The 137,378-nt window shown below is 53.4% G+C and overlaps 22 protein-coding genes across 22 annotated transcripts; 13 read left to right on the plus strand and 9 right to left on the minus strand.

The window, feature by feature from the left end:
• Nucleotides 1-21,870: 21,870 nt before the first annotated feature.
• B0H18DRAFT_678014 (uncharacterized protein) lies at nt 21,871-22,491 on the minus strand. Its single transcript, XM_048039128.1, has 2 exons — nt 22,447-22,491; nt 21,871-22,346 (listed from the first exon to the last, which is right to left on the minus strand). Exon 2 carries the CDS (start codon nt 22,282-22,284, stop codon nt 21,916-21,918), a length of 369 nt encoding a protein of 122 aa, XP_047888836.1. The 5' UTR covers nt 22,285-22,346; nt 22,447-22,491; the 3' UTR covers nt 21,871-21,915.
• Nucleotides 22,492-37,950: 15,459 nt separating this feature from the next.
• Nucleotides 37,951-39,520, plus strand: B0H18DRAFT_958004 (uncharacterized protein; the record flags this gene model as incomplete). The annotated part of the gene is made up of 10 exons (XM_048042648.1): nt 37,951-38,002; nt 38,210-38,344; nt 38,470-38,531; nt 38,590-38,702; nt 38,863-38,873; nt 38,948-38,981; nt 39,055-39,119; nt 39,175-39,237; nt 39,329-39,433; nt 39,498-39,520. The coding sequence occupies 10 exons, from the start codon at nt 37,951-37,953 to the stop codon at nt 39,518-39,520; spliced, it is 663 nt and encodes a 220-aa protein (XP_047888837.1).
• Nucleotides 39,521-39,660: 140 nt separating this feature from the next.
• Nucleotides 39,661-40,840, minus strand: B0H18DRAFT_1086857 (Alpha/Beta hydrolase protein; the record flags this gene model as incomplete). The annotated part of the gene is made up of 4 exons (XM_048032101.1): nt 39,661-39,717; nt 39,767-40,242; nt 40,295-40,663; nt 40,714-40,840. 4 exons carry the CDS (start codon nt 40,838-40,840, stop codon nt 39,661-39,663), a joined length of 1,029 nt encoding a protein of 342 aa, XP_047888838.1.
• Nucleotides 40,841-42,376: 1,536 nt separating this feature from the next.
• Nucleotides 42,377-43,558, minus strand: B0H18DRAFT_1123129 (Alpha/Beta hydrolase protein; the record flags this gene model as incomplete). The annotated part of the gene is made up of 4 exons (XM_048034644.1): nt 42,377-42,433; nt 42,486-42,961; nt 43,013-43,381; nt 43,432-43,558. 4 exons carry the CDS (start codon nt 43,556-43,558, stop codon nt 42,377-42,379), a joined length of 1,029 nt encoding a protein of 342 aa, XP_047888839.1.
• A 1,270-nt stretch (nt 43,559-44,828) lies between these two features.
• B0H18DRAFT_1031809 (uncharacterized protein) lies at nt 44,829-45,032 on the plus strand. Its single transcript, XM_048030086.1, has one exon. It carries the CDS (start codon nt 44,846-44,848, stop codon nt 45,014-45,016), a length of 171 nt encoding a protein of 56 aa, XP_047888840.1. The 5' UTR covers nt 44,829-44,845; the 3' UTR covers nt 45,017-45,032.
• Nucleotides 45,033-47,930: 2,898 nt separating this feature from the next.
• B0H18DRAFT_958007 (uncharacterized protein) lies at nt 47,931-50,298 on the plus strand (the record flags this gene model as incomplete). Its single annotated transcript, XM_048042649.1, has 16 exons — nt 47,931-48,049; nt 48,176-48,212; nt 48,330-48,381; nt 48,436-48,493; nt 48,551-48,560; nt 48,623-48,640; nt 48,698-48,749; nt 48,790-48,834; nt 48,885-48,909; nt 49,107-49,152; nt 49,207-49,310; nt 49,366-49,453; nt 49,510-49,740; nt 49,792-49,881; nt 49,947-50,082; nt 50,165-50,298. The coding sequence occupies 16 exons, from the start codon at nt 47,931-47,933 to the stop codon at nt 50,296-50,298; spliced, it is 1,245 nt and encodes a 414-aa protein (XP_047888841.1).
• Nucleotides 50,299-50,855: 557 nt separating this feature from the next.
• On the plus strand, nt 50,856-52,045 carry B0H18DRAFT_1123131 (Alpha/Beta hydrolase protein; the record flags this gene model as incomplete). The annotated part of the gene is made up of 4 exons (XM_048034645.1): nt 50,856-50,982; nt 51,041-51,409; nt 51,462-51,937; nt 51,989-52,045. The coding sequence occupies 4 exons, from the start codon at nt 50,856-50,858 to the stop codon at nt 52,043-52,045; spliced, it is 1,029 nt and encodes a 342-aa protein (XP_047888842.1).
• A 2,232-nt stretch (nt 52,046-54,277) lies between these two features.
• B0H18DRAFT_1086859 (cytochrome P450) lies at nt 54,278-56,802 on the plus strand (the record flags this gene model as incomplete). Its single annotated transcript, XM_048032102.1, has 15 exons — nt 54,278-54,421; nt 54,474-54,593; nt 54,648-54,659; nt 54,714-54,774; nt 54,826-54,940; nt 54,997-55,048; nt 55,332-55,436; nt 55,483-55,572; nt 55,625-55,712; nt 55,776-55,839; nt 55,936-56,109; nt 56,165-56,294; nt 56,353-56,530; nt 56,582-56,598; nt 56,656-56,802. The coding sequence occupies 15 exons, from the start codon at nt 54,278-54,280 to the stop codon at nt 56,800-56,802; spliced, it is 1,497 nt and encodes a 498-aa protein (XP_047888843.1).
• A 1,347-nt stretch (nt 56,803-58,149) lies between these two features.
• B0H18DRAFT_1123133 (cytochrome P450) lies at nt 58,150-59,688 on the plus strand (the record flags this gene model as incomplete). Its single annotated transcript, XM_048034646.1, has 8 exons — nt 58,150-58,444; nt 58,500-58,615; nt 58,664-58,778; nt 58,841-58,854; nt 58,903-59,171; nt 59,228-59,353; nt 59,408-59,554; nt 59,607-59,688. 8 exons carry the CDS (start codon nt 58,150-58,152, stop codon nt 59,686-59,688), a joined length of 1,164 nt encoding a protein of 387 aa, XP_047888844.1.
• A 1,163-nt stretch (nt 59,689-60,851) lies between these two features.
• B0H18DRAFT_882940 (cytochrome P450) lies at nt 60,852-63,116 on the plus strand (the record flags this gene model as incomplete). Its single annotated transcript, XM_048040942.1, has 14 exons — nt 60,852-61,068; nt 61,118-61,266; nt 61,318-61,490; nt 61,550-61,613; nt 61,672-61,756; nt 61,813-61,928; nt 61,979-62,102; nt 62,154-62,167; nt 62,218-62,407; nt 62,463-62,501; nt 62,546-62,591; nt 62,643-62,756; nt 62,808-62,930; nt 63,005-63,116. The coding sequence occupies 14 exons, from the start codon at nt 60,852-60,854 to the stop codon at nt 63,114-63,116; spliced, it is 1,566 nt and encodes a 521-aa protein (XP_047888845.1).
• A 656-nt stretch (nt 63,117-63,772) lies between these two features.
• B0H18DRAFT_882902 (S-adenosyl-L-methionine-dependent methyltransferase) lies at nt 63,773-64,845 on the plus strand (the record flags this gene model as incomplete). Its single annotated transcript, XM_048040939.1, has 6 exons — nt 63,773-63,873; nt 63,934-63,951; nt 64,006-64,077; nt 64,134-64,239; nt 64,291-64,573; nt 64,634-64,845. Coding segments are annotated over 6 exons (792 nt in total), but the record flags the coding sequence as incomplete, so codon positions are not given.
• Nucleotides 64,846-65,877: 1,032 nt separating this feature from the next.
• B0H18DRAFT_882934 (ICMT-domain-containing protein) lies at nt 65,878-66,363 on the plus strand (the record flags this gene model as incomplete). Its single annotated transcript, XM_048040941.1, has 1 exon — nt 65,878-66,363. One exon carries the CDS (start codon nt 65,878-65,880, stop codon nt 66,361-66,363), a length of 486 nt encoding a protein of 161 aa, XP_047888847.1.
• A 2,294-nt stretch (nt 66,364-68,657) lies between these two features.
• Nucleotides 68,658-69,689, plus strand: B0H18DRAFT_882930 (UbiA prenyltransferase family; the record flags this gene model as incomplete). The annotated part of the gene is made up of 4 exons (XM_048040940.1): nt 68,658-68,765; nt 68,813-69,200; nt 69,250-69,578; nt 69,630-69,689. The coding sequence occupies 4 exons, from the start codon at nt 68,658-68,660 to the stop codon at nt 69,687-69,689; spliced, it is 885 nt and encodes a 294-aa protein (XP_047888848.1).
• A 2,690-nt stretch (nt 69,690-72,379) lies between these two features.
• On the plus strand, nt 72,380-74,736 carry B0H18DRAFT_1031817 (uncharacterized protein). The gene is made up of 18 exons (XM_048030087.1): nt 72,380-72,550; nt 72,605-72,622; nt 72,676-72,712; nt 72,771-72,784; nt 72,844-72,884; nt 72,936-72,993; nt 73,051-73,060; nt 73,118-73,135; nt 73,192-73,243; nt 73,294-73,328; nt 73,389-73,413; nt 73,464-73,475; nt 73,536-73,551; nt 73,606-73,651; nt 73,705-73,808; nt 73,864-73,951; nt 74,008-74,382; nt 74,433-74,736. Exons 1-17 carry the CDS (start codon nt 72,432-72,434, stop codon nt 74,257-74,259), a joined length of 945 nt encoding a protein of 314 aa, XP_047888849.1. The 5' UTR covers nt 72,380-72,431; the 3' UTR covers nt 74,260-74,382; nt 74,433-74,736.
• Nucleotides 74,737-81,337: 6,601 nt separating this feature from the next.
• On the minus strand, nt 81,338-84,526 carry B0H18DRAFT_958012 (alcohol oxidase; the record flags this gene model as incomplete). Its single annotated transcript, XM_048042650.1, has 26 exons — nt 81,338-81,366; nt 81,423-81,449; nt 81,501-81,573; nt 81,642-81,706; nt 81,756-81,788; nt 81,839-81,886; nt 81,945-82,031; nt 82,075-82,141; nt 82,191-82,264; nt 82,323-82,564; nt 82,626-82,716; nt 82,772-82,895; nt 82,955-82,973; nt 83,036-83,214; nt 83,266-83,334; nt 83,390-83,401; nt 83,468-83,506; nt 83,571-83,629; nt 83,669-83,748; nt 83,796-83,865; nt 83,922-83,995; nt 84,043-84,086; nt 84,136-84,197; nt 84,248-84,363; nt 84,413-84,446; nt 84,472-84,526. 26 exons carry the CDS (start codon nt 84,524-84,526, stop codon nt 81,338-81,340), a joined length of 1,872 nt encoding a protein of 623 aa, XP_047888850.1.
• Nucleotides 84,527-89,256: 4,730 nt separating this feature from the next.
• Nucleotides 89,257-90,521, minus strand: B0H18DRAFT_1031887 (uncharacterized protein). The gene is made up of 7 exons (XM_048030088.1): nt 90,184-90,521; nt 89,969-90,099; nt 89,779-89,913; nt 89,591-89,714; nt 89,466-89,514; nt 89,388-89,401; nt 89,257-89,335 (listed from the first exon to the last, which is right to left on the minus strand). Exons 2-4 carry the CDS (start codon nt 90,028-90,030, stop codon nt 89,609-89,611), a joined length of 303 nt encoding a protein of 100 aa, XP_047888851.1. The 5' UTR covers nt 90,031-90,099; nt 90,184-90,521; the 3' UTR covers nt 89,257-89,335; nt 89,388-89,401; nt 89,466-89,514; nt 89,591-89,608.
• Nucleotides 90,522-92,276: 1,755 nt separating this feature from the next.
• Nucleotides 92,277-94,909, plus strand: B0H18DRAFT_937873 (sterol esterase). The gene is made up of 16 exons (XM_048041826.1): nt 92,277-92,514; nt 92,584-92,747; nt 92,802-92,866; nt 92,922-92,934; nt 92,988-93,098; nt 93,156-93,221; nt 93,277-93,346; nt 93,407-93,497; nt 93,550-93,816; nt 93,868-93,935; nt 93,991-94,026; nt 94,076-94,145; nt 94,198-94,235; nt 94,295-94,401; nt 94,453-94,554; nt 94,606-94,909. The coding sequence occupies exons 1-16, from the start codon at nt 92,354-92,356 to the stop codon at nt 94,815-94,817; spliced, it is 1,641 nt and encodes a 546-aa protein (XP_047888852.1). The 5' UTR covers nt 92,277-92,353; the 3' UTR covers nt 94,818-94,909.
• Nucleotides 94,910-95,682: 773 nt separating this feature from the next.
• On the minus strand, nt 95,683-96,021 carry B0H18DRAFT_1031895 (uncharacterized protein; the record flags this gene model as incomplete). The annotated part of the gene is made up of 2 exons (XM_048030089.1): nt 95,932-96,021; nt 95,683-95,875 (listed from the first exon to the last, which is right to left on the minus strand). Coding segments are annotated over exons 1-2 (155 nt in total), but the record flags the coding sequence as incomplete, so codon positions are not given.
• An 8-nt stretch (nt 96,022-96,029) lies between these two features.
• On the minus strand, nt 96,030-97,496 carry B0H18DRAFT_679212 (uncharacterized protein). The gene is made up of 8 exons (XM_048039130.1): nt 97,295-97,496; nt 97,010-97,238; nt 96,896-96,955; nt 96,753-96,825; nt 96,661-96,701; nt 96,479-96,601; nt 96,376-96,424; nt 96,030-96,315 (listed from the first exon to the last, which is right to left on the minus strand). Exons 1-8 carry the CDS (start codon nt 97,299-97,301, stop codon nt 96,124-96,126), a joined length of 774 nt encoding a protein of 257 aa, XP_047888854.1. The 5' UTR covers nt 97,302-97,496; the 3' UTR covers nt 96,030-96,123.
• Nucleotides 97,214-98,731, minus strand: B0H18DRAFT_1031912 (uncharacterized protein). Its single transcript, XM_048030091.1, has 3 exons — nt 98,365-98,731; nt 98,183-98,315; nt 97,214-98,117 (listed from the first exon to the last, which is right to left on the minus strand). The coding sequence occupies exons 1-3, from the start codon at nt 98,489-98,491 to the stop codon at nt 97,616-97,618; spliced, it is 762 nt and encodes a 253-aa protein (XP_047888855.1). The 5' UTR covers nt 98,492-98,731; the 3' UTR covers nt 97,214-97,615.
• Nucleotides 98,732-103,806: 5,075 nt separating this feature from the next.
• On the plus strand, nt 103,807-104,689 carry B0H18DRAFT_679260 (uncharacterized protein). Its single transcript, XM_048039131.1, has 5 exons — nt 103,807-103,884; nt 103,968-104,091; nt 104,153-104,208; nt 104,266-104,378; nt 104,454-104,689. Exons 2-5 carry the CDS (start codon nt 104,022-104,024, stop codon nt 104,524-104,526), a joined length of 312 nt encoding a protein of 103 aa, XP_047888856.1. The 5' UTR covers nt 103,807-103,884; nt 103,968-104,021; the 3' UTR covers nt 104,527-104,689.
• Nucleotides 104,690-111,946: 7,257 nt separating this feature from the next.
• Nucleotides 111,947-113,337, minus strand: B0H18DRAFT_1031979 (uncharacterized protein; the record flags this gene model as incomplete). Its single annotated transcript, XM_048030092.1, has 6 exons — nt 113,183-113,337; nt 112,818-113,144; nt 112,496-112,732; nt 112,343-112,451; nt 112,230-112,279; nt 111,947-112,188 (listed from the first exon to the last, which is right to left on the minus strand). Exons 2-6 carry the CDS (start codon nt 113,026-113,028, stop codon nt 111,947-111,949), a joined length of 849 nt encoding a protein of 282 aa, XP_047888857.1. The 5' UTR covers nt 113,029-113,144; nt 113,183-113,337.
• Between the last annotated feature and the right edge of the window lie 24,041 nt (nt 113,338-137,378).

The raw sequence follows: 137,378 nt of genomic DNA on the forward strand, positions 1-137,378 counted from the left end.
AGATCAACGTCATGCAGATGGTCACACGAGATAACATTCTACCGTGATTGATGTGTGAATGCACTGGCACGCGTACCAATAGGTGAGTGGCTATATCCGTGAATGGTCCTCCGGGTGTATATCGAAGTCCTCACTTCGGACAGCCGTGGTACAAGCTGATGAGGCGTGCGAGCCTGAGCTGTTGCAACGCAAGCTCCGCGATCTTCTTGAGGATATCCTCAACTGTTCGCTTGCGATCTGCTTCGGTAGCTCACAGATGTGTCCGTCCATCTCTTATGCGGACAGGCCCGGAGTTTGACGTGTCACTAGGACAGTGGCTGGGATTGTGTTCCGTAAGCAGCTTGCGAAGAGTGCGCGTCCACGGCTTCTGAGGTAGAGAATTCGGTCGAAGTTAATCACACAATGACGAGTTCAACTGCTGACTTACGGGATGAGAAGGATCATTGTTGGCGAGCGACAGTGGCCACGGTGCGTATGGTTGCAGGGGTTCGTGTAATCTCCGTTGAACGGTGTGTGCCGGTTCTTTCTCCACTGTTTTTGTTATTTTCGTCCCATCGTAGAAGTTGGAACACATCATCCACGCCCATTGATATGTAGATCACAACGGAAGTGTTCATCTGATTGCGGGAGAAGGTAAAGACTTCCCTATTCTCACTGTTAACGGAAACACTCCCGCGGACGTTGTCGCGGAACCCGGGTAGGCGTTGCTTAGCATGGAGAACAGAGGCCACGGGCATCATCTTACACATGCTCGCAGCACCGCTGCCGTTTTCGAGGCGGTACGCCCGTCACCCCTCCGTCCCAATAACCACAACAGCGGCCGCCACCTGGCCATTCAGAGAGCAAGTGCACCGTGTCCGCGGAGGGAACTCTGGAATGAAATCCACCGTACTTCTGTCAACCTCGTGCCCCTGGCGCCGCTCGCTGACCGGAGCACAGCTAGTGAGTTGACAGTCCTTTCCACCCACAGGCACGTACCTCCTCCTCCTCCTCCTCCTCCTCCTCCTCCTCCTCCTCCGGGTTCGGCAAGCGCCTCGTTCGCGCGAGCTTGAGCGCGGCAACCCCGTGCGCGCGCGTGCTGACTTCCCCTCGCAGGCACGCAACGACCAGAAGTTGCGCCCGAACTCGACGTGACGGAGCCGGAGGAGACTATCAAACGCAAGGCGGCGGAGGTGGTCGCAGTGCGAGGCAGGTTGGACGTCCTCGTGAACAACGCAGGGGAACGCGCCGAAGAGCCTGCTCGAAGAGAGAGGGTGCGTGCCTCGTCGCTGGCCCCTCTCCCGGGTGCTCATCGGGCTGACTATGCGCGGGATGTCCAAAGATCCACGATGATGGCCCTGGATCAGTTCAACGTGTACTTCGGCTAGCTCAGGGACGTCACGCACGCGATTCTGCCCTATATGCGCGAACGCAAATCTGGGACTGGGACCGGGCGGTCCAGTTCATCGTCGACGTGGTGCCGGGCGAAGGACGTGCCGTGGGGAGGACGCTTCTGTTCCGGCTGCTGCTCCGGAATGCGACGAATGTGAATGCGAGGGCGCACTCAGAGCGGCTCGCGCAGGATATGGATGCGTGGCAGGACGCCGGGAAGAACCTGGATTTCGATGAAGATCAGGGGCAGGAGGCGCGGGCGCTCGCACGAAAAGGCGTACCTTAGATCGACATGTCTATGTGTTTCCTTTGATTCATTCTCTGTACTGTACACGGTGTTGTTGAACGTTGAACGCTGAACTTTCCGGTCAGCATCCATCGCGTTGGCAGCAGTGGTTTGGTGTGGGCGTCGAGATTCAGCTAATCAGCGTCAGTCGGAGTTATATGTCAGAGGGTCGTACATATGCACCCATATGTTATTCGCGGACATGTTAACAGCCGGCTTATCTGCGTATTGTGTCCCCAGGATGGCGCCGCGACATTGATTGCTAAGATCATAAGCCCTGTCACCGGCGCCTCTTGACCTCGACGTGCCCGCTCAAGATATGCCGCTGCTAAGGAGGCGAAAGCACGCTGTGCGCTGCATACCGCAAACGGTACGGTGAAATCTCTTCATTGCACCAATCGACTTGGGACCCGGTATGAGTAGGCGAGAAGAGGTTTGGCCTTGGGTCAGAGGTTGGGCCCAACAATCTAGCATGTTGAGCAACGCAGACGCGGTGAGTTTTGAGCTCGAGTTTTGTTGTAGACGATGTGGTCGGATGATAGCGCTAAATGCTAGAATCGGTGTTAGACAAACGCGTGGGGGAGAAGGAGGAGGAGAGGATTCCATTTAGTCACCATGCTTGGGCGCCGTAGGGCTCGCCACGCGTGACAGCACTCCGCACGACTTACTATAAATCTCGATGACTCAATGCTCATCTGTTTCTCTATGAGTGAGAAGGCGACGCGTCGTTGACTTGAGAGCGCGAACCCGAGTAGGTGGCACGGACGCGCGAGCAGACGAGCGGGCGTGCGGGCGAAGAAGCCAGAGCGCCTCGCCACATCGTCACGACTGTACCGATCTGATCTGGCGGGCGCTAACCGCATGAACCGCCGAGCGCGGCGCTCAGTCCACGCTTAGTATATATTTGCCTTTCCTCCTCCTCCCTATCGTCCCCTCGCATACATACTCACGCATGATGCTTTTCTCTCCTGGCGATCTGGTTCAAGAGCATCCCGTGAAGAGAACTGCCTGCTCCGTTCGACATCATAACTTCCTCGCGCTAGGGCCGCTAGAGGGTCTTGCATCGAGACTAAACCAGCTCCAGCCACATCTGTGTCTGGAACATCCGGTCGAAACACGCAGGTGAACATTGCGGTTTATGCTCCGCCATGTTCGTGAAACCGAGTGAGGAGGAGGAGGAGGGGGATCCATTAGTGAGGTTGTGATCTTCCGCTCGGACGACGAGAGGTGCGTACAGTACTCTCAAATCACCGAGGATGCGGACGTGATTGACGCGTTGTGCTCCTGGTCAGTTTGCTATATGTGCCGAAGGGCAGCGCACCAACCTCGACTACGTCGTGCAGCTCTAGGCTCGCCACGCCAGGAAACAAGATCGTGATTCGCCCGATGTCCAACATTCCTCGTCAGCAAGGTCTTCCTCTCCTCATGTCACGCCCTCCACCTCGATCCAAGACTTCATCCTGCGGTTCGCGAAGACGGACTCTCTTACCTCTTGTATTCAGTCCGTTCCATGAGCGAAGGATGGAAGTGAACGATCAACGTCGATCCAAATATCGTGCGTCAGTAGCCTCTTGGCGATGTCCGTGTCTCGCACTCACCCACTTTCTCGTTGGTCTCCCATCAGACTGACGAAGAGCTGGGCTGGAAATCCTCCCTATGGCACAATGTTCAGAGGGCTTAGCATCCAGTACGCCGTTCCTTACCGTGGTTGTGACCGCTTGCTGACGTACAACCATCTTTGTGACCTTACAATTGACTACAGATACACGGTTAGGACTGGCGATTCGCGCGGTCGACTCGGAACACTACGTGAACGGTGTAGAGGCCACGCCCGTCGTCAGCGCGTCTGGACTCTCCACGGATAGTCGCTGGAAGAGTCGACCAGGTCGGATATAATCTTCCCGAGCCGCCGATGCTGTCAAGTTCACCTCGCAAAGACAGCCGACTCGCATCCCCCACGGACTGCGTGATGCTATCCAATCAAGTCTTCGTCGCTTTCTGCCGCACAGCTGTCGCGCCGATCAGTCTCACTCGTTCCTCCATGCCTCATGTGACCATGGATGCATAGCCGGCACTCGGCCGCTCCCCCCCTAATCGTTGAGCAAGTGTTCTGGATGAAGTACAGAGTTGAGGAACGTTCTCGTCTGTCCTGTCTCAGTGACTGCCGGACCTCGCCCGGACTGGGCTACCGTCGTAGTGAAGGAAGATAGCCTACGTTGAAACTTAAATCCCGTGGTGCGTTAATGATATGGTCGCTCTTATATCGACTGCAGCTGCTCACCTCATACTTAGGCTTTGTATTGTTCGACAACATCACGCCTAGGGGGGTGAGCTCGGTTGCTAGGATTTCCTTCGAGGGCGCCGAGGACGACTCAGCTAAATACCGAAGACGCTGAACGATGGAGCTGTTTCTGTCGCCCCCGCTCCTCGATACAGCTCAGATTTCCGCAATGGACGTACGGCATCTACTCTCAAGCGTCAAATGAAGCGACCTCTCAGAATGATAGCACGTTCGCGGTGTCTTTGTAAGTCCTCGTCGACATTATGGTAGAAGTCGGGAACCAGACTGACACTCGGCACTTCCGGATAGGTCTTCCTTACCGGCTTTTGAGGGTCCATCCCCACTTCCCATGCACTAAGCGGAGGTGATCGTTCCTCTCCGCGCTCCGCGAGTAACACGAAGGACGCGTATGCAGGGATGCCTCCGCCACTTGTCTGGACCTCGACTAAGCAGCAGTTCACATTGAGGCTAGTATGAAGTGCCTCGACCACTGCGGAAGCGAGATTCGCATCCTCGCCCTGTAACGCGTATGTCGTTCCGTCGACTGCCACCGCACCCTTGAAGACGACCGTCTGTACGCCGTCTTGCGGCGTGCTCTCATAAACGACGCAGTCCACGAGCGAAATCCACACCTGCGAGTGGCCACCTGAGAAGTGGTACGTCTCACGGAAGGCCGCCACGATATCGTCGGGGGACAGCTCACACCCGCGACGCTCCGTCTGCTCCTGGACGACGCGATAAAAGTCTTGCTGTACGGACCGCGGGAGGTCTACCTTCAGGTGCTCCTTGATGACGTACGCGATCCCGCCCTTGCCAGACTGGGAGTTAATTCGGATGACAGCCTCGTACGTCCGCCCGATGTCCGCGGGATCCAGCGGGAGGTACGGAACGTCCCAGAGCAGCGGCTGGCCGGTGCCTTTCGCAAGTGCGTGCCGCGCCGCCTGGGCCTCGAGCCCTTTCTTGATCGCGTCCTGGTGCTGCCCAGAGAAAGCGGTGAAGATGAGCTCCCCGGCGTAGGGGTGCCGGGGATGGACAGGGATGGAGGTGAGCTCGGTCACGAGGTCGATCGTGGATTGTATATCGGTGAAGTCCAATCCGCAGGGTACGCCTTGCGTGTACATGTTGAGCGCGACGGTGACGAGGTCTACGTTGCCTGATCGCTCGCCGTTCCCAAGCAGACAACCGTCGACTCGCTCGGCGCCAGCGAGCAGACCGAGTTCTGTCGCAGCGACGGCCGTGCCTCTGTCGTTGTGACAGTGGAGGCCGACTATGACCTCGTCTCTGTCCGGGATGTGCTTGCAGAAGTACTCAGGAGAGGCACGAAGAACAAGGATATATATTTACCTGGTCCGCGAAGTGGTTGGGGGGGCCCGCTTCGACAGTAGACGGTAGATTGAGTATGATGCTGTCATCGCCTGGTCCAGCTAATCCCCACGTACGCTTTGCAGCGCTGCAGATTTCGATGATGTACTCTGGCTCTGTCTGGGTGAAGGCTTCGACGCCGTAGGCAAACCGAAATCGGGTGCCATAGCGGTCGCCATACTCGTCCACGAGCTGGCGCACGATGATCGTATGCCGCACCGCCAAATCGATGATCTCTTCCTTGCTCTTGCGAAACACGACTTCCCGGAAACACGGTGATGTTGCATTGAAGAGGTTGACGATGACTCGACGAGCCCCGGCGATGGCCTTGAATGTGCGACTGATCAGGAACCGTAGTTGCATCCTTGGGCATCGTAATCATGCATTCCAGTCATTTAGAGCCAATTCAGAGCTTCGAGGAGATGAACCGATCTGATCTGGCGAGCGCTAACCTTATGAACCCTGCTCCTGGGTCACGCGCACGGAGGACTGTACGTCCCTCCTCCTCCTCCCTCACCGTCCTCGGATCCGCTCATCGATGCATCGCCTTTCGAATGTCAAGAGTGCCTCCCTCCCTCGTATGCTCACTCAATTCTTTTCGCCTTCCCCTTGACCTCCGCCGGCGGTTCTGCTCGTGATCTGATTCAAGCATCCTGGGAAGCGCATTGTCTCAGCTCGACACAAACCTCCCGCGCTACCAATACCGCATAGCCATTCTCCGTTGAACCACATACTGTGAACACGCAGGTGGACGTTGCGGTTGAGTCCTCCCCATGTCTTTAGTGCCGAGTGAGGTGATTTCATGCGCTTGGACGACAAAAGTAAGTATCATGAGCATAACAGATCATCGTGAGGATATGGCTGACGTGTTACGTTTCTGGTCAGTCTGCCACCGACGACAAGACGCCGCCGTACTGATGACTGATGTGGTCCCAGGGCGAAGGTCTGATACGACAGAACACAGCAGACCCAGCGCTCTGTCCGTAACCCTCTATGTTTGGCGTGGGAGAGGGCAGACATTGCTGCTTGCTGCCACCTGCCAAGGCTGTATCGTACCATATCTAAGTCGGCCCAGCCATGTCTGTCCTCGTCCAATCTGCCCTGCATGTCTATCCGTGGCTATATCTGTCTTGCTGTCCTGTCGTCCTGTGGAAGACCGCCGGTCGCTGTCGCCCTTCATCACGGCCGACACCTTGCTACCGCCGCGAACGTTCCTGCCGACAGTAAGGCAGTCAAGACAGCCGAGGATACGAGTACTGCGAGTGGCGCGTTCCACACTGCTCGCGATCTGCTATCCCCTATCAAGCATGCCACTCGCTTGACGGAAGGGCGCGCGCTGCGTCAGGACGTTTGGTCCGTTTTCAAGTGAGTGTTACTATCTCCACACCCGCTCCCTCAGGCAATAACTCTTCTCGCCTCATAACTCTTACAGTGCCGTGAACCTCCCTTCAGATTGCATCAACCTTGGCCAGGGTTACATGAACTTTCCGCCTCCGGATTGGGCTCGCGAGGGTGCTCAGGAAGCACTATGTTCCACGATGGGAAATCAATATGCGCATCCCAAGGGGATTCCTAGACTACGGAAGGCAATGCAGAATTTCTACGGGACTCAGTTCCACGAGAGAGAACTCGACATGGAAACGGAGATGATGGTCACGAACGGCGCGACCGAAGGTATGGACGCTAGGTGTCCACAGCGGCGAAGCGTTGAGAATGACGTGTTTCCATTGGATTCGCAGGGCAGTACGCGGCCTTCACTGCGTTTGTGGATCCCGGAGACGAAGTTATCATCATGGAGCCGTTCTTTGACCAGTACCTCCAGTGCGTCGTCTTCAACGGCGGCGTACCGGTGTTCGTGCCCCTCCACCCTAACGCAGGCGATCCCGGAAAGCGTTGCAAGCCCACATGGACTCTAGACATGGATACATTAAGGTATTGATTTATAGCACGCCGTACCAAGCCTGAGCTTAGCTGTCCTCTAGTCGCGCCATCACCCCGCGCACGAAGATGATCGTGCTGAACACCCCACACAATCCTATAGGCAAGGTATTCACGCGCGAAGAACTTGAGGCTATAGCTGAGCTCGCGGATAAGCACAATCTGCTCGTAATATCCGATGAAGTTGTGCGTTCCTCTTGCCATATAGTGCCTTATACTTATCGCGCTAATGCGGCGCCCGTGGGTGTGCAGTACGAGCACCTCGTTTACGACAGGGAACACGTACGCTTCGCAACGCTGCCCGGCATGTGGAAGCGGACCATCACTGTGGGCTCAGCAGGCAGTCTGTTTTGTTTCCTTCCTTCTCGTCGGCCTGTCAGGGTTGCTGATAAATGTCCCGTTCACTGTTGTAGAACTCTTCGCGGCCACCGGATGGCGTGTGGGCTGGCTCATCGGCCCGCCCGCGCTAATAGCGCCCGCGTATGCGGCGTCGCTCCGCCTCGTGTACTGTGCCAACACACCGATGCAGGGAGCCGTCGCTGTCGGCCTCGAGCAGGCTGGGGAGCGCGGGTTCTTCGAGACGCAGACAAATGAATATAAGGAGCGCAAGGCGATATTGACTGATGCCTTTGAGAGGCTCTGTCTGAACTATACGCAGCCTGAGGGGCATACTTCATCACAGTTGTAAGTGGTGGTCGGGCGTATGACAGAAGCGTCGTTTGGCTGAATACCATGAAAAACTAGGATGTTAGCAATCTGCAATGGCCCGCTGATTACCCTTTCCCGCAGAACATACGAGATCGGCGCCGTGACTTCCAGTATGTCTGCGGCTTACTTGGTTCCTCTGGGTGCTTTTCACCTCCATACTCTTATGTTGCAGTGCCGCGTGGTTCATGGCCATGGAAGTGGGCGTGGCGCCATTACCGCTCACAGACGTGAATTCGCCTCTCTACGCCTAACGTCTTATACTAATGATGTCTGTTTTGCAGTTCTACTGCGACGCGCATGCCAGCATCAACGAGAACTACATTCGCTTCTCGTATGCGAAAGACCTCAATACATTGCGGTCCGCGGCCGAACGCTTACAGTCTTTAAAAAGGTACCTGAAGTGATCGTTTGGGTACCCGAAGAGTGAACGTCACTGGAGAAAGGAGATTAGAGGGCTCCGAGTATGCATCATTCCCCTGTGTATGTATGGCGCTGTTTGGGAAAATACCATGTTTGCGACACATCTTGACGTGCTAGACCTGCGTATAACCGGGAAACCGATTGGAGGCGCACGCGCAGCATCTCACTGCAAAGATATCATGATTTCCCCGGGCAGAAAAGGCTTCAAAAGTGAAAAGAATTACTCACGGTTTTCCCACGACATAGACGTATCTCGGAAAGACGTCGAAAGACGCCTTTCCCGGCGGACAACAGCCCTTCAAGCCTTTTCTATGCCGATAATGGTGCCCTACGGTCCACCTTCCCTGCCCAGTAGGCATTGTGAAAGAGCTTTCACTCCGCCACAGCCTTCGCATGTGGAGCAAACGATGATTTCTTTGTAGTGTCTCTTGGAGAAGGCCAGGTCATGATTATGTTGCGCACCCATCCATCTTTGAGAATCGATGCATGTGCTACGCATACAAAGTTCACGCTCGGTAAGGCTTAATCGGGACCGAGTTTACTCATCTTCTCTACTGTCCACACGCTCTGTCAGGCTGCCTCGCCACGCTAAGCAGATTCGCCCTCATTTTCTTGATGAAAAACTCTCGACAAACACCCTTACTGAGTAAGAATAATCGTCATGAACCACGACACTAGTCAGGTAATCCTACGGAATGATGTGCGCTACCAATAACTGAATTGAGAAGGTCGTATAGAGGTCTGAGACCACTGGAATGGAGCGATAAGGCGATGAGTCGACCTTCGGAAAGGGACACAAATAGTAGATGACGGCCAACAATCCGACTGTGATGACCCTGAGGAATTGGAGATAGTGCGGATCATGCAGACATTATGCCATCGGATTTCGTAGGATGTTATGGTATTCCAGACACGATGATAAGACAATCTTCCAGAACGATGACTTGCTCACTGACTAATCTGGGTGTTCACCTTGCTCGGAAGAATGAACGATATGTCAATCCCTGACCAATAGGTCGTGAGCGTTAATGCGCAATTCCTCAATGCTTCTGACCCCGGCCAAACCGAGCGTGATCTCAAAGTCGGCCAAGACTGCTCTCAACTGGCTGTCGACCCCTTCTCGACCAGCTAACGCGAGAGCATACATATAGGGGCGGCCGTCTGTTGGAAGGTAGTCAGATAACCTAGCGCCGCATTTACGACTCCGAGGCACTCACAACAGACACCTTGTGCACCCAGTGCTAGCGCTTTGAAGATATCGCTCCCCGTACGGATGCCGGAGTCCAACAGAATAGTGAATGTCCCACGAGCCTGAGCTTCCTTGACAGCACAGCTCCCCATGATTCTATGCAGCGCGTCCAGGGAAGAGATGGAGCCGTCAATCTGTCGACCGCCTACGATTAAGTTAAGGCATGTATCTCCGAGATACAGCGGTTACGAACCGTGGTTTGAAACTATAATCCCGTCTACACCGTTCTCTATCGCCAACTCGGCGTCCTGTAGTGCTCGTGAGCGATGTAGATTCCCTCGCTGTCATCAGAGGAATAAGAACCTTCGGAGACAGAATGCCCTTCAGTATCAGCGGGCCACCCCACTGCTCTTTCAGCCGTGAAAGGTCACCCCAAACCTTGGTCGGGTCCAGAAGTTCTCCGACCATCTTCTGACCGACCTCGGACTGCAATGTTGCCTTCTTATCGCCGTTCCGAATGAGCTCGTCCTGACGGGCGGCGATGTATGGAAAGTCTGGATGTTCGTCCTCCGGAAACGGTTCCAATCCGGCAGCTGCCATGAAAAAAGGATCCGTGAGGCCGACCTGCGCCCCAACGCCGTGCGCAAAAGGAAGATAGGCCGTATCGAGGTCACACGGCCGCCAGCCAATTGTGGGGGTATCTACGGTCACTACGAGAGCAGTGAAGCCGGCGGCCTTCGCGCGAGAGAGCAGAGACATCACGGTGCCGTCATTCTTGCCCCTGCGCAAATGCCATTAACGCCATACAATGTAAACTCAGAGGATAGTGAGTATATACCAGTAGAGCTGCAGCCATCGCGGCCCAGGACCGTTAGCCTTCGCGATGGCCTCAATAGAGCGCGTCGACCCCGTGCTCATAATGAAGGGTATTCCGAGCCCACCCGCAGCTGCAGCTGTGGCCCGCTCGCCCTCTGCATGGACAATGCCCTGGGCTCCAATAGGAGCTAGCAGAAGCGGCGATGGGTAGGTGTTGCCGAACAATGTCACCTGTCGAACGATCATTGCTAAGCGAACTCGGGACGCTACGTACACTGTCAAATGACATTGTCACCTCGATGTTCCGCTTGGAAACGTCCCTCAACAGACGAGGTATAATTTTCCACCTCTTGAACGCTGCTCTGTTGGATTCTGCGGTGGAGCCTGTTCCTGCGCTGCCGAAGATGTACATGTATGCATCTGCATTATAGGGGTCAGATCGCTATGGTATGCGCACTCAAGAGTAACAGCAGACCTGACGAGTGCTCGAGCTTCTTGCGCGCCGCTTGTTCGAGCCTATCGACAGCAAACGTTGCTGTTACCGGCGGCCTCCTGCTTGCATACGATAGCTTCGCGAAAGTGGACCATGTCGCTGCGGCGGTGTATGACATCGGCTTGCCCGAGTGTGCCGTTACCGGTCAACGGAACACAGGGCTGTAGAGATGGGTGGGTAACTAGCGAGTTCCGCCATTATAAGGGTGAGGGCATCGAGAATCCGACTCGGATGCAGTCATCTTGCAGCAACATAGTCGCACGTCACGATGGCACGATGGAAAGAGTAGCTAGATCTGTTGAATAGTAGGTCCCGCACCCGAGCGGATGAGAGACGGTCGTGAAGAAACTTGCCAGATTTGGTAATATCCCGTCAGCGCTAACTGTCCACAGAAGTATTGTGTACATAGAATAGTACTTGGAGCGACACGACTCACGACTCGAGGAGGCCGGCGCCATGGCTCGGAGGCCGAGCTGCGTCCGCTTTTGTTGAACGTGGCTTTCCGGCCGATCTTAAGCGCCACAGCTCGAATATTAGTGTAGTCGAGCAGTGTAAGAACTTGAACACTTGAGTACCGATCTGATCTGGCGAGCGCTAAGTAACCGCATGTGCAGAGGCTCTCCTTGCCGGGGCCGTGCTCAGCTCCCATGATGTTGCTATTCAGTCTTTCGACCTCCGTCGGATTGCCCCTTTCTGCATTCGGCAAGGATCCAACCACCTCCGACGTAAATGGAAATATTGGTTACGACCCACAGGTCTCGAATCTTGCCTCCCTCTCAGCTGCAGGTTGCGCCGTGTAGTAGCAACTGAGTTTCTGTGGACGTAAGTCCTGAATCCTGATCGGCGGATAATAATATGTGATCATTTGGTTCTACATTTGAAGTACGAGAGAGCCTGCCTTCGCCCGTCGCATCCAATAGCAACGTCACGTCATATAAGATACACTGTTGCTAATAGCCGAGTCCGCTTCAAAATCGATATCACAACGCGTTGCGTTCCCATCCGCCGGTCCGGGCGTGAAATCGGACATTTCGATATGTGAGCTTCCACCTCTGACGTGTCGGCGAGCATTCAATCTATGTAAATCCTGAGTGAGCAGGGACATGTGAAGACCAGTCGCTGCGACCTACACGCCCAACAACGAGTTTGTATAGACTGCATGCATAAATTGATGAGCACAATAATGTGACGGAGGGTAAGCTTACTTTTCACTCCCGCGCAGTGGAAAATCAGCCATACCATACCGTTCTGCTTGATAGATACCAAGTACTGCCACCGATGTTATCAATGAGTCACATCGCCAGACCTGTTAGATGATTGACAAACCGTTGCGCATAATGCGATCTGAATAACGCTGCAGCCGAGTTTGAGCCTTGAGAATGAAATGGAGGTCATCGGACTCACGCTGATAGAATCCCACGATTGACGATGTACGTAGTGAGTGTACCGATCATAGTGTCTGTGCTGGACGCTACATCACTTCAACGCATCTAAGCGAAGGGAGGACAGTCTTACGCCCTAAAGCCGGTCTTTCTTGTGTGTAACGCCCATGAAAGACAGACACAGATGTACACATCTGCTATTGCTGCCGTCCAAACTCTGGAAACCGTCCACGGCTGACAATTGCATTGTTAGTTATCCAACCTCTGCTTTATGGCGACACGTACTATTTCCGGTGGGAGTGATTTTGATATGACCCAGTCATGTGAGCTGGCATCGTCTCAGTATATTGGAATATCATGGTCAGAGATATCTTACCTGGAAGCCCACACCCCCACTGGTAGATCAGAATGCAATCAGCGTAGTTTCCAATCACAATATGAGCATTGCTTCGTACCGAGGCTGAGAGCTAGGATGCAACAGTTAGTCTGCTCCTTGTTGTTGCTATCGTTCAAGTTGGACGAGCGGACATACCAAGAGCGATAATGGAAATTACTGCCTGTTGTCAACGGGTTCAACAACATATGGCGGTCAATCTGACTCTACTGTACTTACTGGGATGAGGCTGATCAGCACCCTCGACTGGCGCGGCAGTGTCTGAAGCACTGCCAAGAGCTAATTGTTAGGTGCTATGCCATGCCAGGGAAATTGTGACGGGCCTACATTGCCATATCTCATGGACATAGAACCTATATTGATTGTCAATCAATATTTGCCAGAGATGTCATTGCAATACTTACAACTGCACAACACAGATGGTCACTACCTGGTTCATGGACGTCAGCTACTTGGTAATGATGATTGCGGGACTAATTCGAGCATAGCATACCGTGGTTGCGTACTCGAGCTACGATGATGTGTCAGAGCTTAGGTTAGAATAGTTTGTATCTTCAATTATGGGTGTGATCCCAGTGCTTACCGCGAATACCCTTGATACGGTCATTTGTCAATTATAAAGGCACGTAAGAAAAGCGGATTCAAGTCCACGCACTTCGGGATCAAGAGGATCATGGCAAAACGGCCATGACTTTGAATAAGGTAGTAAAAGATCATCTGCAGTACGCCATTCGATCACTTTCACTTTCACAAAGAGAAACACGTACACGTATATCAGAGACGGTGATAGTCGTGTCAAGCAGCCTTGTCAACGGAATCAGCGTCAGGACCGTCCAGCTTCTAAGTCGACTGACCATACAAAGAGGACCTGGGCATCCGGTCAATGGCAGTTCTATGGACCGATACGTCAAATAATACGCACCAGGCCTTTCACCGGCAGCCGGTCTTTCGTCGTGTAGTTGCGTAGATAGTACATCAATTGAGCACATGCGAATCCATACAACCTACAACGCTTGACACAGGGTTCGGATAGCGTGTCGAAATAGAACTCACATTGACGAAAAGATGCCAGGCCCAATGAACATGCTTCCTATTGTAGGGGCAAGGTTCACCGACAGGTGCGAGCTTGGACTCGCCACCGTCATGGTGGTTGAGCTATGAGATGAGCAACTGGCTGTCGCGTAAAAGTCTAAGAGACCTTGAGCAAGCTGACAGCTGGTAGTAGCTCTATATACAACTCTTTGCAGTGCATCATGACTATCAACTATCGCTCACGAAATTGTGTCATGGTTTGCGACCCGTCACCTCACACATCGTGCGCCTGATTACATGTGTACAAGGTCTGTTGGTCAATCTTGGATAGAGTTGGTGAAATATGATACTCTCCGAGTTCGCCGGTGATCGATTGAGTATCCGGCCGTAGATTGAATGCGGTACTAGATTGCTCGCAGCAACGAATCATGGTTTGAAGGAGCATCAAAGATGGATGGATTTGATGCATAATCGTAGCCTGAGTGATGAGATCTCGAGAACTAGCAGTTGGTTAGCCTGCCAGTGAGGTTCGCGCAGTATTTGCCATACTAGTTACCCGTCGTCCAACCTGGCCCAACACAAAGTCTAGCAGCCTATCTGGGTACGCGCGTTGTCGCCCTCGAGCAGCAGCAGTGCCCGCTTGCTTCGTAGACGGAAGGGTGATGCATGCCTCCCATCTATATATTTTAGTCATGACAGTGGCGTCCGAGCTCCGCTCATCAACTCACCGGTTTGACCATCCATTTACTGTGTAATGCATTACCTCTGAGGACGGAGTGTCAGGATCCTGACCCTAAATGGAAGTTCTGTCATGTCCTGGCATTTTGATTATCTACCAGAATTAACCAACAAACATCCACGGAAGTCTACCCACGAAAGATTCCGGGAACACGACTGTTTGCATCTTCCGACCCTTGATACACTGACAGCCGTCATGATCTGTACAGAGCGACGCTGCAGCGTCTCGATAGCCAAAGGAAACACCAGTGATCTTCAAATACATGTCACTTCCGATTTGGATGCCGAACGTGCGCGTGAGTCTCGCCGCATGTACATTCGGATGAGGAAGGACTGACGAAGAGATTAGGTTCGACACTGCCGCCGAAGGAATACGGGTTTCGATTATGATGTTACCATAATTGGTATTAACAGCCATCTTCGACGAACATCAAGAAGGAGGAGGAGGAGGAGGGTTTCCATTTAATCACCACGCTCGAGCGCCGTAATAAGTGGTCATCGGCACGCGTGACATATTGCTTCTTTCTCATTTTCGGACTCTGAACATTCTAAGTTAAGGAAAAGTAAGTAAGTATCTCCGCGGAAGCCGTAGGATGTTCGGAGTCCGAATCAAGGAATGCTAGCTTGTGGAAACTGCCGAACAGACTTCGAAAACCCCGTTTTCCCAATCTGACGAGCAGCATGACAGAAGAACACAATTGAGTTCATGCGTAACATGTACCGAACCTTGCGCTGCTTCGCGCGGTCTCACTAAGCGCTGGGTACTGAGTTCCGGGCTTCTGCTCCGATGCAGTGGTTGGGATCATAATAAGCTTGGGATTCTGCGGCTAGCGAGCGCGTCGCTTCGGTATCTTCGAATCCAACTTGGTAGATTGCATTGAGCCCTGTCCATGGCTTTAACGGCGTGAGCCGCGTGCGTCGCGGCAGGCGACTATTGGCGTACCATGTATGTGCGGATCGTGATTGTGGAGCTCATGCGATACATTACACGCGAATCAAGAAATACACCAAAGCATAGAGACTACTTGTACACACATTATCAGACAATCACCGCAGTCAGAGCACAGGTGACAGGAATGCCATCCAGCCCGCTGTTCATCAGTACTTGCTGTGTGGAGTCAGCGCATTCGCGTCACGAAGCAGTTGATGCTGAACAGGCAGAAGGGACCCGTAGAGAACCTCAAGACGCTGTAATAAACGGTATTCAATCGGTTACCCACATGATACCATATCAAGCATGGCACTTACGGGCTGAGCCATACCCCGCTGCCGTCCAAGCCTAACCACTGAGCCCAGGATGACTTCCAGTTCAATCGGACGTCCAGCTCTTACGTCTGCCAGCGTGCTCGGTACATGCTTCATTGCGCCGCTGGCATACGCCTTGGCGGTTACCGTCAAAATCGACAATGCTGCTGCATGATCGAGATTGGGTCCGCCACTTGTAGGGGGATAGAGCAAAGAACCGAGGTCGTAGACCTCAAACAAGAGGTTCAACATCATTGGGATCGTGTAATCGCCAATGAGCGGCGATGCTCGTGGCAGAGACGCGACGACGCCCTCTGGCGAGCCAGGGGATCCGGAGGTAAGAGGAACATCCTGGGGACTATCTTTGGCGGAAAGACCGGCGGGGGGGATGTGCGTGTCAGGTGAGCCGAAAATTGCATCGCAAGATAGTCGAGTCAGTGCGGGAACCATGTTGAAGCATAGGTTCCAGGCGTTCTTCATGTACTTCAGACGTCCAATGTCGGCGGTTAGGACGACCTTTGTTCCGCCAGCTTTGAGGGTTTCTGAAAATTCGGTGGCGACTGGAGACACCACGACGCCAACTTGGCGATCCACTGTGGGAGGGAGATAGTCTCCGATATCAATGTGGCCCTTGTTACCGGTCAGAAGACGACGCCTGATACTCAGGAGCTAGTACTTACGAAGTTGTTGTACTCGACAGTGACGCTGTCCCGCATATGCATATGCACCCAAAGAGCAGTTGAGATAAGCCTCGGGTTTTGCGACGGTACCTTCTGGCTCAAAGTCACGTAAATGTCTTCTTCGACATCGATGCCGTTTTGCATGAAGACAAACGCCGGTTGCGGGTGTGCACCGTCATACGTAAGACCTAGCAGCGGTGCAACTACATCTCTGGTCGTGGTGACCTCCGGAATAGCCTTCGTTGCAAGCACGACAAACGCATATGTGCGGTCAAGTGCTTGGTCCAGCGAGGACATCACTGGAAAACGATGAGGCAAGGTGCCTCACAAAGGAGGCGACTACGACGCACAGCGGTGGGGTCTCCAGTTTGCCACGTCTCCAGTGTCGGTGTTTATCATTGTGAAACCCGATTCTGTGACTCGCTCATCAACGACTTGAGCTCATCAAACATACAGACGGTCGTTGACTACCTTTTAATGCTTCGTAGTTTCTGCGAGCAATAGCAGTCACCCTCGTTCGGCCACTCTTCTCAAGAATATATGCATCTGTCCAGTACGCTCGTCAAACAGGATTACTCAGAAGTATATATGGAAACGTACAGAATGCACCGATGGCTCCCATACCAATGACCAGAGTATCCGTTACAGGCCGTGTCTGCGCATCCATAGTGGCTAAAGGATGGAAGAGAGATGTGATTCGAGAGACGCCGGAGGGAGGTTGATGCCTCGGCAGCCAGATCAGCAACAGTTTAAGAGCAACTGGGTACTCGCGTCGACGTAATTGTAAGCGCCTGTTGCGACAGTCTTGGGTCTACCAGAATATGTGCTGCAAGAACGGGGTCCAGAAACCTTCAGTTGACACTTTCACATGGTCTGACGAAGCCTAGCCGCATCCGATCAAGCAAACACTTGACCGCAACAAAGACACGAAGAAATCAGGGTTCGTAACACACCTAAGATGCCATCTAAGTTCATCCAAACGCATACCATCAACACGGGTCCACAGCATCGATACATAAACTTATCGCATGCTGAGTGAGCGGCCCATTGATGCAACGAAGGCCCATCTGCCAGCAGTGGAATGCATCTCAACGGATTGATGAGCATGGATGATCTTGACAGATACACGGATGCCAATTAGGACTTACGCCAATGGTCGCACGCCGTGGCGGCTCGCGTCGTTGAGGCCATGGACAGGGCGCAACTTCGAGTTGAAGTCGAAGATACCGAAGCGAAGCACTCACTAGCTGCAGAACCGCAAGCTTGTTATGATCCCAACCAATGCGGAGGAGGAGGAGGAGGAGCTCAGCGCTTAGTAAGACCGCGCTTAGCAGCGCAAGGTTCGATACATATTACGTACATATGAACTGAAATGTATTCTTCTGTCAGGAAAACGGGGTTTTCGAAGTCTGTTCGGCGGTTTCCCAAGCTAGCATTCCTTGATTCGGACTCCGAACATCCTAAGGCTTCGGCGGAGATCACCTTTTTGGCATATTCAGAGTCCGAAAATGAAAAAGAAGCAGTCTCCACAAAATCTCCATGATGTTCGTCGCAGATGGCCTTTTGTACCAATTATAGTAACATTATGATCGAAAACCTTATTCCTTCGGCGTCGGTTGCGTCGAACCTAATCTCTTCAGCAACCCTTCCTCCTCTTTTCTCCTCCGGCTGTGCATGCGGTGGGAACGTTCGGCGTCCAATATATAATTCGGAAGTGACGAGCCTGTTATGATCAAGGCTCCAAGACGTGACAGCTTTACTACAATCTAGCGGGTGAAGGTCCAAAAAAATGGGACAAGGCCTCCTGTTTGAATGAACGCAGATTCGTTAGCGCCTGTACAGGTGGTGCGGGGCCTTGGTTCGGGGTTTGTGAGCAACTGACTCACTTTCTTGTGGACCAGCGACTCGACCCATGCATCCCATGCGGCATCACTAAGAATCGGCACAGGGATTACATGCCTAATCTTCAAGCCGTCTGCAAGCTCCTGAACATGTGGTAGCATGGCAGTGACCGCTCTGTGCTCTCCCATTATACGTTCCATCTCTCCGATGCCTTCGACCTCCGTGTACCATGCAGGATCCATGCGAATGGCGGCGCACTCGAAGAGATCCAACAGAACGCGAGGTACGCCTGCGTCTAAGGCACATGAGTATGCATAGCTGCAGCCCAACGCCAGAACGCCACGTTCGCACTGCGGAAGGACGAGGGCGTTGAATAGTGGGTCGCGATGGCCGTCAGGTAAGCCGCCTAGAAGCTGTGCGCATCGATTGTACACACCCCTCGCGTGTTTCTCTAGGAGGGTGCCTTCGTGCGTACACTGCGGCAATGTGTACTTTCTCTGCAAGAGCTCCGAGAAGAGGCGAATCGCGATGGTCGTCACGTCGCCCTCCGCTATGACCAATCCACGCATGTCCATCTAAGGTGGGACACCGGTAAGTATGATATATCAATCTTGTTAATGGCAGAACGTACCTCAATCCGGCTCACAAAGTTGTGACCAAACGTTCCCTGGGCCCCAAGGCGCTCCGCGACTTCCCGGTACGATTGAACAGTGAACCGACATACTGTGGTCTTGAATATTGTCGCCATCCCTTGCAGCACGTCACCCTCGACGACCCGCGATTCGAGCGCTTGTGCAACATTGTTCGACCAGGCGTCGAGCACGTGCGCAACGGCCACAGAGTAGAGAACCGGTAATTGCTGAGTTCGGAATGACATGATGGGAAACTTATCCCCTCTCGTTCCCTGTACGTGTCTTCGATACGAGTAGTCGACGCCAATGCAGGCTGTCAGCTTGATTCCCGTCACGGCGACCATCGGTATGCAGATTTGGCCCAACGTTATTCTTCGGATATACTGTTTCAGTAACGCATGATGGTCCGTGACCGACAGATAGTCTGCACCAAGGAATGCACTGGGCGGCAGCTTGACCTGGTCGAAGGAGGTCAGTGCGTAATCCAATGCACATGTACCGTTCCGAGGAGGTAACAAAACAGCAGATACTCTGGAGTGCATCCGGCCAGGATAAGACGTCGGGAGAAGGAACGGATGGATTCCACGATCGTCTTTTCCGACCATCAACCTCGCAAAAACAATTGCAACCTTCGGAATGACTGGGTGCGGCATCGTGGGAGGCATGAATCTAGAGAAATTGGTGAGTTACATCGACGTCACATCAGCTGTGTTTTCATGCTCGGACTCACTTGCAGGCGCTGCTATTCGGAGTATGCAAAATGAAACCATCCTCGACTTTCTCGGCGACGGTCTCCAGTCCCAAGATATCAAGACCATGGCCGACTTCGGTCAGCAGGAAATTGCCCATGACCTCGCCCTTCAGAGCACGTTCGACGAGCGGTTTCAAATCTGGTCGCCTTGGAATGAGCGGGGCGATGGTGCCCAAGAAGAGATTGACATGGCAGGCAAGTATATTGGCGCAGCCGACGTCAAGCGCCATGATCGGGTGCCTGTGCATGCTGATGAATGCGCTCGTGCAGAGGTCAACATCGTCGAGAGTCAGTTCTGTGGAGGTGTGAGCACGCTTTTGGCTCTGGTCGATATGCATGAATATTTACTGATCTCTTGAAGAATGACTTGTGCTCTGGTGTACGACAGCAACGTCTGCTCCTCCAGAGTGAGCAGCTCTGTTCGCAGATCAAACGATGGGTGCCACGAGTCCATGGGGCGTTAGATGAACTGAAGAGATGCAGTCCGAATCTACTACCCCACCGAGCTCGCTTTAAACTGAGTTGACATTCGCATGTTAACTTAGTCAGTGTACAACGTCAACGGTGACACGTGTCGGCGCGAAAATTGAGAATCAAGTTGCTCACAGACGAGTCTAACGAAATAATTGTTAAGGGCGCGAGTCCCCCATTGTATTCGTTCTTGTGTTCCTGGTAGTATCTCCGCCATGACCTCACCTGTATCTATACTTGTAATCAGTACCGTGTTTCTCAGTACGTGCGAACAGAGCGTGCTGACCCTGACCGATGTTGCACCATGGCTATCGTCGGGCTATGTCCCTTGTGACACTTTCTCTGGTTAGGACATGTTGAAGCTCGTCAGAATTCGTAGGAAGCTTGTAAGGCACCCGTGAGTCGAGGCCTCCTGGTACATTTGGCATCCGCAAGGATCAGAATTCGTAATCTTCCTCGGTCATGTGCATGTCAGTGAGTACTTGAGTTCCCGGGACCTTCTCACGTTCCGTTTGATCACAACTGTCCATCTGATATGTCGAAGTGACTTCTCGTTAGATGGTGCTACCAGCGATATCTGTGGCTTATTTCACATACGTCGAGTAGAAGTCGCACCGTTTGTAGCAGCCTCAGTAATAAGGTTCACCCATGACCGGTTGACCACCACCTGGTCTACAAATGTGCGTATGTTCGACGACAGCACAGAAAGCGTCAAAAGACATGTGCAGACTGAGAACTCCCCTAGTTCTGATCAAACGCCGGCGCATCTCTTTGGGAGTGTGAATCCGCAATTTCCGCACAAAGCGCAAGTCGGACTAGTCACGCACGCCAGTGAACCAATTGATTCGATGCTTCAAGCTTCAGCGCTCAGCGCTCAGCACTGAGTACTGATCGATGTTTACAGCCGCACATGGGGTACGTCCGGGAGTCCTGCGAGAACAAATGATTTAGATGTCGTTCAAGTCATCCGAAGACGGGCGGTGACAAGCCTATGTACCACTGCGGCGTCTATCGTGATCAAGAGTTGCGTTACCGAGACTTATATCTGGAGGTCCTGTTTTGATCGCGGCACCTCAGTCGGAGGGCTGATAGCCAGTGTATCGTATGAGTCTGGTAGTTGAGAGATACCTCGGTATGCGAGGATGGCAGTAAGTACCAATACGCGTACATGGCTGCATTAATGGCAGTTCTACCCTCACGGTATTCAGCGGAAGACGCCGAGATTTCAGGCTCCGAACGCCACCACGCGAGTGGCGCCGGCGCGGGCGCCGGTCGTGTACCTTGCGACTAAGGAATGTCTTCCCGTGCTCGCTGTATTCCAAGGCGCTCATGACGAGTACCGTAACCTACTACAGGAGGACGAACAGTTGGAGAGGAGGAGGCAAGACAAAAAATGCATGGGCAAATGTTCGTGGTGTACAACACATAGAGTAGAGTAGTAGCTATGACAAATTATGTATGGAGAACATCAGGTGCGCGAGAAGTGAGAGTAGTCAATCATCAAAAGGTGGAGGAATGCATCGAGAGGGAGAAGAGGGAATACGGCAGCCTGCACCGGAGCATACACTCAAGTTCGTGTCTTGTGTACATCGCCGGATTGATGGAGGATGGCAGCGAAAGTGACATGAAAGACGGACTGAGATGGGCCTCGGATACGCATACACTAACGAGCTCACCTTCTATTCCATTGTCAAGCACAATCTACATGCCCTCCGCTCGAACCATGAGTGCAGGTCCATTCGCCGTCACTGTCAGGATGAAGAGAGAGCTGCTAGGTGAGGTGTCATTGCACTGAAGATACTGAATATCTGTAGAATAGCGAGGCACATGTCAGCACTCGAAAATCGGGTTCCCAGAGTATTGATTCGGTGTACCATCAACTCTTCAAACAGCAGGGACGTGCACATGCACCGTGCCCTCCTCCACAAACGCGCCCTTCACCGCCTTCAGCATATCCGCCACCTTCACCCCCCGCTCAATAGTCACCAACAGCCTGTGCTCCTTCACCTGTCCATCCTCCATCTCGTGGTATGGCCCCGATAGGCCTTCAGGGTACACCCAGAACACGAGGCTCTTGAGCGTGCGGTCCTCCGCGTCCAGCCACCTCTCGACGCCGCGGATGTGCTCCTCGACGCCGCGGAGGTTCGAGCCGGGCCCGCTGGCAACCGTGGTGAGCGTGCCTGTGGCGAGGATGGCGGCGAGAAGCGGCGTGCATGAGGTCCGACAGTTGAGCGCGCCGTGTCGTAGGGCCATGGTCGTGTCTCTTGCTCTACTGGGATAGGGGCCTGCGGCGGTGTTGCAGTGGTTGCGGACATCTGTTCGCGTAGCGTTCAGCGTTCGTTGTGCATGAAAATAGTGTATTATGTTGCTAATATTAGGCCATCGCGAGAGTCACACTCATGTAAGGTTACTCACTGCTCACGCAGACCTTATTCCTCTGGTACTAGACCAATGGCTCCCGCGATGGTCTACGCGATGGTCTACGTCTTCATAGGGCAGTAAAGAGCTCATGTACACCTTTTTTCGTCGACAGTTCGGTATGGGGAGCCTCAGCCTGAGGGCGGTAGCATGGCTAAGCGCTGTCTGTCCGGATTTGGAGGTGGAACAAACAAGGCCAAAAAAACCGGAAATTTCCCACGACGAATTCAGACCCCCGAAGAGACCTTGCTAGTCGCAAGGTAATCCGTTCGCTCCCGAGCGCTTTCTCTGCGCCACCACGAAATGTACCATGCTCCGGTCATGCTCTCGTACTCACGGACATCCACAAAAGAAGCTCAGATCCACCGGGAGTTCTCTCCTGCCCGGGTCTCTCACTGCGATACAGGACGACAGGTAGGCGAGAATGGAGCATGGACTACGTCTGTCACGGTAAGCTCAGACCATCTCCGGCATCCGGGCAGTGCGGATGCGGGGTGGGCCTCGTTCGGAGATCGGTCCCCTGCCAGACAGCGGAATGCAGTGTCAGCATAGGACACGCTGCAGCGCTGCACTGCGGAGGCTGATTCAGAGTTTGATATTCTCCTCAGACTGGACGTATGGTTTGACAGCTGACAGCTCCTCCACAAGTCGCTTCTCGATATGGAGGGCGCCACAAGGCTGCCGTAAACGGTGCGACCTGTGGAAAGTCCGGCGACCATGGACAAGTGACCAAGGTGGATATCGATGCATGCCGACAGTGCCGCCGCCGGCGGTACCGGTGTTCTGTCAGGGAGGCTGCTTCGCAGGAAGGGACCGCTCTGGGCTCTGCCACTGAGCCCACGAATCTCCCTACCATCTTTGTTCGGACTTGACTTGCATTTCGCTTCCTGTCATTTGTCGTTCGAAATGTGGGTCCACCGCGTGAGTTTCCGCACGAAGCCTGTCGCGACTGGCGTCCTTGCCTAGCACGATAAACCGTTTGCAGTCGCGAGCGTCGTTCTCGTAGCTGCTCTTACTCCTGGGGCTCACCTAGGACTGCCAGCTAACCGTCAAAACGTAGAAACCCTTCGACGCTCTCGTCAGCAGCATCTACGGCCGGAAACCATTGCCGACTCGTGCATCACCTCGGTGGTCTACAGCAGTAACGAAGGCTTGTACGTCACGCCACCCAGGTCCCCAGTATTGCAATATGACTTCTACAACCGACGGCTATGCTCGCGGGCCATGGCGAGCCTGGCTCACTGGTACGCCTGTCCAAAATGATATGTTACGTGCATCTGCTCACGCATTACAGTCGTTGGAGCGTTCCTTATGCAGTTCAGCGTCGTCGGTTTTGTGAGTATCCTGCATTATCGCCAGCTTTCGCTTATGGTACCTCCAGATGTCCGCCTTTGGTGTCATGCAAGCGTATTATGTCCAGACCTTCCTCTCGCATTCCTCCGTATCCGCCATCAGCTGGATCGGGAGTATTCAGACACTTCTCGATTTGACTCTCGGTGCATTCCTCGGACCATTGTGCGTGCCCGTGTCGAATGCTCGCGCGTTGCGCCTTGTTTCTGACGCTATCCAGCCTGGATCGCGGATACCTGAGACATGTCGTGATCGGCGGGTCGACCATATTCGTGATTTGGTGCGTACATCCATACCCTACAAGTTATGAACCTTGTTGATCCCGCTGCTACTTTCCCAGCCATTTCATGCTCTCACTTGCAAAACCCGAGAAGTATTATCAAGTTATCTTGTCTCAGGGAATCGGGATGGGCTTAGGAATAGGCTCTATCTTTCTACCCACGTCCGTCCTCATTTCTCAACATTTCAAACGCAGGAAAGCACTCGCAATGGTGCGCACTTCATTTACTAGAGTGAGTATAGTATAGTGAACGCATTATATCCTAGGGTATTGTACCAGCCGGCGGCTCCCTGGGCGCAGTTGCCTTCTCCAGTAGGCGTTCATCCATGTTATGACTTCCCACTGAACGAGTTTCGTATTCACAGTCGCCCTGAACTACCTACTCAACGGGTCTCTGGGATTTGGCTGGTCCATTCGCGTGACTGCATTCATATGTCTCAGTCTGCTGTTGGTCGGCAATCTCCTGCTCTTCGACCCGAAACCCGCCAAGGATGACATGCCCGCTCAAGATATGCAAGAGAAGCCACCCGACGCCATCGGCGCTGTCAGCGAGGGAGCAGACGAGAAGGAACTCGACGCGCACGCCGAGCACGACGACGCCGCCCCTCCACCCTTCCTGGACCGCGAGTATGTGTGCATCCTCGTCCAGGGCTTCTTGATGGGCCTCGGGTTCTGGTTCCCCTCGTCCTATGTGCAGCTCTTCGCGGAACAGAAGGGCGTGGACCAGCAGCTATCGTTCTACACCATCGCAATCCTGAACGTGGCAAACGCGCTCGGCCGCATTGTCCCAAACTGGCTCGGCGACCGATGGGGTGCCTTGGAGGTGTACGTCCCATGCCTCCTAATCAACTGTGCGTCACGCTATGCCAGTGTGCTGCACATGTGTTTCTGACAAGCGATGCGACGGGTTAGCTGGTCTGCAGTTCGCACTCCTCGGGTGCTCGACGCCATATGGGCTCGTGCTGTTCACGATCTTGTAAGCGCACCTATCTTCTGGACTTCTTCCGACGTTCATTGCAGGCATCGTAGCTATGGCTTTTTTTCGGGAGCAGGTGACGCGCTCTTGCGGCTTCCATTCGTGCGCCTGCCGTCTGACCATTCGCCACAGTGGTGTCGCTGTATCTCCCTGTCGTGGCATCCATCAGCACCGAAGGTGCCAACGTAGGGTGGGTCCGCTCGTCCCATTCACGCTTCCGCGGTCATGACCGCCCTCTTTCACAGAAAACGCATGGGCATCGCCTTGTTCCCCGCCGGCATTGCAAGTCTGATCGGCACGCCCATCGGAGGCGCTCTAATCGGACATGACTACGTTTGGTGGAAGGGCGTCGTCTTTGCAGCGGTTAGTCGAAGTCTGTCCGAACCTGCTCGCGTTCGTGCGGATGTTGACGCGTTTGCACTACCATAGGTGACTGGGCTGGCTGGCGCTACTGTCACAGCGTCCATTCTACTGGTTCGGCGGCGCAAGTCATGATCAGCTATCTCCTCGACAGCCTCTCGTCCCCACCCAAATATTGCTACTGGCCCATTAAACTTGTTGATAAACTATAGATGTTATGTACCTGATGGACGTCGGTCATCGTTTTTCGAATGTATCCTCAGTAGCTCAATGAATTATGCAGCAGTAGCACGCTCCTGTGAAGTCATCCGAGCCAAGTGGCAGTGAGCCTGGCCGCAATGACGTGCTCATCACTTACTAAGAATGGCCGCTAGCCGTGTCTGGCTCCTCTGAACATAGAGTTTTGGGAGTAATCTGGGTCTGGGGTAAGCGGCCAGCTTACATCGAGGATGACAAGCATAGGTCTACAGTACTAAGGACGTCTGCTGCCGTGCTACTACTTATACTACTAGTGCAAGGCTTGCTCTTCGACTTCCGAGCTACGACGGTTGTGGTGGCATGATCATGATTGATACCGGACTTGCCAGCGGCACAGCCATTTGTAGACTCTGTTTGTCATTGTAGCACCCGAGCGGCTCGAAACACGAAGGTTCATGCACACCGTGAAAGACGGACTGTCCTGTCAATTTGGATTCTAGGATGGGCAACAAGGGCGCACCTTATGCGGCGGCCAAGCTAAGTTCATGCTGCTGCTGCTGCTGCCTGTTTTGTTCCAAGTACTGCTTGACGGCACTCTGTTGCAATTAATTACGGTGGTCCGCTCATCAGTCTCATGTACGTCGTACTTAGTACAGAGATGGTTTTCTCTGGCTTCTTGCGAGATGTGAATTCCTTCTTGGAGGCAGAAGTCATTGGGATACCTGAGCCCATACGCGAAGCGGCTAAGCGAAAGATCGTCCGTGAACGTAACGCGCAAATGGGAGCGACATCTAGTCCCCTAGGCAGACGAAAAAGAAGACCTTTTTGAGTGGGGAGGTAGGATGAGGCACTGTATTCGTTTCACCCTTCTGATAGGGACCCCAAGGACTAGTCGGGAGGAGAAGGAGGAGGGTGGGTCCATTTAGTCATCGGCCGGGGAGGTCGGTTCGCATGTCCCAGTACTTGTTGGTTGATAGTATACGGAGACATGTTTTAGCAGGGGTATAAAGCATGATTGAGCAATGAGCGACGAGCAGCAACACTCACCCGCCCCGCCATGTCGACCGTGGCCGAAAAGGAGTCCCCCACTGGTACAGACGGCAACGCATTTATTGCCAATGCTAAGCCCATAGAGCATGCTCAGAGGGCCCACCAGTCCTTCCCTGGGGCTAACTATGTCCTGCCATCGGATCCAACCGAGAGAGACCGGTACGTGCTAGGTATTCTATCGTGTAGGAAGCTCACACCGGTGTCAGGCTCGCACTGCAACACAAACTGCTCAAGGGGGCTTTCGAAGACCGCCTAATTATCTGCCCTGTCGCGATATGTGCGGAAGACTGCATCCTGGATAGTGGTACCGGTTCCGGTGAGTTCGGCGAAGCACGTTAACCAAGCGGATGGTTCTCACTCAGAATGGTTCCCAGGTACATGGCTTGTGGACATTCTCAGCATCGTTCCAACGTCTACGGTCATTCATGCAATCGACATCGAAGCCCGCCTTTTCCCTACTGAGGTCAAGGAGGTCGTCTCGCGCGGGAACGTCGAGTTTATGGTCGCTACAATCACGAAGCTCCCCCCGAATGGTCAGATATGTTCAAACTCATCCACCAGCGTCTCCTCGTCGCAGCACTCCGCGCTGAAGAGTGGACGATCGCTATCAAGGAGATGATGCGCACGCTTGCTCCGGGCGGCTGGGTGCAGCTCGACGAAGTGGGGTCCTGGAAGGCGGGGCCCACGACCGAGAAGCATATACTCCTGGTCCAGGATTTGTTCAAAGCCAAGAGCCTCGTGCTAGATTGCGCGCGCTACATTCCCGACATGCTGCGCGATTTGGGCTTCGTCAATATTTGTGTCGAGGAAAGAACCATACCTCTGGGAAGCTGGGCTGGCGATGTTGGCGTCGCCGCGCGGGACAATTTCATGGGAGTGTTCAGGGGCATGAAGACGCCTATTCTGAATGCAGGAGGACTGGGTGTTGTTGGGTCGGAAGCTGAGTTTGATGAGCTTCTCGACAGCGTTGAGAACGAGTGGAATGAGACGGTGGGAGCAGAGATTAGGTTCTACATCTTCTCCGCTCAAAAGCCCGACAACAAAGAGTAGGGACTCAATTTAGGAGCTTCTGTCAGATAATCTTTTGGGGGTACGCGCTGTCTTGGTGTAGAGGGAAAGAATCGCTACGGTTTTCCAAATTATTGCAAACACCATGACAGAAGTTCGTACCGACTAGTATGTCAGGGGGGCTTGGCATTATGCACTATTTCATCGGTACGTGCGTGCTCTCTTCGCTGAACATCATCTCTTCAAGCTGCAGATGGGGGTGAATAGAGTGCTGTAACGGAACAGGCAATCACAGTGGGTCTGGCCAGATCCTCTCCAAGGTAGCTGAGTGTAAATGCTATGCTGTAAGTATGTCTCGTTTGCGTTGAGCAGTGGTCATCTTTCCGGGTGAAACCAATCTTGGCCACTAGGGTGGGGATAATCCCCTATGTCGGAATACGTGAGTGCGAGCAATGGCGATGACAGTACTTGTGGGCCTACCATCAATTGGGGCATCGCGTTGAACAAGATCCAGCATGATTTGTCACTAGAAGTTACAGCGTTGAGAAGAATGCACCATAAGGAGAGTTCGTAGATCCTCGCGATGGCGAGGAAGGAACAGAATCAGACGCGAATATGGACGATATTTGGCAATCGCCATGCGACGCTGACAGTGCACATACCTAGACACAACCTAGACACTACGGCGAGTTCAATTCGGGTGCTGGAACGATTAGGACGAACCATAACCGCCCTGCAACAAGCGCGGTTGTATAGATGTTCTTTACGAGGGGTGTGATATACTTGGTGTATGCCCATCGAACCGCCTGCTCATACTCGGTGTGGGGTGGAGCCAGATGTGAAGTCGCACCAAGTGACGAGACTGCGCATTAGTATGGATCAGTACGGACTCGAATATATATACCAGAGGCTTACTCGCAGTCCCGATGCAGAAGCAGGTGCAACAGCCCGGTATTGTTCTCCCTAGACGAACCATAGACGCCAGGCGAGTACTCGCCGATGATGGACACTCCGGCTGCGACGGCCAACTTCACGAGCTGTACGCAAAGCGAACGCGACGTTCCATTACATGACAGTACACCGGGTATAGATGAAGTTTTCTCGAGAGCAAAGGCTGCAGCAACTGAAAGATGCATTCACTGAGCGTTGAGCTCGTGCAAAAGAACGCACGAACTGCTCCGCACCTATGCTCTGGGTATAATCACGCGGTCGAACCCCTCCGGGTGTCCACTAGCTGCGGCATTGTGCCTCGGATTGGAGAGGGCCTGAGCCCTAGCACGAAGGCCAACGGCTCGCGGTACCTCTGCGGGGTTGCCGTGCGAATGCAGGACAACTACTAGCTTGATCCGTCTTCGGCGCGTACCAAGTGCTGGGGATAACGCGGATGGTCGAGCGCTTGAGGATGTCCGATGAAGACTTCTCATGCCAGCGCACGTCGTTCAAAGCACCGTATGTACCACCGCGTAGTACAACCAGCCAGCTGGCACCCGACAAATTCCCGGTCTTTGACGATCTATGGAAGTACACGCGGTTGAATGAGGCGACAAATTTTGGCATAGGCTCGAGGCTACGAGAGTGAACTGCTCGTGTTGAACTGGTGCCGGTGAACGAGGAACGAGGTGTATTCGGTAAACACGTATGAAGCACGATCACGTGTAAAAACGCGTCGCCTTGCAGTGCTGGTGTCATGACGTGGCCCAAACGACGGTCCAGCGATTTCCCGGAGGTCGATGCGATGAGCACCTCAACGACCTCATACTACTTCAGTGCCGTCGTGGCGCGTTCGCGCCTCGGGTGCGCATGCACCTAGGGATGTGCGCTGGTGCGCCAGACCCGCTACTCTACCTCTTCGAGTGTATGTCGTAGAGATGAAGAGCATCGCGGAGCCCAATGAGGACTGGCAAGAAACTGGGTCGTGGGTTTTGGTTGAAAAGAGAGAGTAACAAATGCAATATGTTTAGCCTGTCGCATTCTATGCACCAGTGCATAGACGACAAAGAGCGCGAAAATTAGCGACGACCCTGGCGTAGATGATGATGACGACGACGATGCAAGGTTCGAGTATGCAGATTGATGCGTCACGAACCTGGTTCAAAGTGCAGCAGCCTTTACACGTTCGTAATACGAATCAGGCTGAGGAGTATGGGTCAGTCAGATTAGACTACACCCGAGTGGTACTCACAAAGCCATTGATGCCCGATGCTACTGCTGGGCGGCGCTCGCGGTAACCTTGGGCTGATTAGCTTCGCGATCGTCGCTGACCAGTAGATGATGGATATCGACGGTTGTTTAAAGGTAATTAGACAAGGTAGCCACGATGGTACAGCGCAGACTTCGAAATGAAGGGTAGAGGAGTCCCATTGAGAGCTACGACAAGTCATACGCATTTCACGTCAAGCATCGAGGCTGACGCCTGAGGTGCGGGTCGTTTTCGTTTGTTGTACAATGCATATACTATCACTTGAGGGTCAGTCTTTTGTATGCTGCAGAATTGTTAACACGATACTAGAGCAGTTTACTTACACTGAGGCCTGGCTCTCGCATCCCACTAAGTTCCGACATTCTCGACTCCGGTATTTTGACACGTTGACGACATGGCAATCTGCAATGTACGAGAGGCAGAGGTAGTGCACTAGAGGAAGGAGGAGGAGGAGGAGGAGGTGGTGGTGGTGGTGGTGGTTGTGTATTAGGAGACGCACGCGTTGCCGGCGACTGCCGCAATCGCGTCACACTACGTCAATGTCACTGTGTGTGACCGCGCTCAGCGACAGTAACACTCAGCGCTCAGAGTCTGTCTACGCAGTCACAGTCCTGGTCGGTATGTACTCGGATCCTACATACAACGCTGACAGTGAACTCGCTATAGATCAACGTACACAACACCCTATGATAGATGGTGCCTGACTCAGGATGACACGCCATACCGGTGCGGTGGCAGGTTCGCACTGCAGGCTTGATTTTGGCGCATCGACGACTGGGATGAGTCAGGCCTTTGGCAGGCCTCAAGGCCTCAAGCGCAAGGATTGCATCGTCGGCAACCGAGTAATTGTGGATTTGGGGTGATACGAGGTCTGTCCACTCATTTGCTAAGTACATGCAGCGAGTGCCCACGATACCCGAATCTTATCATTTGCCACCGCTGCTTGACAGATCATCGCACACCGGATGCGGAGACTTGAAAGCTTCTTCGAACCCATGTCCTTCCCCCCGAGAATCATGACAACCGCGCATTCTCCGCCTGCTACTCGCAGGCCCATAAGAAACCCTCCCACGGAACCTACTGTCCGGTATCGTGCGTCCAGAGCACTCGCAGCTCTTACTCCAGTCTTCACCATCTCCCGCGCCTTCGACCCATGGATCCCTCAGCACGTGTCTATTCCCGCTTCAATCTGCGACTGTACGACCTTGTGGTCCTTGTTATCTCCAACAAATGGGCATGGCGATGCCCTACGAGCTCGACTCTCGTCCCGTTTTTCCACAAGGACTTGGGCGAGAGGGCCCATCTAGACGTCGGTGTCGGTACGGGGTATTATACTGCGAAGTCCGCGCACAACTTGGCCAAGACAGAGAACGTCACGTTACTCGACCTCAATGAGGCGACGTTGAGCACGGCGTCCTCTCGTCTGCGTCAGGCGGGATACAGGGGGACCATCGATGAAATCCACCACAACGTCTTCCATCCCCTTCCCGACCATCTTCACGGAAAGTTCGACTCCGTTTCCTTGTTCTACCTGCTTCACTGCCTTCCGGGAAGCATGGTCGACAAAGGGCCGAAGGTTTTCGCTACTTTGGGAGCGGCACTCCGGCCTGATGGAGTGTTGTATGGCGCGACCATACTGGGACGAGGCCCAGGGGTGGCGCACAACTGGCTGGGCAGGCGTTTGATGGGTCTTTACAACAAGAAAGGCATATTCGGGAATGCCGACGACGCCCTCGATGACCTCAAGAATGCTCTGGAGGGTCGGTTCGAAGATGTTGAGGTGAAGCTCGTGGGGGTCGTAGCTCTATTCGAAGCTCGGCGACCGAAGACAGGGTAGAATGGTAAGCGGCAATAGACGTCCTCCAGGCTTTCGAAGCACGTCTCATACCCAGAACAGATCGGAGGAGATGGCGTATGGTACGATAACGGAATGCTGGCTGGTGCTGGGATGGAAGAGCTCCGTGTTATGTGTGATGTACATGCGATGCTTCGGCGGCGAATTGTGGTTTTGTCGTGTCGTATTCGGTCTGTATTGGTGAGGTTCAGAGTTCCGTGCTCAAACAAGGATATCAATCAGGAACTCTTCCAATTAGACCGCTCAGGCGTGTACGGCTTCCTCGTGCCTCGTGGATCACCACGACCTTATCCTGGAGTCAAGATAATCGTGTCATCATTTCATTGGGATGATATACGTACATGTGGTCCAAGAAGCTTTCCAGGTAAGCAAGTCTGTATTGTTGGGCTTCGCGCCGCGCAGGCCTCCTCCGGGCGCGGCGGGCTCGGACGGGCACTATTGACTAGGCTGAGGCTGAGCGCTGAGCGCTGAGCCTCGGTTGCGGTGGCCCCATCCTCCTCTTCCTCTTCCTCCTCCTTTCCCTCCCAGAAGCTCTTTTTAGTGGGGCCCAACGATGTGGGCTGGATGTTACTAAAGCATGATGCGTACATAGCCTCTGAAAGCCCTGCTACCTGTGCAGACCGGTTCGATGATGGTTCACGATAAAGTAATGAACACCGGTGTTCCTTTAAAGTTCTCAACAGCGCTCCTCGTCAGCTGCTATCCGAGGGGCAGTGCCAATTTGCAAGATATGCATTCAACGTGAACTCAAATCGAATGAACTCAAATCATCATGTCAGCGGACTATTCACTCGACTGCTGCATCATATCTCCCCCAAGTTTGCCGGAACAATGGCATCATCATACACCAGATCTGTGTCGTAGTCTACCCTTCGAAGCCAACCCGGACGGAACTGTGCGCGTGGTTGCCGTTCGAGGTAAGTCTTGTGTACTTATTTGACAGCTTCGCCAGCTCATGAACTGTTCAGCTGGATCGCCTCGCGGCAGTTCGGCGACTGGCATGACGTGGCCCCAAATTTCGACATGGGGCTCGCTGTCCCTATCGGCTGGATAGGCCACGAAGCTGTATAGCTTCTCCTTCGAAATTTACAGGAGGTGCAGAGCTAACCTGGTGTACACCTGTTGTCACCTGTAGCCTACCTTGATCATCATGATTCACGGAGTGCCTTGACCTAAAAACCTGGCCGTAGTATGCGCTCGTCCCTCACCGCTGCCTGAATCCTCTGACCATGGCCAGTTCGTCCAACGCGACTGATTCGCCGTTGATTACTTTCTTGAATGCCGAAGAAGCCTTGTTGAAGAGCTTCATGGAAGACTATCGGTTCACGCGTTTGATGTGGTGTGAGCATTTCTTTGTCGAATCAGGGACGTTTTCAATTGCTGAGGCAGTCCGCAGCGCTCTCGCTTACGATTCTACTGTATGACTGGAGTGTGTGGTGCATGCTTGTCTTATGCCGTCGTGGTGTTGATTTGTGTCTGTTTCAGTGTTGACATTTGCAGATGAGGTATGGAAGCGAGTCGTAGGATTCATAAGCTTACCTCATGACCGTATACGAGCAGGTCAGATACATCTGGCAAGGGAAATTCGCCTGGACGAAGATTCTGTTTTATTGGGTGAGTCTAGTGTATGCAACGTCGCACATCTCTGATTGTCACTGAGACACTCCCATTTATTAGAACCGATATTGGTGGTAAGTGCATGATCGCTCTTGCTGTGCTGCCCTGAAAACCGATCGTTGCGCCCGCATAGTATATTCAACCTCACGTGTGTCCATTCCCTTCAATCGTCCATCCAGACACCGTACTCATATCTTCGCAGATTCGATAACATCGGTGCGTTCGTATCTGGAGAGGAAAACGTAGACTGACCATTCGCTAGTCCTTGCTGTCGCACACAACTCAGACACAAAGGTACGAAACTCATTGATGCACGCATATGAATATACGCATGACACACAGAATAGTTGTAGGTCGCCCAATGCCATTGGACTGTTGTAATGTACATGGCTGAACGCACACCAGCTGCAACCGTTGGTTGAACTTCTTGGTCTATGGTTCAATCCCATTCGAGGTAGCCATATGCAGTGCGTGAAGTCGATGTGAACCGAGAACACACTAATGAACGATGTTCAGCGGTCTACATCATGCGCCTGTACGCTTTGTACGGATGCAATCGGAGAATCCTCATTTTTCTATGTGTGTACTACGTAGGGGTTCTCACCAGCGAAACTACCATCATAAGTATGGTCGCCCGTGACGCTGTATGTAAGTCAGAGTATTCGCTCATATGCCATGACGAAACTGTTCTGAATACCTGTTGTAGTCGTATCTTTACCAGGTCCCTTACAAGACCTCACGGGCTGCCTCCCATCGGGCATCAAACCTTGGGCATGGACCTTCTGGTTGCCGATGCTGACATTCGAAACTCTACTATTATGCCTTTCGCTCTTCAGATCGGCTCAGCTGGTGATCGAGGACAGGCGTCCTAAGATTATATATGTCCTGTTGCGAGACTCGGTGGTATACTTCGGTGGCGTTGTGTTGACCATTGTTGCAAACGTGGTTGGCTGGAATGTGGGCGGTGTATGTTTATCAGCCACTCGAGTCATCTACCTACTCTAACGCCTTTTCTTACAGGCCGGACTTTTCGCAGCTTTCTTCCCGTGAGTCGAACGTAGAATACCTCCCATAATGCCAGTGGCCTCACTCTCACGGACTTTCAGATTGGCGATGATGGCTTTCTCCGTATTGGGTTCAAGATTGCTTGTGAGTCTATCCCCAAACTCCGTGTGCTTGATTAATAGTACATCGGGCTCATATTGTGCGTAGCTCAACATGCACGATGCCGTTGACCCTTCGAACCGAGTCCTACTAGGAACGTACGCTGGTGATCAGTCTACGAATATGGCTGTCGGTCTACCCACCCATGACACAGCATCCATCCAATTTCGAGGGAATAGCGCAGTCAACTCGGAGGCCATATCAGATGCAGATATTGAGCTTTCCGACTTCTGAAACTCTGGATGATGTTGAATGGCATCGCTCTCCTTCTGAAACCATGCAGTTTATCTCTTCGCAGATGTTTAATATTACTGGCATCGATCAATGTTATTAGCTTCTCTCGCAAAGGCACCAATGTTCCGTAGCATGAGAGCTTTGAGATCGACGTGCGGTTGCTACATTGTCCGAATTAAGTCTCTAAACATACCGAAGCAGGAGTTGCTCCGTCGCAAGTCGATAATAATGCCGCAGTACGGTCATACGGGACGTTTCGGACGCATTTGAATAAGCGATGCGACGTCGCAGGAGGTCGAGGGCCAACGAGCTCTGGAATTGCACACCGCAACGGACCGAACTACTTATGCATGGACATGATTCGCATCTGCAGCGCACGCGAAATGAAGGCCCGTCCAACGCGGTATGAAGGCCCCCTCGAACTCATTCTGCTTTCGTCCCAACCGGCTCCGAGTTTACGCGGTCGCGTTGCTTCCTCACACCATTGGACAGTGTTGATCTCTGTCGCCCGGTGGGGGCTCTAGCAGCGTAGAGGTGGCTCGCCTGCTTCAAGCGTATCACATGGATGTACGCGCCGTCGTGCCGGTGTATACATTCCGTCCAACGTAGTCTCGCCACAACACCCTCCACGTTCACGTGGGGGGTCTGTGTCGAACCTACCATCCAACGTGTGCGTGACCTTTAGCATGTATGATATATTCGTATTCGTTGGTGCACCGTCTGCGCAACGAAAGGACTGTAGCTTGTACAACGCGACGAGAGACGTACTGATACACACGAGAAGACGGGTTCGAACTGTACAGATAGGTACGGGCTTGAAACTTCCATCTCTGCGATTCTCGACGTGCTCCGCCTCGAGGTCGTCCTCCTGTTCCACCACGCTACTGGTATTGACAGCTAGCGGACGCGTGCGCATGCGAGAAAATGTGGAGGAGCCAGGCCAGGTCGACAATGGCGGCGGGACCTAGGTCATCCCCAGGCAACCGCGTGAACTCATGTCGAGTGGCCTGCGGTACCGCTACGACAGGCGGGCACAGTCGAGGGATGTTGGTGTTGGGAGGAGATACGCACAACGTCCGTCTCCGTATGAGCGGCTCGCTGCTCCTCCGTCACGAAAGAGCGAGGGAAGCACTCGATGCAGCGCGGCACATACACAGAGGGTCAAGGACGGGACCTACGATGTCTGCGCCGCCTGCGCTGAGCTTTTGCTGTACTTCGGTTGAAGGCATATAGGGAGATGGGTAGCATGAAAGGCGTGTCGCTGTAGGCCCCGCGGTGGCCTGCTGGATAGTGCGCTGTTCGCCAGTGGAAAGGACGCGTCCATCGACGCGGCAAGTAGGTCGCGCGACTCTCGTGGCCTTTGCAGGAATGGCATCACCGTACGTCGAGCATCCATTTAGCGCCAGCAAGCAACGCATGTGCCGCATGTATGACGTTCACGAGCGATACCAGCATGGTCATGGAACGAGAGGGGAAGACTCGGGCTCGTGGAAGGAAAGAACGCGTCCGGCGTCGCCTCGCCTCATCTCCGAAGACACCGTCCATCGCATCACCAGTGAGCTTGACGAGCACCTGGCCACTTGAGTCAACGCCCCTTAGTCTGGTAGTCGTGTAGACGGCGAGTTGTTATCCAGGATTTCTTGGAGGACGGCGCCAGCGATTGTGCCCATAACTAGTGTCAGAAGACGTCGCACGTCGCCGAGCCCGAGCGGTCGCACACAGGAATCCAGGCGAAACCGTCGCCCTAGGTGGCGACCGGTCGTCCATAAGGAGCGTCGTGAAAGCACTGTGAAGCGTCCCAATCATATCGAATACATGTGACGTGGATCCTGGTCGTCGCGATACAACCAAGCGGCTTGACGTTAGCGGTCGACTTCCGCGACGGCTTCGTATGGAGCACCTTGCGGATATGCTTGGGTGCGTGAACCGCGCGAGGGGTGTCATCCAAGGGCCCGTCTGTTTTCGGAAACCGCGCACTCTCTTCCGGGTAGCCGGGAATGCTGCGTGCCGCGTATGGCTTCACTCTGAGATCCACTGGCAAATCGGTCCGAAGTCGTTGTCAACGCGAGAGCAGTGTCAAGCATCATATGGAGTGCGGAGGCTTGATCGGTAGATGGGGGTAGCGTGGCGGTAGACGATGTCTTCGGATTTTGGAGTCACCCCAGTAACCACTGAGGGTGCCCACTTGATTTGTGTATGGTACAACACGCTTGGCAGGACTCCACAGCGCTGCGTAATACGACCATCGCGGCTACGGAAGCACGCGTTTCCGATTGCTGGACGTGCGGACCAGAGTCTCGCGGGCAGGCGTAGTCGACCACTGTCGACGCGGGATGGCGCCTTAGACCCATCTACACGGCGGCGCTGACATTGTCTTGGACGAACAGCACGAGGCGGTTACTTTATAAGCTATGAGAGAAAGTCAGTCGAAGACTGGAAGATGTGAGACGATGCGCGTGCAAAACATACGTTTTCACGCCTCCGACTCCATGATGGACAGTTTCCCTATTCCTGCTAGTGACATACGGCGTGCACCTCTTAGTAGAAGGGCGAATGATGCAACAATGACCGTGGTAGGCTGAATCGGACGTCTATGAAGGTTTTCAGTCCGACGCCAGGGACAGCGAATGTTCGGAATACCTTTGACCTCGCCTGGCCGTCATTGAGATCATGTCCAACGATACCAACAGCTTCTGGTGCCACGGAACGCAATTCAGTCTCAGACCACAAAGGCATAGGCATCTGGTGACTTACCCGTGTATCCCGCTCAGCCTCTATTCCTGTCACTCAACAATCGCTCATCCGCTCTCTGGTACTTAGGCTCCGGGTGGCAGCATTGCAACGTGGATACGCGTTTGATGATGCAATAGAACAGATGAGCATGCCGGAAGACGGCTGTTCAAACCGCAGGAGATATACGGCGTTGAACTGGTGAGGAGCGCGAATCAGAGTGTGAAGCCGCCGGTCTCAACATGGATAGCTTCAATGATAAATTGACCAAGGGAGAGCGGACCCCATCACGGGTTGGTAGCAATCAGTGTAGCGTGCGATTACGCGATTACTCGGTCAAGAGGGAGAGGAGAAGAGGAGGAAGGAGGTCGGGTCTTGTTCGAGGAGACTCGGATTCGAGGGCCGCTAATTCTCGCTAATTAGATCTAGCGCACATGACGTTTTAGCGCCGTCATTCGACCCCATCGCCTATCGTGACTATGGCCTACCACTCTTGGTTTCCCGCATTACTACTCGGCGAGGATTTTGGAGGTACGTTGCAGGAATTGAGGCTTCAGAGTACGCTGAGTCGAAGACAGTTTGACTCTGAGAGGCGTCTGCTCCTCCGCGCGCCCCTGGATGGCCGGCACTCTTCCAGGATGGCCTTTCCAGTGAACGAATGTTCGTCCTTCCCTCGCATGCTTGCTCAACTCTGTTGCCTTTATTTCCATATCTGTGGCTGACTCTGCTCGTGATCAGACTCGGACTTCGCGCGCTGGCTCCATGTCGAGGGTATTGAGATTGAGAATAAACCGTTTCGAGAATATCGGCTACAATCAACGAAGGGCAGCGCACCTAGGCCTCCTCCGACTGTGTCGCCCTGCTCCGGGCTCGGTGCGCCTGACATCGGGATCGTGTTTTGCTCGAAGACCATCATTCTCGTCCATCTTGATCTCGACCCAAGACTGTCAGTCGCTCCTCTGTCCTCCAGTTTGTGAAGCTGAAGACGGAGCTTCCAGCTGATCCTCCCAACGAAGGAGGGTATCGACCACCACTGGACGAGCAAGTCGACCCGGGTGTCGTGCGTAGTCTCACGCCTTACTTCTATGTCTCGCATTCACCCACGTCGTAGCTGACAGGCGAAGAAATGGAGACGTTTTGACGGCGCCATGTCTAGAGCGAATAGTATTCAAGATGCCCCCCACGCGAGTGTCGTCGCACACACGTACGATTATCATGACACTGGTGGAGCGTGGGTCGGACTTATCAACGGGATAAGTTACGATCTTCACTCTGAAAGCTGAGCTTCACCCATGCTTCGTTTCCTGGTTCCTGTGCAGATGCTCTATAGGTGCTATCGGCGGTGTCACTTTTGATATCATTTATATTTGATCTGACATGTTGTTATAAAGGTCTCCTCATGGTGAGGGCGTAGGACACGGCGTGCTGGGACGACTATTTTGTTGATGTTGCTGATGATGTGGCGGCCCGGGGAAGGGACTTGCGCCGAACCTAGGGATGGACTGTGTTGGTAAGTCTCAATCTATCTGGCCGTGGATGGCAGTCTGAACATACGCCTGTCGAGAGTCATAGCTCAGTTATAGGCCAGAGGATGGATTCCTGATTGACTTCAAATCAGACCTCATTTGGCAGGCCACGATCTCCTTCGGTGCGCTCAATGGGAACTTAGCATATTCTCGGCTTTAACAAACAGCGTTTCTCAGGAAGCCGCAACAACGAGGAGCCACGTACCTACTCAGACGACCCGCTCCTCGACATCATCTTCAGTACGTTGTTGTGGCAGACAAACAAGGTCTTGGTGTAACTTCTACTAGCATTCTCCACTCGTGAGCCCCTGGCGCGTGTAATGTGCGTCAGCGTTAGCGTTCATTGTCCAGAAGACAGCTGCTACATCCATGATGATCCAAGAGGCTCCGACTCCATATCTAACCAACATGCGATCTCACGTACTCGCTGGCGCAGGTAATGCTCTGGCCTTGTATCCGCTCGACAAAGGGTCTGCATACGTGACAAGAAAATCACACAGGTATTCGATGCAATGCCATATGAATATACTGTACAGGAGACGAGTTACTTGAATACCAGTCATCGAGAATCGAGTGCAGTACGACTCCAAGCCCGTAACAGCTCGCGGAACACGTGGATGTCTTGGTCTATTGTACACTAGGCAGGAGGTTCGCCGTATGTCCCTACGCCAACGCTTCAAGATAAGCCTGGATGGCTTTTTCCGGGTCATCCCAGTGCATCTGTTGGCCAGTCAGGGGGGAGAACGGGCTTTGTTCAATGTATACGCACGAAATGGTTGACACCTGGAATCATCTTGTAGTTGACGAAGCCGCCGCCGCGTTCCTTGTCCTCGTCTTGGATCGTCCAGAACGACGCGATAGAGAACGAGGGGGTAACATCTCCCGTCAAGGACCATACCTTCAGCTCTGGGAGCCGGGCACGCACGTCGCGATCGAAACACGCCCTGCGGTACATGGCGAGAGCTTGCGCCATGGTACAAAACATGGCTGGGCCCTCCGGGACTTCCTCTACGAACTCCTGACGATCTTCGGGGGACATGGCGTAAATCGTCGGACGGCGTGACACGGAGGGGACGATATAGGAGAGAACGTTCGTGTCGCGTGTTGAGAGGTCCCCGTGGTCGAAGTACGACGTGATCCACTGGGTGAAGAACGGTTCATGACACTTCTCGGGGATGGAGGGATCGATCTGCGGCGACCAGGTGCCCGGGGGAAGCGGCATGCCAAGGCAGAGAGACGGTGGTTCTTCCAGCAGGAGTCAGATGTGCGAGGCACCACCATCTGGAGAGATACATACCTTGTAGAATCAACGCGCGCATGTACGATGCGAGCCGTTTCTGCGCAGCCGGAGGCAGCCTATCGACGTATGCCACGGCGGACAGCGTGGACACATTCCCTGCGGACCAACCCAGCAGACCCACACCGCCGCCCTTGCGATCAACGGCGATTGGAGGTATGTTGTGTTTCTGGATAAAAGCGTCGATGAAGCTTGCTATTTCGAGGCCTCTGTTGGCAATGTATGTCGCCTTGTCTTCGTCAGACCCCGCGAGTGGTGCAGTTGCCTCTGCTTGGGTCAGGGGGGTAGAGCCGGTGTAGCCACGTCGGTTTATGGCAACGACGCGAAGGTTCGAGGAGTGCGCCAAAGCCTGTATCTTCTTGAAGATGGCTGAAAGTCGCGTAAGGACCCAGGCAGGCGGCTGGTGTTGGACAACTTACGCCCGATGAAGCCCATGCCGTGGACCATAAACAACGTGATATACGGGGTTGAGCTGGTACTCGGAGGAGCACCGCTATCAGTATAGCGGAGCTCGATGCCCTGGTCGTTGATGACGAGAGAGGACATGACGAGCGGGGCGACGATGGGAGATTGAGGACGCGACTGACGATTTCGCAACTGGTTACGAAAGGCGGACAGGATAGGCATGCGGATAGGATCTTTGTAGCAGAAGGGAGACGCGGTTTATACAACGGCTGGACTCTGCAACACTGTCACATGGAGATCACGTTTACGATGCTGCATAGAAAAGGAACTCGATGACCATAAGGACAGGCCGTGGTATTCGGAGCATGGCGTATTCAAATCCGCATCGCTGTCGTTCGGATGTGCCATGGAATGGGTACCATGCGTGGCTGCGTTTACCTAACAAGGAGCTGGGCCGTGATTGGTACCAGACATGCAGTAGCTCTCGTATGTAGGTTTCCCAAATCCCAACTGGAGCCTGCTGTCGGCTCCGATTCCCTTGGAAGCGATGGTCATCAACTCTCCGGAAGAACATAGCCGCATCTGAACCTACGTATCAGCGCGCGGACAGATATAATGGTGGATTCGAATCCTTCCTCGAGTTGATCTGTTACGGAGCGGAGCAAGAGGGGATTCCATTAGACAAGCTTCCATCTTGGGCGTAAACTCTGTTCGATGTTCTCCGTTTCTACATAACCCGTCACATGTCACACCCAATTCTGGGGAATGGAAGGACCGTTGGCACCGCCGCCTCCGAATACGGATTACTTACCCATCCTCCGCGGTCACGCGCCAGTGACTACACATGACCGTGGCTCATCATGTCAATACGTGTTTGAGGAACTACGGTGGTATTCGACGATGAATGTTGCGTTGATTCCTGGGGATCTCCCAGTGGCTGCACGCTAGCCCAGTTACATTAACGCGATGATCGTTTCGGCAGTAGGACGAGAGGTTGTCCACCGCAGAATGCTTCGATAGGACGCCACAATTTCAATTGCAAGTCATCTCATGGTTGACAACTTCCATCATACTGACTTCCGCCGACGTGTATGCACGGAGTTGTCTTCTTACCTTCCATTTCTCATCTGCGGTTGAGCGTGGCCATTCATGGCTGTGCGCACGTACCGGGCCTGGGGCCTAGGTTTCATCAACCGAATAGGCCGGATGATTGTGTACATGCCTTATCCATCACACCCAACTTGAAGGCCGTGTAGGGTGCCATGGATCCGGATGAGCCCTGAGAGTGCGCATACCTGTCATTGACAGGAGGCGTTGTTTCGGGCTGAACTAGAGGATGATCCGAGTCGACGGGGAGAGCGGTACGATTCAACGCTGAGTCGTGTTTACGCAATGCAGGGAGCCAACCATGTGTGCGTAGAACACTAGCATATCAACATCCTACCTCCTACATTACTTGGGGGCAGTATCAACAATGCCAACACGGAAGCATAGTTCTATAGCATACCGTATCTCACAAACGGGCACCTAGCCGAGTTGACGACACATTACTGATGCATACTAAACCCCCAATGCATGCGCGATGAAATGAAGTCGAGATGAGACAGGCGAGCGGTGAACGATCCCGATTGGGAAATATCCATACTACTTGAACGTCGTTCGCTATATGACCAAGCCCTACGCTAATGCTTCGAGATAGGCCTGAACGGCCTTCTCAGGGTCATCCCAGTGCATCTTCAGTGCGTCAGTCAGTAGGTTGAACAGTGGCTCGTCGATGCCTACGCACGAAGTGATTAACGCCTGGAATCATCTTGTAGTGAACGAAACCTCCTCCGCGTTCATTGTCATCATCTTGAATCGCCCAGAACGCCGCGATAGAAAAGGAGCAGGTAACATCCCCTGTCAGGAACCATACATTCAGCTCTGAAAGCTGCGCACGCGCGGCGCGATCGAAGCACGCCCTGCGGTACATGGCCAGAGCTTGCGGCATGGTAGAAAGCATGATTGCGCTCTCGGCTACTTCCTCGACAAACTCCCGCCGATCGTCGTCGGACATAGAGTAGATGGACGGACGGCGTAGAATAGAAGGCACTACATAGGACAAAACGTCCGTATCGCGCGTTGAGAGGTCCCCGTGGTCGAAGTACGACGTGATCCACTGAGTGAAGAATGATTTATGCCATTTCTTTGGGATGGATGGAGAGAGACCCGGTGACCATGTCCCTGCTGGAAGAGGGATGCCCAGAGATCCAGAAGGCGGTTCTTCGCTCAATAATCAGACGGGCGACTCAACAAACTTTTGAGCTACAATACCTTGCATAACTAACGCGCGCATGTACAAAGCGAGCCGTTTCTGCACCTCCGGGGGCAACGCGCCGACGTGAGCCACAGCGGAAACCGTAGACACGTTCCCAGCGGACCAGCCAAGAAGGCCTACACCACCGCCCTTGCGACCAGCGGCGATGGGAGGTATGTTGTGTTTCTGGATGAAGATGTCTATGAAACTTGCTATCTCTATCCCTCTGTTCGCAATATACGCCGCCTTGTCTTCGTCGGAGCCGGTTAGAGGAGCAGCGGCTTCTTCCGGGGTGAAGGGGGTAGATCCCGCATACCCACGTCGGTTTATGGCAACGACGCGAAGGTTCGAGGAGTGCGCCAAAGCCTGGATTTTCTTGAAGATGGCTGAGTATAGCGTGAGTATCGAGGTAAGAGGATAATGTTGAGTAACGTACGCCCCGTAAAGCCCATACCATGGACCATGAACAACGTCATGTAAGGGGTCGAGCTGGTATTTGGAGGAGCACCGCTATCAGTGTAGCGGAGCTCGACGCCTTGATCGTTGATGACGAGGGATGTCATGGCGCGCAGAGCAACTGGAACGAGAACGCGCCTTGAAGCCGCGCACACGGAGGTCAGTTGTAGTGTATAGATCGATACGAGCACGGATTCAAGACCGTACCAGGCGTGTATGTGGAGAGAATTGGGCCTAGTGTACGAAGTCAGTGAACAGCGAGATAGGATGTGGTCACGGTGATCTAACCTTCCTCTTTCGGTGATAATTGCCTACTTCTCAACAATGCCCACCTCGCTCTCGGATATCTCCCGGCTGATAAGCTCTTGATACGGGTATCGTATCGCGTAGCTAACGAGATCAGTTAGCCCTGTCCCCGCATACCACGCAATTTACCATTGCTACCACCGTCCCCTTTCCTCGTTAAGGTAATCATCCCCTCCACCTCTCCCTTGCCCAAGTCCGGTATCCCTCGAGCAGCGCACGTGCTACGTGGCTGAGGGCGCTTCCCTCAAGATCACGGATCTCTCCCGATCCCCGGGCGTCGCGCCCGACGTTCGGTAAGCCGACGCCACGCCCGCTGAGCTCGCCGCCACCGCGCACGGGCCCATCGCATCGCGCTCACCGTCGACGACCATGGCGAGCCCGTGCGGAGATCGGGTCCGCGTTGACTCTGACGCGCGGCTGGGTGGCGCGTGCCCGAGCCTCGCGGGCACTCCCACGGTCGTTGATCGGGTGATTCCCACGCGCGCTCGCCACCGCGTCCGGCGCTGTGCTCGCTGTCGGCGACGACGAGCACGAATATCTCGCTCCCCTCTCCGTTTCTCGTCGCGATCTTTTGGATCATACATTTAGTAGTGATACTTACACTGTATATAAGCTTACCAAGTGTATACAATGTGTTGTTACCTCGGAATAGTATGACTATCTCCCCAGTGATACCTACCCAGTACCCATCAATAGAGCGGCCAGAAGTGAGAATAATATGGTCTGATGAGCTCTAGAGAACTGCTATGATTATCCACAAGCAATAAATAGTGTTTGATGAAGGATTACTGGCCCCAAAATGCGAAACTTCGCCACAAGGGGGCATGCATAACATCACAACCACTCCACTGTAGCTCATGAAAGCTCTACCAGTATGTTGCAAGCACATTCATGTACGTTTTTGTGTATACTCACAGTATCAGGACTAGTATATGTGCCTCAATGTTATGAGAATGTTCACATGTACAAAAAGCATATTCATTCATTTGGAGCCTCTACATGCATCCAGACATTATGAATACTTCTCAGAATGTACATTTGCATCATATCTGTATGTGCTTACACCTACAATACATTTCTGAGACGAGATGACAAGGGCATGCATTCAATTGGCTATAGGGGGCTACAGGAAGGAGAAGAACATATCACATCATCTCCTGTGGTTGGATTGTCTCCAAACATGGTATGCAATATGTGTTGTATATCTAAATGCTATATGTGAAGTCTCTTGGGGATTGGACAAGCAGGAGGTCGTGTAGAGCGAGACGAACATCGTCTCGGGCAGTTCGGGGACATGCCCGAAGCGGTGCCCGAGTGAACATCGCTCGAGTGCATTGCACACTTAACGAGCATACGGGCGCTTTCACGCCACTACGACCACTTCTGCATACAGACCCCCTGGCTGTCACCTCATTGACTCCAAACAGCTTCGGACAAATACTAACATTATTGTACCATTAGTGGGTCCTATTTCCGTTTTATCCGATGCCAATAAAGGACGAGGTGCACGATTCCGACTCACTCCTTTTCTCAGCCACTAGGTCAGCCACCAGTGTGAACATCATCGCATCGCAAGGTATGCATATAATCCTGTTATGATTTAGTACCCTAGCATTGTTGGTTAGCACTAATAGATGCTAAAACATCGAAGATCTGTGTATAGACATGCATTAGCTGCTGTGCAACAGAGCCAGCCATATGTGTAGCATCCCACCTACATTTGACCTCTATCACCCCCAGTTGCTGCAGATACCGTACAACAAGTAGTGAGTAGGCATAGATGCATTCCATGAGTATATTAGTACTATTTGTCTGAGTACCAGTACATTGGTTGAGGTGTTATACATGGCCACTTATGGCGGAGTTTTCACTTACAGGGCAGGACAACTTGCTCATAGTATTGAAAGACTAGTTGTGTATCATGATAGCAGTAGTAATAAGTATAAAAGAGCACATTTTGCTCGCTTTTGACCGCTCTATCCGTGCATAATGCCGAGGCATGATTGGATGTAAAATCATACAATTCCGAGGTAACTACTGATTATATATACAGTGGAAGCCTATATACGGTGTTCAATTTGATACTATATGTATGTAGCACGAAATCACGACGAGAAACGGAGAGGGGAGCGAGATATTCGTGCTCGTCGTCGCCGACAGCGAGCACAGCGCCGGACGCGGTGGCGAGCGCGCGTGGGAATCACCCGATCAACGACCGTGGGAGTGCCCGCGAGGCTCGGGCACGCGCCACCCAGCCGCGCGTCAGAGTCAACGCGGACCCGATCTCCGCACGGGCTCGCCATGGTCGTCGACGGTGAGCGCGATGCGATGGGCCCGTGCGCGGTGGCGGCGAGCTCAGCGGGCGTGGCGTCGGCTTACCGAACGTCGGGCGCGACGCCCGGGGATCGGGAGAGATCCGTGATCTTGAGGGAAGCGCCCTCAGCCACGTAGCACGTGCGCTGCTCGAGGGATACCGGACTTGGGCAAGGGAGAGGTGGAGGGGATGATTACCTTAACGAGGAAAGGGGACGGTGGTAGCAATGGTAAATTGCGTGGTATGCGGGGACAGGGCTAACTGATCTCGTTAGCTACGCGATACGATACCCGTATCAAGAGCTTATCAGCCGGGAGATATCCGAGAGCGAGGTGACAATGCCACGCGCCGAGCATAGCGTCTCCGGAACAAAAGACGCAGCATACTGCGGCCCATTCTTCTCTCGACTCACAGGCGTGATCAACTATCAAGCACGATGTGTCCCTGAGACTTCCGTGCATGGAACCTATTCAAGTGTGACATGACACGAGCTCCAACTAGATCATCGAAGATATAGTAGTAGACAAGAGAGCGAACTCCGAGTCCGATACTTGGAGCAGTGCCTCGCGCTACATCATGCTGTCGGCGTCTAATGATAGATTCCGGCTTCTCGCCGTCGCGCTGAGGCTATGACAAGAATTAAAAAGGAGTACTGCTCCGATCCACTGTCGCAGATTCAAGTTCTGGATATCCTTCATAGATAAGAAGTGTTCCATGTTGGTGGGCAGACGCGAGAGGCTGTTCACTGTAACGTACTTGAGCATGCACAGAAGCGGAGAACAGCGTACTGCAGTGGCTCAGTGAGGTTTGGATGTGTTCTTTAGGTTTACAGTCGCCGGAGGAAACTCGCGGCGGAGAGAGCTATTTCGAGATCACAGTGACTCAATCACATAGTGACATGATGACGGTGTCATATCAAGTAGATATGTTACGTCTATCAAGGCCCGTATGTGACAAATATCCAACTACTAGAATCATCAGTGGCATCATGACATCTTGTGGAGGAGGCTCAGAACGCGGAAGATCTTACCAGATACCACCAGATCTCTCGAGGAGACTCCGGAAACATCAAGTTCGCTCAGGAAATGGCGGAAGCTGAACAGATAAGATAGGATCATGTAGGAACTTGCCTGATCTGGTACGACCGGGTCAGAACACTTCGAATCATGTGCTGCTCCGGTACGTCGACGTCCCCGACCTGGCATGTCCTATCTCATGCTGCCACCTCGTCACCTCAGGCCTTAAGAGGTCCTCATGCTCATATCAACGCTTCAATCGATGAAATTCATGGTTTCCGGTGATACTGGTGTATTCACGTAAGCTTTACTACCGGCCATATGTTCTATAGTAAGGGAGAGTGGTTCCGCTTTGGGACGCAGGCACTTCTGCTTTCGGGAATCTACGACGGAGGAGGTGAGTACCATTATGATTAAGTTCTGACCGGTGCCGCACGCTCGAAACGGGCAGACACGGGCGACTCGCCTTAGCTTTCGTGGAGATATTCCTGTGCAGCTGCACGGGTGACCATCTTGTCAACTTGAGAACTATTGATAGACATGCCAGTGTACAGGGCCGTATGAGGAGCGCGCCAGTGACTTGGCCCTATTTCCAGGGGCCCCGCGGTCTCTTCATCCGCATATGGTTCCGTATATTACAAGCATATCATCACGAGCTCTAACCCAGGCGTCGGCGGTGAGCGCGTTCGGATACAGCAGGCCAGCGGCTACTACCTGCATCACTGTCGCGATCATTCATGCACGTCGGAGCTCGCGAGGAAGGTGATATAGCCCCATGGAAGTATATAACAAGTGTCTCAAGAGGCGGCGAGACATTGGCAGCGAGCTTCCTTCGCAATCACCATGAACGCAACCACGGCGCCCGAAAATCCGATTGTCCTCAATATTCAGAGTTCATATGGCGCACTCATGATCGGGTGCTTCTTATCTTGCGCTGTTTGGGGCATGTCATGCCTGCAAGTGTGAGTACCAGTGACGTCGTGAGACGGTTTATCGAAGGGCTGACGCACCAATAGTTGTTGGTACTTTTACCAGTAAGGCACACACTTCATACTAACATTTCGTTGCTCATCATGCATCACCCTCAGCTATGGCTCTTCTGACCGGCGCAGTCTTAAACTTCTTGTAAGATGCTCGCCGGTACAGTTGTCTGCGTGGCATTGCTGAATGGTCCACTCAGGTCGTCTTTTTGTGGTAAGCTGCCTCATAGAGTGATATTCCGCGCAATGGCATGCAAAACAGGACATACGCAGGATCGCAAGCACCATCGATGAAATATTGCTCTTGGAGTGCAGTGAGTACCAGTGCTCATGCATATATGGAATGGATACTCAAACGGTATCCAAAGTGTGGCCGGTATTGATTCTACAATGGGGTAAAGTGGAAGGGCTTTCCGTCATTCAGGAGTAAGTTCGGATTCTGATACTGGCGCGAACACGTAAAATTGACACGCTCGTTCGTAGAGGTATCGTGGTAAGTCCCATCCTCGTATTCTATCGCGTAGAACGGCGGTAATCCTGTGATGTTGCCCACAGCAACATGTCTGGGTGTCGGTGAGTCACTGTACATTATGAACTCGAGAGGATCGCTCGTCAATCCTCTTCTGCTAGGGAATCATGGCAATTTGCGTTCAATGGTTTTATCTCTATCGTATCTATCAATGTGAGTCTTATTCGGTTCAGCACCCGATCTTGTTACTCAGGTTATTGCAGTCAGCGGCAAAAGATGGCTTGTCCCATCTATCATTGTAAGCCTAGTTCACCTGCCAGCTGTAGAGCTCATTGAACTCTACCACAGGCCGCTATATCCCTCTGGCAGCTTTGTAAGCACTTTCCTCGATGATATACTAGTATACGGTGAAGTGATGTCTTTTTAAGTTGAGTCGATCCGTACGTTCACTCGTGTTGACCATCGCACCGCATGTCACTGATACGCCTGCTGGTGGGTAGCTCAAAACATTATCATGTGAAACCCTATTTCCATAACGCTGTAACTCTCGCTGACCTACAATATATGTAGACACCACAAATGGACACTCGTGACATTGTCATCGCGTCCTGTCGTTGTGCGTATTCTCCTATCTGTGAGCATGGCGGACTCGACGATTGTTGTTTCGCAGGCCTTGAATATCAGCCTTCGAGCCTGCAGTGCTTGCGTCGATCTGTTCATTGCCATCACGATGTCCTACTATCTAATCAAGCAGGGCATACCTAAGTTCTCCCAGTACGTTGGTGACTGTACGAGAAGTTATTGCTACTCACCAGCCATACATATGTAGTACCCAGAAGATGTATTTCCGACTCTTCCTGATGACCATCAACACGGGAATGTGGACCGCAACTATTGCGACACTTGACTTCATCCTGGTATAGACTCACTTGCTGTCTCACCGAAAACTATCGCTCATGCAATTGACTTGTAGATGGCGATTTATAGGGATGACCTATGGTATGCAATATTCGAGTGGCCTCTCGGCTCCTTGTACCTCTGTGTCCTCCTCGCCAATCTCAATGCAAGGGAGTTCATTCGAGGAAGAGAGCAGATTTGGCACGACATGTCTACTTCGGGAAGAAACAACTTCGCACCAGCAAGTCGTGGCCCCGTGGCCGCTGACGGTCGCTTGCCAGCACTTTGTGTCACAGCGCAAGCTGGTGTATGTCGTCTCATTCCGAAGATCTGACATTTATGCTAATGAATGTCTTAGGACATGATGATGGTCAACCTATCCCATGCGGATAGTAAGCAGTCTCAGGATGCGACCGCAGCTACTACGGAAACTAATTCGAAATTCACTGTATGTGCACTGCCTCCTTGGAAGTCGTCGGATGATTAATGCGATGACAGGACTACACGGTGTAGATTGCACAGTTGGATCCCTCAAAGATGCTAGGCGGGTATGCGAGCGGCAGTCGGCGTCAAGAAGTCAATTGTCGCGTGTACACGTCACTCGGTTGTCCTTATTTGCTCGTCTGCCTCTGTGCTCCAATGAGTTACGGTAGATAGCTTCTCACTTCTGTCTGCAGAATATCTACCATTGTATCTATGGAATGAGACCTGAAACTCTATGACTATGACAGTACTAGTGCGGCGCCCTAAGTGGTCCGGGCTGATATGTCTTCCTGATTCATGGCTTCTGCCCGCGCTCACCAAACCTTACTTGCTCGGACGCCCAGAGCCTGGAGTCGAGGCGCGAGCGCAATGGAGGTATTAATGCCCCGAGCGAGCCGAATTCGTTCCCAAATCCCTTGAGTATTGAATGTTTAGTCACTACTACCTTGACGCTCGAGCGCCGCATGGGCGCCGCGCGTGACAGCGCTCACTACTTACTAACACGACAATCTCTATACACAACAGCCTGAGACCCCTGTTTACCAATCCTAGATCGAAGTATCCGACTCCTACCATCGCATGACTGCGATATTTCACATACGTCGACAAACACACTTACCGGAGGAGCGGGCGCCACTGCGTCCAATACTAGAGTTCAGGCCGCCACGTCGGGCAGCGCCCGGTAGGCAGAGAACACGATATATACGGACATATATGATACAGTTTTCACTAACGACAGGACGACATTCACGTGAACTACGAGAGCCGCAAATTTACAAAAGGCCAGGTCAACGTCACGGTGATCACCGTCTCAGACTAAAGTTCGTGTATCTGTATCTTTTTGCATTGACTTCGTGTCCGATATATCCACTGCAACTCACCCTCCGATTGCCAGACTTCAGAGGACGTCCTCATTCATCCCTCTCTGCTCTGCTCACCATGCCATCCCTCATCATAAACGATCAGAACATCGAGCTTCGCTACACTGATAGCGGTGCTCCTCCTAAGACCAGTTCTACCCCCTACATCACGTTGTTCATGGTTCATGGCATGGGCTTTACAGGCCGTAAGCTGTTGAACACCATCCTTCCGCGACGGTGCCACAGTGCTGACGCTATTCTCAGCGATCTTCAAGAAAATCCAGGCTTTGGCGCATTCTTCGAACCTCCGCGTCGTTGCCATGAACCGACGTGGATACGCGGGCTCTACCCCTCTTACTCAGGCAGAAGCGAATGCTCCTGTAGTCGGTTCCGACGAGCAAAAGGCGGCGTATCTTGCCGACAGAGGGATAGAGATCGCAAATTTCGTAGACAGCTTCATCCAGAAACACGACTTACCCCACATCACCGCCGATCGCAAGGGCGGCGGTGTAGGCCTTCTCGGTTGGTCCTCGGGAAGCGTGTCTGCTCTTTCCGCCGTGGCTTGGGTCGACAGATTGCCATCGGACACGCAGAGACGGCTGGCGTTGTGCATGCGTTCGTTGATTTTGCAAGGTATGTACAGCTCCTATTGTTGTTGATTCGCTCGTCTGACAAATGGATAAAGAACCTCCGTCTATCTCACTTGGCATGCCAATTCCCCCCGGAACTTGGATGCCAAGGATCGACCCCTCCATCCCTGAAAAGCTGCAGTTGTCTATGTTCGTCCAGTGGGGCACATCATATTTCGATCATGGTGACTTGGCCACTCGCGATCCCAACGTCCTGTCTTACATCGTTCCCTCTGTATCACGCCGGCCGTCGATTTATGCCATGTCCGACGAAGACCGGCAGGACTTTATGGAGGATGTGTCCGAGAGCAAAATAATGGTTTCTGTCACATCCCAGAGTCTTGCTATGTTTCGGAAGGCGTGCTTCGATCCCGATGTGCGTGCACGGCTTCCGGAGCTGAAGATATGGACTTTGGCAGGGGATGCTACGGTCTCGTTTGCGATCGCGTCGTTTTGGACTATCCAAGATGAGGATAAGGAGCGTGGCAGCGGTTTCGTCAATTACAAAATGATCCCGGGAGCGAATCACTATGTGCGTGTGCACAGACGAACACCTGCTATTTCTGCTGATCTTCTCATTAAGGTGCACTGGGACGACCCAGAGAAAGCCGTTCAGGCCTATATTGAAGCGTTGGCGTAGGCTGCAGTGGACGTATCGTGATAGCGAATATCGTGCTGGGTGTACTATGAATGTTCGTGTTTTAGGCTGCAAGTCCGTTTCCGACACCTAAGAGCCGGCGCCGATGATAGACACACATGTTCTCTATCTTACCTCGACCAGCCCTAAGTGTGCATTTGAGAGCATTTCATCAGGGCATAGTACAGCGTGGGATTGGACCACCGGGAGGGTGTGCAGCGCGGCTTGTTTCGCTTCTGTCTCACTGTCATGGAAAGCTCCAAGCATTGTCATGTGAGATCTCGTACGTACAGAAGGCAAAGCAGCATGCAGTTGCGGAGGAAAGGAGGATACCAAGCCTCGACTCGGAGGAACGAGGGGCGAGGTGTATTCGGTGTCCTACGCTGAGAAAAGGGTTAGTTAATAACTTGGTAATGATCAGGTAAATTGCACTACGCACATAAGTTAGCACTATTAGCGGACACTACAATCCTAGTGTAATATATTGACGTCGCCTTTTCGATGCTACTGAAGCATGTAAATCACACGACTTCAGCTTCAATGAGCATCAATCATCTATCATCGATGTCAATGATTGCTACTAACAATATTAATGTTAATGAAAGTCTACCTAAACCATTCGAACTCCGACTTAGTGCCGCCCATGGCGCAACTTGCCAATGCCTACGTACTGAACGCTCTCTCAGGCTCGACAGCTCTCGACCCGCTGGCAGTGCACGAACGCAGCCTCCTCTTAGCTCACCTCAGCAATTGCGCTAGCGGCCCTTTTTACACGCTCATTCGCCGTAGCATCAAAGGCCTGTGTCTATCGAGGTTTATTCGCTGTTCCCAGACCAAATCACACACCGTAGCTCCATAATCAGGTTCGTCTCCCTTGCCATCGCTGTATGTGTTTGTGAGGTTCAAAGAGCCAGCTCGCCCTTTTGATCTCCTCACAGCGGGTCCTGCCCGTGCTCCCCTCGCCTGCCGCAACTGACACAAGTAAGTACTTCATCTCACAAATCCGGGTGAGTTAGCATCAGTGCCCCTGATCAATTGCCCCTTTCGTCATAACCCTCCTCAACGCACACCGCTGCATATTATGCTCTGCTCCCGCCGCGTGGCTTCCTTTGACGCCACCTCCACGTGAGTACCGGCATCCCCATGATTCCTCGTCCGCGCTGTGTCTCGTGCGTTCCTGTCATGAACGCTCCTGCGGCTCCCTTACCCCCCGCAGCAAGCTCACCCACTACTATCCCGTCCTCGTGGACTCCGTCGTAGCCGTGATTGTCCCCATGCTGCCGAAGGACCACGCCCCACCAGATAAAGTGAATGAGCAATTGAACATTGCTCGCAATGTCCCTTTATGTTCGCCATCGACGTCTCGTATGTCTCATTTACCTATGTAGATCGACTTTCTCATGCTGCCTGACTTCGCTGCCAACCGACATCCCTGTACGTCTAACAAGTGCTTTCGAAGACCAGTGATCTGATGTCAGTCCGCTCTGTCGTGGCTGAGCGCATGGGGTCTCGTATGTAGCCAGTCTGGTGGTGAGTTTTTGTTTGTGTATCCAGCATCAATCCATTTCTTATCTTCCGTTTCTCATCTGAGTGAAGAGACTCGTATTACGGCCGGACGACTACAATGACCCCTTCACTCGTGAAGCGTCATCGCTCCCACCGTATGCAAATGTGACAAGAGAGCGTCCACATTTTGGCCCCGCGTTCTCCCAGAACTATCGGACAGATTGGCGCTGCGTGAGAAACATCGAAGCAACCCTCGAAGTACTTGGGTGTCTCGATGTCATAATGCCACTGGTGTCCGTGACGCTGTATAGTACATGCGTGTCACAGTGTCGGTTCCTTGTTGATAACTCGTTCACAGCCTCGCCACGAAGTCCGCGATCGTTCGGAACATACGGAAGTTCCAAACAACGCCGGGCTCAATCTGATGTGTGGTAGGATCATTCCAATCTTTAGGGACACTCCTCGGGGCCTCCATTGAGCGGGAAGATGTGATGAAGGTACCTATCCATCTGATACTTCCGTTCTGCTAAGAGTTCCTTGGCTGGCAGGACTACGGATGAGCCCGCGGGATGCACGCGACTTGGAAGTGACCGAGGTCTTCAGTCAAGCAACGCCTCAAGGCCTCATGATCAATGATTATCTAGGTACTGACCTTCTGTGCCCATTTAATCCGCGGCCTCGAAGACTTCGTTAAGTGCTCAAGCAGAATACTTTCAGCTATCTACGTGAATGCCCGTCGATCTTATGAGCATGGGCGTCGTCGTTGAGTACCCTTGGCTTTCCGCGCTTTGTGCGGTTGGTCTTGCGCTTTTGTGTTACATGCTACATGGGTCATGCGCACGATTCTCTACTATAACATTGCTTCCAGTGCCGGTATGTCTTATAAATCCTTGTGACACCGATGAAGTTCTGACATCGACTACAGCCTTCTGCTGACATTCTATGGGGCCATGAAAAAGCCATCTTTGCTGGCGAACCCGGACGTGCACTGCGACGGTGGTTTACGCTCCTTGGTCCAACGTTTCGCATTAGAGCAGCGCTTGGAGTGAGTGGGCAGCCGATGGCTTAACTGTTTCGTAAGCTGATAATGGTTTCACAGGCTCCCGACATTGTGAGTGAGTTTCAAGTATTCGACCTTGCGCGGCTCATGTACATGACATGCTAGCTTGTGCTCAGCGACCCCGACGCTGTGTCACATATTCTTCAGAAAAAGATATACGACTATCGTAGGTCCCCGTATGCATGTCAGGTCAACCTTTTTTCTCAATGTCTTCAAGACCATAGCGGCGTCGTTCGCCCGCGGATTGCTCGCTTACTGGGGCGAGGCCTCGGTTGGGTCGAAGGGGAAGCAGAACACAAGAGGATGAGGCAACTCGTTGGTCCTTCACTCTCGTACGTCCTTGATGTGCGTTCAGTCGCGATTCTGTCTAACGAACATGATCAATCAGCGGGGAAAACATCAAGGTCATGGCACAAGACATACAAGATGCAGCTTCAAGAGTATGTATTATATTGCCTCCGTGTTCGCTGTTTTCATGATGTGCCCCGGTTCAGGTACTAGATGAATTCACAGATGCCATGCTCGCATTGAACACCGGCGCTGAAGATCCTCGTGTCCAAGTGAATATCCTCAACATCACGTCGAAGGCGACGTGAGTACCCCATAAACCTCTCTCTACAGAGCTGACGTTAAGACAAGATTAAATGTGATCGGACGAGTGGTAAGCTTATGTTCGCCATTGCGAACTGATGGTCCATGATGCTGACGATTATGGCCCCATAGGCCTTTCTGCACGACTTCGAAGGCGGAAAAAGCACTGAGGCCCAACAGATTTTGAGTGCCAGACGAACGGGGGCCAAGGCTATCACTCGCTATACGTCCTTTGTGGTGAGTGCTGTCATACGTTATGGATGGCAGTACAAACAGCGTCTAGGCCCTTATGTTACTCCGTCGCTTTCCCATTCTCAACGACCTGCCGATTCCTGTCATCCAAGCGCATGGCCTCGCAAAGACAACCATTCAGGTGCGAGAATTGATTGCCGATAACAAACTTGGTGCGCTGAATGCCACTCTAGTCGGGCGTCGCCCGAGAGATGGTCAGGCGGAACAAGGACTACGTTACAGGAGACCATGGCAAACAAACCGACCTCCTCAGCAGATTACGTGAGTCTATCTCGTACCCCATACCGTGTATTATTTGGATTAATGGGCCGCTGTGATCCGTAGTTCTGGCCGTCAGTCAAGGCAAGCTCTCTCAGACGGAGATGTACGACCAGGTAATTGCTGAAAAGTTACCGTCCGATGTCCATCACTCATAGATTGTAGATCTCGACATTCATGTAGGTGCTTCAGATGTGATGCTCTCACCGCCTCTGACATTCTCCAGTATGGCCGGCCATGATGGTACCACAACCACGGTCGGCTTCACAATCTGGGAGCTCGCCCGCAATCCTGATGTCCAGGATCGTTTACGTGCGGAATTGAGCGAACTAGGCAGGGAACCAACCTACGAAGACTTCCTCCTTCGGTTACCGTACTTGGACGCAGTGCTCAGGGAGATGTTAGTAGAACCACCTCTTCGAACCAAGCTGGGTACTAATCGGTATTGTGCATAGACTGCGGCTTTACCCAGCCCTTCCATACATGGAAAGGGTGGCCACCAAGCCTGATGTAATCCCGCTGGCGGAACCGGTCATACTGCAAGATGGGACGACTACGCGACAAGTCGAGATACTGCCAGGACAAGTAAGTCATGCCACTGGTGCTGCTGAAACGTGCTATTTGATACCGCGAATATCCTCAGACGGTCCTCATACCAATAATCGCCATACATCGCCTGGATTCCATATGGAAAGAAGCAGACGAGTTTCGCCCAGAGCGGTGGTTGACTGGATTGCCACCGCAAGACAAGTTACAATCCGGCTGGTCGAATTTGCTTGCATTCAGTGAAGGACCACGTAACTGCATTGGAGCGAAGTTTGGTACGTTTCAGCTGTTTCCATGTCCGTCAACGTGGCTGACAGCGTCCTCAGCCATGTTTCAATATAAGGTTACTTTTGTAATCTCTTGGTCAGCGAATGGCGTGCTCATACGAAACGTGGTCTAGGTGATCCTTTGTGGGATGATCACGCGCTTCCGATTTTTCGAGGCTGAAGGAACACTGTCGTTGAGAATCTCGTCAAGTCTGCAGCCTTGGATTGCCGGTAGATCGGAAGAGGGTCCTCAATTGCCCGTCAGAGTAGAAATAATCTAAGTACATAGCTGACAACTGTACTCAGGAGCGACGTTTGCGGAATTTTCCCCCTCACGCCTTCTCGTGTACAGCAATCCCGCGTAGTACAGATGTCAGGGAGGTATGTGCGATCCATGTGAATGATTCTAGTGTACAGGTAGTTGCAACTACTACTTATGTCTTAATTCCTCGGAATGCGGAAGACTCGGACGCGTGCACGTGACACCGGACTAGATCCTGAAGGTTACGAGAGCACCATGAGACAGGTTAAACATACGCAATCTATACACCGCAGATAACAGGGCACGGCCGCGTCTTGACGATTGCCGCACCACTACCTATAGGACTACTGATTCACCTATACTACGATTCCTCAACATTGCGATCCGCCTTTACCGTTTACGGCTGCCGGCGCGCGGTGCTACAGAGGCCCGAGAGTGTGTACCCCGAACACTCCTTCTCGAGCAGACGGCTGATAGAACTCCTCCTTCAGGCTTGTCACTCCCTTCTATGCTATCTGCGCGGTGCGCGTTCATCAATCACATCTTGTCCGCGGAGACTGGACATCTCGGATCGGGCCTCGGGATTCAGTATGCTTCCGCACGATGCTAATACCGCCGAACCGCCGAACCGCAGGTATTGGTGTCCTTGCAGGCATTGCGTACCACTGAGTGTGCCAACAGTTGTCACGCGAGATATCTGATGGGTAGGATGATCAGAAACACTCCTCGAGCTTTCCAAGTCCGTGTCAGTGGTCTTGATGAAAACGAGGTCATCAATCCAGCATCAATCAGCGTTGCGCACATTTATTACTAGTACGGAGTCCTGCTCATAGCATCGGGTACGCTCAACACGCCCACTGATGTCGTCTCTTTTTCTGATTGCTACTGGTGCTATCTTAGTGTGGGCGTGCATCTTGTGGTGCAAAGGTCTTCGAAGGCTCCCGCCAGGTACGTTCAAGACCTATTCCGTGACGTTCAGTTCAGAACCGCTCGATGTGCAGGCCCCCCCAGTCCGCATCTCTTTTGGCCGACAACTGGGCTTCCGCCAGATGGACCGTGGAATGCATATCTTGCCTGGTCAAAGATATACGGTAAGTCTCGCCGCATATCGCATCATTCCGACAACTGAACTCGCCGGTTACGAGGTCCGATGGTCTATCTATACGCATATGGACGTCACACTATAGTGGTCAATTCCCACAAAATTGCCGTGGATTTGTTGAAGGGAAGGTCTCTCCTCTACGCTGAGAGGCCGCACTGGTCGACAGTAGCTGCTTTGACGGGCCGCCAGAATAATATCGCTTTCATGAATTACACGGAAAGGCAGCGCAAATCCCGGGCATTCATCCATAGGGCGGTGAACCCCATGTCTCAAAGGGAATGGGGTCCGATATTGGAAGAGGAGACACGCCGGCTCATACAGAACATCATACGCACACCATCCTCGTACAAAGAGCACATAAATTGGCAAGTGGCTGCTTCTCCCTCATCCGATATCTCAGCTGCTGACGATCGAGAAAGGTATCTGGCCATGTTCATGAACCGCTTCACCTATGGGACTCCTATCACGGAGGAGCGTTTGAAACTCGCCGAAGAACTTTCAGTGCAAACGCAAAAATCGCTAAGACCGGGCTACTGGATCGTGGACTCCGTGCCGCTTCGTGAGTTTTCTGATTTAGATGCGCTTTTCAATATGTTAATTCCTGATACTTGAAGTGGCCTACTTGCCCGAATGGTTACCGGGAATGGGGTTCAAGAAGTGGTGCAGAGATGCACGCGCTCATTTCGATGCGTTCACGGTTGTGCCATTTCGCGGGGCTCTCGATAGCGTTGTAAGTGTCCGTGTGAACGTAATCACCGATCGTTCATCTTTGTTGCAGCGCAAAGGCGAGGTTCAGGAAGGCATGATCCCTCGTGGCTTGCAGGAGCTTTTGGCAGACAAACCGACGGCTGACATGGACGTTCTGCACTCCGCCGCTTGCAGCACCCATACAGGTTGGTCTTTCAAGAGGAGTGGTTACGGTATCAGACGGAGCTGACTACTTCGCTATTGAAAGCGGCAACGGAGACGGTGTGTCATCCCATATCCCATACAACGGGCGGCACTCATGCGATGCAGACGTCTGCCCTCCTCTTCAGCTTCATATTGTTGATGACACTTCACCAAGATGTACAGTCAAGGGCATACAAGGAGATCAGCGACGTTGTTGGGACCGCGCGGCTTCCCCTGCTATCAGATCTGTCGTCTCTGCCATACATCAATGCGATTTTGAAGGAGGTTCACCGATACCATCCTGCGGTTTCTATTGTTTCTCGCTCTCCATCAGAACATGACGAGTATGGCGGATACTTTGTGCCCAAGGGTGCATGGGTGATCTTCAACCTATGGTATGGTTCTGTTCAGTCTATTTTGTTTCTGCTGACATTAGTTCTCACTCACGTAGGGCAATCACTCACGACGACACCATTTACAATGATCCAGATGCCTTCAATCCGGATCGACATTTGAATCTACCTGAAGGCGTGGCATACTTGGACCCTAGGGATGTCACGTTTGGTTTGGGAAAACGGTGAGAACTTCCACTCCATAAGGATGCGTTGTTCAACCCCTCGATGTCTCGCAGGATATGTCCTGGGATCAACCTGGCCAACGCACAGATAGCTCTATTTATGGCACAAGTCCTATCTGCCTTCCACATTACTATGCCATCGACGGATGACAATGGCGCCCAGAACATGCCTCATTTAGCGTACACCCCGACCTTCGTCAGGTGAGACATCAGACACCGCTCATTTACTATGCATCTCATTTAGTTTTCGCAGTGCACCTGAGCCGTTTACCTGCTGCTTTTCTCCTCGCGACGACGACTTCTCACAGCAGTTGTTGTTCGCGTCGCAACTGTAATAATGAACTGAGGAGAGGTCGCTGCTCACTGTACGTAACTCGCGCAGCTGATGGGACGTTCGAAAACGCTCCCCAGTGAACGGATTAGTTGTTAGTAGAACATGCATGAAGCTTCAAGCTTGAATTTTCTGTATAAGTGAACTCGAGTATGTTGGCTGTGGTACCTCAGTATAGTCTCCTATTATCCTCTTCAGATCCTCGTTGAGATGGACGGACTCGGAAACTTCCGGTGTTGTGAGAGAAAACAAGATTACATACTACAAGCCTCGGGTTTGCAACGGGGACACGACATGTACATGTTCTGGTCTGCAACGGAGACCTAGTCTTCCATTCGCCGTACACAGCCAAGCCAACCGTCCCCGCCACGAGCGCATCATGATGAACTTCTGTGACATGTTCAGCTGAGTCCTGGGCGGCCCTAGTGGTGTCGGAATGCGGGCGGCATCACCGAAATGTAAGTGTATCTTCAACTCAGGCTAGATCATCATCATGCAGGCGCACGATTGACACCGTAACCGGGGAAGCTCACACGAGAATCACACAGGAAAGCACATGCTATGTTGACTCGGGAGTGTTCCAACAGTGCTCGACCTCCTCTGACTCGGAGGTTCTGATACGGTGCCAGAATGTACGACGTTCTCCATTCTTGGAACTATGCTGAACGTTCGACGTCAATATGCGATTTGAATTGCAGCCAGCGCCCGGATCCCAGAGTAGGAAGGCGCAAGGGTATAGCAAGCGCAGCGGTGAGTTCCGAGCTCTCAACTTGGCTACCACTCGCTTCTTCTCCACGAGAGGATACCCGTGTTTGCGGCATTTATGCCTATCTTCGTCCTACTGTGTGTGCCTCTATACTCTTGCGTTCCACGGATCTTGACAAATCCTGAGCAAGGCAGTTAGGAACACGGGCGCTCGAAGCAGGTCCCTCGTCGAAGAGGGTACCGTCTGATTCAGGTGGCGCTCGCTGTCAGCCGGCGGCCATCGTACCACAACGTAGAAGCAAGGTAGATGCCGCACATTGGCGAGTCTGATTATTGCTCCTTCCGACTCCGACCCAACGAACTTTAATTCACGGGGCTTTGGAGTAATAGTCCAACCACAACCAGAACATTCTCTCCTATAACTGCATCGACGTTCATCACTTGAGACAGGCTTAAGTCAACATGAGCTTACTGAATCTCTGGACAGTCGGCCTCGCACCGAGAGTACTGGGTGTGTTGTTTGCGGCCGTTTTGGCCTCAGCTGTCTACCTGCGCTCTCGTGGAAGGGTGCACAAGGTCTATCCGCCAGGCCCACCAAGACGGTGGATTGTCGGGAACCTCTTGGATATACCATCCTCAGTCGACCTCACTCGATTCAAGCTGTGGAAAGACACATACGGTATGTGGCGCTATTTCCTCATCGCTTCATCTGTGTTAATTCATTGAAGGGGATGTCGTGTACTTGAACGCTCTCGGCTACTCCATCTTGGTTCTGAACACGGCACGAGCGATCAACGACCTGCTGGCGAAAAGGGGAGAGAACTACTCCCACCGTCCTATCTTCGTTATGTCTGGTGAGCTCATGGGCTTGAACAAGGTATCTACCAGCAGGCTCGGTATGTCGCACTGCCGCTGACAGTTGCGACAGTGCATGGCTCTCGTCGATTATAACGCCAGATACAAGCGCCTCCGTACACTAACTCATCGTGCTCTCAATCCTGATGCTATCAAGAAGTATTATCCGATACAAGAGGAGCTTACGCTTTCTTACATGCAAAGCTTGGTGTCTAAACCAGATGAGTTCTTAGTCAATCTACGATTGTCTGTGCCATGACATTCTCCATGCGAGTGCCATTGTTTTAATCGACACCGTCCAACAGGACTCTCGGTCGTGTTATCCTGGCTGTCACCTATGGGATGACGGTGGAAACTGCCGATTCCGAGGTGAGACTTACTATTCATACATGAATGAATTTGACTTTTGATTCCTCAATGGTCTCAGTATATCGCAGAAGCTGAAGACACGCTCAACACGATCGGCAAAGCAACACTACCAGGAGCATATCTTGTGGATTTGATACCCGCATGTTGGTCACTACATACCTGCGTGTTTGACCAAGTCTGACTGCGTCCAACGTCACAGTGAAGTTTATTCCGCCCTGGCTTCCGTTTACCTCTTTCCTTCGAGAAGCGGAAGCTGGCCGCCGTCAAATTTACGACTTCGTAACCCGTCCGTTCGAGTACGTCAAGCGACATATGGTTCGAATGTTTTTCTTGACATAAGTACATGGCACTGATCAGTGGCTCAGGATAATTCTCCTCCCCCGTCCTTCGTTGCAGATCTGTTGGCGGAGCGTGATCTGTATCACGATATGGAAGACCTGGAAGACATAGAGGATGGTATTAAATGGGTTGCTGGAACGATGTATGGAGGTAACACATTTGATCAAAATCGCGCTATTGTGAACTGATAGTCTTTCATAGGTGGTATGGAATCTGTACGTATATTCGAGTACACCTTGCATTTCATATTCTCAGTTCGTTTCAGAGTTTTGCTACGGTCTCTACTTTCTACCTGTTGATGGCTCGTCACCCCGACAAGCAGAAGCGAGCGCAGCAGGAGATCGATAGCTTATTGGAGGGGCGACGGCTGCCCAAGATCAGCGACAGGGAGAGCTTGCCTTACGTCCGAGCACTCATACAAGAAGTCATGCGGTGGCATGTTGTGGTTCCACTCGGTGAGGTTATATGGTACTATCAGTACGCAGGATCATTCTCATGGATTACTTGAAGGGATTGCTCGTCGAACTGTGTCTGATGACCACTATAAAGGTGCGTTGCTCTATGACCCATGCCTTCGTTCGCTGAACCGTCAGTAGGGTATTATATTCCGGCGGATACGGTAGTCGTACCCAACATATGGTGACTCCGTTCATGTCTGTTATACATACGGTTGCTGAATATTCTCCAAAGGGCATTAGCTCATGCGGACGATGAGGAGGATCATACAGCATTCCTACCGGAGCGGTTCTTACGCACAGATCTGCCTACAGATCCAAGCGAGTATGTCTTTGGCTTCGGTAGAAGGTGCGACAATCACACTGGTCTGAATGTCCGAGATATAACCCACTCTTGTAGGATTTGTCCGGGGCGATATCTGGCCGACAATTCCCTCTTTCTTTTGATCTCTAACACCCTCGCCTTATTCGACATTCTCCCGCCCAGCGGTGCATCGGAGCAATCAGCACTCTCCAGCGTTGTGTTCACAAACTATCTAGTCAGGTCTGTCGTATCGATATGTTGCTGTAGGACTTCCTAACGTTCGCTCCGGTCAGCACGCCAGAGAAATTTCGGTGTGACATTCGACCACGCTCAGAGGCATGCGTAGAGCTAATTGAGGAAGCACTTGCTGGTGACCCTCTTCGCACGGGCTTATTACCCGCATGAAGCGTACTGAATCTGCTTTCTTGATCTCGTGGTACCGCTTGCCCAACTGAACACGGGCGATTTTATCGTACAGTCCGCCTGAGTACTATGTAGACATGCGAGTGTCTTCGTCCGAGATGTTCTCAACGCGCCTTTGGCCACTCAATCTGTTTCTTATTGACGGCAGTCGAACCTTTTTCCTCATTCCTTGAGCGCGACAGCCTCCCAGTAGGGCTGGAGCCACGGTGTAATGGACATGCCCACAGAAGTGACCGAATGAACCCGGCGGGCCTGCGGCGTCACTGTCTCCGCCGGTCGACATTCAACGTTCCATCAATATTCACCTCAGGAATCAGATGATTCCGGTGACCGTTGACGTGTTGACGCCTCCTCTGTATGGGTTGTGCTGTCTCGCCCGCGTGAGCGGCCTAGATACATGGGCGTCTTCTACGAAGTATAAGTAAGTGCTCATATCCTGAATGGCAGGGCCCATTGTCTCTCCAAAGATGCAAACGTCGCAGCCATATGTACTCCAGGTGCCGTAGATGGTCCACTTTCGTTTACGTACGACACCTGACAGGTGATGATACAGCCAGCTATTTCCTCTCGCATTGAAGTAGACCGGTACGCCGATAACGCTGTTCTCATGCCAGAGACACATTGTCTAAGCTGTTCGTAGATTGGACAGTGTACACAGTGCATTCACCAGTTACTTTGGCGGCCGTCTGAGCTTAGCTCCTCTTCAAGGTGCATCTGTCAAGAGAGTGCTCGAGCTTGGGTAAGCCTTCCTAGGAGTCGTCAGTCGGTGAATACAGGCTGAGTAGGTCGAGTGTCTCAGGTCTGGGAGTGGTGCATGGTGAGCGTCGTCTTTTGCTATCTCCCTGTGCCTCACTAACTCGTTCGCATGAAGGGCAATCGAGGCTAGTCGACTCTTCCCGCAAGCCGAAGTAGTGGCCGTTGATTTATTCCCAATACCGGATCGGTATGAATGCGTCTCGGGATGGACTTATGGAAGCTAAAATTGGGTATATTTTACAGCACGGTACCATCAAATCTACGCTTCCTTCAACACGATCTCACCCAGCCGCTTCCCTTTGCGAAAGAAAGCTTCGATGTCATACATGCTCGATTGATCATGATACATGTATGTGCATAAACTCAGCCGGGTATGCAATCTCTAAGCGTTGAAAATCAGCTTCCGGACGTAGAGAAAGTCCTTGAGCGCACAATCGAACTGCTAAAACCGGGGGGGTGGCTGCTCATAGAGGATCCTGATGAAGATGCTCATGACACAGATCGCGGATGTCGAACCCTGGTGCAGAACTGCCCCCTAGTTCGACTGTTACAGGATATCATGCGCTCGAAGGGCGCAGACCCATGTGTAGCGCGAAGATTGGAGACACTCATACAATCGTCGGAACAGTTCGACGAAGTGAACGTGCGAAGAGTCATCGTTCCGATGTGCGGTCAAGATGTCGGTGTGTTGACTCACTATATTTAGAATTCTCGTGTACTCAGGATCGTTCTTCTCGTTGCAGCGCCGGCGGAGAACGCATTGGGCAAGGTATGGAGGGCCACATACAAAGTCACAGCCGCGGACTTGGCAGCTCGATATTCAGAGCATGGCATCACGCCGGAGGTGTTCAAGCAATTCAGCGACATGCTGAATTGTCCTGATGCTGGCTTGATAAGCGATCTCTACTTTACATGGTCGAAGAAGCGATGCGATAGGGACGAGAGAACGGTTTAGAAGGATGCCAGCTGTATATTTCTCGAGTAGGATCCGGTGTATCATTCCGATCTTTGCTAGCTCGCCGACACGTAAAGATGAGAATTCGGTTGCCAGTAAGATCCGGTTGTTGTTCGCTCGGCCCCTACCCGGATATCAGTGGTTCTATGTGTTGCTGAGCGCACACAGATGAGGAAGGCAGTTCAGCTCGTTCCCTGATACCGACAGTGTGCGTGCAAACAGCCCGATCATCACGAAGTTCTGATGCGAATGTGCAGCTTGAATGTGAATATGGTCAACCGTGCGCGTGACGGTCCGGGGGCCTCATCGTTGGCAGTGCCAACTGCAGTGCCTTAGACTCAATGGATTGGGAACGGCATGAAAACGGCGCGTGCCGTATCTACAACTAGTACTGTTCTCGCAGAATATGCAAGCTGCGAAGAAGCCCTAGGCGGTAGTATCAAATACTGTGGAAGTAGAATCGGTCAACATCAGCGCGGCCTGCCAGTGCCAGCCCGCAGAGTGGTCCGAATCATCGCGGATACGTCCAATTTCGATTCGCACATACTGTATCATCCGCTCTTCGCGGATGTCACTGCCTCGCACGTGGTGCCCTCCGGCGTCGGCGGCTGAAAGCATGATCAACAGCGTCCCAACGCATTAAATGCAAGGATCATTCATCCTATGGACCCCAGCCTAAGAGGCCCTCACCGTACCGCATCTCCTCATGTCACTCGCTCGCGCTATCTGCACTTCGTTGTTAGCAGTGATGAATTGGTTGATATCATCCCCTCCGCGTGCTCCAGCGAGAGCGGATGAGCAGGTGGCTGCGGAGAAGAAGTCGCGCGTTGTGGATCGTGGCAGGGAAGCAACCTTCTGGGTCGTGGCTAGACCACTATTGCACATTTCACAGGTGAGAATTTCTCCATATTCGACACGAAGTCAGAAAGAGCCATATGGCTGACGCCTAGCCAACAGACTTTGGTCTGGATCACAGCGGCGTGCGAGGTCGCCCTTACATTCGCTGCATACCACCCGTCCCACGAGCTGTCCATGCTTTTTCTTCGACACATCACATTTGTTCATACACCGAACAGAGCAGCCGCAGTCGACATACGTTCCACCGGGCTGGTGGCCTGGAGCTTAGGCATGACGGGCTGCCTTCTACGCTATTGGACGTTCTACGTTCTCGGAGATCTCTTCACCTTCCAGTTGGCCATCCGCACCAATCATCGCTTGATCACGGCCGGTCCGTACTCGGTCGTCCGCCATCCATCGTATACGGGGGCCATCCTAGCCTCATTTGGCACAGGGGTCTACTTACTAGGACCTGGATCCTACATCTACGAATGTGGCGTTCTCAGCACTCGTTTAGGGATATGCGGAGCATCTATCTGGATTGGGTGGAAGGCCATACTGTCGTACAATCTTGTCAGGAGGGTAAAACAGGAGGATGCATTTCTGAAGGCAGAGTTCGAGAAGGAATGGTCGGACTGGGCTAACAGAGTTCCGTACGCTCTATTTCCGGGTTTGTTGTGATATTGCGACTCTATGTATCACAGACAAATTGGTTACCTATGTTCTATTGCCTCGTGGTGCAACGACTTAAAAATATGGTACTTGACCCATGCACATTGTGAGAAATCATGATACAATTCATGTATGAAATGTAGACTCAGAGTGCCGTCGAATGCCCCTGACAGAGGGTGCGACGGAGGTCCCCAATTCCCGCTACGTATCTCATCCAAAATACAGGCATCGCAATTGTCCAAGGCTCGCGAAAAATAGCTGTCGGAAGAGAGCAACCTACCGAACGACGTATTGAGACCGTTCGGATGAGCAGAATACAGAGTAAGTACTATGTACAAGGCGAAGTACTCGTTTCATTTCGAGTGGCCAGTATTCAGCTGCCAGCTAATCGTGTATACGCAGTATTGGTGAGTATATGAATGGAGAACGGTTGATATAATTGGCCCGGGAACGGACGCGTTGTGATCAAACCACGTAGACACGAGCACGTGACCGCGTTGAGCGTTCGTAGCGCGATCGGCATTCGATAAGCCCTAAGCCCGGTAGTTGGCCGCATTCGCTGTGTCCTTCCCGCGCTTCGCTATCCCAGTGAGGATGGCCGTCAGCCATGTGGAGGGCGCGTCGAGGCTATCTACACACTCCTGAAAGAGCACCGTTGCGTATGAGACCCGATCGCCTCCGACGGTGGAGCGACGTGAGTGCAGGCGGATGTGCTCTTTAGCATCCGCGATCTCCTCAAGGGTCCACGGTCGCGCAAAGAACTCCTGCTCTGGGGGCGTCGGTGTGCGCTCCGGCAGTGCCTTGCACCACAGTCTGTTCGCCGCATATCTGATCGCATCGAAGTCGTCAGGTAGCTCGACAAGTGGGTTCATCCGTGGTGCGAAAGCGAGTCTAAGCTCATCGACGGACACCCTAGATGGGCGAGGTGCAGCTGAGGTGCAGGGTCAACCATCCCTCGGAAGGCTTTCCAAAACGCCGCATCCGACTTCCCCGGATCCAGAAGGGCGCGGATGTGTGCACGACGCAACCTCTGCAATGGAAGCCCGAGCCACGGCCGGACTTCCATACGGTGAATCTGCCTGATAGTTCCACCTGTGCGGTTCCCACTTCAAAAGCAGCGGAAAGGTGGAGTATCAAGAAGCGGTTGGTTGATAGGCGGCAAAAAGCCCTCCTTGAGGAGGAAGAAGCGTCCGTCCCAGTTGATCGGATGATTGGTCAGCAACGTAAACCGGCGTGCTCAGTGAATCAGTCGCCGACAACTGTATGTATCTTCTAGAGAATGGAGGTCGACGTGACTAATTGAGTGTCGTGCATGATGATAAAGGAGCGGCCCCGGTTCCTCGAGTCAAGAAGATATCAACAAAGCTCAAGGTGATGCAGCGCATCCGTCATTTCTGCACACATGGAAGCATCACGCTCCGAGCCTCGGAGCTTCGAGCTGCAACGACGCCGAGGTGAGATCTTATGATTTGGAAACCATAGCGTCGAATGGCCGTGATGAGTTGGCGTGAGTTTACTGAATCATCGTGATGAAGCGCCGCTGAACTGTGTCCAATAATATTCAGCGTCATGCGATAAATGTAGCAAATGGCTCAACGTATCCAGGATATCCAAGTTCCAAAAAAAGAAACACGACACTGTGCACCTTAGTGTTCGAAGCCTGAGGTTCCCATGCGTTCTCGTGCCAGCCTGATTGTCTACGGGGTGGAAGACGGTGAGTCTCGTCCCTTGTTCTGTATCTTCATCGAGACTTCTCTATACATCGGAGCCGACGCTTAACAAATTCGTAACTCCAGCGATGAACTCGGCCTGGGCAGGCGATGTCCTTCGAAATCTAGGCCTTTGGCCACACACTTCACGTTGGCCCATCTTAAGTTCGAGTGACAGGTGAATGAACTGTATTTCTGTCCTGAAGCTGTTGCGGTGCGCCCACGGACTTCTGTCATGATTGAGCGACTTCCGCAGCCTGACAGTGGTTCGTGCCGAAGCCTGCTACTAAGAACTAACCGGATGCGCTACAGTATGCGCCTTCCTGAGCCAACTATGCCATGGTAATATCTCCCTGTTTTGTCGCACTGGTCTCATCAGACTAAACGATCAGAATACCTCAAGCCCGCCTCAAACGTCTCCTATGTTCACATATACCCGCTCGGATCTGTCATTCTTTGTATCTATGGGTGTCCCAGGTCCTGCAGGTGAGCAATGCAGTGCTTGTCTGTACGAAATGATGCTGGAGCAGCGGAGACATATATGTGCGTCCTCCAGTATACGTGGTCACAGTTACTACACGTCGGACCTAAGTTATGATCTTCCTGGGCCCTGCACAAAGTAGCCTTCATTCAACCGCGCACATAGCGTATACATTATTTCTCTTCACGAAGTCTGACATCAAGACGACAGTCATACCTGTGGTCAGTCTCCTTTCGTCGATGCACCCATAGCTCACATGTGTTCATAGACATGTTTTGCGATTGCTGCTGCGCCAGTGTTGCAAGTTCGATGCATTCCACACGCGGTCTTCTGGATCTGGATTCACCTCTTGCAATTCGATGTTTCCAACCAGACCTTGAGACCGGAAGAAGACCTCCTCAACAAAAAGTATCGACCAATCCCGTCGAAACGCATCCAGATCCGGACGGCCTTAGTCCTTCGCTGGGTGCTCGTCCCCGTCTGTTTAGCCATTTCCTGGCTGTACAGCGCGGAGGTCTTATGCGCTAGCGTTGCTCTCATATTATTGACAACCATCTACAACGAGATGTCCGCTCATAGCAAGGGCTGGTTGATCCGCAATCTGGTCAACGCGGCTGGATTCGCATCGTTCGAAGTTGGTGCTACTCTGGTGGCCAGTGCGTGCATCGTCTAAATTTCAAAGTATGCCATCTCATAGCTTGGTAGCTCGCGATCATGACGCACTCGATTGGGTAGCACGCACGGCGGTGTATATGAGCGCGGGGATCTTCGCGTCCACCATCCACACCCAAGACTTCAAGGACGTCCCGGGGGACTCCTCCGTGGGCAGGAAGACAATACCGATCGTATTTCCGAGGGTTGCTCGGATAACGCCAATGATTGGTCTTCTTTTTTGGTCACTTGTCTTGACGTCTGTGTGGAGGGTCGGATTCCGCACGTCCGCCGCACTCTTCACTGTCGCCTTGATCGTTGGAAGTCGATACCTCAGACTGCGGACGGTTGCAGAGGATCAAGTGTCTTTCTACTGGTACAATGTACGTCGAATCAGTTAAATGTTGGCAGGAACCTGACATGGGATGGTACAGGTTTGGCTCTCGTTCGCCCACGCGCTTCCGGGCTATTATAGAATGTACAATGGACATTGACGTGGACACCGTCGGCTAGCTCACTCGAATAGTCTGCCGTGTGAATGCAATTTCATGATGTCTACATAGATTCGTATTGAGTGTACTCAGCGTCAACTCAGGAGTCCTGTTTCCGGAGAAATCCCGCCGATGTAGTCGCGATAAGTTCTGGACCGTCCAGTGGCAACACCGGTTGCATGCTCATTCAGGAGAAGCACTGCTGGTGGCAGGATCGTCGCCGGAAATGCTCTGTAGCATCACTATGTTCAACCTTGACTCGGAGTAGTAAACAGTCCCTTACACGTCATTCACCGTACGATGATCGAGACCAGCCAATCAGTTCTGCAGCCGGTAGCGCCTCAGGTCTCAAGCTCAAGGCCTCAAGCTTCAAAGCTTCAAAGCTTCAAGATTGGCACATCATGACCCTACGCTGTTGATTGAACTTATCGGTATACTCTTGGGCCGTTGGTAAAACGCCACGCACAACGCTGTCCTCATTCGGTAGGAGGGCATTCTCAGAGAGCGCTAGTACATGCATGCCCCAGAGAGGGTCGTGCTTGATCGCCACACGCACGAAGAGCTAGAGCGGCGGATCCGACGTGTAGCTCAGAGCCATTCATGGGCTACTTAGTATATGCGCATCCGACGGTAAATACACCGCGATGGCTCTGAGGAGGTATGACCTTGCTACTGTATACAGTCATGGTACGTACAGTACTAGGCTGTCACTATTGGAGCGCAAACAGCCGACTTCTGAAAAAGAGAGGCTGAAAACAGACGAAGGTCGGCCGCCGTGATGTCTCCTTCAGCGATATGGTCAAACCGTCTAACTGGCACTTGTACTCTGCAGCGTCGTAACCGTACCCGCAGGTCACAGAGTGTTACAGCCGTGACGCGACGCGCCGGACGCGCGTCATCCACACGCCGCTCCTCCGCGACTCGGTCCTCCTCTCGTGGTTCCTCAGCTAGTATTATTTGTCTTTGCTCAGTGTTATACCACTATGTCTGAGTATCGGGAGCTTGTGATGTGGTATCTCACCATCACACACTGGATCGAGGCCACGCAAGCTGCGGGAACTCGACCTGAGCTTCAGACAAATCCAGCCGCCACGTCCTCAATTCAATGCCGCGCTTTTCACTCTTGCCCCAGCGCTATTCGGCCACCACCTTTCGATTTACGCCTTTCGACCTCTGACCTCTGAAACCTCGAAAAGTTTGACGCTTTGATGTCGTAGTAGCCCTTCTAGTACCGCGATGGCACTGTCCGGCATTTGCATGGACTTCGCGCAGACCCGAGACCGTCTCCTTCCTCCGACAGGCAGCCTCTGGACCCACGAGTGCGCCTTCATTCTCACGGAATATAGCGCAGTGAGGACTTTATACCACCCATCAAAAATATGTCGAGCGACGGGACGCTCCTAACATGCATGATGAGCAGACACATTCGAACACTTGTCGGCGCTAACTGGAGTTGACAGATGACATATAGCCCCAGTGATGGCCAGGCCGTTTAGCATCGAAGACATGCACAATTAGCAGATGTTATGAATGTTGAGCGGCATGTATGCTGAACAGCGTCACAGAATGTCAGGTTTCGCACGGACACCAGGGACACCTTCGAGTCTGCCTTCTAGTTGAGATGCCCACAGTTGGCCGATCTGAAGTACCTTTGTGTTTGTTTCGTCGAACGATGCTCTTGTATCTGACGACGACGTTCTCAGAACACCAGGTCCGACATGAGTGGCAGACTAGGCATTAGTACGTTCGATCATTCCGCCTTAGATATCAGTCTCTAAGAACAGATTGTTACAGATGCTATATCTTCTGCACTGCTACAGCAGTGAGCATCGCAGTGTGGTAACGTCACCTTAGGAGCATTTGCTACCTCCGTGTCGCTCGTGCTACGACCTCAGGAACTTGGCGTCCAGATCAGAGCACAGGTAATGTGACGCGAGCTGTTTGCTTCTCCTCGTCACGCCACAAACCGGGAAGATGTAGCCCGGTCCATTGAGGCTTACGGTCATGAATTGGATTCTGGGGTACCCTTCTATAACTGCGATGATTGATACTCCACGGACAGAAGCGAGAAACTGTCCACCGTAATGTACTTGGCCATACACAGAAGCAGATAGAACTAACTGCAGAAGCCCAGGCATGTCATAATTTCACTACAGTTCCCGGAGGAAACAAGAGCTTATCGGGGGCCGAAGTCGCAAGATGACCAGGCGCGTGCGTATTAGTGTGACTATGACGTACAGTCTTTCTGAGACTTTTTGTAGGCAGTGCGAGCTGGATCTGTCACAGTTCTCCTTTCGAGCCTACTCTTCAATCACATAAGATGACGCCAGGATCCGGAAAGCGGTCCTCAAGCATGTTGAAATGTTAATGATCGATGCAATACATGACTGCTGCCGGTGATTCAGGCAATATCACGTACGTTATCATTTCCAGTGACCTGCTTGCCCACGTGTTGTACTTGTCACTAACATCCGTAATGACGCTTGTTGTCGCCAGCTGGCAGCAGAGACTCGAGCTCTCACCGTAAATCCTACTTTTCTCATTGGACAAGACCGCATACGGCTCGGCATATCAGCACGAGCTCCGGCCCAGTCTTCGGCGCGAGCGCAGTCAGATACAGTGAACCAGTGACTACACCGCTACCGTGATTATCAAGGAAGATGATACAGCCTGGGTATATATAACGAGTGTCTTCAGATAGCGGATGAGACATCATTGAAGCGCGAAAATTCTCCGTACTACACCATGAACGCAACCTCAACTCCCGACAATCCGATTGTGCTCAATCTTCAGAATTCATATGGCGCACTCATGATCGGGTCCTTCTTTTCGTGCGCTGTTTGGGGCATGTCATGCCTTCAAGTGTGAGTACCAGTGACTTCGTGAGACGGTTTATCGAAGGGCTGACGCACCAATAGTTGTTGGTACTTTTACCAGTAAGGCACATACTTCATCTCAACATACGTCGCTCATCATGCATCACCCTCAGCTATGGTTCTTCTGACCGACGCAGTCTTAAACTTCTTGTAAGATAGTCGCCGGTACAGTTGTCTGCGTGGCATTGCTGAATGGTCTAATCTTCAGGTCGTCTTTTTGTGGTAAGCTTCCTCATAGAGTGATATTCCGTGCAATGGCATGCAAAACAGCACATACACAGTATCGCAAGCACCGTCGATGAAATTTTACTCTTGGAGTGCAGTGAGTACCAAGTCACGAAATATGAACTGGACATTCAACCCGTGCGCAAAGTGTGGCCGGTGTTGATTCTACGGTGGGGTAAAGTAGAAGGGCTTTCCGTTATTCAGGAGTAAGTATGCAAGCTGGTAACGGTGCGAACACATGTAATTGACCCTTTGATCTGTAGAGGCATGGTGGTGGGTTTCAACGTTATCTTTGGCCGCATAGAGCAGTGATGATATCATCGTCCACAGCAACACGTCTGGCTAGTCGTGAGTAACAATAATGCGCGATTCGAGACGGCTCACGCATGAATCGCCTGTATCAGGGAATGATTTCGGTCTGCGTTCAATGGTTTTACCTCTATCGTATCTATCGATGTAAGTTTCATTCGGTTCAGCATACGATTTACCTACTCACGGCATCACAGTCAGCGGAAAGCGATGGCTTATTCCCTCCATCATTGTATATTCCCTTCCCCTAGCAGTGGTGGAGCATGCTGAATTCTACTCAATTCTACTGTAGGCTGTCATATCGCTCTGGCAGTTATGTAAGTCCTTTTTCTCGACGACGCGTACAGTGAATTCATACCAACTGTAGTTGTGTCGATCCGTGCGTTTACGCATGTTAACTATCTGGCGCACGCTACTGATACTACCCCTCGGGTTCTAGCACAAAATATCATAATGTACGAATTCTCTTGCGCTCTGCTGCGATTCTCGCTGACTGGACATGGATGCAGACATCGCAATCACGAACTTGCAACGTTGTCATTAGGTCCTTCCGTTGTACGTATTCAAGTCTGTAGACATGGCATGCTCGATAACAATTGTCTTCACAGGCATTGAACATCAGCCTTCGAGCCTGCAGCGCATGTGTCGATATCTTCATTGCAGTAACCATGTCCTACTATATGATCAAACAAGGCGTACCTGAGCTCTCCCAGTACGTTGGCCACTGTACGAGAAGTTGTTGCTACTCACCAGCCATATATATGTAGTAGCCAGAAGATGTACTTCAGACTCTTCCTGATGACTATCAACACGGGTATGTGGACCGCAACCATCGCGACGCTGGACTTCATCTTGGTATAACATCGTTTGTTATCTCACCTAAAACTACCACTTATGCATTTGACTTGTAGATGGCGATATATAGGGATGACCTTTGGTATGCGATCTTCGAGTCGCCCCTTGGCTCATTCTACGTCGGTGTCCTCCTCGCCAATCTCAATGCAAGGGAATTCATTCGAGGAAGTGAAGAGATTTGGCATGACATGTCTACATTCAGAATAAGTAGCTTCCCTCCGGCGAGTCACAACACCATACCCGCCGATGGTCGCCTGCCAGCACTTTGTGTCACGGCGCAAGCTGGCGTAAGTCCTCTCTATTCATGAACATCATCTCTGTGCCAACCACCATTCTAGGACACGATGATGGTCAATCTAGCCCACGCGAATGGCAAGGAGTCCCAGGATGAAAATGCAGTGACTGCGGAGGAAAGTACTCCCAAACTTACCGTATGTGCACCCATCCCGCCAGAATTGTCCAATAACTGATGTGAGGGTAGGATCATGCGCTGTAACTTGCATACGATGGTTTCATGGGGGTGATGGGTGAGAAGGAACGTGCAAAGGAGCTAGGCCCCGTTACAAACAGCCGATGAGGATCGTTACGAGGGAAAGACAGAGTTATGACCTCCGGTGATTAGCCAGATGCGAACCGAAATCGTTTCATGCTGTTATACATCCGTTCGCATTGTGATATGTACATCATTGCATCCGGTGTCGTTCCTCCAAGGACCATTGCAGAGACTGGATGTATACTTTCGATATTGATGGAATTGAGTCGGGTGCCTGGGCGGGCTCGCAAGCTGCAGTCGGCCCTGTCAGTCGACAGACCGGTGCCAGCCAGACAACAAGATGTAAATGTCAATAGTGCACCTCTTAGATCATGACGAGTCGTGGCTGCGAAAGCCATGACGCTCAGAACATGCGGGAGTACTGATCCTGGTGGTGATGAGCAGCACCCATGACCGTTTGTGACGAGCAAGTAAGAGGCATGGAGAAAAATATCGTCATTCAATCCCCAAACATATGCTATAAAACACATCGCGACCGTCGAGTACACATGCACAAATGCAGTTTCTCTGCCCTCGGGGTAGTTGACTGAACTTCCACGCATTCACAAACAACAAAAATAACGTACGGAGTTGGATTGTCTCCTCCGGGCATGATCACGCACTTTGAACACACAACATCATTTATGAGCTTGGGTGAGCAAAAGCGCTGGAATTCGACCTACGTGCACCGACATTCGTACCCAAAAGAGTGAACCGCACTGATCGTGTTGCTGCTCATCCCTGGCTAAACCTGTCAGCGCGATGGTCACCAGCGCGAAGTACTTACATGGAGCTGCCGTTGGTAATGTCGGCGGCAGCAAAGAGTACTACCAATTGCTGAGGATGACGAGGATGGTCGAGCCCTTGGGGATGTCTGACGACTCATGTCAGCGTACGTTGTCTCAAACACTGCATATACCAGCCCTGCGTACGATCGTCGAACCATACAACGTCCCATCAGAGGTGCAAAGACACGAGCCACAAGGCCCATGCTTATATGAAGGTCAAGACATGTACCGACGCTTGAACTCGCGTCAAGTGCCCTGCAGTACCGCTACTGCAAGGACGCGCAACGCAACGAGCATCGGGCAGTATTCAACTGTCAAGTTACGCATAGCGTGGGCCGGACGCTGCCCCTTGTCATGGTGAGGCGCGAGAAGCACTCGATGCTACTCAGCACACGCATGCACAGGGCGAGTAAAGAGTAGCAAGGACGGGGCCGACGGGGTCTGCGCCGCAATTGCGTCGTGAGGCGATGCAAAGCACATGGAGGAAGGCATGTCATGGGGACCGTCGAGTGGGATCAATGTATCGCCGTCGTGGGGATGGCGGGACGTTCTGAAGGTTGACGGTCGCCTCTTCGCGGAAGACGTGGCTATAGGCGCAAGCGCAGATAGGTATTCTGGATCCATCTAGTGGCAGAGGGAGCGACACTTCGCCCACACCGAATTCAAAACGACTCTGAGCGAGATCGTCGTCCTAGGTAGCACGCCGGTCGAGTGTCGGGCAGCTGATGTTCAGTAAAGAGCATCACTTCCCGAAGCAATGGTGATTTGATGTTTGCGGCGCTCGAGCTGCCCGTCCACTCGTAGCAGCACCGTGAACCCAGCATTGTGTAGCGGCCTGACGCTCGTTAACAGCCTCCACGATGGATGTGCGTGGTGCACCTTGCAGAGACAATTGAGTACGCGGGTAGGCGAGAGGTGCTGTTCACGGGACCGTGTGCTCTGTTCTCGTGGATGCGCGCCGTGCTTCCTGGGTGGCATAGACGAAGTACGCCGGTTAAGGCTTCATCCTGAGATCCAGCTGGCGAGCCAGTCCATACACAGGGTGGTGCATTAGAGTGTGTGGCGAGATCTGCGCCGCGTAGATGTAATCGCTTCGAGGACGACCAGATCGAGTCGGTCGATTATGTTTTGTCGGACCACGAAACTGTAGAGCAATGTCAGTTCAAGCGAAAGTCGATTACAGCAAAACCTACCTTCTCACGTCTGTAATCTACTTTGAAATCCTCTCCGTTCTCACGGCGATAGATGACGTCCACCGATGTCGAGGGATAGTAGAACCAGGAACCGACGCCATATGGCATTCACGAACAATACCAGCGTGGCCATGAAATGACTCAGGCTAATGGAAGAAAAGAGAGAACGAGTTCGGCGTCACCATGATGCGTCTGCGGGAGCTTCCCGTCACGAGTCAACGACCATCAAGTCGTACACCAGCAAGAGACAAAGCCAGCGAAGGTATGTGGGGCCGTCGTGAATGGTGTGGGTACTGAGCGGGAGACGACGCATCGCTGCGTGTGATCAGCGTAGTCGCGTAGACGGCGGCCTGTTGTCCAGTTATTCGAGGACGTGTCACGAGCGGTCGTTGAAGACGAGCGTCGGGAAGCCGCTGTGAAGGGCACCATTCACATGAGTGTACGCGACGTCGATCCTGGTTGTCGTGATGCAGTCAAGGGGCGTGACGTCAGTGGTCGAATCTCGCGATGGCTTCACATCGTGCACCTTGTAAATATGTTTGGGTGTGCAAGGCGCGCCATTCGAGGGCCCGTCTGTTGGGTTGCAGAAACTGTGCATGACCCTGCCAAACGTGCTGTACCATACACCAGTCGAGTGGGCGCCCTTGGTGGGTACTGGGGGTGACTCCGAATACCGAGGACATCGTGTTGCACCTATGCCTACCGCCACGCTTCCCCCATCCACTGATCAAGCTTTCGCACTCAACGCGATGCTTGACACTGCTCCCGCGTCGACAGGAACTTCGAACTGATTCGCCAGTGATGCCATACGTGGCATGCAACCTTTCCGGCTATCTGGAAGGGACTGCGCGGTGCTGCGTGGTACGACCATCGCAGCCACTGCGGAAACATGCGCATCCGAGCGTTGGACATGCGGACCAGATTGTTGCGGGCAATGGCGTAGTTAACCACTGTCGATGAGGTGTGACGCCTTGGAGCGGGTCCATCTACGCGGCAACGCCGAAATTGTCTTGAACCAACAGCACAAGTCGATTATTTGCGATGTCGTGGGAATAGCTTTGAGAGAAAGTCGGTCGAGGATGTGAGACGGTGTGCGCGCAAATCATACCATTTTACGCCTCCCAACTCCATGGACAGCTTTCCCGTCCCTGCTAGCGACATATGGCGTGCACCTCTGAGTAGCAGGGCGAATGATGCAACAGTGACCGTGGTAGGTTGTCATTCTGCGGAATCGGACGTCTACGAAGGAGTTCAGTCCGATGTCAGGGACAGCAGAGCTTCGGAATACCTTTGAACTGGCCTGGTTGTCATTGAGATCATGTCCAGCGATACTTACTGCTTCTGGTGCCACAGAACGAAGTTCAATGTCAGACCACAGAGGCATAACCATGTGGCCACTTACCGGTGTATCCCGCTCAGCCTCTACTCAACGATCGCTCATCCGCTCTGCCGTACTTAGGCCCCAGGTGGTAGCATTGCGTTACTGCAACGTTATACGCGTTGACGATGCAACTAGAATAGATGAGCATGACGGAAGATGGCTGTTCAGAATGCAGCAGATATACGGCGTCCAACTTGCGAGGAGAGCGCGAACAAATTGTGAAGCAGTCGGTCTCAATGTGAATAACTTTGACAATAATTGACCAAGGGAGAGCCGACCCCATTGTGGGCAGGTAGCGATCAGTGTAGCGTGCGAGTACTCAGTCAAGAGGGGGAGGCGCCACTGGCAGGAAGGAAGAGGAGGGGCTCAGAAATGCCCGGCCTCGGACTAAGTATCGGGCAACCGTACGCGTTCGCGCCACCGACGCGCCACATCATCGTGTCGCGCACCTTCTGCCTCTTCTGTCATGTCCTCACTAGCTCACACAACACTTGTTATATGCGCTTTGTAACACGACCTCTGGATTTTACGCGTCAAAATCAGCAAGATGGAAGCTCTAGCAAGGCAGCAATGCGCGAAGAAGCTTGCCAGAGCGCCCGCTTGTACTGCAATACTTACTTGGACAAAAACGATGATATACCAACGCCTCGACGACCTATGAGGGGGGGGGTGGGCTACTAGTACGACTTACTAGGAGATCACTGGAAGGAGTTGAGGAAACTACAACGCGGTGAGTTGTGCCTACGTCTGGGCTGCGCAACCAGGAAGAATCGATGAGCAGTCACAGTGAACAGAACACTTCTCTACTTATACTGGAGGCCTTCGTGAATTTCATGTACATGTTGAACCAACGACTCCCCGACGCTTGTGAAGGACGACCGGTCACCCGCCTGGGACGACGACTTCGCCTGGATCCTTATCTGCGACCGCTCAGGCTAGGCGACGTACGACGTCTTCTGACACCAGACGGGCACAATTCACTGGCACCACGATCACGTCCTCTACGAAGAGGCGTTCGTTCACCTGAACAACAACCCGCTCGCGACTGAGTGGTTCACACAGCGATGAGTCGTCTCTTCGTATCCGCGCTTCACACTGCCAACTACGGCGCCACAGAACTTCGCTGTCTTCTCTCTGGCTGGCGTACGGCTACTTGCGCCGATCCACACTTGCCGCAGGTCTGGTGAGTAGATAGCTCTGACAGCTCGCATTCGAATCATCTTGAGGCAAACCATGAAATCGCGCCAAGGTACGTATTAGTCACACGATTTGCAGCTGGCACTGTTGATGTATAACCGACAGTTCTCGGGATCATGATTGCGTATACTGAAGGGGGCGGCTGCGGGGCCCAAGGACGTGATTTCCACATATGTGGGTACCAATCAATGTTTGCGAGAACAGTCAACATGCGCTGGTCATGCTCTGATCACAGATATTCACAACAGAAGCTCCGGTTCACCTAAGGTCCGCCGGTCGCTTTCTCCTGCTCCTTTACACAGCATGACAAGTTACAGGGTACACTTGAGCGCTGGAATACGTCCGTTACGGCGAAGTGGAATCACTGGACTCGGTGCTATCAACAACGCAGACGTAGGGGGTGGACCTCAGGCTCGTCGTGAGTATGCTGCCCGCCTCTGCGCTACCTTTTCGATGGCTCTGGGATTCAGTTGACGGTCCATTCGCGTGACTGCATCCATATGTCTCGGTCTTCTGTTAGCGGGCAAACCTCCCTCCGATTCGGATCCAGCTAGGGAGGACACAACTTCTCAAGAATGTCCAAGAATGTCGGTGCCTTAAGCGAGGAAGCGAATGAAAGGGAGCCTGCCGCGAACGCTGGGCCAGTAGAGCTAGACCAGGCCGTTCAACGTTTATGCCACCCTTTTGGACCGCAGTAACATATATCTTCTCGTTCAGGCCTTCCTGACTGGCCTCGTGCTCTGGGTTCCCAGCTTTCGCAGAGCGGAAGAGCGTGGACCAGCAACTTTCGCTCTACAGCCTCGCCATCTTGTATGTTTCGAACGCACTCTAGATTGCACTTCACGCTTCTTGAATGTTCGACGTCATATGGACCGGTACTCTTGGCGATATTGTGCGTGTCCCGCCAGATGATGAATGCTGAAGCGTTAACACCTCGGCATCGTAGCTACGGCTTGTGTTCGTGAACTGGTGATGCGCTCACCATATCTTTCGTGCGCACGTCAGCTGGCCATCCGCACCAGATGTATCCATCTTCCCCCGTCTGTGGCATTGATCAGCGCCGAAGGTAGGACCGTCCGTCCCTCTCGCATCTTCGCGATCGTAACTACCTCTTCCGCAGACAACACATGGATATCGCCTTCTTGCACAGCGAAATTCAATCATTATCGGCACATCTAGCGGAGGACCTTGGATAGGGCATGACTACGTGCGGTGGAAGGGTGTGCAATAGTCTTTGCAGCGGTCAGTCTTCGCCCCCCCCCCCCGCTCTGGTAGCGCCATGTACATGCTGACGATCTCATGCTAGGCGACTGGGCTGGCAGGCAATGCTATCGTAGGGCCCATTCTACTCACTCGGCCGCGCAAGTCATGAGAACTCGAGATTATCCCCGCCATCAAGCCTGTTGCTCCGTGCCGTGGTTTTGACCATTCAGGTGAGAACCCTCGCTCTCGCCGACTCAATTCTCATGTGTCCACTGGCGGAAACAACGCTTCATTGGCACTGAAGGCCGTCGCGTGAGGTATATCCTCAATCATCCGCTACGACGTGTGTCGAGCTTGCGAGCCGACACAGACAATGCACGGTTTATCAGGATCATGTGCATCATGTGCGGAAGACGGAGCGCGTGGAGAGCGGAAGACGGAAGGAGCCTTTGAGTCGTTGAGAGCACCTGAGCGAGGCGTAACACGAGAGGTGCGCGAACGATCACTTCAAGTGCGAGTGTCAGACTCGATGACTCCATCGGAGACGGTTGACGCGAGTTACTAACTGGTCTGCGAGAGCCCGAGCGCAACCCCATTAGATATGCGTAGATACTAACATGAGTCGTTAGTATTGGGAAAAGGTCACGAATGGAAAACTACTACGAGTCAAGGAGTGACCAGCGTACTAGTAAGTGGTCTTCTCGATGTTCAACCTGTACCAGCCAGTATCTGCGCACCGTGTATAAACTCAACGGGACAGAATCAATGGTTGTTTTAGTTCGGAACTTAAAGGGATGGTGTCAATATTCGTAAGCAGTATTTGTAAACTTGACAGAGCACGTGTGAGTGCCACTGAGCCATGACATTATGCACTCACAGTTGCTGGTCACTGTACTGTTTCCCTAAGTGACATTCACCACTACAAGCCAATTTTATGTGCCAAACAACATCAGATACAAAACATCATCAATTTGACTGCATCAGAACCTCAGAATATCATACATCTGTACACTGTCAAGACCACTCATGCTGAGCATCATTGTCATATACACAAACCAGTAGCAAGATGTCAATGAGCTCAATGGGGGATAATCAGATCACACCCTTGATGATATCTGCAGCTGTTTTCATGATGTAAATGTATTGGCATCACCTGTATAAAACCTTGGTCATATACCTTGTTCTCCAATGGCATAGGTTAGTGCTAAGAAATAAAAACAATGAGACAAGTCACTACAGAGAGTATACAACATACCCTGTGTGTGACTCCCCACATTGAGGGGTACAATGGACAGATCAACAACACGTATGTTGGTAGTGTGGTATACCTTCAAGTTGAAATTGGTAAGCATGCAGCATTTATATAGATCCTGGCTCTCAGTGTAGTAAAGCTCACCCTCAGCTTTGCATCAACAACACCACCATCCTCCAATGGCAACATGCTGCATGACCCTGTTGTATCTGTTGGGCATTAGTCTCAGTTGCCATTAGCAAGAAAATGTATACTCACGATAGGTGGTATTCACAACATTCCTGAGCCAATCTACAGAAACATATCAGTGTCTGTTGGGGCTATATCACTCATTAACATACTGGCAATCTGCTCATCACTCTGCACAGTTGGCCCAGGCATGACTTCCTCTGTAAATGTGATTAAGATTGGCTTGCCAATATCTTCCTATCATGATTGTATGCTTACCAGCCAATGTCTCCTTGAATGGAGGAGTTTGTGCCAATTGTCTGTTGAACTTGACAAGCTCAACCATGGACTGGATGTCTATCCTCACTTGTCAGTCAATTGAAAAATTCATTATTGACATATATCTCACCATATGCCTCATCATACAGGTTAGGGTCAATGAGAGGATGCTTCAATGGGTCACTGGAACCAATGTGCTGTATAACTTGGTAAGTACAGAACATACTGCTGAAGTATGATTCTCACTATTGTTCCCCTGGAGAATGGACTGTTCAGAGCCAAACCAAGTGTGATATGCTTCTGGTTGACATCTGGCTTCTCTGCAAGCAATGATGAGAATGAAACAATATCATAAATCTAAGTCACTGGATAGCATACCGGGACGAACAATTGGGCGTGGCAGAAGCATGATTTCAAGACTCGGGACATGATCACGGATATGTTTCAGCTGCAACTCGTACTGCTTGCGAAGGCCGCTGTTGTATACGTTCTTCTTGATACCGTCGAGGATAGTGTCCGAGAGCGTGCGCTGGAGTTTGTCCGCATCTACGCAGACGCTATTGAGCGGTAGAAAAGTGAGACTTGTCGTCCAGACGTTAAGTGCCCCTTTGCCGCTTGCGCTACCACCACATGATGTTTATTCAGAATGACCATGCGGCATGAATGAGAATGTGAACGTACTGGAGCGCAATGTGCTTCGGAGCTTCCGCGGGATTCATCAAGGGATCCATGGTTGTTACAGGGCGACCATCCACCACGAAGTCCTTAACACCTGTATGCACAAGCATAAGACGAGCTTTAGCCACGGAGGACTTGAAAGTCTTTACGATATATCACCCCCGACCACAAGTGCTCCTGAACGTTGGCGCCGACTCCTGGAAGCTCGCACTTGACCTCGACACCTGCCTGATTGAGTACGTGATGATCGCCGATACCGGAGAGTTCGAGAATCTGAACACGAGATATGGTGAAAACGGGTTCGAGCATCAGCGCATTGCCCATCGTCATACCTGCGGAGACATGATCGTGCTGTGTTGCCAGTGGACATACATCCCATCAGCGCCGTGTCGACACATGATGAGGAAACGTACCCGGCCGACAGGCACACCTCCTTAGAAGCATGTACTACATGGTTGCTACCTCCGTGAATGAAGTAGACACCGGTCGCTGTCAAAGTCCCTTCCGCGTTACGCCGAGTCACAATACTCGCCACATGAGCGGAGACCAAGACGGTCAGGTTGTGCCTAGCTGCATTGGGCGCATAGTAAGACTACCGTATGCGTGTAAGTTAGTCGGTACATACGACGAGAGTCAAACTCACATTAGCGGCGTAACTACGCAAGTGTGTCTTCGGATCCAGCGTGGAAGCCGTCACCGAAGTCCCGTTTGTCTGGCGACGTGATTCTTAGGTCAATCATACATAACTGCATGCCAAGCACACTTACAGATCCTGACGACTGCGAACGGCGATATGCCCCATGAGTTATATTAGTAGACACAATTATGCCAGGAGAGAAGCTCACCGCTTCTCGGATGCGTTCGATGCCAAACGTCTGCATGGCCTAGTTGCCAAAACGGTTCAGTCAACTGGTACGTTCGACACATTTTGACGGGAACTGATATCACCTCGATGAAACGCCGCTCAAGTTGGGAGATTGTAGTCGGAAATGACACAGGGACCGGACCTAGAACATATAAGTCTGACCATAAAGGAGCATGTCTACAGGGATGAGACATGCCTGATGTTCCACGGTGTTTGAGATCATATGTCAAGTAGTCGCGGTCATGGTCCGGGGCCGTAAATCTAGTACAACGTAAGCAACAGCCACTAGAAGTGTTTAAGATACTTACTGCTCTGCCCGCTTGGAATACTTGTCGAAACTCTCCCAATTCCACCCTTCATTTCCCAGCTCCTCGAACGCTGGCAAACAGGCATATATGTGTCAGAATATGTGGAACGAGGCTGAGCTGCCATACCGTCAAGGAACTCCCTAGCAGGCTTGTTCCATAGCAAAAAATTAATCGCTGAGCTCCCACCGAGCCCCATTCCACTGGCGAGGTATCGGTGTGAGAAATCAAGTTATCATCAACGCCTTACCGTGGCCATGAATACTCCCTTCCGTTGGAATGTTCTTGTTTGACCTGACAACGGTCGTCAGCGAGACGTATACAACAATAGGAATACCATTACCGTCTTAAAGCCCCAGTCATATTTCGGATTGTTTATGTGCACCATTCCCTGCCCAGGAAGTACTGAAATGGTTGTGAGCCTTGAAGCGACGGATACGGTGCATCTGACTCACATATCGCTCTGTCGTCGAGGTTGGCCTCACCCGCCTCCAGTACTAAGACCGACACAGAAGCATCCTCGGACAGACGTGAGGCAACCACCAAACCCGCTGTCTGCAATGTACGGTTACTATCTCGTACATGAAGCGTGTAGTGCAAGACACATCATCAGTACGTACTCCTCCGCCTGGTAGAGCATTAGTCGTACTATCTCTTCACAAAATGAAGCTACTCTCACCAATCACTATGTAGTCAAACGTCTTGTGTTCTACCTGCGTGATGTTCGCTAGCATGCCGCACAGACCAAATCTCGACGAGATACAGGACGCGTTACAGAAATGCTGGGGTACTTATGAGGTCGAGGACGAGACGACCGAGAGAACGCAGTAGACGCACCACGCTACAAAGAGGGATATGGAAGCGTGTTTGGCCAACTGAGAGCAACCCTCGAAGAAGCAACGCTTCTGTCAGCGACATCTTGCAACTCTCGGTGGCCGGCTCACCAAGAATATCACGTCGAATCGTCGCGCAAAGATTTCTCGCAGTAGATCCGGCTTCGTTTCCTGTGAGGACATATCGCTGAGCATCCAATCGCCATGCGTCTAGTGCGGAACGCGATCCACCGCCTCGAGCCCTTCCCTAAGGGTCGTGCAGGCTGTCTATCGTGATAAGGAATGAACGCACTGGGTAATTGATTCCGAAAGCCGATCGAAGTCATCAACGCACCGTGAGGATAGCAGAACTCTGTCTTGTGCACGCCCAAGACGTGCACAAAGGGCGAGAACCGCGGGACTAACAGAAGTCCTGTCCGACAGAGCGCGCCCAAGGCTACGGTTCACTGATCGGAATCTGACATGGAACCATATGATCAACTCTGAATTTATAAACCGGGTCATAGAGCCAATCCAGATTGACAACTCACTGCTTCTGCAAACACGAGTGCCGTACCGTATCATCATCATAACATGACATATTGGCATATGATACGCCACGCCGGCGCGGGAGACTCGGGCCAGGTGGCCAGTGCATTCGCCCTACGCGTCCGTATCAGCAGTGAACATGTCGACGGTAGTACCACGGCCCACCTCGCTCACGTCGTTCGAAGCTACCTCCCTGAAATCAGTGCGGTACGCTATTTCCACTGGAGGACCTGAGGCCTGATCACTGAACCACTGATAGACGAGTACAACAGTCTGGAAAAGGGCTGGCTGAATGCGAGGACGTGCGAGATGGTTATTTCGACCACAAGGATCCGATTGTCATCCCCAGTAATCGGTGTGTGCACTTCTAATTTCACTCTCCCGACTCGACAGCCACTTGTACCTCTCAGCTCGCCCGATACGTAGACATAAGACGTAGATGTCAGAGGAGGAACACGCACATGGTAAGACTGGGCATCTTGCAGCATGACCCGATGCCCTTTTGGCTATACATCGTCTTCATGAAGGACACGGCGACCAGACAGCCACCGTCCTGTGTGCGCATTAGACGAGAAGGGGACGGTGTATATCGCGAGGTGGACAGCTACGCACGAACCTGACTTGCCTACTGCCGAGTTACGCACGGCATTCGTCTCAGCGGGGGCGGCCCAGTGCTCCACCACGACGATAGGGCGCAAGAAGCACTCGATGCTACCCACACAGACGGCGAGTCAAGAGAAGCAGCAAGGACGCTATTACATCGTGTAGTGATCCAAGGCACACAGGGAAAGGCATACCACGGGGACGCATACCGCTGCAGATGCCCACATTGGCCCGCTGGACGTGCGCTATTGTGTCAGGGAAGGTTTATGGCGCGATAAGCCCAGGGATGGCGAGGCGTTCTTCAGGCTTCTTCAGGTAGACGATCACCTTCACGTTGAAGGCGTGGCCATAGGCGCAAGTGCAGATCGGCGTTCTCGAACCCGTCCAGTGGCAGAAAAGGCGGCATTTCGGCCCGCCTGAGCATTCCTAGAAAGGAATCCGATCATCATCGACGCAGTCGTCCCAGGCAGCAGACCGGTCGAGTGTCGGGCAGCTGATGTTCAGTGAAGGGCACCTCATGCATCATGGAATTGATCCGAAATTGTCAGACGCAATGATGGTGGAACGTTGGCGGCACTCGAACTGCCCGTGCACGGGTAGTAGCACCGTGAGTCCAGCTTTGTGTGTATTGCCCTCACGCTCGCTCACTGCTTGCACGACGGATTTGTGCAGTGCGTTGCAGCGATGGCTGGTCACGCGGGTGAGCGAGAGACACTGCTCGACGGACTGTCTGCTTTGCTCGAGGAAATATGTGCAGGGTATCTTGAGTGGCCGTAGACGGAGTACGCCGGTCAAAATCTTATCCAGGGGTCCAGTTGGCGATCCGAACGCAGGGTGGTGCCTTGCGGTGGATAGATCCATGCCACGGAGATGTCGTTGCCTCAATAACGACCAGACCGAGTCGGTCATTGAGCTTTTATCGGACCGCAAAGCTGTAGAAGAATGTCGGTTCAAGCGAAAGTCGATTACAGCAAAACCTACCTTCTCACGTCTCTAATCATTGAAACCCTCTCCGTTCCTCCGGCGGAAGAAGATGTACACCAATGCCGAAGGACAGTAGAGCCAGTTACGCCACACCGACTGAGGTTGGATTACCGCTGACGTTCTGCTGAATCGGAGATTGGTTAGAAACTCAGTTCCAAGGCAACGACATCCATACCGTACTCCTCTTGTCTAGTACAAGAAGCTCGACACGACACGAGCCAACCTACGGTCCGCCATGTTTCTGGTGACATATACCAGTGCAGTCTGAGATCAAGACTACACAGCACGCACGGCGTCCGTCTCGGTATGAGCGGCTCGTTGCCCCTACGTCACGATAGAGCGAAGGAAGCACTCGATGCTACTCGGCACATACACAGAGAAGGGTCAAGGAAGGGACCGACGATGCCCGCACCGTTGCGCTCAGGGTGTACTGTGCGTTGATTGAAGGCATGCACGCCAGGTAAAGGGGCATGTCCGTGGAGGCGGCAGTTAGGTCGCATGATGCTCGCGGCCGTTGCAGGGATGTCATGCATGTGCGTCGAGCATCCATTCAGCACCAGGAACCAATGCATGCGCTACGCAGATAACGTTCACGATCATCCAGCATGGCCATGAAACGAGAGAGGAAGACTCAGGTTATGGAACGAAAGAATGCGTTCGGCGTCACCATGGTGCGTCTGCGGGAGCTTCTCGCCACGAGCCAACGCCCCTCGAGCCGTACACCAGCAAGAGACAAAGCCAGCGAGTTATGTAGCGCCGTGATGAAAGGTGTGTAGTGCGCGGATACGGAGCGGGAGACGAATCGCCGCGTATGAGAAACGTTGTCGTGTAGACGGCAAGTCGTTATCCAGATATTCGTGGAGGACGTGGCCGCCACGCCAGTGATTCCCGGCCCATCTCGTGTCAGAACACGTCGCACGTCGCCGAGCCCGATCTGTCGCATGCAGGGACCCAGGCGGAACCGTCGCCCTAGAGCAGCGGGTCGTCCATGATGAGCGTCGGGAAACTGCTGTGAAGGGCACCGTCTCACATCGAGTCCATGTGAGGTGGATCCTGGTCGCCGCGATACAGCCAAGCAGCGTGACGTTGGCGGTCGACTTCCGCGATTGCTTCGCATGATGCAGCTTGCAGATATGATTGGGGCGAGTGCGCGAGAGGTGGCACCCAAGGGCCTGCCATCTATTTCGTTCCAAAGAATGCGCGGTCTCTTCTAGGCAGCCGCAGATGATCCTTGCCGCGAATGGCTTCAGCCTGGTATCCGCTGGCGAATCGGTCCAAAGTCCGTCGACGCGAGAGCAGTGTCAAGTATCGCATTGAGTGCAGAAGTTTGACCGGTGGATGGGGGCAGCGTGGCGGTAAGCATAGGTTCGATGTCCTCGGCTTTCGGAGTCGCCCGGAGTCCCCAATAAGAGGGCCTATTCGATTTGTGTATGGTACAGCACACTTGGACCATCGCTTGTTGTGTCGTATGAATAGCTATGAGAGAAAGTCGGTCGAGGATGTGAGACGATGTGCGCGTAAAACATACCATTTCACGCCTCCCGACTCCACGAACAGCTTCCTCGTCCCTGCTAGCGACATACAGCGTGCACCTCTCGGTAACAGGGCGAATGATGTAACAGTGACCGTCGTTCTGCTGAATCAGACGTCTATGAAGGAGTTCAGTCCGACGTCAGGGACAGCAGATCTTCCGAATACCTTTGAAGTGGCCTGGTTGACATTCAGACCGTGCCCCGCGATACTAACTGCTTCTGGTGCTACGCAACAAGTTAGTGTCAAACCACAGAGGCACAGGATATCCTTACCCGAGGCTGTATCCCGCCCAGTCTCTAGTCAACAATCGCTCGTCCGCTCTACCGTACTCAGACTCCGGGTGGTAGCATTGCGCTACTGCAACGTGGATACGCGTTCGATGATGCAACCAGAACAGATGACGGAAGACGGTTGTTCAGAATGCAGAAGATATACGGCGTTCAGCTGGCGAGGAGAGCGCGATCAAATTGTGAAGCAGTTGGTCTCGACGTGAATAACTTTGACAACTGAACAAGGGAGAGCGGTCCCCAATATGGGTAGGTAGCGATCAGTGTAGCGTGCGACTACTCGCTCAAGAGGGAGAGGAGCAAGAGTCCGTTGCAGGAGGTCGGGTCTTCGACGAGAGGGCCGCTTCTGGCGCTATTACCTTTAGCGCCGTCGCACGGCGGATCGCGTTGTGCGAAGCGCTCACATCATGTCCTCCCGCCGCCGCGCCGCTGCGATCAAGCTGTGGTCCTTGGTAAGTTCTGGCAGGACTATCCGACGAGATCTTGGATGTATGTTGCGGCAATTGGGGCTTCCAGGAGTACGCTTAGTCGAAGAAAGTCTGACTTTGAGAGGTGTTGAACCGTACTGACAAACTCTAACCAAATGCTCTGCTCCCAGTGGGCCTCCGCGCGCCTCTCGATCAATAAGCATTAATATTCTCGCTCTTGCCTTCTGCGACTGCCGCACAACCGCAGCTATGATGACAACCTGCGCCAGAGCCCATTCTCGTTCATTGCAGTGAGTCTGATAACGCCGCATTACCGCTCAAACCCACAGAAGTTGAAGCCTGAGTCACTAAACAGGGAGTATCAGTGGCGTTCGATCCCGGTTAGTAAGTTCATTGAACTTATGCTAGTATCACTGAATTATGGCCTGTTCAGCGCCGCGATACAAGATGAGATTGACCGGATGAGAGCCTTCTTACCGCGCGAAGTTGGTTATGTTTGCCTGCGCATCACTTGCAGTGGTCAAAGCTACCGACGTATTGATGCTGGGTCAGACGCAAGAAGTCGTTGCAACAGGAAATCTTGGGTGCAAGACTACACATACAAATTATAACTGTAGCTGCTACATATCACCGATGCGTAGATCATGCAGCTCCATGACAGCGGAAAGTACGGTTGGTATTTCAGGAAAGCGGGGCTTGAACGAACATTCGAAAGGTGCAGGTCGCCTAAGGAAACATGTTCACGTTGAGTATTGAGTCTCGTATGGTCACCCGTACGCTGCGCACTTACATAACGATGCCACTGTTGACAAAATCCGTCGCGGAAGAAATTCGACCACCCATACTTTGCAAGTCGAAGGCCCAGAGTATCGATGCGATATTGATCAACAGAGCATCGTTTGCGACGTGTCTGCCAACGCGTAGCCTAGATGTACCGCAGTCAATGAGAAGTCATACTCGGTCAATCCTGAGCACGTCACCTGCTTCCAAAGCCATAGCTCGAATGACCCTCTTCCTTAGTGTTTGCGGGTGCCTTGGCCATGCGGCCGCCACTAGTAGGTCACATGTCGTTTCGACCGTCGTATTGTGAGGTGTCGATCCATGGGAATCCCTATGCAAACCGTGCACAGGAGATACTACAAAGTCAGTGAGAGCGGTGATAGAGGTGATCTGAATGTGCGCCGGAGAGACTGACCTAGTGTTTTGGCAATCAACCACACATGGCAGCTGCACCGTACCACCATCGTTCCATCCCGGAGACAGGCCGACGCAAGGCCGACGTCAGTGTCAGGCTCCAAGCTGATCGCGGATTCGCTGGCAGGTCAATTTCAACGTGCCCTCATGACCTTGCTGCGGCATTCGTTCCAAGTTCATTCTCCCGTAGGCAGACCACAAATACGACCTCCGAGTTGGCGGGACTCGGAGAGAGGACGGTCGTATCAGGGATGTTCTACTGTCCAGTGATTGGTTCGAGGCCTCAAGCTTTCAAGCTCAAGCTTGCACGTTTTCACTGCGGCCCAAGGAGCGAGGGGACAACCGCGATTCCAGCCAAAAACGCTCGATCGGTGAAGACGATCTATCCGGCCGAGGTGCCGGCATGCCGCGCCACAGAAGCCACCGGGGATCCCTCGGACCCGCCGTTTCTGGTGTCAGTCCGCTGAACGTCTCCCTGACTTGATCAGGCGTACTGTCACTGCGATGTCATTGATGCAACTGCATGCACCTCAAGTTCGCTATAATCGACTAGTGTGGGTCGGTGTTTCGCCTGCATTCTCAATCATCGGCTTGTACAGCCTTCACGTCCCTCTTGACATGGCACTGTGACAGTTACAGTGCCGCCAAACATTTTGTAAGTGAGATTCCGAGTCGTACAGTCCAATTTGACTGATGCAGACGAACAGCCTCTGGGGCCACTGGTATACCTCGCCATGATAGCGGGGAGGACATCCGTCATGGTTGTAATCAGGACTGGAGTCGATGCGAAGACTAACACTAGTTGAGTGAACTCATTCTATTAGGGACGTTCAGAGTTCGCTGTCCGGGCAGCTATCCCGCCAGCTATCCCGTCCAGATTTCCGAGGCTCGACGCCGGCAAACGCCGACAGCGAGCCCAGCTGTGATCGCGCTCGGGACAGCAGAGGGCTCGATATCGGCGCGGGCGCTCGGCAACCCGTCGGAACCTAAAAACAAGTGGCTCACCGAGGAAGCCCTAACCCTACCTTACTAGAACGCCTGGTCGGAGATCCAGGTGAGGCGATCTCGGCGAGCGGTGGCCCACATAATAAGCCAATTGAGCGAACAAACCTGTTTCTTGTAGATATGTTTGTGATGGTCGAATAAGCTATGGGACATTGTGTGCGAGTCAAATCGTATTCTTTGTTCGGGGAGTGAACGCGGGCGGCTAAGCGATGTACCACGCATGTTACGAATACCAAATACGGAATTACTGATCACATAACGTCACAGGTGAGTGACCATGCTTTATTCTGCGCACTTGGTATCGATATGTGCTGAGTCAACAGCCGCTATATAGAATATGAGCTATGGTAGTCTCTGTAATAAAAACGGAGTAGTACTCAGCTAGCGGGGCGACTGTCACACTGGTTACGTTAGCCACACACTCACCGAATTTAGTAGTTGTCACACGGTGATTTACTGGTTGACGAAGACAGTCTACAGATAGCTTATATGAGCCGAATGTCCGAAATCTTATGGTTAAGTAGGATGGTGCCCTTTCGAGCAAGTGTCTACCAGCAAATTTCAGGACAGCTATATTCTTGCATGGCTTGTTAAATTTCTAGTAAGGTATGTAGAGCCCGAGTTACAAGGGTTAGGGCTTCCTCGGTGAGCCACTTGTTTTCAGATTCCGACGGGTTGCCGAGCGCGCGTGCCGACAGTGAGCCCTCTGCTGTCGCGAGCGCGATCACAGCTGGGCTCGCTGTCGGCGTTTGCCGGCGTCGAGCCTCGGAAATCTGGACGGGATAGCTGGCGGGATAGCTGCCCGGACAGCGAACTCTGAACGTCCCTATTGTGACTCTGTCCATGATGCCGTTCTCTCGCGGCACATTTTTGCGTAAGGACCGGTATAGCTCGAAATTATTGATGGTACAGGGTTGTGGCATATCGAGCATCAATTTGTCTCCTCTGTCGCTGTCGTGTTCATCCCTGTGCCTTGCTACCTATTGGACCCGTCTGAGTGACCGCGTCGCCGTGTTTACGATGAACATCTGGCAGGCTGTGATCTGGGGACTTAAGAGAGGCGCAGCGATGGGCGACCGGCGCCACTATAGGTAGTCTACGTAAGTATATGAGGCCCAGCACAAGGTGCGTCAATCATCTACTTTATCCACGAGATTTGAGCCTCTATGTTGTGTCGCTTGCTCGTTGGCGTGACTCTCTATGGTTTCTTAGGCGCACGTTCAGCGCCGACATCCGCTCCTATCGTAACTCTTTCGTACGGTCAATTCCAAGGCGTCGTCAATGGGACCGCGACATCGTTCTTAGGCATTCCGTATGCACAACCTCCGTAAGTGGCACATAGCTTTTTTCTATCGTTGAGAAGTGATCTCATTGTTGATCGTATCCCTTCATCTAGTTTGGGCCCTCTGCGCTTCGCTCCACCACATACACCTCAATCAGTCGCCGGAGTTCAGCAAGCAACAAGCTATGGAGCTGCTTGCCCTCAGCAAGCATCACATGTGGCGAACGTACTGCCGTTTCCCATCAATGAACGAGCTCCGTCGAATGTGTCGGAAGACTGTAAGGGCTATTATATCTCAAGTCTGCCCCGACACACAACAGTTGATTTGATAGGTCTTTTTGTGAACGTCGTCAAGCCAACCTCTATCTCGACTGATGAGAAACTACCAGTCATCTTCGTGAGCACACTCTAATCTCGCCACCCGTATTACCATTTATAGCGTTGTTCGTCAGTGGATCTACGGAGGTACGTGGGATTGACGATCAAAGTATCTGCAAAGAGACCTCATCAGCGTCCAGGCGGCTTCGAAACTGGGGACACTTCCCTGTCTGATGGTACCCCGCTCGTGGAGCGTTCCCTTGTCCTCAACGAACCAGTCATCTTCGTTTCGGCGAATTATCGAATGAATGGTATAATTCTATGCACCCTAGATGATATTGCGACCGGCCTGACGATTGTGTATACAGCATTTGGATTCTTAGCAAGTGAAGAGGTGAAATCTGCTCGCTCAACAAACATCGGTTTGAGAGATCGTACGCCAATGCTGCTGACTATCTGACTAATACAAAACTAATGTTGGTCATTTAGAGCGGTTTGCGATCGAATGGGTCAATCAGCACATTGCCGAGTTCGGAGGCGACCCAACTAAAGTCATAATGTGAGCTTATTCCTGATTATCGCTCATTTGAGGTCACCGTGACGACGAACTTCAAACAAGCTGGGGTGAGAGTGCGGGAGCTCTGTCTGTCGGCCTACATCTCGTCATGTTTAACGGGAACACGGATGGGTTATTCCGCGGTGCATTCATGGTACGTACTATGGGTTACTCCCGACGACCTCATGTACGACAATCCATTCTAGGAATCAGGTTCGCCTTACGCCCTCCGCGACGTCTCAGCTGGTCAGCAGTATTATGACCAGCTTGTTGAGTATACCGGGTGTTCAGGAGAGTCGGACACGCTCGATTGCTTGCGTTACGTGTCATTTGACTCTCTGATGGACGCTATCAAAATGACTCCTAACATATACAACTACACGAGTCTCAACCTGGCCTGGCAACCAAGGCTCGACGACGACATCTTTGTGCGCAATCCGGAACACTCCATCGAAATGGGACTGTGGGCTCAGGTATGCGATTCGATCGTATATGATTTTTGTTGAGGGCTGACTGTGTTGTAGGTACCGACTGTATCAGGAGACTGCGATGATGAAGGGACGGTCTTCTCGCTGGGGAGCACCAATATCACGTATGTCGAGCAACTGCTTCAAGAGATCAATGATAGCATGCTCAATCACCTCTAGAACTGACAGCGAGTTTGTTGAATACGTGCAACGCAAGTAGGTGCCCATGATTTCGTCTCATAATGTGAGGCTCAAGAGAAGTTAGTTATATCCCAGTTGCTTCTGCGTCGCAGATCGCGGCGGTTGCTGAAGCCTACCCTGCCGATCCTGCTCAGGTATGAGGGTCCTTGCTAAGCGTACTTCTTCAAATCAAACTGAGTGGACTAGGGCTCGCCATTTGGGACAGGAGATGCGAATAACTTGACGTACGTTTGGTGTCCCGCTATTCTAGCTCAAGGTCTAACGTGTCGAGACCTCTCATTAGGTCTCAGTACAAGCGTCTTGCGGCGTTCCAAGGTGATTGGGAATTTCAGGCGCCTCGCCGCCTGTTTCAGCGAACCGTATCGTCTCAACATGACACCTGGGGCTTCCGTGAGTCTACATCATGTGGTGTCGAATCTTTCCTGATGATCCCTCGTTCAGTGTATAAGCGAGACAAATCGACGCCGTACCTTGGATCATATCATTCCACTGATCTCGTCGAGTTCTTCGATGTTAGTGACTACATTGGAGCCGATGCGCTGAGTAAGTTTCTATCTTCGTAATCACTTATTCTCGTCAACTGATTTTATTCAGTCAACTTCGCCTATTATCTGAACCCCAATGCTCCGACAAATCTCCCGGCCAATGTGAGCTACCTGTCCGGCATACAGTGGCCCAAATGGGAAGCTGGCTCGCCACAGTTATTGACTTTCATAGAGCCTGCGCCTTCTCTTTCCCTTACAGAGGACACATATCGTGCTACTGGGATGTCACTCATATCAGAACTTTCTCTTAAGTTTCCCTAATATCGGTTAAAGCGTAGACTACAGCGAACTTGAACGCAGCACACAACGTACACTTCTGTCCAATTGTAATGTACTAACCAGCATATCATGGTGCATTATGATGTGGTCGAATTTGGACAGTTGTTGAATGCTAAACTGAATTCTGAATGGACTGAAAGACGTGAGGTGCTGAGAAACACAGGTACAACTGACTTAGCAGACAGCACTGGACGAGCACCTCTCGCGCGTTCGTGCACCCGACCATCTTCAAAAGCGCCTCATGTGGCCTGATCGCAGACGCCGTTCAGGCCGGTACGCACAACAACGAGCTTACGGCACCACACGAATGTCATCGGCTGCTCGAGCGCTGCCAACGTATCACTACTTGGTTGCAGCGCCATCGCATCAAGCAGCTTCGGGGTCGGCGTCACGATGATCGACACAAGGGATTCCCTCGACTGCGCACCGGCTGCACTCATGGTCGCTCATACGAAGAACACCCCGCCGTTCTTGCGACTGGGCCGATTACATGCCGCTTTGCACCATACGCATATGCAAGCTCGGCGCTCCTACTCTTGCACCGTCTGGTTTCGCCTTTTGCTGGCCTAGGCCTAAAGGTTCTTTGACTCTAGCTTCAAGGAGCTCGTCAGGCCTGTGAACGACGCGACAGACAGCTCCTCGGGCTGGAGACAAGTCACGATGATACTGTAAGGATGTCGAGGGTTAGGGTTCCCAAGGCAGATAGCTCGGACTTCGTAGCTTACATAAGACTAGTCGTTTTTCTTGTACCGTCACTACGCTGCGTCGTTTACCGCTATGGAACGGGATCTAACGCACTTGTGACGACCGACGACTCACCACCACCTCCAGCAACCTTACAGATACCGACCACTTTCATTATCGACTCAGACTCCGGTTTCACCCGCCAGCCTGAGTCCTCCCCTCTCGTTCCGCGGCCGTACTGGTGTCAATTATCCTCCCATCGGTGGCACATGGCCGGATTGTGCTTGCTCAAGTGATCCGGCGCTGCAGCTCTGTTATAATTTACAGAGATGCTGTGGGCCTGCCTGCCGCGGACGGTCAGTGGCAACTGCCTGTACTGTAGAGGACTGGGGTTCAATGGTATATCATCAAGGCATCAACGTGTGATGAGACATGGAGTCGAGGTAAGACGTATACCATGCGTCTTCAAATGCAGGAGGCGGATCAAACCTTGTAACCTCCGATGTTGAGGCACCCGAAAACATATATAAGTTTGAGCTCTGACCGTACGAATCGCCTCCAGAACGGAATAAGCTTGAACGAAGCGACTCGGAACGAGCATAATCTACTCCAGACCAAGCCCCTTTGACTCGGCCGAGCTGCCACCAGCGTCACTTGCTCCTATCATGAGGATGCTCTTGTTGACCAACGTCGTAAATGACGTCTCGTTCCCCGTTCTCGTCCACACAAGCTTGCGTGGCAGACTACCGCTTCCGCGTTCACCGACTATCCTCATGCATCGTGCAAGGCGCGGTAGCTAAAATAATGCCCATCACGTATTGAGTATTTGGTACGGGGATATGCACGTTGTCCGCACCGGTATGTAAACCTGACTGTTCAGGCATGAACCCACTCTGTATAGAGCACTAATGGACCACGGTCGTGAAACCAATCCACAAGGCGAAGAACTCAAAGCATACCTCAGCACCACTTCCATTGGCCTCTTCACTTCACGATGCACTTGGCCAAACATACCGGGGCGGAGGACAACGAGATCGTCGTACCCTATTTGCGCCAGTTCAATCTCTGTTGCTGCTTTACTTCTGCATTCACATGTCGATGCTTCAACATGGGGAGTGACGTCGCAGAATGGACGGCGCACCTGAAGTAGAGCAGCAACGATGAAGGGGAGGCACACATTGCCTTGATACACGATCAGATTTATTGTCGAGAGCGGAATAGAAGGCGACGTACGGAGACATATATAAGTCGTTGTTGGTGAGAGACATCGTCCGACTTCGCAGCGCGCGCGGCACGAACTACATATCTGTCCGACTGTCAGCCAACGACAAAAGAGCTACGCGATTATGAGGCTTCGTCGAAGCATTAGACTCAACTCTCTGTCGACTCTTTCAAACTCTTCTGTGTTCTCTGCAAGTGTCACGCTCAATCCGAGACTTAATCGTGAAGTAAGCCCTCGTGCCGAGTCACAGTAGAGATTGGACACATACGTGATAAAGACTACGTCCCATCTTCCCTCGTTTAACCCCATCTCCTCAATATTATCGTAATCTATAACCTTTTGCTCCAGTTTATCCCTTCCAAGCCTGATCTTCTCAGCGTGAGTGACGCGTCGGCCATACTCGCCCACCCTGCCGAAGACAGGGGAAGCCAGAACCTCCTGTAGTAGGAGACTTCCTGCGGCACTCGTAGCGCCGAGAAGGAGAGCAGATAGGCCTACTAGCAGACCATATCAGCAGTAGCCCGTGAACGAAGCGAAGAGGTGATGTACTGACCAGCCATTGACTCTTGACTAATCTGAGGGGAATTGAGAAGTGGGCAGGAACGCTTGCGCAACCTTGCTCACAACGAAAGTGTCCGTTCTCGCTTTCACTGCACAAGATCGCTGCAACGGGCGGATCGGGTCGAGGGCCGTTACGATGGGTCGAGAGGTCGAGGGGTGAGGACAAAGCGAGCGAGCGGACAATGGCATCCCAAACAACGAAGGGCGGGATGCCCGAACGCTGGCGTTTGCAAGACGAGGGAAATACGAGGAGGGCGGGCGGGTCTAAGTTATATCGGGACGACTCGTTAAGCTAATGTGGCCTACAGCACCGCTACAGGCGCGCACAGTGGATGCGCGCCGGTGTTGGGAGGCGTCCGTTTCGGCATGAGCGGCTCGCTGCCCCTCCGTTACGATAGAGCGAGGGAAGCCCAAGATGCAGCTCGGCACATACACAGCAGAGGAGGGTCAAGGACGGGACCAACGCGCCGCCTGCACTCAGTATTTGCTGTGCTTCGATTGAAGGCATATAGGGTAATGAACAGTAGAGAAGGCGTGTCGCTGTAGGCCCCACGGTGGCCTGCTGAATGGTGCGCTGTTCCGCCAGTGACAAGGATGTGTCGATGGACGTGGCAGGTAGGTCGTACCACCGGATGTGCGTGAGGAACTCGTCGGGTGCGTTCAGGAGCCTGGGGAGGAGCAGTTGGGCCTGGCTTTCCTGAATGGCGTTTATCTCTGGGAGAATACGAGGCGAAATGAGCAACGAGATGATCTTCCTGCTGTCCTTCAGACGACTGCCGTACCGACACATTACTGTGAACTCTGCATAACCTATCCTACACGCAGCCGGTCAACATGAACAGGCTGAATAAAGAGCGAGAAAACAGAACGGGTAGCTCACATCTCCCCGGCGAGGACACTCCGCGGCCGGTCAGAGTATATAGCACTCCGTTTCTCGAGCAGGTCGAACACGGCCTTCCGCGAGTCCAAGATGACAATGGAACGGCCAAAGGCGGAGAAGTGCATGACGTCGCCTACGGCTGTGTGAGTATACGCATGCTGGGGTGGACATGTTCTACGCACCGTATGTCCTCGCCATTTCCACGAACGTGAGCCATGCTCGCTCGACTGGTATCTGGAGGGCGTTGCGAATATAGGCAGGCCAGTGGGCCCAGGCGAGAGGCGTCTGCGAGAGTGCCAACTGTTCCATAGTTTCAGGGAAAGGAGCGGGACGAGAATGAGTGCCAGGAGGACGAGGAAGGAGTGAAGTGTCCCATGCGCCATGTCTTCGCCCCGGTTAAGTTGCTTGCAGAGCAGGCGGAAGGTTGTCTTATAGTGGACAACATCAGACCGTAATGTGAACAGGTCGTTGGATTGAAGCCTCGCGCCATGGATGTCCACGGACTTGCCACGGACAGAGGAGGGCCGCTCAGGCTGGACAAGTTGCCTCAGACACGGCGTTGAAGTGGGGATCTTGTTTTAGATCCCATCAAAGAACCGCGCTCGGGTCAGATCTTGGTCAGATGCTTCCATTTCGAGGTCAGCCACTGACTGGCAACTGTGGTGGCCTCTCGCAAACCCTCTCCGCGACTCTCGACGCGCATACCACGCCCGTGTCGAGCTAATTCTTAGCCTACAACTTTTTTTTTTTTTTGAATCCCTTTATTGTCCGCGAGGGCCGAGCCCTATGTAGACAAAACTCTAACTCTAAAGATAAGTACGCGTGTGCTCTGTTAGGATCAGGCTGAGCATAAGCTCGTCGCCGAAGCGAGAGCGAGGGGTTGTACAGTAAGACAGGGAATAGGAGTAAGGTGTCCGAGTCGAGGTCGTTGGCAGTAGTGGTATGTACAGTAACTGACGTGCGAGTGTAGTGTATTCGTATTTGTCCTTGGTTCTATATACGGGGTTATGGACTCCCGCCCGGGAGACGACACGCGTTCGATAGGGCTGCCGGGCTGGACGAGCGGTCTGGCTCAGAGCGGGGTCTGGGTGAGGTGCGCAGGGCTGAGTATTGCAACCTGCCGCCCTCAGGTGCGGCCCTGGCATCGCAGCACCCTTCCCGGCTCCTACAGTGACCGCCGCAGTTTCCGTTCGCTTTCTCTCCGGCGCATCGGTAAAGTCGAATGTACAGTATGCTGGGGTCTGAATCTGTTAAGTAGTCTAGTAAGTATGTGCAGAATAGTAGATGGAGAGGAGGGTTGGTCAGTCGTCGGCGGCGAGGCCGAGGTCGCCGTAGTTGGCCGCGAAGCGGCCTGTTGCGTGGATGTATCGGAAGAGGAGTCGGATGGCTTTGGGGTGGGTGAGAAGTATCTGTATGGAGTTCGCGGCTGGTCCTAGGGTGAAAGCGAGTTGTGCGCGCTGTTCGTCGTACGATGGGCATTCCAGTATGTAGTGATGGACCGTTTCTCGTGCGAGATGGCATGTGGGGCATATAGGGGAGTCGGCCTTCGTGATCCTGTGGAGGTGGGCTTGCAGGGGGATGTGTTCGGTGCGCAGTTGGATGAGGAGGCTGGCATGTTTCCGTGGGAGAGAGTTCATCAGTTTAACATAGCGTTTAGAGGGAAGATTTGGGTCTATGCGATCCATCTTGGCGGAGCGCGGCGAGCACTTCCACTCGTCCCGCGCTGCGCTCGCGAACTGCTCGGCGAGCGTCTGTCTTACCTTCGAGAGTAGCCTACAACTAGGCCGTACACCACCATCGGCGCGCTATGTCCAAGGGCTCGGCTCACTACCAGTGTTTCGCGGAATGGAGGGCTGACGGTACATTCGCTTGTTCGGTATAGGCTCAACTACTGTAAGCAATCCTTGCTCGGCGTGCTGTTCGCCCATCCTCACGCATTGCGCACGCGTACTGTAATGCTCCACGGCATGCGTCATGCTTTTGTCGACACTCACGTATAATACGTCCCCAACCAGGCCGCCATAAACCTCTTCATATCCATCCGTCCGGTCACCCTGGCCGCTCGTCTTCAGAGAGATACAGGCCATTGCTACGCCGTGTGTGACACCTCCCCTTCAGATCACAGAGCCGACTGCGCTCATAAGGCCGCATATATGCAGGCCAGACCCACTTTTCAGCCGTGTCGCCGTCGAGTGCGCTCTTCGCTCCGTATCCTCCACAAATGCTCGATATCACACCCAACTATAGCCTGTTGAACGAGGAGGGCCATACGATGCTCTGCAATCCTCCCTGGTTCCGACACCGTCTCTGCACGAAGGATTGGGGATAGAACGTGTGCGGTCGCCAGTGTCCGCGATGATGAGTGAGTACTAGCTATAGAGTGAAGGCGAAGTGTCGCATGGGCGGTCGTCGCAAGTCCTATTCCTGCCCTTCGTCTATCGCGTGCGACGATGCTGTACTACCTCGTCCCGTACATACGATTCATGAGGCTGACGTATATGCAACAAATCTCGCACAGATTGCATCAGGTCATGCTGTGATGATACCCAATCTTTTCGTGCAGCGTGTTCCTGCTCCCCTTGTATGTGTGGCCCCCTGATCCTATGGTAACTCACACGTCGTACTTGCGCAGAATACAGGTCCGCCGAATATTAGCACAACGCGTATCAAACGAGGGTCCAAACATCGCGGAATGAAGGTCTTCTCAGGCTCATTCTGGTTTCGTCCCAACCACCTCCGAGTCTACTCATGCGGTCGCTTTGCTCCGCCACCTCACTTCATTTGACAACGCTCGAGCGACGTAGTTCGCCACGCGTGACAGCGCTCACTGTGTGCACTTAGTACTGTGAGGCATCCTTTTCCTGTTCTGCCCGAAGAAATGCTGATATTTTTGCAGTGTTGAGTGAGTTCGGTACATCGTGATCGTGATACTGTGCTCGTCGAGATGCCATATACAAGGTTCGAAACGTGCAACACTGGTGTGGACGGCATCTGCCAGCGCTGATGCCATTCGGTCACAGATGTTCTCTCCTGATAGAACCCGACAACTCAGTCTCAGAGTCAGGCTTCGTATTCGCACGGAATGATAGCAAGAATTTGGCAGGTGTTGCCACATAAAAGGTACCGCCGAAGCGTTGACGTCGCCATTTCTGCGCATCGCCCAAGCCACCCGCTGAAGATCTGAGAGCTCGAGAAGCTATCCAATCGCTGCCCACTCCGAATAGGCCAGAGCGTAGGTTCGAAGGGGATCTTGCGTGCGGCGCTGTGCTATCCCTTGCCTCGTATTGTGGTCTCCACGCTATTCCGCCCTGCAGAAATGTTCAAAATACTGGCAGCGGGAGTTGCTTGCGCCCTCGGCGTCGTTGCCTATCACGTCTACCAGAGCGGCGTTCTTGTAGCTATCCTCATCTGCCTTGTCGCGTATCTCGCAGCCCAGGCCGTCCCTGCTCTACGCACCAAGAGGCCATACCCTCCCGGTCCGCCCGGATGGCCTATCATACGCAATCTGCTCCAGATTCCCCAGGACAACCCATGGCTCGTTTACTCTGCTTGGGCAGACACCTACGGTATGTGCATCCTCACGCTGCTACCCTCGATCATCGAGTCATGCTCATTTGGTTCGTCGACGGTCCGCGACGTTCAAAGGCGATGTCGTCCATCTTGAAGCCCTCAGCGACCACCTCGTAATCCTCAACACCGCTCAGGCGGCCAAGGACCTCCTCGATGGCCGGTCCACCATATACTCTGATCGCCCAGAGTCAGTACGTGATCTCTGTTGCATCTTGCACTCTCCAGAAACTAACGGACGCGTAGGTCATGGCAGAGCTGTGAGCTAGATCCCATGCTTAGTGTGCCCCGTTTGCCGCGTCGCTGACTCGCCCGCCATGTGCCACGCGCAGCTCAGGATTCGGCGTTGAAATGCCCATGCTGTCTTACAACGACAAGTGGCGAAGGCAGCGCAAGATCGTCGCCCAGTCATTCAATTCGGGCTTGGTTCCGCGCTACTACCCGATCCAGGAGCATGAGGCGCGCCGCCTCGCGCAGGGCATTCTCCGGCACCCCGAGACGCTTGTCAACCAGACAAAGACGTGAGTGTACGACATTGCGAGTACGTAGCGTGTACTGACAGCGACGATAGACGGATCGCGGCGATCATCATGCGCGTGACGTACGGCTACACTGTCAAGGGTGAGGACGACCCGATGATCACCGTCCCGTTCGCCGCCATGGTCAATTTCGGCGCCGCGACGGAGCCGGGCGCGTGGATCGTGGACTTTATTCCGCAGAGTGAGTGCTCGGGCGAGTTGGCGAGTGGGGATACGCGTCTGACGCGCAGGTATGCGCAGTACAGTATCTGCCGCGCTGGATGCCTGGGGCGTCGTTCTTGCGCACCGCGGAGCGCTTCAAGGAACTCGAGCACAAGGCCTCGTGGAGCCCGTACCTGTATTGCAAGCAGAGACTCGTGCGCATCTGCGTCCCGTATCTCGCTCGGTACTGACGAGAGAGCCTATCTGCAGCAAGAAGGATTTGCGGACACGTGTCTGGTTGCGTCCACGCTGGATGAGTTCGAAGGCAAGATGAACAATGAAGATGAGGCCGCCCTCGTCTGGGCCGCATCCTCCGGGCTCGGCGGCGGGCTGGACACGGTGCGTAGCGCTGCAGCCGCGTCCCGCTGCGCGGAAACTGAAGCGCCGCCTGCCTCAGAACATGTCCACCACATTTACGTTCCTGCTCGCCATGGTGCGGCACCCGGACGTCCAGGCGAAAGCTCAGGCTGAGATCGACCAGGTGGTGGGCAGTGAGCGACTGCCGTCGATCACGGACAGGCCGTCGCTGCCGTATGTGAGGAGCGTGATAACGGAAGTATTCCGCTGGTACCCGCCTACCCCGCTAGGTGCGTGCATCTCGTGTCCCAGGTCGACGTCGCTGACGGACCGTCTTAAGGCCTGCCTCACGCGCTGCGACAAGACGACGTGTACAAGGACTGTCTGTTGCCCAAGTCGTCGATCATCATCCCGAATGTTTGGTCAGTGCAGCGTGTCCCTGCATGGGTCGCCGCTCGGGTAGCAATGCTAACGTGGTGCTCAGGCGCATGCTCCGTGACCCCAAGGTGTACCCGGAGCCTGGCATGTTCAAGCCGGAGCGGTTTGGCAATGACGATGGCGAGATGCGGAAGGTGATCGATCTCGTCTTCGGGTTTGGTCGGCGTGCATGCCCTGGGTCGCAGTTCGCGGAGGGCTCCATCTTCGCGATCGTGGCGACCATTCTCGCGACAAGCAATGTTGTGCCGAAGATGGACGAACGAGGAAAGCCGATCATTCCTGAGATGGAGTACACGAACGGCATAATAGTGTAAGTGACCAATACACTCACATTCTGGTAATTGACGTGACCGGCCGGCAGTTTCCCGAAGCACATTGTGTGCGACATCAAGCCGAGATCGATGCGCGCGCAGGAGCTGCTTGAGGAGTGCATCTCTCGTAGCGAATGAGCGCAGGCAAACGACGCCAACGTAGATGCCACGCAGCCTCTGCGTCCTGACATGTACTCCGGTGCTCCTCGGTATCACCCTGACCAGCTTCGTGTATTGCCAGTTCTTGCCATTGTCACTGTCGCGGGTGCTCAATTAACATTGCCTTCACTGATTGTCAACATTCTGGGAGATCGACATTCAATTGCCGTATGCACCGGCCCAGGACGCGGTATGTTCACAGATTTTATTTGGCAGCATGTCCCTTCTTTTCCAGGATACCTGGTACTAATGTTCGTCTTTTAACTGGAGCAGTGAGGCACAGAATCGACATTATCATTGGCCCGTCAAGCGGTAACAGTTCTTGCTATGTTCGGTGTTACTTCCACCATGGCTGTCATCGTGTTCTCGGTTCTCTACGGGTTCTTCTCAGGCGCTAGTACGTCCCCGAGTTTTCTCCTTGCCTATTCTCCCGCTGAATTTCTCATTCGCACTCGCAGCAATCTCGTTGATGCCTGCGTCGGCGGTGACGCTCTCAAAGGCTGTGCATGAAATCGTATTTGACTTCTTTCACCGTTCTCTAGCTCTTGTAATAAGGCTGATTCTGGGATAGGTCTCGTCTGGATCTCAAATACTTACTCGGCTCGTTCGCTACGCTCATAGACCCATCTCTGGCGCGCTTTTTGACGCGGTGACCGGTGGTACAAGCCACTTGTGTTCAGTTCGGTGAGCACATGTCGATTCAATCAAGTCTCGAGGTTGGCTTTATGCGCTGTATACGTGCTGACTGCGGTTCTATAGGTCATCTGATGATCTTCGCTGGAGCATCGTGCATTGTCATAGCGCGAAGGTGGTCGGCATGAAAGGGACGTGAAGAATGTAGCTGGACAACATATTTCGTATCCTTTGGCGCTGCTGGCATTGAGTTGTCATGTAAACCAACTGTACACCCGTGCTTGGTCCTAGGTGAATGTTTGCCAACATCTTGTAGTGCTGTAGCTCCGCTGGACTCCAACGTTTTACGTGTGTTTGCAAGGCGCAGGGCCCGACGATATGGATATAGCTGTAAGGTGAATCTTACATTGTTTGCACGTGAAAGCTGCCACAGTACTTACTTATTGCTCATGAGTCTCATGCATCCAAGTTCAGCAGTCGCACGCCACACTGACCCGTTATGGAAGTGTTCTCCCGCCGGCGCTCCCGGCGTCCTAACTTCGAACCCCTCGGAACGACTTGCTCTACAATCGACTGCCATATGCACTGTGTGCCGAGGCTTGTCGTCGCTCTCTGAATTTTGGTCCGCCGTGGCCGATTTTCATCTTTTCGGACTTGAGTTCTTCGAACGTCGTGGCACAGCCAGGTGGAACCCAAGGGTGAGCGAATGAATACAGAGCTGAGCAATGGTATGCCGTTTCCATGTACACTGTCATAGTTATGATCCCAGCATAGCTATAGACTGCAGAAACACGGCGGCCCGTACTTCGCGCCTCCGAGTAGTCGTCCCGAAGCTTCAATGTTTCCATGCAGTGCACGACTACAAGCATGCGAGAAATGAGGTGTGGTTCATATTTTTACGCCCGAGTTCGATCTGACCATGAGCGTCGTAGATGTTTACTGCGACAGAACACACGACAGTCCCGTTCTCCGTGCAATGGGGAAATCTTGCACGGCGACCTTTGTAGTAGGTGAGATGCTTTGCACACGCTATCCAACAGCGCGCACTGGCAAGTACCTCGATCTGCTTCGCATATGAACATTGCGGAGTACCACGCGTGTCATTGTAGTGGCGTCATGCAGTTTCACGGAATGGGATAGTGCAGATGGGTCTTACGTGCAGTTTGGCACAACCGTGATCGATGGGTTCGATAACGTTGAAGCTGTGTGCTCGCTGAACTTACCATGACTGACAGGCTACTTCTGCTCCCTGAGCTTCTCACACCTGGACTGTTCGCCGGTGTACGGAGCGCTTTAAGTTCTGACCTGGACCACCAACCCCGCATGATTACTGCCGCGTCTTCGGAACCGAACCGTACTTGCTGGATTTGAACCTTGAAGTGAATTGGTGAGTTGCCGAAACCCTCCACTCAGCGCTTAGTGATTTAGCCGTAGGCTGATATTGTCATAGCTCGTCAGATCGCACAGCAGTACGCAGGCAGGGCATTCATAACCATGGCGGTGAGCACAGGTAAGTACTTGCGTGCCCAATCTATCATCTACGTTTGTACTGACGGTCCGCTTAACATAGCGTCGATGCCGAGTTGCATCGTCACGTCCTTAGCGCCAAACGCAGATTCATAGTCAGTAAAGTGGTTGATGTTTTTCTGTCTGTCTTTGATTGTTCTGTCGTAGAGGCATGATTCGCGATACCCTCCATCTCTGTTTGGCCCTACACGTGGTACGTCAGTGGTCCGTAAGTGCACCAGATCCACAGCGCATCGTGAGCTCTTGCTGTCCTTTTAACCAGGAGACAGTATTGTTTTTTCATCAAGATGCATCTGTACGACTTCGACCCTTGACATCCAGCCTTCCACTGGCGTCCATCTTCTTGCGCGTGCCGCCAGTCGGTGTCAGGAATCATCAATCAGAAGCTATGTAATCTCCTCGTATGTCATTTCCACTTATCGTTACACCATATCTTCCCTCGCAGCTGTAGTATACATAGCATCCTTGATTGTTGATGTGCTTAACCCATCCCGTCCAGCCCAAGCGCTCAAACCTAGTCTCGTATCGCCATTTGTGCAACGGAAGATCCATTCAGCTGACACCACTGTTGACGTGTTTATGATCTGTTTCCGACTCATGTGTGAGATAGCATACGGTGCGACCGGCGGGTTCATAGCCACCATCTGCACTATGGAAAGGGTGCAGTTGCGATAGCATGCAGGGCGCGCACACATAAACTGTGCGTCGAGAGAAGTACACTCCCGCGCTTTGCAGGAACCTCGGCAAGTCATTGATTGTGTCGTACCCCTCAGCTGTCCTCAGGTATGGCTAGCATTGAGTTCGGTGTCGACGAAGCGTACCTCATTGCTGCCTGGTTTGAATCATTTTGGTGGGGTATGTCTGTGGTCTCCTTCGGCTGCATAGCTCGCTCACCCAAAGATAGGTTTATACACTCTCCTGTTCAGCATCACAACATACGCTATTCTTCGGCATTCTGGTGTCAAGCACGCGTTCAATGTATTCACGGCGGCAGTACTACTACTGTGAGTTCTACCCACACCTCAGCGAATATCAAGGTCGCATTGCTCAGACTTTGTTAGCTATATGATTGCGACTGCTCATATGGCTATTGTGCTACGGAACCTTATCAACGCTTTCATAGTCTATCGCGACACAATTGGCCCAGATGCATATTATGAGAACGTGGGCAGCGGGCTGTATGTCTCTGCGCAGTTCCTGTACATATCCGGTGTATGTGTCCTAGTAGAATCACACGAAACGAACTGACATTTCTGTAGAAACTTGTTTCTGATTCTGTGGTTATCTGGCGTCTATGGATCGTCTGGGGACAACAGTACTGGGCTGTTGCATTGCCCATCTGCTTGTGGATTGGGACTGCGAGTAAGCCTCTGAGTCGGTTATATGCGTTCGAGTCCGTGCTGATCCATGCTATTGCGCAGTCTCGTCACTTGGCGCGGGCTCACATCTAGCTCTACCCCACCCCGAGGCACAGTCGGCGATTCGATGGGGATACGGCATGTATGTCACATCCCTCGTAATGAACATCTATGCAACCGCCCTGATTGCAGGGCGAATATGGTTCGTCGTAATCATTTCAACACCTGAGTGGAACTCACAGTAGCGTCTAGGTATATGAACTATCAGCATCGCATGGCGATAGCCAAGGACCATCCATATTCACGCCTCATTCTGCTCATCATCGAGTCGGGCAGCTTCCTTGCGATAGCGAAGATCATTGAAATCTCCTTATATTGCATTTCTCTCGACTCTGCGACTTCTCGTGACCAATCTTGTTGGATTTTGCTTGATGTGATGCCCCAATTAATGGTAGGCTTAAGCTGACATCGCCATTGCTCGTGCTCACATATTCTGACTTAGGGAATCATCCCGACGTTAATCATCCTAGCGGCCAAGATCGGTTTAACCCGGAACGATGACCACTACTCAACACAAACGAGACATACTTACAGCATAGCATTTGCACCTGGCGACCAGGTTCAGCTCCCGCGGACTGACCTCACATCGTCATCTCCATGCTTCGGAGAGGATCTAAGCGGACCTACGGTGAAAGCCCATTCCAGCATAGCGCTCTCTGCACCCCGACCTGCAGTTTGCAGAGACAATGTGTAGCGAAGCGAGTAGGCGTGTTCCAATCAGATAGTGCTTCATGCCAAGCTTCCACACGTTCCAGTCAGTACGAACTTCTGTCATGTTGTTTGCAGTAGTGCGATAGTCAAACGCGCTGCCTAGAGATATATCATTGGGAATTGCCATTTGCAAAATGAGGATTGTTGAAAATCAAGACGTCGACTGGTAGCGCAATCATTCCTGTTATCAGGATGATGCGAGGCAACGAGACCTCGTAGGGTCTATACCATACATCTCGTGGTTCAGAAGGTGCCTACTGTGACGTACTATAAGCATGCCGGTACTTGCCTCGTGTCCGACAGGGGGACTGACTGAATATATACCCATTCTCAGTCGCGGTCAACGACGGAATCAGCATACACACCCATACACACCTGGAGCAAGATCGCGGATCGAGATGATTCAAATGTCGTTTTGCCGTGGTCTTTGCCGCGCTCAGATATTTGACATACCTCGCGGTCTCATCGGTGATCCAGTGTTTTACTGGCATAAATGGAATCCCCTCCTCCTCCTCCTCCTCCTCAACGGAGAATTTCTGGACCCCGGGCTTTCAATATCTCAGTTGATTCGGCTCATCTTGCCCATCCATGTGATGTCGATAAGGCAGTGTAACTCACACGGCGTACAGCCTGTTGTGGGCGCATGAGTATCCTGATAGGATGGGCGGCCTTCTCCTGCAACGCTCTACTACTTCAAGGACCCCCTTTCGCACTGAGGCAGCATAAACTCTCTGGTATCTTTTCCCGGTCAGTACGATGCGTCTACTGTAGATCTTTTCAACATAGCTAATGGGTTGTTACCTGGTTCGAAGGTTGACTCCACAATGCCCACCATCACCTACTCGCGTGTCGACTCGCTCGAAATCCAGCTGGATTACGATTTACCCTCTCATGTCACCAGTGGCTCTTTGGGTGTGTTCATTTACCTTCACGGTGGAGGCATCATCACAGGTTCTCGCAAGGATGCGTTCTTCCCTGACTCTATGAAAGGTGAGAGCGCCCTCGCATCTGTGAATTGTGTCCGAACTCACTATATGTGGTTCAACCAGAATCAGTCTTGAGAAACGGTGCCATATTCATGGGTGCCGACTATCGTCTATTGTATCCCTCCACAGGCTTCGACGTCATCGACGACATGAAGGCCCTCTTCTCATTCCTATCAAACCCAAACTTCTCGGAAGACCATTTGCCGAGCGGGATATCGTTGGATGCATCTCGCATTGCCCTTGTAGGGGCTTCTGGAGGAGCATATCCTGCGATGGCCGCGGGCCTCTACGCTCAACCGAAGCCGAAGGCTCTTCTCTTGCTGTTTGGCATGGGCGGAGACATGCTGGGAGATAGCTGGGTTGCGCCCAAGAGCGGGTTCATGCCGTTCCCTGGATCCGAGAGCGTAACAGAAGCGTCTCTCAGCCACCTTCTGGAGCGTCCTCCACCCCCTATCTCAGACGCACCAGTGAAGATCCAGCCCGACCAGACCCTTCGCGACGACGAGGGTCGCATGGGCCTGTTCATGCACTGGTGGCGAACGGGCGAACTTCTGGACTATGTCGTGGGGAACCCGTCTCCGCCACTCTGCGCTCCTTGCCGCCCGCTCAACGCCTCGCCGCTGTACCTGCCCATTTGCGTCTGGCCATCCTACAAGCCCACCTGGACGACGAGTTCCCCCCGACATGCCTCGTGCACGGGGAGCAAGACGGTCTTGTGGATCCCGCTGAATCGAAGACGACGTATGGTCGTCTGAAGGAATTGGGTGTCAAGACGGAATTGGTGCTCGTTCCGGACGCTATCCATGCGCTCATGTCGCCCACCAATCCGGCGGCGCCAGCTGTGGCGGCCGAGGATGCATATGCGGAGGGTTTGAGCTTCGTGTTCACGGAGTTGTTGAGCGAGTAGTGGAGGGTCCGCAGGCAGAGCAATCCCGGTGCTCAAATCTAGTACATTGATTACTTTCGTATTCTCGTTATGCGTAGCGTAAAATGCCGGAAATGCTTGACGCTGCGACGACGCAGACTTGGACGAACTTACGAGGATGTGCGCCAAGGGCCACCGGGCACCAACCCCAACTGACTCCCTCCTCTTCCTTGACTCTTCTCTGATCAGTTATAGGCCAGAGGACGCATCTCTGATCAGGTTGCTCACCCCAGTGCTCGATGGGAATTCTATATTAGCTCGGCTGGCGCCATCATTGACCAGGATAGTGTTCATCGGGAACATCGCAACGTTGAATACAAGGAGCCACCCGTCGCGTTGTCTGTGTATGTAGACGCGGTCCAAGACGTTTGTGTCGATCCTACTAACTTCCTCCTTTCGTGAGCCCCCGGCATGTATGAGATGTGACAGCATTCATTAGCGTTATGAAGTCGTTGCAACGAGTTGCGATACGGGAGACGGAACAATTGAATATCTGTCATCTTCAGTATGACTGGAAGCCCACAACAGCCCGCATAACAAATGGACGCCCTTGCATATTGTACAATCGGCACGAGGCCCGCTGTCTGTCGACCCATGCGGCCGGGGCCATGCCTTACGCCAGTGCTTCGAGATAGACCTGAACGGCCTTCTCAGGGTCGTCCCAGTGCATCTACAGATGGACAGTCAGTAGAACCGGAACTCGTCGACGCCCACGCACGAAGTGGTTAATGCCCAATAACATCTTGTAGTCCACGAAACCTCCACCGCGTTCTCTATCGTCATCCTGAACCGCCCAGAACGCCGTGATCGGGAAAGGGCAGGTAACATCGCCCGTCAAGAACCACACCTTCAGGTCCGCGAGCCGCGCACGCGCAGCGCGGTCGAAGCACGCTCTGCGGTACGTGACGAGAGCATGGGGCACAGTACTTGCCCTCGCAAGACCGAACACTCCAGGACTTCCTCGATGAACTCCCGCCGGTCCTCGCGGGACATGGTGTAGATCAACGGACGGCGGGACACGGAGGAGATGATGTGGGGGAGGACGTCCGTGCCGCGCGTTGAGAGGTCTCCGTGATCTTTCTCCGAGGCACCTACCCATACATCAGATGCCGTAGGGCCGAGCACAGGAATACCCATGGGTATCCCGAGCTCGACTTGTATCCTTGCCCGCCCGGGTACAGACCCGCAACCGCGGGTACGGGTTCCGCAGGAGCAAAGGTGAGTCCGGGGGTCCACGGGCAAGTGGGAGAGCGTAAGCCCGGGCGAGCGGGTCCACGAGCAAGTAGGTGCGCGGATGGGTGGGTGATCGCATGGGCAAGTAGCCGAGCAGGTGACCGAGCGAGTAGACGGGAGCACTACCGAGAGGGGGCACAATCGAGGGGCCGTAGGTGAGAGGGCAAGAATGCGAGACTGGGCGGGCAGGTCATCAGACGAGTGAGTTGACGAGAAAGCGAGGGAGAGCAAGCGAGCAGGCGGGCCCGTGAGCTAGGAAGAGGGCGAGAGCAGGCGACCAAGTGGGCGAGCGAGCGAGCACCTCGGCAGGCTAACTAGTTCTGCAGACGCAGACGCACCATATATACGCCTTCAGAGACCTTTGATACTGAGCACTGTCACGCGTGGCGAGGCCTACGGCGCTCAAGCATGGTGAACTGGAATCCCCTCCTCCTCCTCCTTCGTAGCGCGGCAACCGCGGGCGCTTCTGGCGCCGGTGAGTTTTGCTCGCGCGTTCAGTCGTCGGTATGACCTCATTGACGTCTTCATGGTGCTGATTGTGAGGCACAGAGTCCAAAAATGAGCCTTTCTAGTTCGTACGCCGAGTAGCTGGCCAGCGGTGAAAGGAGGAGACAGACACGGGACGCAACGTGACCGAGGCGCGTGGCGGCTTTTGCTGCGTAGCGCAAACAGGCACAAACGCCCAAACCGTACATACTGAGTTGATCTACGATCGTGGTCATCCAACTCGACCTCGCCCAACTGCTATCACTGCACTTCAACGCGAAATTTCCACGTGGAATAAGCGGGGGAGAGACGGTATATTCTGTACCTTACCTATTAATATCGCGCCCGACCGATGTCCTGCCTCTTTCCCTCTCTTTCCTCGATTGGAGCCTGATTTGGAGCCACCATGACGCGAGCTCGTGACGTATTACCACGACGCGTCGCGAGCATCGTGGCTTTCGCGCATACATCCACCTCATCGACATCCTTGATCCACAACTCCCACCTCCATGCAAAGTTGCAACCGTCGAGTCGCGTGTTCAAGGCCCCTTTACGGTATGCAATGCGGTGCAAGCCTAAGGCGTAGTAGTCCGAGTCAGGCGAATCATGCAGGCACGACTGGAGATCGAGTAGCTAGTGTGGCACTGCGGCGTGCGCACAGAAGACCTACAGGTGAGTGAGTATGGCTGGGGTCGAACGAGCTGCATTGCGATGCGCGCAGCGACGGACTGACCTGGGCTCGACTTGCAGGAGGTGGGCAGCCGCCGGCGGCGTCCGCGTTGGTCTGTTTTGGACAGTTGGTCCGAGTCGCGCGCTCGTCTTTGAGTTAAAACCGCCACTCTGTGAGCACGTCTGTGATCTCGATCGGAGGGAGGGACTTACCCGATGTAAGCATACGCCGCCACGGCACTGTCTCGCAAATGATGATCATCCGGAGTCCATGGCTCAACACAGCTGACAAACTCGGGAAAGCAGAAATTTCCTGTCTGCTCGTAAGTACTTCTGCTTTAATTGCCATCATTTGTGAGCTCAATATCAGCCTTCTACGGCATGCACATGGTGTCATACAGCCGCTCCTCGCGCAGGCCGGGGAGGAGAAGATGCGAATTCGCGAGAAAGCTTTACAGAAAAGGTACGTACAACTCCCAGGTTCGGAACATGTACATCGCTGACCATGATGCGGAAAGTGGTCTTCCGGCCCTACAGCACATTTCTGATACTGTAATTTTCGCTCCGACAGCTCCGAGTCTGTTGCCGCTGCAAATGGCATGGTCCCTGAGTCTGGTTTCGCACATGGGTAACAGAATGAAGTCAGCGGTACTAAAATAGGTGCGGCATTCTCGGAAACTAGCTTTGTGCGCACTCGACATGACGACTATGGGTCCAGCAGCGAGCCAGGTATGAGGCTGTGACATCGCCCTCTTGCTACTAGTAGTTTGCTTACTACCTGCTTGCTCGCACACTGCTCGCTCGCCCTCGTCACCTGCTCGCCTGCTCTCGTCGTCCTTCTCGCCCGCTCGTCCTCCGTCACCTCGCCGGCCTGCCTTCCTTTTCCCTCATACTAGCCAGCTCGCCCGCCTGCTTGCTCGCGCACTCGGCTTATTGTCCGACCGCTCGTTCACCCTCAGGCTCTCTTCCCCCCTCGCCTCTTGCCCGCTCGCCTTCCTGCCCGGCGCCGGCTCGTGCTTGCCCGCCTGTGCTCCCCCTCTAGCCAGCTCTCCCACATGCCTGCTCGTGCTCGTCTTTTTACCCACTTGCCCTTCTCGGCCGTCCACCCATCTTCCTGCGCGAGCTGCACTACCCGCACAACCCGCGTCGAACCGCGCAGCACCTGTACACAGGCAGGTACAGGTCTGGGTCGTGCATATCTAGGTCCTACATATACTGTTGCCTGGCAGCTCGCTAACGCGTTGATGGTTGGGCCTGTCCAATGTGTACATAGCATTATAAAATACATACCAACGAAGCTGAAGTGAAGCAAGAGACACGAGCTAGGGATGCGAGCGAGGATACCTGGCGGATTGGGTAGGGAAAGTGCCCAGAAATCAATCGGAAATGTCGCTTTTCCTGCACCTTTTCGTCCCATATCCTCCGAGGAAATACGGCGGGAAAGCGCAGGAAATCTTGCCTTTCCCACACATATCCTGTCAGAAAATTCCGCTTGACGCGCAGTGTATGTGAAATACAGGCAGTGACAATTCCATATCTAGGAGGCTAATGCTTTCGCATTTCCTGTTTCAGCGAAACGACGCACGTCACCCGGAGCTGTCAAACACCGCATTGCTAGAGTCTGCAATTACAACGACGCATCGAACGGCTGAACCGACCATGCCAATATGCCAGCCTGTGAGGTGAGTATCGGTGATACACTTTGCAGTAACGCACACGATCACCCAGTACAAAGGTTCATACTTAGCTTGCAAGGCGGAACACCACTACCACGTAGTATTGCAACATATGGAGTTATCGAAGATGCACCCGCTGCTGAATGTCTGGAACCTATTGCGGGATCGGCCATGGCACAACAGATCGTGCAGCATCCGAATTTGAAAGCTGATCAAGCGCTGACGAGCCTGAGCCAAGGACGTGTCGCTCTTTCCAACGTGCGTTCCGACCCTCTCTTCCCGCTTATCCCTGTGCTGTCTACGCTCTGCACGGTGTGATGCTGGCTGACTGCGGCTAGTCTCTCGCAAGCAGATCCTCTGAGTCTCGCTGAAGAGCGGTTCGGTACATGGGCTCCGGGGTCGGCGAACACGTCCGAATGCTTGACTCAGACGCGCTGAGGTGACCGACTCAGCTGAAAAGTGCTTAACTCACACTCTTATACGTCAGACTCCAGTACTAACATAATCGCGTAATGCAGACTCGCTGAACACCGCTGTTCGATATATCCGTTGTGAGTGACTCCGAACCCGCCCCACCTCAGACATCATCATGACAGTGATGTTCTTCTCATTTTTCATTGCGACCAATAGTCGCGTATGATGACCTGAGCCGGCAAGCTAAGCAAAAACGGGGATTTCCTTCATACCGAAAGCTCTGCGAGGAGGTTCGTTCCGCACCTGTGGCTTGCCTCGTTTGTAAGATGACCGTGCGGAGCACTGCTAACGACGTTTTCGGTCTTGTCTGCACAGATGACCTCGCAACACGGAGAAAACCCCGCGACGATTCTTGATTTACTCCTCTTGAAATGAGAGTGCGGGTGTCTAGTGAGTTGCGTCCCGCTCCAACATGGCGCATCACCTGGCGTACGACGCACAGTACACCGGTGCTGTGGGGACTCTCGGGCACTCGAGCGTGGCGATGGACGCATGGAGGTCAGGCATACCAATTGTGAATCAATCGATCCGCTTTGGACGGGCTGACCCACATACCACTGTAGCCTTCATTTAGGGCATTCCAAGCCTTGCATGGGCGAGATAGTGGGCTTATCTCGCATCGCTGGAACTGGTGCTACCGAAGTGGCCATCGCTCAGGTTGCCCATTCATCAGCCTATCCAATAGCAGATGAGCGGACAACCTGAGCGATGACCACCGTTCTGCTAGACTGCCACACGCAATGCGAATAGGGGAGGCGACGCAGTGCCGGTGTGTAGTTGCAACCACTTATACTCACCGAAGGCAGCTCGCTCAACCTCGTGACTAGATGAACGGTCTTTCCCACTCGCCGCGAGCACGCGCGATGTCGAACCCTTGGGAGGGACTTGGCCTGTGCGCGTGAGTACCGAGTACAGCTCAAGTCGACGACCGGGCTCAGGAAGCGGTTACTTCTTCCTCATGGAAAAAACATAGAATCCCGAATCGATGGGATTTGCGATGTGACGGTGTATCAATGTTTCTTGATCATCACTTCAGACCGGCGGAGCTCGGTGCGCCCATCGGCTGGATGTTCAATAACGTCAAATGCATCTTAAGCACGACAAGGCGTTGCCATGCTGGTATTTTACAAAGCGTCGGCCACCAGTCAGTGTCCGAATGGCCTGAGGGACGGGACACTTCGCACTTCAACGCTTCTGTTCCGAGCTCCGGTATATGCAACGGCCCGCATGCAACACTACGTCAACAGCCTACTCACCTATACACCGCCTGCGCGCTTCAAACACCTGAATGAGACCGTCCGATCAAATACGTTCGATCTCACCGGTACCAGCGACTTGAAAGCGGCGCGTGTTTAGTCACATACTTGAAGTGGTATCTGGAGTGGCTTACGGGGAGATTTAAGCAGGAACGGTCCGTGGTCCCCATCCCACATCGAGCTCTAGCTCTGCAACAATTGTGTTACAACCACACCCATACGATCGAATCCATGGTCGATACAGGGTCCCCCGGTCAGAACCAGTCGCAACCTATCGCGCACCAGGGCAGGACCTATCAGTCCTACCCAGGCTCGAACTATGTCCTGCCTTCCGACGCACCCGAGAGAGAGAGGTACGTGTCCGCGAATTCTCTGGCGAAACCACGCTGACGACATGCACAAGGCTCTCCCTTCAGCACCGATTGCTGAAAAGCGTGTTCGAGGACCGAGTGATCATCCCACCTGTCATTATATCGCCAGAAGACTCTGTGCTGGACAGTGGGACCGGCTCAGGTAAGGCGGTCAACAAGAGCGTTGTGTGTTCACACCTAACGATATACGCAGGTACTTGGTTGCTCGACGCGATCGAGTCGATACCTGCGTCCACCGCCGTACACGCCGTCGATATCGAGTCTCGCCTTTGGCCCGTGAACGACCCCCGCGTCGTCGCACGAGGGAACGTCGATTTCCACGTCGGAAGCATCACCTCCCTCCCGGAGGACTGGACCGCCCGTTTTAAGCTCGTCCACCAGAGGCTGCTCGTCGCGGCGCTGCGCTCGCCGGAGTGGGTTCAGGCGCTCAGAGAGATCTTCCGGGTGCTGCAGCCTGGCGGATGGGTGCAGCTCGGCGAGGTCGGGCCCTGGAAGGCGGGCCCGGCGACGGAGAGACATACCGCGCTGCTGCTGGCGCTCTTCCGCGACAAGGACCTCGTGCTCGACTGCGCCACACACATCCCTGATGTGCTCCGCGAGGTTGGTTTCACCGACGTTTTTGTCGAGGAGCGGACGATGCCGATGGGCCGCTGGGCGGGGCAGCCGGGGATCGACGCGCGGAACAACTTCCTTGGTGTGTTCAGGGGCATGAAGACTCCCATTCTCAATGGCGGAGGATATGGCTTTGTTGCTTCTGAGACGAAATTCGACGCCCTCCTCGACGAGGTGGAGAGGGAGATGGACGAGACCCCGGGAGCAGAGATCAAATTCTACATTATCTGTGCGCGCAAGCCTTCTCTTGTGCATGCGTCTCTTCTGTAATACTCCGGGCTCTCTATTTATTTCCATGTCCTATTGGAGAGAGTACATCAGTAGTTTTCCTGGCTGACTTCCACTCGATACTCGTGATGAGATGAAAGAACGACTTTGTCAACTTCGTAATATATGATCTTGTATATCAGTCACCGTTGTCTTTCGCAAGCGTAATCTGCGCAGGCCAGCACGCTCCTCTAGTAGGAACGCAAATACGCAAATACCCTCTGCATCAACATCAGCTGTCGAGACTCATGTTGTGCGCGTTGTTGAACAAGTCTATCGATTATGTTAATCGGTTGAAGCCTCCTAGGCTATGTAACCGATCAGAATACAGTGCAAACTTCGGTAACTCTTATAATGGAGACGAAACGTATCCTGCACCGGTCTTGTACATATTGATATGGCTGTCATGACTTCGTCGCAAACCTCCCCCACTTCGAAAGTCCAGCCCGGGCCTTCCCTTCGTCCACTGATTATATCGATGGTTGAGCCAATGAAGAAGATGAAGAGGACTTGTTGTGCGGCGCGTGCTGTATGAAAATGGAATGGAGGGTAGGGGAGACCAGAGCGCTTCGAAAGTTGGTACTTACCTAGATCAGTCTGCAGGAGGATCGAGCCAAACGAGGAACTGAGCGTGCGGCGTGCGCCGCCCTCTTCCGAGGGAGTGATGCGCGCCTAATCTCCTCCTGCGTACGTAGACTCACTTCTATGTACGTGACGCTCGTGCCTCGCTCTGCTTAGAGTATCATCTAAGCTCGCCTCGAGCTCAGGCTGAATGGGGCTGATGCTTTGCTCCGATATTCAATGGCCCAGCAGAACACCGATAGTGATCGGATTTTGAACGGCGGCCTTCTCACCGGCGTTCGGGAGTGGCTTCTGGAGTATGGACGTATTCCGATGCGTATGTTACCTCTTACTTCTCTCACGCGCAGGTTGGGCAGCTGTATTGACATGGTGAGAACGCATGACAATCCTGCGATCTATATGACTCTTGCCCACTCGCTATAAATCCAGACGTTACGCGGATGAATGCGTCGACGGATGCTTGATCGCACACAACGGTTGTCATGTCCGTCTCTGAGAAACGCACCCTTTATGACAAGATCTGGGACTCACATATCGTGTGCGCCTTTGATTCACTTGTACACTTTGCCTTCAAGTTGTTTGACACGTGTTGTCTCACAGAGAAACGCTTGAAGACGGGACGTCACTCTTGTATATTGATCGGTACGTCTTCATACTGCTCCATAGTCCGCTTGTTGGTGGCCTGACTGGCAGCGTTGAATGCAGTCACCTTGTTCACGAAGTAACAAGTCCGCAGGCGTTCGAAGGGTTGTGAGTTCTCTGGCATTTCATACTTGCGGGCTATGTGATACAAGCCTGTCCACCACGATCAGACGCCTCGCTGGTCGTCGTGTCCGTCGACCGGATTGCACTCTGGCGACCGTCGACCATAACACTCCGTAAGTCGCACAACTTCTGGTAGGCTCATCTATTCTGACTTCGGGCATCGATTCATCAGAACTGTATCGCGAAAGTCATTCCGTTCGCTGAGTTCCTACGTCACGGACCCAGAGGCTCTGGCTCAATGTCAAGCATTGGACCAGAATGTCGCAGAGTTCGGGTTGACATACTTCAACATGCAAGACAAAAGGCAGGGTACGTCGCCTCGTCCCCATTGAATCAGCAATTGTCGCTAATGCCACTTGGTCCCAGGAATTGTCCATGTCATAGGACCAGAACAAGGTTTCACGGTGCGCGGCACCTTCCAATGTAACGCATAACCCTGCTCATTGTTTCTTAGCTACCCGGTACGACCTGCGTCTGCGGTGACTCACACACAACGAGTACGTCGCTAGGCATACTGAAGCCTAGCACCCTGATATCAACATGATGTTTCCCGCTAGCACATGGGGCGTTCGGCTGCCTCGCGTTCGGAATCGGCACATCCGAGGTCGAGCACGTCTTGGCCACCCAGTGCCTCCTGCAGACGAAGAGCAAGAACATGCGCATCAACATCGACGGCGCACTAGCCGAGGGTGTCACCTCCAAAGACGTGATCCTACACATCATCGGCGAGATCGGCGCGGCTGGAGCGTCGGGCACCGTCATCGAGTACACGGGGAGCGCGATCCGGAGCTTCAGCATGGAAGCGCGCATGAGCATCTGCAACATGAGCATCGAAGCGGGTGCGCGCGCAGGCATGATCGCCCCGGACGACGTGACCTTCGCGTACTTGCGCGGCCGGCCGTTCGCGCCGCAGGGGCGGGACTGGGAGCGCGCCGTGGCGTACTGGAAGACGTTGCGAAGTGACGACGGCGCGGAGTTCGACCTCGACGTGGACATCCGCGCGGAGGCCGTCACGCCGACGGTCACATGGGGGACATCGCCGCAGGACGTTGTGTCCATCCTAGGGCGCACACCGGACCCCGCGCAGTTCACGGACGCTAACAAACGAAAGTATGTCGAACGCGCCTTGCAGTACATGGGCCTCGCCCCGAGCACGCCGATGCAAGATATCACCGTCAACACGGTCTTCATCGGGTCGTGCACGAACGGGCGCATTGAGGACCTGCGCTCTGCAGCCATGGTCGTGCTCGCTGCGGGTCCAACTGTGCGGGTGCACGAAGGCGTGCATGCGATGGTGGTCCCTGGGTCGGGGCCGGTCAAAGCGCTCGCCGAGGCGGAGGGACTGGACGTTGTCTTCCAGAGGGCTGGGTTCGACTGGCGCGAGCCTGGTTGTTCCTTGTGCTGTGGCCTGGCCGATACGCTCGGACCGGAAGAGCGCTGTGCGAGCACGACGAATCGCAACTTCGAAGGTCGTCAGGGCCCGCGTAGCCGCACGCACCTCCTCAGCCCCGCGATGGCTGCTGCTGCCGCTCTCGCTGGGAAGTTGATAGATGTGCGACGGTTTCTTGATCATGCCACGAATACTGGGCCTGCGTTGCATCTGGCGGCCAGTGCAGATGCATACTCGAAGACTGCCTCTGAGGAGCATGACCATGACCGCATACAGCCTGCCTCCCGTCGTCGTGGCAAGGCCGCACGCAGACCCAAAGATACTGCAGGTACCGGGCCGTTATCCATTGCCTTCAAGACACTGGAAGGCATCGCCGCTCCTCTGCATATCCCGAATGTCGACACGGACGTACTCATCCCCGCCATGTTCGTCAAGACGCTGAAGCGCACTGGGCTCGCGGACTTCCTCTTCTTCTCTCTCCGTAACGACACCCGCACCGGCACGAAAACCGACTTCGTGCTCAACAGAGACCCCTACAGGACGGCGAAGATACTCGTTTGCGATATGCCCAACTTCGGATGTGGTAGTTCACGCGAGCACGCCGCGTGGGCGTTGTAAGTTTCCTGTTGGCCTGGCTAAAGGTCGTCATAGCATCTGACGGATTATCGGACTGCAGGAAGGACTTCGGCATCCTCTGTGTGATCGCCCCCAGCTTCGGCGAGATCTTCCAGAGCAACTGCATGCAGAACGGGATGTTGCCCATCGTCCTCCCGACTCCCGACTGCCAGGCGCTCGCTGCGGATGCCGAGGAAGGCTCCGTGCTCGAAGTCGATCTGGACAAGCAAGAGATCAGGCGAGGTGAGGGCAGACCTCCTATCACCTTCGCCGTCGACCCGCTCCGAAGGCACCGCTTGTTGAATGGATTGGACGACATCACCTTAACTCTGCAGAGAGAAGACGCGATCGCGAGCTTTGAGGAGCGGAGGACGGAGTTATGGCCATGGCTTGACGGATTTGATCACGGTGGAGGCGATCTGATAGTCAGACCGGAGAAGAAGATCGACCATATGGATTGGTAGAGAGTGCGAGTGACGCTATCACCTAGAGCTGACAATCATTCCCAGCCTGTCACTGTCAGAGAGCTACCCACTGTTCATGCGCGCGAGTTGACACCTCAAGTCAAGCATAGCTGCCGACTTGGTATGCTGCGAAATATGGTCAGACAATGCTTCGAGCCAGCCGCGCAGTACTCACCTGCGCAGATGAGACCGCAGTTTCAGCAACACACCACCCCAGACCGCACTGCACTCCGGAGGACACAATAGCCTGTGTGCGACACATGCCGACGGAGCTGAGAAGGTGGTGTACGCTCCTGCGCGTGATATGTCCGTGAACCCAGGGAGATTATGTAGTTCACGCGTACTTGTCGGAGGAAGCGCATTCGCTGAAGTGCATTCAACCACCACCTGGGATGGACACAGAAAAGTACACGACGTAGCAAGCTACTGGCCAGGGAGCACCACGCTGCCATCCCGGTTATTTCCGAGATCTACGCGTATCACGGCAGTAGACTAGGACCCCTGCCACTTTGCTCTCCTGCCCGTGACCCGTCCGATGAGTATACACTGAGCCTGAGACTATGAAGCTTTAATATTGTAACTTCCACCCGAGAACAGTAGGATCCCAAACCATCTGAGGCGAGTTGTCGCCGGCTGCATTGCATGCGACTTGAAGAAACATTCGAGATATAGGATAGGCCATGACGGACTAAGTATAGAGACGGTTCACGGATGAGTCTAAGTACAGCCTGAGCCTGCGCCCGACTTCGCATGGCATGAAGCTCTTCAAATTACTTAGATCGGTCTGTCATCGAAGCCGCTGTTCTGAATGCCGTGAAGCTGGGCAGGAAGGGCTTCCAGCACCAGAAGACCGAAAAAATAGGATGGCTGCAGTGGCTATTGGCGAACGGTATGTAGGCGATGTACGACAACTGAATCACTTCGAGCATGACATGCTGCGATGTAGGTGTACATCATACGCGCGAACATCTGCAGAGGACATCTCGCCATGAGACGGTGCCTCAGGCATGTGTCCGCCGTTGGCATGCATCTTAAATGAATCAACGACACATCAACGATGTTCCGCTTGCGTGTGGAGCCCATAGAAGGCAGCTTGCATGCGGGAAACCCCATCTAGCCTACTGGGCATAATTTACTGCGGCGGAACATTGCTTCTCAACTATCTGCAGATACGGACACCGATAAAGGTCACAGCGCGCAACCGCCTGCCTGCCAACGAGGTACTTTTCAAGCCCTGCAGACGTCCCACCGCAAGGCCGTGCGGGTGCACCCAACGTCTTTCGCAAAAGGGGGGCGTGAAGAAACCTCGCTAGCTTGCGAGTCGGATCAGAACCGGTAGTGGAAGCAGACACTATCATTCAGGATGACCTGCCAGATAAAATGAGAGTGACCGACTCACCGGTGACTGCCAAGATTGACGCTACGCCCGCTTCTCTACCGTGGTCAGAGAAGGGACACTGCAAAACTACAGTTCCAATGTAATCTCTCCGCGCCACGTCAAGTAGCGCGGAGGCATGATACGCGCAAGTACCGTAGATCCAGGATAATGTTCCGAGTAGTAGAGTACAGGTGGCATCCAGCGTGAAGTACCAACTTGTCTACATATAGCAATCCATGTCGCGTACTAGTATGATCAAATGATGCGCCATCCGGCCGCGGCGTCGGAGTCCGGCGTTCTAAGTGCTAATATCTACAGATCAGCCAAGCTCAGGTTAAAGGCAGGCTAAAAGGTTTGCGTTGGCGCAACCGGACTCTGGGCTGCGATATCGCCGCGAGTAACATATGGGTACATGTGTACGCCCATCTGGCATTATATGCCTCCGCTCGTCTACCACTCCTCGAAGATGGTGTCGAGGGCCGGTCTACTAAGGGACGCTCCCGATCGGCACACTGACCGACTTCGCATTCGATGCCTCCTTTCATGAGGAAAATACATAGAGGTAACGTTACATCCAAACCATATCCGCCTTCCCGCGCGCTCACGCCTCCTGCTCCTCCTGGATATCCAGGTCCTTCGCAACGTCCTGCCACGCATCCATATCCTGCGCGAGCCTGTCCGCATGCGCCCGCGCGTTCACATACGTCGCGTTCCCGAGGAGGAGCCAGAACGGCAGCGTCCTGCCCGCCGCGCACCCCTCGCCGCGCACGACGTCGACGACGACCTCGACCGCGCGGTCCGTGTCGCCGCGCGCCTTGTGCCAGAGCTTGTTGAAGCGCGCCATCTCCTCCTCGCGCATCGCGTCGTACGCGGGGATGTGGTGCGCCATCACGTACGGCGCGGTGTGCAGCTTCTCCGTGCGGAAGTGCCCTGGGCAACGAGCAGCACCTTCACGTTGAACCGCGCGACCTCCGCGGCGAGCGTCTCACTGTATGCTGGGGGGCCCGAGGCTGTTAGCCCCTGCCGTGAGGAGGGCTGAGGGGGACGCACCGTGGATGGCCGCTTTGGATGCGATGTAGTATCCGGTCATCTATGCGGCTGGTCAGCGGCCGACCGACTGGATGCGTCAGGAAGGAGGAAGCACGTACGACCGCATCTGGCTTCCAGACCGACCGACTCCCAAAGAACACGACAGTCCCGGACCTGCGGTCGCGCATGTAGGGCAGGATCGCGTGCGTGACGTTCAGCTGGCCGAAGAAGTTGACGTTGAACTGCTCCAGAGCCTTCGTGGACCTTCAGAGCATCCCGCACATAGTCAGCACAACTGGCACTTGGAAGGGGGGCCGAGGAGACCACGACTACGACAACGAGGCACGCACCCTCCCTCCTCCAGCAGGCTCTTCGGCGCGTTCCCTGCGTTGTTCACGAGCACGTCCACCCTCCCCCACACCGCGACGGCCTCCGCGGCCTTGCGCCTGATGCTCTCCTCCGGCTCCGTCACGTCGAGCTCCAGGATGTGCAGCCGCGCGCGCGCCGCGTCGTCCACCTCCAGGGGAAAGTCGGCCCGCGCGCGCACGGTCGCGACGACGCTGTCGCCGCGAGCGAGGATCGCGCGAACGAGGCGCTTGCCGAACCCTGAGGACGTGCCTGTGCGTGGAACGGAGGATCAGCACTCCGCCCCGGGAGGAGGGGTACGATACGAGGGCCAGGCGAGCGCGACTAGGCGAGAGCTTCCTCTGCGGGACGTCGATCCGAGGTCGCCGTGCACGCACCTGTGACGAACCACACCTTTTGGCTGGGCTGCGAGGCTGGAGCGCCGTTCGTGGTGGGGACGATATCGCCGTTCATGTTGTTAGATGGTGCCGACCGCTGTCGAGACTATGGGTGGATGGGACGAGGGGTGTGCTGGGCGGGGTGGCAGCGCGGTGCTGGTCATGCGTACAGTTAAGCCTATGCCCCGCTGCTCTCGGTGCTCCCGAAGTCCGAGCTGACCATGCAGCCTTGATCGCGGCCACAATTCTCCTGATCTCAGCGGTCTGGTCCTAGGATCCTGCGCATGCACACAAGCGCTGAGGAGGACGCCGACGTACCCACGCCCCCAGTCGGGCCGTGCAATTTATCGCCTGCGCGGTAGTCTCCGTTGCAGACCATACAAGTCGGCAAGCCTCCCGCGCGGATGCTTGGAGCAGGAGCGGGAATAGGATGCCTTTGTGCGCGGGTCCCTCCTTCTCATCTATCAGCTGGGGTGGACTAGATGCCTTCTGCAAATGATAAGAACATTGCAGCGTCGTTTGGATGTGCATGAGAAGGCCACTTACCGCGCATGGCCTGAGCGGCAGTTGTGTCGGCGAGCACGGGGCCACGGGCGCAATTTGAATACAGCTTCACGGTTCGCTGCCGAGCGCTGACCGCCGAGGCCGTTAATGCCAGTGTCGCGATTGCCAATCATAGCAGATACGGAAGGACTTGCGTCCTGTCGACAACGGTGCTGTGAGGCCTGTTGCGTTTCACTACGTGGCAGTCGGAAGATTGTGCACATACTCTGTCTGCGAAGTGCATGCTTCCATCAGATGCGCGTCGCACGTACTCTCAGCGGCCGCACTTGAACATCCAAATTCGTGTGCGGCTTCGCGCCCTGACTGTATTTTGGGTATGGGATCATGATCGGAGTGCCATACAAGGAGGAGGGATGGTACGTACGTGGTGCTGTTGGAAACCGCTCCCTTCGTGGCGCAGCCTCAAGATTGCCCGGAACACCTTGCACGTCAGCCCAAACCTTGCAGGATTGACGCGTCCTTGATGGCCACATGATAGCAACTCCCATTCAGACAGTTTTCAGGAATGTGCACGGGTGATGAGAGAACACAGGCCAGGGGTCGGCATATACCGGATTCAAGTTACCGGGGCCCTACGTTCTGGTACGTCGCCTAAGCGCTCGCCGGTATGTTGTACGGCAGATCGCACGGCCCCCGGACAGCGCATCCTGCGGACCATCCTCCTCCGATCGCGGAGCGGAGCGGTGTGATCAGTTAGGCTGGATCAGTTCAGTAACTTATTCTACGTCCCAAATCCAGCCAACTGTTACGACAGTCAACACCACGGTACCGATTCGCCTCGGGGCTCTCGTCCCCTGGGGCCTGGGACCCGCAAGGTCTCCTACTTATCGGCGTCCCTGCTGAATAGGGTCGACTTCGACTTGGAGGACTTGTCCAACCCCGGTCCTTTGACGCCCCGTGTCTGTCACTGGCAATGCAAAAACTCTCATCGGCCGTCAAAGGTCGCAGCGTGCAGCTCCGACTGGCATACGACACATCACTGATATAAGAAGCACGTCCTGGTGCAATGACAACGCCTTCGAATTCTGAGCCCATGTACTGCCAGTGGCCGCGGCTGGCATCCAGGACACTGAACGCAACATCTTATACTGTAAGTGAGCACCTGCAGGTCAGTTGCTTCCCACATTCTTGATGTCGTGTCGTGAATGCGAGGTATTAAGCCGCTTCTGAATCAGGCGCTCTGCGGGATCCGTTCGCTGTCTTTGCGACTCGCCGCCTCACCAGAACGCCAGGCCTCGAACGACGATCGCAGCCATGGGCGAGGACCTCAACAAGACCATCGGCGCGCTGCTCATAGGCACGCTGCTGACCTCGGTGTACGTCTGCGCGCGCGCGCGTCTCCGTGCGGATCTCTCATGCGTTCTCACTGGCAGAGGATTCGGCATTACCACGATGCAAACATACCTTTGGTACCGCAACTATCCCAACGACCCAAGGTTGATCCGTCTGGTGGTGAGCATCCGCACCCGCCGGCTTCACTGCGATCGTGAGTATTGACGATGTTCATTATTAGGTCTGGTCGCTCTTGTCAGTGGCCCGGATGATCGATTCTCGGTTGTGATCGTACTGACTTCCCCGCCCAAGCATACTTGACATATTCCACATCACTCTGAGCATGCATGTCATTTACTACTACCTCATCCTCAACTACGACAATGCTCCCGCTCTGCAACTCTCAGTCTGGTGGGTAGCCCTCGCGGCCATGCCGATTCATCCGTCTCACAGCTTTGCAGGAGTTTCGATGTGAGGCATCTCTAATCTGCGCCTGTCCCGGATGCTGACTAGTTCGCTGGAAGGTCACCGTGGCAGTGACGGTGGGTGTTATGCACTCTGCTCCCTCGCGATCTGCTCACAATTCGTTTCAGGCGGTCATCACCTGTATAGCACACGGGTCAGTAACTCGCACTCGCAAATTCACAAGGTCGATCTAACTGGTTGCAGGTTCTACGCCCGCCGCGTGTACATATGTAAGCCCGTCCCGGCCCTTCAAGGTCGCTGAAGCGTCATTGACGTTCTTCACAGTGGGGAACCGAAATTGGGTCTTACCCGTCGTCATTGTACGTCGGCCGCGTGGCCCTTCGCAATCCCTGCCTTCATTAATCATTCACCACCTGTTTTAGGCCGTCCTGTCAAGCATCCGGCTAGGTAAGTCGCCCAGTCAAACTGGCTCCCGATCTGTTGCTCATTTACGTCGCAGTCTTCGGGTGCAGTAAGCATTCGCGCTCTCCGCGTTGTACTATAAGGCTAAACGATTCCTGCTTTTAGTCGTGACGGGGCGCATGTACGTCGTCGTCCATATCTCACGTCAGAACGCACAGACTCACGGTGGCGTGCCCTGGCAGGTTGGAAATCAAAGTGCTCGCGGAGCTGCCGCACAGGATTGGGGTATGCACCTTCTCAAACCGTTAAATCCAGCACGTGTCCACTTACATTGTACCTTCTGTCTAGGCTCTCGTTGGGATTGGCATGGGCGCGGGCAGCCTTGCGGACTGGATCATCACGGCGTCGCTGGTCTTCTTCCTGCGCCGGAACAGGAATGTCCTGAAGGAGTGAGTCGACTCTGTCCTTGGACTGGCAGACGACAGACAGCGGATTGCTGACCCTGCTCCCTCCTGCGAACCATGATGCATCACTACATCAGCACGAACAACGTACGTCTGCAGATCCGTGTGTAGGCGCGTCACCGCTGACGCCTTCCCCGCGGACAGCTGCTCGACAAATTGACGTATTGGACGGTCAACAACGGGCTCTTCACGAGGTCTGTGTCCCTTTCCGTGCGCAGACTCGCATTCAAGTTGTCTGACGATGGTCCGTGCAGTATCGTCGGCGTCTGTGTGATTGTAACCGTACGTGCACCCTGAGGGCTGCCTGGCACGAACGCGCGCGCTGAGCCTCGCGCGGTACAGCTGCTGTCCATGCCCTACAACATGATCTACCTCGCCTTCCATCTGCTCCTCAGCAAACGTACGTCCCCGGAAGTCCCATCCCCGGATCGTACTCTGACCGTCCACCTCCCCAGTATATGCGAACTCCCTCCTCGCGACGTGAGTTCATCCCCAATCAGCCACGCGCTCTGATCTGACGGGTCGACATGGAACAGACTGAACTACCGGAAGGCGCACCGCGGGCGCGGGATCGACGAGACGACGTATGGCCACCCGCTCTCCTCCCTGCGGATCGCCCCGATGGAGAGCACCCTGCAGTACACGACCCGCGAGTCCGTCAAGGTGCGTCCCGCTCCCCGCCGGTACCTCACACGCACGGCTACTAACGGTGCGGATGGGCCCGACAAGGTTTCGGGCGTCAACCCCCCTGTCGTGCACGTCATGACCGACACCATCACCGACTCTACTGCCACACAGGGCGGGGCTACCGTACGTGTTCCTTGGATGTCCTATCTGGCTGGAAGGGCTCACGCGTGTCGATGGCAGAGCGACAGCGACAGCGGGCGCTACCCGGCTGACAAGGATGTCAAGATGTATGACCTCCAGGACGGCGCTGCATGAGACTCGTCCGTCCCGGTTCGGTGCTTTGTACTCATGACACGAACGCTCGCCCGCCTCTGTTGTTTTGCATGTACTCGCTTGTACGATGTTGTCCCCTTGGAGTTGGATGTACGACGCTGTATGGTATGCTGACCGCCTTATTAATGCGCTGCGCTGGATTCGGTACCCTCTTTGACCTCAGCCGCCATGTGATGAGCCAACGGAACGGAGGCGTACAACTACCGCTTCCTCCGATCTTCGTCGCAGTACAGTCGGATGATGGGATGCGGCCCGCGCTGAACTCTAAGTTTACCGCGGATGGCAGCTACTTGTCTCACGCACTGCGTCCCGTTGCGGTATGGCGGTGGGGTACCAGTGTCGAAGTCGACTAGTGGCCTTCCGATGAGCAAACACTCTGATTCGACTGTTGAGCGGTGCTTCTACCCCAAGTCGTAGGCACCCTCATAAGGCGCAGTACCATCAAGGCTCGACGGCATCTACTCACTATGCGGTGCAAGCGCACGCTGTATTAGGCCAGGAGAGCTACCCGCTGTGCTTACTCGGACAGGCGAGTGCCATGGGCGCAGCAAGCATATATATCAGTGGAGATCCTGACCAGGTGCAATAGAGGGTGTCCTCCCTAATTGACGAGGACCCCATGACCACGCCATTCATTGCAGTGCCTCTAGAACCATGTGGAAAGTCCTCACGCTCCCACAACTGGCGCGGTAATCAAAGCTGTCACTGCTAGTCAGCACCTTTGACGGCCAGATGTCCGATAGCCGTGGACGTACGTTAGGCTTCCCAAACTGTACATGCGTGATGTTTCTTAGAGAGACTGGCGCTCACCAGCCTTGAACGTTGGAACTCTACCTAATGTACATGGAGGGATACACGCGAACGTCGTACGTACGATGCATAGCTCGAACCACTTCATACGGTTATATGACGACGCCTAAGGGAGATTCAGACGAGGGTGCCTGAGCCACAGTTGACGCGTTGACGGCAGACACGAGAGTCGCTTTCAGCATGGACGTGGTGATATCAGTATCAACACCGATTCCCCACGCCTCGTGCGAGCCATCCGTCAGAGAGGCCAGTCGTACGAAGCTGGCGTACCCCGCACCGCTTCCGTCTGGGCGGCCCGTCGGCGGAGAGACCACCACCTCGCGTACCTGCAGCGCCCCCAGATCGTCGCTCACCGCCGACAGGAAGCAGGATACCACATCCGCGCCCGTGCAGGACAGCGACTTCTGCGCCCCGTGCAGCTCGATCGTCGCGTCCAGCTGCAAGGCACGGACAGGCCCTGTCTGGCTCGTGATCGAGAACGAGCAGAGTCGCATGCCTCTGCACGGCGAGGGCTCCTTCGACGACCCGTAGCAATAATGCGCGATGAAGCGCGCCGCGAGCTGGGCCGCCGACATGCAGCGCGCACTGCCGTCCACGCAGAACTTGGAGAGCGTATCATGCATCCCGTCCGGGAGATGCAGCCTGTAGTCGATCTGTAAGACGCGCATCACGTCTTTCCAGGACATGATCGTGGTCGCGGGGACGAGGCTGGAGCTCCTGCCGATGGTCCTGTTAACCGCGCTCACAACCGCGAGCACAGTAGAACGAGGGGCGCTCGGGTCCATGCCCACTCCCCATGTGCAGAGCACTGGCGACAGTTCCTCTTCGCGCTCGCTGAGCAGCACGAAGGACGTGAATGCAGAGACGCCTCCCCCGTCTGCGGCAGAAGTGTCTGCCTCGGCCAAGTGGCGGCTCACACCGAGGCGAGTATGGAGTGCCTCGACCACTGCAGAAGCGAGGCTCGCACCCTCTCCATGCAATGTATAGGTCGTATCACCGATGTTCACCGAGCCCTCGAAGATGACGATGCGTGTGCCGTCTTGGATTCTCTCAGAAGTGATGCAGTCCGCGAGCGACATGCCCGCATGTGAGTGGCTTCCTGAAAGGTGGTACGTCTCGCGGAAGGTCGCCACGACATCCTCGGGGGACATCTCGCACCCACGACGCTCCGCCTGCTCCTGGACGACGCGGTAGAAGTCTTGCTGTACGGCCCGCGGGAGGTCTATCTTCAGGCGCTCCTTGACGACGTACGCGATCCCGCCCTTGCCCGACTGGGAGTTGACTCGGATGACAGCCTCGTACGTCCGCCCGATGTCCGCGGGGTCCAGCGGGAGGTACGGAACGTCCCAGAGCAGCGGCTGGCCGGTGGTTTTCGCGACTGCGTGCCGTGCCACCTGGGCCTCGAGCCCCTTCTTGATCCCGTCCTGGTGCTGTCCGGAGAATGCGGTGAAGATGAGCTCCCCGGCGTAGGGGTGCCGGGGATGGACAGGGATGGAGGTGAGCTCGGTCACGAGGTCTATCGTGGATTGTATATTGCTGAAGTCCAGTCCGCAGGGCACGCCTTGCGTGTACATGTTGAGTGCGACGGTGACGAGGTCTACGTTGCCTGACCGTTCTCCGTTCCCTAGAAGGCAGCCCTCGACTCGGTCGGCACCGGCGAGCAGTCCGAGCTCGGTCGCAGCCACCGCGGTACCCCTGTCGTTGTGACAGTGGAGACTGACCATGACTTCGTTTCTGTCAGGGATGTGCTTGCAGAAATATTCTATCTATTGCGCAACAAGGTAAGGAGGAGTTCGAAGAGCAGGGATCTACTCACCTGGTCGGCATAATGGTTGGGGGGTGCCATTTCGACCGTTGACGGCAGATTGTACATGATGCGGTCATCGCCTGGCCCAGCTAATCCCCACGCACGCTTTACAGCGCTGCAGATCTCGATGACGTACTCCGGCTCTGTCTGGGAGAACGCTTCGATGCCGTACGCGAGCCTAAACCGAGTGCCATAACGATCGCGGTACTCGTCGGCGAGCTGGCGCACGATGATCGTATGTCGCACTGCCAAATCGATGATCTCTTCTTTGCTCTTGCGAAACACGACCTCGCGGAAACACGGTGCCGTCGAATTGAAGAGGCTGATGATAACTCGACGAGCCCCGGCAGTGGCTTCAAAGGTACGATTGATCAAGTCTGCACGGGCAGCGGTCATCACCTGAAGATTGCAAGCGCGCATTAGACCCAGCGCATCACAAGATTTACTCCGGCAAGAACGCCACTGACCTGAATCCAGATGTCGTCTGGAATCTCGCCGTCGTCGATTAGTCGGCGAACAAAGTTGAATTCCGTGTCGCTTGAGGCCGGGTACCCGATCTCGATCTCCTTGAAACGACACTGCACCAGGTGGCGGAAGAAGCGCAGCTTCTGGTCTGCAGTCATAGGGCGAGAGAGGGCCTGGTTGCCGTCCCGCAAGTCGGTGGACAGCCATACGGGATGATGCGTTATGCGTTTGAATGGCCATTCGCGACCTGGGAGGTCAACGGCAGCGTACGGCGAGTACTTCGTACTGGGATCCGACCTGCGGTGGCGACAGTAAGTTGGACCAAGTTCGCAACGAGGTGTTTGACGACCATGTCCTACGTACAGCATTACTCCGGTGCGGGCCAGCTGTGGGCATTCGCCAGGGGTGCCAATGTCCCAATGCGAGCGGATACACTCATGTTTTGTACGATGCAGTTATCTCCACTGGTTTCGTTCGGCGGGTAGACAGCTAGTGGTTGATGAATATTCCGAATCGAAGTGCGGATAGGTCAGCTTGAGGAAGACACGTCCGCACGACTAGAGCACCATACAATTGAGATGCCATGCCGTGCACTTCCAAACGCTTTCTGATGACCGCAAACAATCAAGAAAAGTTGAAGATGATGGCGGAGGACGCAGTGTTGGCGCCAAGCGCGTCAGCTTTTGCGATGTCTGGGATCTCGATTCGTTGAATCGGTTGATGGCAGACTCGGCGCCTTGCGGGCGCCGGTGAGCTGGCAGTGTCCCGGGTCCTATCTCTCCGCTTCAGTACATCCGAATCGGGGAGAATCGTTGCACAACTTGTCAAAATCCTCCTCAGAGTTCTGGAGATACCACCTCAAGTCGAACTTCAACGGCGGCTCTTCGGATAGACCTGATTTCGACGCTTCCTCCGATGGACCTGCCGGGCGAATCTCTTGCAGTCGGGGCCACTCCAGCTACAACTCAGCGTCGATCCAGGGCACTCAATTGACTGATACTCTGGCACATAGCAATGAAGTCTGGAACGTACAGCCTCATGGAAATATGGAATATGTATAAGGTGTCGTGCCTGTGTTGTGCCCTGAATGCCTTCGTAAAAGCTGATTGCACTTGGGCGTTCGCTCTGCTACGGCTTTGCTGAATAGCGCGAGACCTAAGCGTCAACGGATCTCGTTAGTAGGCAGTCTTCACGATACGGTGACTTGTCTCGACATTCCTTGTATGTATCAGCCTCAAGTGTTTTTTTCGATGCCTCTGTTCGCCGATACTGTTGGCCGCTTTCCTGCCTAGCGCTGACCGCATCAATAGGCCCCGCCATGGTCCATTCCCCCCATAGTTCACATCGGATCATGGTGCTTGTCGCGTCTGGCAGGAACGCCACGTACTAGTCATCACACAACAGTCAATTCTGTTGGACGGTCCATCATCACGAGCAGATAATCAACGTCGCTATCGGCGGCGCAGGCGCATGACACCCAGAAGTCCACACCAGATGTCAACATCACGGTGTACTGTATAAAGCGTCGCTAGTGCCGTGGCGGCGAGTTGACGTGGGGCCAATTCTGCGCACGTTTGCGTGATAGATGGGTGGGAACAATCCGCGAGTCAAGCGCAGGTTTTAAAGCAAATGCTCAATCAACTTCTATCTGGCGCGCTGTCCCACCTGCTGTGATCATGCCTGAGTCTCCCATCGAGGAGAAGAAATTCGCAGAACTTGCGTCGCCGCAGCTCTCGTACGCTTCATCGGTAGTGGACCGACGGCGCGTGCTTCGCAAGTTGGACCGGCATCTTCTCCCATTCGTGTCGGTACTCTATCTCCTATCATTCCTGTGAGTCCCGCTTCTCTGACCATGCGAACGTTGGCACTAAAATCCTTGGGACGCCAGCGACCGGACCAACATTGGTATGTACATGTATTGTCTTGACAGTGCTGTTCTGACGGTGAGGATGAGACAGGCAATGCGAAGGTCGCAGGGCTTACGACAGATCTGCACCTTACGGGCTTGCAATATAACCTATGCTCGGCGATCTTCTTCGTAAGTAAATGTGAAAAGTTCAATAGCCAATTCTGACATGATCGTGCTACTAGTTGCCATACACATTCTTCGAGGTGCCATCGTGAGTCGCGCCTTCTCGAGTACGTTTGCTACGATTGTCTGATCGCCGTGTCAATAGGAACATGGCAATGAAACTACTCAGGCCTTCGCGCTGGAGTGGGCCTACTTGCTATCCCACAAAGATGGTGTACGCTGACCGTCCCTTAGTACCTTGCATCATGGTCTGCTGGGGCATTGTCATGCTGTCTATGGCCTTCGTGAAGAGCTTCTCCGGACTCATCGCGTAGGTGTTTCACTATCCTGACCATATAGCAATATGCCTGAACAGTTCCAGAGCACGCATCTTCTTAGGGTTCACAGAGGTATCTGTGTCGATCGTACCCTCGAGCGATATTACTGAACCCACAACAGTCCGGTCTGTTCCCAGGTGTAACTTTCTACCTATGCATGTGGTATCCTCGAGCGGCACAAGCACAGCGGGTGTCTATCTTCCTGTCTGCGGCCACTGTAGCGGGTAAGCAGCCGTCAATCGGTGACCTGTCTAAATGTTCACAATCATTCAGGCGCGTTTGGTGGTATTCTCGCATTCGGTATCGAGAGGATGAAAGGGTAGGCGGCGTTTTGGATGAATTGTTGGCTCGTATTGAGTCGTCGTTCATCCAGGATCGGTGGACTGGCGGGCTGGTCATGGATTGTAGGTGCATCAACAATGAGGCTACATCATATTGTTGCTCATGCGCTGTCTAGTTCTTGCTGGAAGGACTGCGTACGTTGCGTTTCATAATCAGAGACGATCGCGCTCAAATAGTGAATTGATAGTCACTGTTGTCGTTTCGGGTCTCTCATTCTTCTTCATGCATGACGTGCGTGACTTGTTCGTTTTGTATCTGCATGCTTTGACTTATTTGATTTACTCCTAGGATCCAGAGACAGCCTCATTCTTGACTGTGGAGGAGCGCGAATGGCTCATCAACACCATCAAAGAGGATACAGCTGGCCTCGCCAAAACGTTCCAATGGAAGTTCATCGCTCAGGCCCTCAGAGACCGCCACACGTACCTCTACATGCTTCTATATCTCTTGTGCGTCCTCCGCAATTGGGCGACAATGCGCTGCCACTGACTTACACATGTGCTCAGTACCGCGATGCCGGCATACAGTTTTGCACTGTTCCTGCCGACGATCATCACCGGCCTCGGGTACTCTGCCGCTCACGCTCAGTTACTCACGATCCCTCCCTACGTTGCCGGTTGCATACTAACGGTCGCGTACGGCATGCTGTCCGATCGATGGGGGATGCGTGGCCCTTTCGTGCTGGTCAGCGCCGTGACCGGTCTTGTTGGCTACGTGATCCTCTTCGCGACAAGCAAAGCTGTGGTGGGTTACATTGGCACCATCATTGCATCCTGCGGGCTTTTCCCCGCAGCGGCATGCGTGCTGGCGTGGACCGGCGGTAATGTTGGTGGCGATATCAAGCGGGGAGTGGTCATCGCCATGACTATTGGTCTCGGCAACCTCGGAGGGTGTGTTCATTCGTGGATGTCGGATGGGAGGCTGACTCGTCCCTCAGATTTGCGTCCTCGTTCATCTACCGCGCGCAGGACAGTCCGCGCTATCACCCTGGGCATGCTACCAACATCAGTTGTCTCGCAGTCGCGTGAGTGCATAGATTTCCACAAGTGAGGGACTCGATGTTGACTCGGACGTTTTATGGGATGCTAGAGCTGTACTCAGTGCTATCGGCATGCTCGAACTTCATCGTTTGAACAGACAGAAGCAACTCCTACGGGACAAAGAGGGCATCACGAGCGAACGCATGGCGGAGTTCCGCGAAATGGGTGACAGTTCACCTCTTTACAAGTAAATCTCCTTCTGCCGTGCCAAATGCATACCGATGCTGACGGTCTGTACAGGTATACGCTGTAGTGATCGTATTGGCAATGCATTGCTATCGGGAAGGGGGCAAGATCCCGTATCTCAGTATTACCTAAGCAAGTTTACAACGTTACTCGAAGGCAATATAATCCTCTAGCGTGCGTACTTACAATCTCCAGCCGGCCGTCCTGCGGTGTGCTCGCGTCAGGTGCGCCAGGGAGGCACATCGCCGCCAGTCCATATACGCTATTTTTCTTGGAAGAAATTCCCTTTGAAGGGGGTAATTCGGTCACCATCAAATTACTGTGGCTGACATGGGCGAACTCAACACTCACTCGTCGCCTCCAACATCATTCATAGAGTGAAATACCCCCTGCAGACGTAACTATTCTCCGTTCTGGAATCGAACCTGCCGGTGCTCGTCCGATGACGCGACACGCCCTGTGCAGCGTACCAGAGAACAGTCCACGCGATGTCGCCTCGAGCTCGACTTTGACCGAGAGTCGAAGACAACTCCGTATATTCCCAAGGAATGTGCGGCGAGACGTTTTCCGGTTTGCTGTGGACGAAGAATAGTGATCAATGCCTATCTTCGCGACCAGGTATCCGTATACACCTTGGTCTGGTTTGCGTCCTCCAATGAACCCTGACGGGAAGAAACCATCGAAGATCATTCATTCGAAAGGCATGCGTCGTACTACCGAAGTCGTAATCGGGGATCTATATGGTGGACATGGCATACACCCGTAAGGCGTCGCCGGACTTATTCAGCTCTTGAATGAGGGGACCCAGGTCCGCCTTGGCACGCAGCGGTTGTCGAGCCTGTTCCAAAGCGGGCATAATGTCCTCTGTGTCGAGGGAGGAAGTCGACAGCAAGACATGCATAGCAACCTTCTCCTCGGGAGAGACTGCCTCGTTCATGCTCCACACAAGGGCAAGGCTATTAACAAGGAGCTTGTTCGAGTTGTCGGATCCGGGGTCCTTCCTCGCTGCTGCCGCAGGACGACTCTCCAAGCTCCACGCGAGGAACGGCACGGAGAGAGAACTTGTTAGCGAACTTGAAGGTCGCTACAACGTAACGGATACTCTGTAAAATGCACATGCACATGCATTGCTACTGAGAAGAATCATCGGACAGTCGTATGCGGCTTGCGTCCGTACTACACTGATCATGGATCTGCATAGTGAGCTCGTCATGGCTTACCTCGTTTGAGGTAGCTTACTTGCATGCCTTCCGCCTAGAACATGAACAGTGATGTATACCAGCCGACGGATGAAGCTACATATCTGCACAGAACTATCAGTGTCTGATACTCGTGTGGCCATCCTAGGTGACATCACTGCGGCGATATAGGACGCACGGATGTCAAATTACATGCAGACAAGTAGTGTCACCCTTTCCTTCAGAGAGCTTCTCGCGGGGCTTCAGCTGTTCCATACGCAAAGGAATGTCCGCGGAGCAAGTATCGCGAAATTACTGTTCATGTCTGCTCAGTATTCCGTTGCATGACAGGCATGTCGAGGTTTACTCTGGCTGTTTTCGGTCGGTCGCCGATATCAAGCGGGGAAGGGGTCGTCGAACATTGAATTGAAGGATCCCTCATGCTTACAATGACACGCATGAACTCGTCTTCCATGCATCCGTGGACTGCTGGCGTCGGACCAGTACGTTAGTTAGCATTCACCAATGACAAGCACGAACGGCGTCGAGTTGAGAAAAGACCAAAATAGGCTCACTCGTTTGAAACGGACCCTACAGGGAGACACTCAACATTCAGAACGGCCGGCACTTCCTTTGAGAAACTGATTCCACATGTCCGCCACAGAAGTCAGTTGGAGCAGTTCGAAAATTCTGAGCATCGCCATATGTACGTCTCAATGAGCATTGCTCCCTTCGAATGTACGGCGCACGCGCCACATACCTGCATGTTGAGGGAAACGGGTCGGTTGATAAAGCAGTATGTAGAGAAGCCGTCTGAACTTCATTATCAGTTACGTCAGTAAATCAATCAGAGTACTTGACGAACCGAACATACTGCTGCGAACAGCATGTTTGCGAACATCCAAGCATACGCACTGGCACATGGGCGCGCGCCTATGGGAAGAACCGTATGAGTTCAGGAAGCTGAGTGCGAGTCAGATCATTCGAGGGTAGATACTTAAGAGATGATGGTCAGACGTACCCCAGAGAAAGCCATGAGTACTTTATGTTTGAACGACACTGCCATGTGCGCATGTGAACGCTCAATCGGCACGAAGAATGACGCTCATGCCGATGTCTAGAGCAAGTATATTGAGTTAGATGCCCTTAAACCGTGACGCACTGGCAGTCTACTTACGATCGGCAACAGAAGTCGGTGACGATCCATGG

Source organism: Fomitopsis serialis (genome assembly GCF_022376445.1).
Source record: "Fomitopsis serialis strain Sig1Antser10 chromosome Unknown B0H18scaffold_91, whole genome shotgun sequence".
Classification (NCBI taxonomy): Eukaryota; Fungi; Basidiomycota; class Agaricomycetes; order Polyporales; family Fomitopsidaceae; genus Fomitopsis; species Fomitopsis serialis.

Excerpts from the sequence above, each read along its gene's own strand:
- B0H18DRAFT_678014 (XM_048039128.1), bottom strand. The coding sequence starts at position 22,284 with ATGGCCCTACGACACGGCGCGCTCAACTGTCGGACCTCATGCACGCCG.
- B0H18DRAFT_1031809 (XM_048030086.1), top strand. The coding sequence starts at position 44,846 with ATGACAAGGGCATGCATTCAATTGGCTATAGGGGGCTACAGGAAGGAG.
- B0H18DRAFT_1031817 (XM_048030087.1), top strand. The coding sequence starts at position 72,432 with ATGAACGCAACCTCAACTCCCGACAATCCGATTGTGCTCAATCTTCAG. Across the intron at positions 73,244-73,293 it reads CCTCTATCGTATCTATCGAT|TCAGCGGAAAGCGATGGCTT; the intron begins GTAAGTTTCATT and ends ACGGCATCACAG. Across the intron at positions 73,809-73,863 it reads GGCGTACCTGAGCTCTCCCA|TAGCCAGAAGATGTACTTCA; the intron begins GTACGTTGGCCA and ends ATATATATGTAG.
- B0H18DRAFT_1031887 (XM_048030088.1), bottom strand. The coding sequence starts at position 90,030 with ATGGCCAAGGCACCCGCAAACACTAAGGAAGAGGGTCATTCGAGCTAT. Across the intron at positions 89,914-89,968 it reads AGCTATGGCTTTGGAAGCAG|GCTACGCGTTGGCAGACACG; the intron begins GTGACGTGCTCA and ends CGGTACATCTAG. Across the intron at positions 89,715-89,778 it reads GTCAACAGTGGCATCGTTAT|GCGACCTGCACCTTTCGAAT; the intron begins GTAAGTGCGCAG and ends ATGTTTCCTTAG.
- B0H18DRAFT_937873 (XM_048041826.1), top strand. The coding sequence starts at position 92,354 with ATGTTGTGTCGCTTGCTCGTTGGCGTGACTCTCTATGGTTTCTTAGGC. Across the intron at positions 93,099-93,155 it reads GGCGAATTATCGAATGAATG|CATTTGGATTCTTAGCAAGT; the intron begins GTATAATTCTAT and ends TTGTGTATACAG. Across the intron at positions 94,236-94,294 it reads GGAGATGCGAATAACTTGAC|GTCTCAGTACAAGCGTCTTG; the intron begins GTACGTTTGGTG and ends ACCTCTCATTAG.
- B0H18DRAFT_679212 (XM_048039130.1), bottom strand. Across the intron at positions 96,702-96,752 it reads AACGACTTATATATGTCTCC|GCAATGTGTGCCTCCCCTTC; the intron begins GTACGTCGCCTT and ends TCGTGTATCAAG. Across the intron at positions 96,425-96,478 it reads CCAATGGAAGTGGTGCTGAG|TGCTCTATACAGAGTGGGTT; the intron begins GTATGCTTTGAG and ends GTGGTCCATTAG.
- B0H18DRAFT_1031912 (XM_048030091.1), bottom strand. The coding sequence starts at position 98,491 with ATGGAACAGTTGGCACTCTCGCAGACGCCTCTCGCCTGGGCCCACTGG. Across the intron at positions 98,316-98,364 it reads GGAAATGGCGAGGACATACG|GCGACGTCATGCACTTCTCC; the intron begins GTGCGTAGAACA and ends ACACAGCCGTAG. Across the intron at positions 98,118-98,182 it reads AGTGTCCTCGCCGGGGAGAT|GATAGGTTATGCAGAGTTCA; the intron begins GTGAGCTACCCG and ends GGCTGCGTGTAG.
- B0H18DRAFT_679260 (XM_048039131.1), top strand. The coding sequence starts at position 104,022 with ATGTTCGGTGTTACTTCCACCATGGCTGTCATCGTGTTCTCGGTTCTC. Across the intron at positions 104,092-104,152 it reads CGGGTTCTTCTCAGGCGCTA|CAATCTCGTTGATGCCTGCG; the intron begins GTACGTCCCCGA and ends TCGCACTCGCAG. Across the intron at positions 104,209-104,265 it reads CAAAGGCTGTGCATGAAATC|GTCTCGTCTGGATCTCAAAT; the intron begins GTATTTGACTTC and ends ATTCTGGGATAG.